The sequence below is a fragment of the Cervus elaphus genome, chromosome 23 (assembly GCF_910594005.1).
Source record: "Cervus elaphus chromosome 23, mCerEla1.1, whole genome shotgun sequence".
In the NCBI taxonomy this organism is placed as follows: Eukaryota; Metazoa; Chordata; class Mammalia; order Artiodactyla; family Cervidae; genus Cervus; species Cervus elaphus.
This window is the reverse complement of record NC_057837.1, coordinates 72,366,815-72,494,381: the sequence shown is the minus strand read 5'-3', so window position 1 is coordinate 72,494,381 and position 127,567 is coordinate 72,366,815. Positions and strand designations below refer to the sequence as shown.

The window sequence follows — 127,567 nt, the reverse complement described above, 5'->3', positions numbered from 1 at the left end:
TCTGTCCATGGAATTCTCTAGTAAGAATACTCAAGTGGGTAGCCATTCCCTTTTCCAGGGGATCTTCTCAAGCCAGGGACTGCAGGTGGATTCTTTATAGTCTGAGCCACCAGGGAAGCCCCAGAAACTAACCAAGTATCAGTTATATAGCAGCATGCATTTGTCAAGGGAGGTGAGGTTTTGCTGCAATAAAAAACATCCTCAAAATCTCAGTGCCTTACCACAACAAAAGTTTCTTTCTTGATCCTTACATGTTCCTCATGTGTTGGCTTCAACTGTATCTCTGGACACAGATTGAGAAAGCAAGAAGGTTATAGTAATCTCAAAGCAGAGGGAAAAGAAACAGTGAGGAACCTCTGCTTGAAAGGCACATGTCATTTTCACCCACATTTCCTTGGTCAAAGCAAATTATATAGCCAAGTCTACTTCAGTGGGGATGTATAATCTTCCATAGAGAAGGGCAGTAAAAATTTTTCTGCAGTTTTATAGAGTACGTAAAACTACAGAAATAGGCATCATTTTATTTTTATTAAAAAAATTTTTTTTGGCCACAGCTTGCAGGATCTTACTTCCTTGGTAGTGAAAGCTCAGAGACCTATCCACTGGATTGCCAGGGAATGCCCAGGTATCATTTTAATACAATTTACTACAACACTGAACTTTACTTTTTTCATGCAAAAATGTCTTAGAAGTCTTTCCATGTTATGAAAATAGACCCGTCTCTCACTTTAAAATATATCTATATATTTATTTATTTACTTGGCTGCACTATGTCTAAGTTGCAGCATGTAGAATCTAGTTCCCTGACCAGGGGTCAAACCTGGTCCCCCTGCATTGCAAGTACGGTGTCTCAGACACTGGATCATGAGGATAGCAGATCCATTTCCTTTTTAGTTGTTTATTTATTTTTTAAGCTTACTTTTTCTTTATTGTTGTATGGGTGCTGAGTCGTGTCCGACTCTTTGCGACCCCATGGACTGCAGCACACCAAGCTTCTCTGTCCTTGGAATTTTTTTAAACAGTTGTATTAACATGCCATAATATGGATGCAGTATTGTTTAGTTAGCTATTTCCTTATTTGAAGACATTCAAATTGTTTCTAATGTGTTATTACTGCAAACAAAGTGTAGTAAATATCCTTAGACTAGCCCCGTGTGCACATGTGCAAGTGTTTCTCTGGGATGGGTACAGAGAAGTGGAATTGTTCGTGAATAGCTCATGAATAGTTCCAAAGGAACTGCCAATCCTCTCTCTGTATCCTAGTATGGCACACTCATCAGGAGAATTTCAGAGAGTTTGACACAAAGACTATTTATGAAGAATAGTGTAGTATCCCAGAACTGAGAATGGTGAGGCTAGACCTGAAGGAACGAGAGAGCACTGACTAGTCATGTGGAAAGGGAAGGGTGAGACCAGACCAATGCGGCCCCATAGGGAAGGGGAAAAGGCAGTAAATGTCTCAGATCACTCTTTTCCCTCTGGTCCCCTATGGGACTGACCTCAACCAGATAACAGACAGCCAGGGAGTCTGTTTATCTAGCCCATCCTGGACTGCCTTCTGGAACACAGAAGAGGTAGAAAGGATAGAAAGCCAATCTAAAGGAGCAAATAGAAGATACTCATCCATTCTCTTATCCATGGAACAAGAAATGACCTAATTGCTTGCCAATATTATAAGAAAAAATAAGGTACTTAAAAGTGCACATTGAACTTGCATTGCCCTAGTTGTGGTACTGGAGAGGACTCTTGAGAGTCCCTTGTACTGCAAGGAGATTAAACCAGTCAATCCAAAAGGAAATCAACCCAGAATATTCATTGGAAGGACTGATGCTGAAGCCGAAGCTCCAATACTTTGGCCACCTGATGTGGAAAGCCGACTCATTGGAAAAGACCCTGATGCTGTAAAGATTGAGGGCAGGAGGAGAATGGAAAACAGAGGATGAGATAGTTGGATGGCATCACTGACTCAATGGACATGAACTTGAGCAAATTGCAGGAGATAATGAAGGATACTATTGGTGTGTTGCAGTCTATGGGGTCGCAAAGAGTCAGACACAACTTAGCAACTGAACAACAATTATTAGTGAGGACTTCTGTTTATAATGCAGAGACCCAGACAAGCTAGGTTTAAATAATCTAACCCTAACTGCTACAGCAAGGGTCGCCAACCTCCAGGATCTAATGCTTGGTGAACTGAGGTGGAGCTGATGTAATAATAAGAGAAATGAAGTGCACAATAAATGTAATGTGTTTGAATCGTCTCGAAACCACCCCCTCCCCCACCCCACCCAACAGCCTGTGGAAAAATGATCTTCCCTGATGCCAAAAAGATTACAGACTCATGTGATACAGCATCCAACTATTGACAATTCATAGTGTTTACATTTAATTAGAAGCAAAGAGAGCTTGTTGTTACTGTTTGTAGAAACAATGGGGTTGATTTGGTGGTTTGTACTACCAAGTTTTCTGGGACCTGGGCGACTTTAGTCTTGTTGCTTCATTTTTCATTAATTGCTCATTTGGACCAAGATCACCTTATGGGTACAAAATGTCTGTTCCAACTCCTGCCATTGCATCTGCATCCAAACCAGAAGGAAAAAAGAAGCCAGAGGGGAAAAGGTGGAGGTATTGGGTGCAACCCCACTGCCTCTTAATGGTTCTAGAATCTGCTGTGTGATTACCTGATTTATATCTTATTGGACAGGACTCAGTTACATGACCATACTTGGCTATAAGGAAAGTTGAGAAGATTAACATTTATTTGGGAGACTATGTGCCTAGGCACAAGGAAGATGACCTGTAAATGCTATTTTTAAAAGCCCAGGAACTGGACAGATATCCTTCTCTGGAAGGTGAGTGGGTCTTGCTTTCTAGGAGGAGTGTACCTGTCCTCTGACCTCCATAAACCCTGGCCCTTTCCTTGGGGACACTCCTCCTCGTTCAGTATTCTTATGGCTAAATTTTAATAGATATGAGTGTTACTCTTTTGGGGACTGCACGGATACTATACCCCTTTTTCCTGATAGTTAGGAGACCCTAGAGTTTCTCATTTCTTTGAGGAAAAAATAAAGGTAGAGATGTTTATTAGGGGACATTTAGTGATCTCTTCCTCAGATGCTCAGAATAATGCCCAGCCCACTTTTTTCTGTGTTTTTAGCACAGGAGTCATCCTATATGGAGGCTAAGTTCTAAAGACAGTTCTTTTCTCTTTTCTTTCTTTTAAAAATATTATTTATTCATTTGTCTGCACTGGGTCTTAGTTGTGGCCCATGGGATCTTTGGCCTTCATTGTGGCATGCAGGATCTTTAGTTGTGTCATGTGGAATCTAGTTCTCTGACTAAGGATCAAACCCAGGCCCCCTTCTTTGAGCTAGTGTAATCTTAGCCATTGGACCATCAGGGAAGTCCCTAAGACATTTCTTAAAGAAAAATCAGTCAAACTTATTATTGATACATTGTTATCCTGCATGACTTTGTAAATGTGTATCAGTTAGCCAGGACTGCCTAACAAACCACTTTATTTTTTTTTTCAAACCACTTTAAAACTCAGTGATATAAAACAACAGTGATTTACTTTCATGTATGCTGCCGCACTCTGGCTGATCCAGCAGCCAGGCACTCTCTGGCATGGCAGAAGCACAGAGGGCAAGGCCAACCCTGCAAGCACATTTTTAAGCCTCTGCTTGAGCCAATAACTGCTAACATCCCATTGGGAAAAACAAGTCATGCAGCCAAACCTAAGGTCAGCAAGCAGGTGGAGAACTATACAGGTACATGATCCAGGTCAACATCCCCAACATCAAAATTTCACTCTTCCTCTAGAAGTGGTGTGGGAGAGGAAGTGAAATGTTTTTAAACAATTTAAACTTGCCAGAAAATTGATTTTTAAATAAATCACTCAAATGCCTTAGTCAAGTTGTGGCCCTTGATTGTTCCATTGCTTATTTAAAGAGGTCAAGGAATCTATCACCAACCACTTGCCCAGTTAGTTGAACGTTGCATAACATGAATGATGAAACAGTCAGCACTCGGGAATAGTCATCATTGTTAATGGCATGAAACCCGTAAAATAATATATGTATTATTTCTGTATGAATTGGTCAAAATACATCAGTTATTACAATTGGCAAGGCTTGGGTCACAGGTTCACTGAGTGGATGACAAGCACAACAGTTTTCATTCTCTAAATCCCCCTTCCCCCTACCCGTGACATTGACGTTTGTTACCTACCAGTCGTTCCCCCTCTTTGAACAGCAGTGCAGATGGAAAAGTTACGTGGGTTCTGTAGTGGATACAGTGACATGCTGCCCAGACCCCTCACTCTAGGACTGAAGCACTTGTATTCCCCCAGCTGCTGGAAGCATAGTCTTCCGACAGCTCTCAATTGAATCCTTCTTGAGGATTTGCCCTTGACTGAGGAAAGCAACCTAGTCCAAGTTCTATCCATCCAATGACTGGATGAAGTAGGAGTCCCAAAGGCCAGCCTCCATGCCATCCTAGCTCCACACTTACCCCTTTGCATTAGCTGAGGCCTCTGGCGACTCTAACCCACAACAGGCTCTGAAGTCAGATGGAACTGGGTTCTGAGTTTCATCCCAAATATTCACAAGCTGTGTGGCCTTAGACATGATACAACCACCTTAGCCTCAATTTTTTAATCTCTGAAGGCGAAATAATAGTAGCATATGCCCGTTATAGTTACGGTGAGGATGAAGAGAAATAATACATGTAAGTCACATGGTACCTGGCACATGTTAGATTGTGCTGAAGTGTATTCCGTTTTTACTCAGATCTTTGCCGGGTCTTCCAAAAGCCAGTGTCCGCATACTTCACCAGGGCGGAAATGGATCTGTTGTGCTAAGTTCTTTCCAGCAGATGGCGCCAGTGGGTAAGGCTGCAGTCCTGTCCAGCTCAGTTACAATTCTCACTATTCACAGATTGACATCAGTTTCATAGGGATTATCTCGTTCGAGTCTCTGTCATCAACCATTTCTCAAGGGCTATTTCATCATTTATTCTTTCATCCCTTTCTCAATGCATGCTTACTGAGTCCTTACTCCAGCCAAAGAGCAGCTTTAAATCCCTTCTAAAGCATCCCTTCTTAAGCATTTGATTACAAAATAAAACAAAAGAGGGACTTCCCTGGTTGTCCACTGGTTAAGAATCCACTTTGTAATGCAGGGGATGTGGGTTTGCTCCCTGGAATCTGCATGACACAGCTAGAGAGAAGTCTGTGCATGGAACTAAGACCTAGCGCAGCCATAAATAAATACATAAATAATTTTTTTTTTTTAAGAGAAGAAATAAAATTCCAAGACTCTGCTGGCAAGCTGGACTTTTACAGATAAAAAAGACAAGTTTTAGCCACTGATTTTGTTCTGGTCCTGACTTGCTGCCAACTCGTGTTCTTAAAGGAGGCTGCTTTCAGTAAAGCGCTAAAGCCCAAGAAGCTTGATCTGAGTGAAGCTGAGGCAGGAAGATGATTCCTCTGCAGGGGCGGCTAAGGTGGCTCCCCAGAGACCATCCTCCGTCCTTCCCAAGGGCCATCGATTTGAGCGCCCAGCACATGGTTCCTGGACTGGTTAAAATGGCCCAGTTGGAGAAAAAAAAGAAAAAAAAATCTGTGAAGGAGATGATGCTGAAGGCTTGGGGGGAAGAGGAGTCAGTCAGCCTGAATGCAGGAGCTCCTGGGAGAAGCGACTTTGCAGTAGTTCCTTCAGCTGTGCCTGCGGTTAGCCACCATCCCTGGAAGCCAGGAGACCAGGCTGAGGTCCTGGTGGGACAGAGGCGCCCCCTCTCAGCCTTCTCTCACCCACTCCACAGCTGTGGGGGAATGAACTCACCAGAAGGCCACCCCAGCAGTGCAGTTTAGGGGTGCCAAGAAGGGCTTCTTCCACAGATGAAATCCCTCTCTCATCAACCAGGCTCTGGGCCCTAAATGCCACCATTAGTGCTCCACTGTCCCTTAAAGTGAAAATTGTGAGAGTTAAGAGCAGAAGAACAGAACTCCCCTGTATAGGTAGGGGTGTGTGTATGTGAGAAAGAGAGAACGAGAGTGTACTGATTTGGAGAAAAGTCTGTAAACGTGCACATCAGCTGTTAACATGGCTTGTCTCGGGCCAGAAGGTGTGGAGTAAGTTAGAAAGATTAATGGAGGATAGCAAAAGAAGATGAATAAGTGAGAAAAAAAATCACATTAAAAAGGATGTTCATGATTGAAAGAATTATTATTATTTTGCATAACAACCAATATGACTTTATTCCGGGAATATAAAGTTGATTTAACATTAGAAAAATGAGGGACTTCCTTGATGGTCCAGTGACTAAGACTCCAAACTTCCAGTGCAAGGGGCCCAGGTTTGATCCCTGGGCAGAGAACTAGATCCTGCATGCCGCTACTAAAAGGTCCTGAGTGATGCAACTAAGATCCAGGGCAGCCAAATAAGTAAAGTAAATTTAAAAATATTAAAAAAGAAAACAGACATTAGAAAATGAACTCATATAATTTACCACTTTAATAGAGTAAGGAGAAGTGTCATACAACCATCTCAGTAGATGCAAAGAAAGCATTTGATAATATAGAACACAAGTTTATGATTTAAAAAAAAAGACCTTCAGAAATTAGCAGTAGAAGGGAACTCCCTTAATGTGATAAAGATTTTCTACAAAGAACACATGGCATATTTAATGGGAAAATATTGAAAACATTTCCACTGAGATCAAAAAAGAAACAAATTCCCAGTATGTCCATTTCTATTTATTAGTGTATTTGAGATCCTAGTCAGTGGAAAAATAAAAGATATGAAAGGAAGAAAGTTGCAAACATGGTTACATATAAGGGAAAAATCCCAAGTCTACCAGTAAGCTATTAGAATTAAAAGTAAATTTAGCAACATCACCATATACAAAGTCAGTGCACAAAAGTCAATTGTATTTTTATTTATCATAAAAATGAAATAAAATTTTAATAACATTCAAAAGAAAAAAATAACATTTACTTGGTATCACAAAACCCCGATAGCTAGGAGTAAGTCTAAAGAAATATGTGCAAGACCTGTAAATTGAAAAGCTTAAAACATCACCAGGAGAAACGAAAGTTCTAAATAAATGGGTATTACTTGTTCACGGGTCAGAAGACTCAATATTGCCAAGGAGTCAGTTCCTTCCAAATGATTCTAGAGATTCAGTGCAATTTTTGTCTTTGAAAAAATAAGGAATATTTATTATTTGTTTCAATTTCTATAAAAGGTTACATCTGTTGCTCATGAGTATAAAGATACGCATGAAAGATACCCACTAAAATATTAACAGTAGCCCTATACCATGATGAGAATTTGAGGGACTTTATATTCTTCCTTGTAATTTTATATATTTAAAATTTTTTATAGAGAGTATTTAATTAGGAAAGTGGATTTAAAAGCAAAACAAAACCAAGAAAACTATTGCAAGCCACAGGGGAAAAGCAATGACAAAAGCTGAGACTTTAATATCAGAGAGGATTCAAATTCCAGCTCCTCCATCCCCTAGCTATGTAACTTAAAGCAAATTGCTTAACCTCTCTGTGCCTCAGTTTCTTTCTCTTTAAAAGCAGGGGTTGAGTAGATAGCTCTTCTTTTTGCCTGCCCAGCCTCTTGCCCCTTGATTTCCCTTTGGCAATCATCCCACCTAACTCCCACCACAATTCGCTTGATTTGTGCAAGACTGGTGAGCCCAGGAACCCACAGGCTCTAGTCTGCTGATGTAGATGAGGGAAGTAGGCCAGATGTGAAGAAGGAACATGGGTGAAAGAAATATTTTACTTTCTTCTTTAATCCACTGTTTAAGAAAGATAAAAACCAATATTGTAAGGTTGATGACAAATGGTTCTGATCTGAGGCTTCAGGGCTGAAACAAGGGCGCAGTGGGGACTGTGGAGAAATGGAGAGACCACGCTCTGTCCAGAGGGGACCCTTGTCACAGGGTGAAGACGTGCACCCATGTTGTTCAATTTCCAAATTGTCAGGAGAAGCAGAAATCTGGATTTTTGTGTGAAATCTCTTGATGCTTCATTTTTGGCAATGAATGCAAAGAAATTTTAATTGCAATGCGGGCCCAAATGGTAGAAGCCAAGCAAAGCAAGATTCTGAGTGCCACATCTGAGCCTGAGGGTCCACTGAGAGAGACAGATGGGCGGGGCGTATGGGCAGTTTTGACACAGCTTGATGACTGGAAAGGTGGAAAGACATGGTGTCAGGGGGCAGAGAAGAAAAGCCGGGGTGGGGAAGAGGCGGGTCTTTGAGAAGGAGATTGCACCTGAACTGTGTCCTAGAGGAGAACTCAGCAGGCCAAGAAACTGGGGTGGAGCAGTCCAGGCACAGATAACAGTCCAGGGAAGTTCTGTGCTCAGGAACCCAGCAGATGGGCAGCTCAAGTTCAGATGGGGGTGGGGAGCAAGGGGAGATGAGCCTGGGGAGATGGGCAGGGCCCTATGGAGGGTGGCCTTGACCACATCACGTGTATATGCAACCATTTCTTAATTTTCCCACATTGTAATTCTGCTCTTTTTGATAGAAAACTAGAGGTTGTTTCTATTCCCTGCCATGCAACCATTTCCTGTGATAATTAGCAGTCCTTTCAGCTCTCAAACTTGGCAAAACTCCTCTCTCCTCCCCACACCCAACCGCTCTTGGGCTCACCCTCATGTGTATTTCTTTTTTTTTTTTTTAATTTATTTATTGTTTTAATTGAAGAATAAGTGCTTTATAGAATTTTGTTGTTTTCTGTCAAACCTCAACATGAATCAGCCGTAGGTATACATCTCATGTGTATTTCACTTTCACCCCTGGGGTACCCAAGAAAATACTTTTGACCTTTGTCAGAACACCTTGGACTTGCCAGCATAAAAGAAGCAAAATTTGCACAGGAGGAAATGTTTCACTTCCTTCCAAATGGCTCTCTTTTCCCTTATGTCCAGAGGCAAATGCAGTTTTTTTTTTTTTAATTAACTTTTTATTTATGGCTGCGCTGGGTCTTTGTTGCTGCACCTGGTCTTTCTCCAGTTGCAGCAAGTGGGGACTACTCTCTCGTTGCAGTTTTTGGGCTTCACATAGCAGTGGCTTTATTTGTTTCAGAGTGTGGACTCCAGGGCATGAGGGCTTCAGTAACTATGGCACATGGGTTTAGTTGCCCCGAGGCATGTGGAATCTTCCTGCACCAAGAATCGAACCCCTATCCCCTGCACAGGCAGGAGGATTCTTAACCACCAGGCCATCAGTTCAGTTCAGTTCAGTTGCTCAGTCGTGTCTGACTCTTTGCAACCCCATGGACCACCAGGGGAGTCCCCAAATGCAGTTTTGATTTTGAGACCACAGGGGTGGCCCGCAGGGAGGTTCCAAGCCTGTTCTCATACTGGTCTCGTGGCCTGACTCCTCCAATAAGACCAGGCCACACATACCCAACTGGAGTATAAGCATGTATGTTGGATGTTCTCCTTGAACCTGCTCCGTCATGACTCAGGGCCCAAATCTCTTGCACACAGAGCCAGCGTGGACCTGGTGTCAGTGATGGTGTGAAAAGTCCATTTAGCCCACACATGATACATGCCAAAAAATGAAAGAAAGTGAGAGTTGCTCAATCATGTCTGACTCTTTGTGACCCCATGGACTGTTGGAATTCTCCAGGCCAGAATACTGGAGTGGGTCGCTGTTCCCTTCTCCAGGGGATCTTCCCAACCCAGGGATCAAACCCAGGTCTCCCACATTGCAGGAGGATTCTTTACCAGCTGAGCCACAAGGAAAGCCCAAGAATACTGGAGTGGGCAGCCTGTCTCTTCTCCAGAAGATCTTCCCGACCCAGAAATCAAACTGGGGTCTCCTGCATTGCAGGTGGATTCTTTACCAACTGAGCTATCAGGGAAGCCCAATATGTGCCAGGAGCTGTGCCAAACGCTCACCATACATGAGCTCATATAAGCCCGTACGAGTCTCCCCCCATATTATAGAAAAGGAAGCTGAAGTCCAGGAAAGTTTAATGATAGCGACTTGTCCAGTGTGATGAAGCTTATACATCTGATCTCAAAGGCTATGCTGTTTGAAATGGAATGAGGTTGATTGCGATGATTCGGGGTTTTGTTTTTTGTTTTCTTAGTGCAACGTATGGGATCTTAGTTCCCTGACCAGGAATTGAATCCACAACCCCTGCCTTGGAAGCACGGAGTCTTAACCACTGGACTGCCAGGGAAGTCCTGTTGATTTATTCTATGTGTCAACTTGACTAAGCTATGGGATGCCCAGATAGTTGGCAAAACATGATTTCTGGCTGTGTCTGTAAGGGTGCCTCTGGAAGAAATTAACATTTGAAGCAGTAGACTGAGTAAAGAGGGTCGTCCACTGTGTGGGTGGGCATCCTCCAATCCATTGAGAGCCTGATTAGTACAAAAATGTGGAGGAAGGGTGAATTCACTCTGTCTCCAGAGCTGGGTGGCGCTAGTGGTAAAGAACCTGCCTGCCAATGCCAGAGACATAAGAGATGCGAGTTCAACCCCTGGGTCAGCAAGATCCCCCTGGAGGAGGGCATGGCAACCCACTCCAATATTCTTGCCTGGAGAATCCCATGGACAGAGGAGCCTGGCGGGCTACAGTCCATAGGGTTGCAAAGAGTCGGACACAACTAAAGCCACTTAGCACACACACACAGGAGTTCCTCTTCACCAGCCAGACACATATATGCTCCCACCTGCTGCCACTCCTGGCAACATTCCATGTAGAAGAATCTCTGTCAGCCTGGGCCCCAGGAGAGCGGAGCAACCCCCACCCCTGCAATATTCAGTCGACACGTAATATGAGGGAGACCTAAGTCATCTTGTTCTAAGACTTTGAGAATTTGGGGGTTATTTGTTACTGCAGCATAACCAAACATATTCTGACTAATGCAGTTAATATTATATTCTGTCCTGCAACTACAACCAACACTTTGTCCATACTTTAAAATGAACAGATTACAATAAACATAAGCTATTTCTATCCTGGCACATGTGAAAACATCTTTATTTGCCCTCACACTTGGTTATGTTTGCCTGGGAATAGAATTGCATGTTAAAAATCTCTTCAGAACTTTCAACATACTGGGGTATTGGCCTCTGGTTTTTGGATTCTGGTGAGAAATCTGATACTGGGCTGAGTATTTTCCCTTCATAAATGAATACTTTTAAAATCCAGGAGAAACTCAGAATCTTTAAAATGTATTGCATCTGACACAATCTTTTAACCTTTTTCTCATGTTCTCTCTCTTGGTCTTTTCCACCTCTATTTCTTTGTTCTATGTTGGAGGAACTTTCTTCAACTTTAAGTTTCAGCCATCTATTAAAGTTTACATTTAGCAATAATGTACATTTCAGAAATTTTAACAATATTTATATCAGTATAACAAACAGAAAAACCCATGAATCATAAGTGTACAAATAGATGAATTATCACAAAGTGAACACACTCAGATAAGGATACTCAAGTCAAGATATTGATTATTACCAGAAAGTAATTGTCCTCTTGTGCTACCCCCAATCACTACCCACCCCTTCTCCCCAAAGATCACCCATTTTCCTGTTCTAACTCTGTCATTGAGTTCCTCTTGCTTTTTGAAACTTAGTGGAATCATGCAACAAATCATATATCCTCTTGAAGATTTAGTTTCCTCAGCTGTAAATTGGGAGTAAAAATATAACTAAAAGAATATGGCTAATGATAGTGTTTAGGACATGTTTGTTAAATTTTAGAATCTAGGGACTTCCCTGGTGGTCCAGTGGCTAAAACTCCATACTCCCGATTGAGGGGACCGAGGTTCATTTCCTGGTTGGGGAGCTAGATCTCACATGCCACAACTTAAGATCCTGCATGCTGCAATGAAGATCGAAGATTCCGCAGGTTGCAACAAAGACCCAGTACAGCCAAATAAATAAATATTTTAAAAACTCTGTGGTTCATTGTACCTTAAATCACTTGCACAAGTGGTGAACTCATGTCATTAAAAAGAGGTCACATAATCAGTGAACCAGAAAAACTGTACTCCTTGGATCTGGTGTGGGCAAACTAGGAGATGAAAAGCAGAGTAAGAAAGCAGCATTTTCTGTTGACAATGAACAAGAATTCCTCTTGCTTCATATCCTCACTAGCATTTGGTGTGGTCCATGTTCTGGAGTTTGGCCATTCTAAAGGGTGTATAGTTTTCTTTTTTTTTTTTTTTTTTGGTGTATAGTTTTAATTTGCTTTTCCCTGATGACATGTGATGTGGGACATGTTTTCTTATGCTTGCTTGCCGTGTATTTGTCTTCTTTGGTAAGGTGTCTGTTTAGATCTTTGACTCAATTTTTAATCAGGTTGCTTGTTTTCTTATTGTTGGGGTTTTAAAGAGTTTTTGTATATTTTTGATAAGTCCTTTATCAGATGTGTCATCTGCAAATATTTTCTCCCAGTCTATAGCTTTCTCATTATCCTCACATTGTCTTTTGCAGGGTAGAAGAATTTTATTTTAATGAAGTCCGGTTTATCAAATTTTTTTCTTTTGTGGATCATGCCTTTGGTGTTATATCTAAAAAATTATTATCATGCTCAAGGTTTTCTCCTGTAGAAAGTTCTCTTCTACAGGTTCTCTCCTGTACAAAGTTCTCTTGTAGAAGTTTGGTTTTCATCTAACCTGTGGCTTTTGCCTCGCATCCAACTGGTTTCTAACCGATGCCCTTGGCTCATTATCTTCTGACAGTCATGGCAGTGTTAACATTCTATAACCCTCTCTTCCTTATCTTGCTAAGAAAGCAATTTCAGCCCAGCATTCAAAATCTCCAAGTACTTGTGTTCGTCAGATTACTTCCCCTCTCTTTACAAGTCTTCTTATCAGATCCAATTGAGACTTACACTATGGTAACCAAGATTCATTTGATTCTACACAGGCTTAGGAGCTGGTGTCTTCTCTCAGAGGGGGAATTACATTTACCAAGCTCAGGAGACTGATGTGGAAAATCGGAATGTCAATGTATTCACCGATAACAAGAAATAGAATTGTTAAACAGACTGCAAACTTCTCATCAGTCTGAGCAGCACAGCCTTTCTTGAAGACAGATTTAAGTGAAAAGCAAAATTATCTAAAATAAAGGAAAGAAGATGGCTTGGTGAGCATTCTGCCCCTCAGCTCCATTGACTAAGAGCCTGTTACATGTCAAGCATTGTACTGGACCCAAGGTGGAGAGCAGCCAGTAGGAGAGATAGGACTCTATGTTCACAGCTCCTAGGCTACACAGAGAAGACAGGCCCAGAGCAGATAGTAAAGGCTTCTAGATTAAAAAAAAAAAGACCATACACCTTAGCCTCTGCTTCCTCTCTGAAACTACCAAATAGAAGTACAGGGATTAAAAAAAAATTACAATGCCCCGGGAAGGGAGAATGGATAAATTGGGAGGCTGGGATTGAGATATACACACAATTATATGTTAAACTCATAACTAGTAAGAACTTACTGTCTAGCACAGGGCACCCTACTCAATACTCAATGACCTACACGGGAATAGACTCTAAAAAAGAGTAGATGTATGTATATATATAACTGATTCACTATCCTGTATAGCAGAAAATGACACAACTATGCTTCAATAAAAATGAATTAAAAAAAAAAATACAATGTCCTAAGACAGAGGGCAGCCAGCTATGGTCACACACCAAATCTAGCCTGCTCCCTGTCTATGTACAGCTATGTAATCAAAGACTAGTTTCACAGTCTCAAATGGTTGGGGAAAAAAAAATCAAAAGCAGATTAATATTTTATGACACATGAAAATGTTAGGAAATTTGGATTTTAGTGTTCCGAAATAAAGTTTGGTTGCAACTTAGCCGTGTGTTCCAATGCACGTCCCGTGTATCGTTAACGGCTGCTTTTGTGCTACATTGACATAGTTGAGTATTTGCAAAGGAGACCATGTGGTGTTCAAAGCCAAAAATACTTACTATCTGGCCCTTCACAGAAAAGATTTGCCAACCCGTGCTCTACAGTAGCTATATTCCATAGAACTTTCTGCAGTGACAAGAAATGCCATGTGCTATCTAATACAGTCACTAGCCACTAGCTCCATGTGGCTACTGAGTGTTTGAAATGTGAGTAGTGTGATTAAGGAACTGAAAGTTCATTTTATTTTGTGCTAGTACTAAGTCGCTTCAGTCGTGTCCAACTCTTTGCAATCCTATGGAGCATAGCCAGCATAGCCTGCCAGGCTCCTCTGTCCATGGGACTCTCCAGGCAAGAGTACTGGAGTGGGTTGCTGTTTCCTTCTCCAGGGGATCTTCCTGACCCAGGGATGGAACCTGTGTCTCTTACATCTCCTGCATTGGCAGGCAGGTTCTTTACCACTAGCACCACCTGGAAAGCCCATCAATTCAAACTTAAATAGTTGTGGGAGACCAGAGGCTTCTGTGTTGGATAGTACAGCTGTAGAGAGTAGCAGAAGGGGATCTGAATTGGAAACACCATGTGCAGTGGTTGATGGGGTGGCATCCTGAAAGCAGAGGGATGAAGTGAAAGCTTCCACGTGGAAGACTAAGATGTTCTGCCCAACCTTCTTCCCTCCAGCTTCTTTCCCAATGCAGATTCCAGAATACTGACACAGATACGTGCTTAGTTGCTCAGTTGTGTCTGACTCTTTGCAACCCCATGGACTGTAGCCCACCAGGGTCCTCTGTCCACAGGGATTCTCCAGACAAGAATACTGGAGTTGGTTGCCATGCCCTCCTCCAGGGTATCTTCCCAACCCAAGTATCAAACCCAGGTCTCCTGCATTGCGGGCAGAGTCTTTACCATCTGAGCCACCAGGGAAACCCAAGGACTCGGAGGATAATACTCTCCTAAAGAAAAGATGTAAGAATCTTCTCTGGAGAATTTGATTAGATCAGGAGGAAAACTCTAAAGAGACACACTGGGACATTGGGTGCTTCCTAAGGAATGGGTAGTCTTTCCTTCTCCAAGGGATCTTCCCAACCCAGGGATCAAACCCAGGTTTCCCACATTATAGGCAGATTCTTTACCAGCTGAGCCACAAAGGAAACCCAAGAATACTGGAGTGGGTAGCCTATCCCTTCTCCAGCGGATCTTCCCGACCCAGGAATCGAGCTGGAGTCTCCTGCATTGCAGGTGGATTCTTTACCTACTGAGCTATCAAAGAAGCCCTCCTAAAGGACAGTCACATCAAAGCTCATGGTTAATAATTAGACCTCTTCATGTGCATTCAGTGTCCAATCAATACAGCCTAGGTCCTGTCCAATGTAAGCAGACAGCCAAAGCTCATCATACATTTAAGGAAAGATGCAAATATGAAAGAGATCAAACATTCAGACTTAAGCAAAGACCTGTGGGGGAATATAATCTATGAAAGTTGGAGGCCCATGAAGTTGGGTGAGAAAAATGGTTTTTATTTTCACTAAGTTCAATTGAAACTCAGCATTTCCTTCATTTACGAACATAAGCAACAAACCAGAGTAATATTAACAGTTCCTGTGACTTCACCCTCAGTGGAAAGCAGATATTTTCCTATCACAATGGTCTTGCTGAAGGTATCTCAAAATATTATTTCTGCTCATCATGACTTTGCAATTATCTTAGTTATTAGACACATGGCTAAATCTTCTAATACAGAAGCACATATGTTACTATATGACAGATTTGTTTTTAAAATATTTTGATAACTGTATTTCAAAATAAAAGATTTCATCTGTAATCTTATGTATGGAAGTTTATTAATTTAAAAATATTATATTGAGGGAAATTTCCTGGTGGTTCAGTGGCTAATACTCCATGGTTTCAATGCAAGGGGGTCCAGGTTTGATCCCTGGTCAGGGAACTAGATCCCACATGCTACAACTAAGACATCGAGCAGCCAAATAAATAAATATTAAAATTAAAAAAATAATGTGTAGAGAAGAGGTCCAGGGGCTTCATCAGACTTCAAAGGGATCTATGGCACAAGAAGAATCCCTGTATCTGTGCTCTCTTTAGAGGTGTAAGTGGACAGGGAGTGGAGGCAATAGCCATTAAGTACTAAGTGCCAGATTTTAATCCTCATCACTCAAAGAGTAGGTGTTATTGGTAGTAGTAGTAGTACTTGGAAATGCTCACTTTGTCATTTCAATGAGATGTTTGGAGGGAGAAAAGATGAATCGATATGCTTAATCAGTGCTCTAGACCCAAATTTTAGTTTTATTTTATAAAAATAATACACGCACAACATAAGTGAATTAGAGAAGTAAAAAGGAGACAGCAAAAATCACCTCCAACCTCACTTCCTTTTTGGTGAATGTTGTTCTAGACAGCACCAGGTGCATATATACAAAAATATGCATACACACCCACACAAACTTACACAAAGATAAATATCGGTATAAAGATATATGTGTGCATGTGTCCATGCTCGGTCGTGTCCGACTCTTTGCAACCCCATGGACTGTAGCCCACCAGCCTCAGTCCGTGAGATTACCCAGGCAAGAATACTGGAGTGGGTTGCCATTTCCTATTCCATGGGATCTTCCCGACCCAGGGATCAAATTCCCATTTCGTGTGTCTCCTGCTTTGGCAGGTGGATTCTTACTACTGCACCAGCTGGGAAGTCTTATAAAGATATATACATAGTTTTAAACAAAAATGGGATCGAACTACACATTTATTATTATTATTTTATTTTTATTATTTTAATAAACAATACATTGTGTTTATCTTCCATAGCAATAATAAGAATTGAGGCAAGTTAATTATGTTCACCATACAGCTCAGGAAAGGGAAACTTGGACGAATCAAAGCCTTGTCAATGACCACACCTGATGAGAGAGGAAGAAATCTCTTGGTCATCCTGGAACCGCATGTCTGTGAGAGAGTAAACCCTGTAGTTTAGCTGAACTGAGAAAATTTCATCCTCTCAGCTGCATTTACCTGAAAACGTGTGACTTATGTTACTGGAAATCTTAGCAACTTCAGAGGGTGCTAGCTCGGGTGCAGGTGACCCATATGCTGAATCCCAGCAGAGATCTATTGCTGAAAAACTTCATCTCTACAGTCAGAGTGCGCAGGCAGGAATCTGGCGCATCCTGGGCTGCCTTCTTTATTTGGGTTCTGAGTCTTCAGTGAAACAAACGGGAGGAAGAAGTCACTTGTCTCCTTACCCCCCCACCCCCCCATCCAGTGCTGTAACTCACCACTAGGTGTCTCCCTGGCAGCGCGCGCGGTAGTCCGTGGATGGAGGCCACGCCCACAAAGATTGATCTCTTCATCCGCTCTGGCTCCCAGGAAAATGAGGAAGTGAGGAAGATGAGAGAAAGTGGACTTCCTGAGCCTGGTCCCAGGGTTATCCGAGGGATCCCAAAGCTTAGAATGGCTACATCAGAATCACCTAAGGAGCTTGTTGAAAGTAGGGATGCCAAGGTTTTGCTTCCAGATAAGTGGATATCAACCTTGGCTACACATTGGAATCACCAGGGAAGCCTTTAGGAAACAAAGTGTCAGCAAGTGTTATGGACTAAATGTTTGTGTCTTTTCCCAATTCACATGCTGAAACCTTCCCCTCCCACAATATGTGATGGTCTTAGGAGGTGGGGCCTTTGGGAGGTAATTAGGAGTAGATGTGATCATGAGGGTGGAGCCCTCATCAATGGGATTAGTGCCCTTTAGAGTCACAAGAGAGCTTGCTTCCTCTTTCTGCTCTCTGCCGTGAGAGGATACAACAGGGAGTAATAACTAGTCTGCAACCTGGAAGAGGACTTCCACCAGAACCTGATTATGCTGGCACCCTGATCTTGGACTTCTAGCCTCCAGAACTGTGAGGAATACATTTCTGTTGTCTATAAGCCACCCAGTTTATAGTATTGATATTTCTGTTATTAGCAGCCCAAGGGCTGCTAAGACAAGACACTCCAAGCTCCTCCATAGAAACACTGAAAAAAGAAGCAGAAACTGTCAGAAACAACTTTGTAAGAATTCTGGAAAGCCATCAGGGCTTACAGCGACCAAGTGAATGCTGAATCAAGAAAAAAAAAAGGCAACTCAAAGATGGCTCAGTGCAAGCGGGGTGTATGGTCTAAGGCTAAGTTGCAGACACCCTGGCTGAGAGTTGGGATGCCACAGTGCAGAGCCCAGCTGCAAAGACTGAGAGGTGTGTTTTGTTGTGTTTGTTTTATGTTCAGTTCCTGATGTTCAAAGAGATCTCTGTCAGGGTGCTAGTTGAACATTAGCTGAAGAACAAACTTCAGTGACTACATATGACATGAAATACAGCCTTTGTAAAATAGTTTGGGACAATCACTATCCAAACAAATGACTGCAGTCTTCATCAATCACAATTAGCAACTCCTGGAGAAGGGGGAGAATCTGATTTCCAGTTACCACATTATGATAGTCAGATGTCCAATCTCGGAAAAAAATTCATGAAACATACAAAGAAACAGGAAAGTATGGTTCAGTCAAAGGAACAAAATTAATTGACAGAAATTGACTCTGAGGAAGCCCTGACATTGGACTGACTAGTCAAAGACTTTGTTTTTTGTTTGTTTGCTTCATGTTTTGGCTTTTTGGGCCACAAGGCACACGGGATCTTAGCTTCCAGTGCATGGGTATGTGCTCAGTCACTTCAGTCCTGTCTGACTCTTTGAGACCCTATCGGCTGTAGCCTGCCAAGCTCCTCTGTCCATGGGGCTCTCCAGGTAAGAATACTGGGGTGGGTTGCCATTTCCTCCACCAGGGTACCTTCCCCACCCAGGGATCGAACCCATGTCTCCTGTGTCTTCTGCAATGCAGGCAGATTCTTTGCCGCTGAGTCACTGGGGAAGGCCCTTAGCTCCCAGACCTGGGATCAAACCTGAACCCTCTGCATTGGAAGGGGAGGTCTTAACCACTGGACCACCAGGGAAGTCCCCAGTCAAAGACTTTAAACCAACTGTCTTAAAAATGCTCGGAGGACTGAAGGAAACCATGGACAATAATACTTTAAAGAACTAAAAAAAAAAGTATGAACAAAATATGAGTATCAATATTCTATCAAAAGAGATAGATGTGATTAAAAGAAACTAAATAGAAATTCTGGAGCTGAAAAGTATAATAAGTGAAAGAAAGAATCTGATGCCCAGGGCTCACCCTAGTCTGCATGCACGCTCAGTTGCTTCAGTCATGTCCGACTCTTTGAGAAGCTATGGCTGCTTCTGTCCATGGCTCTTCTTCCAGGCTCTTCTGTCCATGGGATTCACCAGTCAAGAATACTGGAGGGGCTTCCCTGGTGGGCCAGTGGCTAAGACTCTGCGTTTGCCGTCCGTGGGGCCCAGGTTTGATCCCTGGTCAGGGAACACCATCCCACATGCTGCAACTAAGACCCAGTGCAGCCAAATAAAATAAATAAAATATATTAAAAAAAAAAAAAAGAATACTGGAGTGGGTTGTCATGTCCTCCTCCAGGGGATTGTCCCAACCCAGGGACTGAACCTGGGTATCCTTCATTGCAGGCAGATTCTTTACTGCTGAGCCACCAGGGAAACACCCCAGCCTAGATAGGTAGTGTTAGCTGCTCAGTCTTGTCTGACTCTTTGCAACCCTATGGACTGTAGCCCATCAGGCTCCTCTGTCCATGGAATTCTCCAGGCAAGAATACTGGCTTGGGTAGACATTCATTTCTCCAGGGGATTATCCCAACCCAGGGATCGAACCCAGGTCTCCCTCAGTGCAGACAGATTCTTTACCGTCTGAATCACCAGGGAACCCCAGTCTAGCAGTGTCCAGATCTCTGGGGTTGGGACTCTAGTGTACTTTCCAAAGCTGCTTAGACTGTGAACCACTGTCACAGAGATTCTGTTTTAGGAGGTCCAGGGTTGGGAATCTCAATCTTGGAGGTACATTAGCATCATCTGAAGAGCTTTAAAAATACTGATGGCCAGCCCACTCCCCCAAATCTCTGAGGGTAGGCACCAAGGACTGGCATTGTGAACAAACTTTTCTTACAATTCTGATTACTGCTAATGTGTAGAAACCATGAAAAATTCCATGTTATCTAATCTTCATCTCTATGAAAGCTTTGTGTTCAACTGAAATATCAAAAGCCCCAATATCTAAAATTTAAGTTAATAGCATTTGTTTATTCCTTTTCTTCTGGCTTCACTGCAAAGATTTCAGTTTTCTGATCAGGGATTGAACTCAGGCTATAGCAAAAATAGTGCCAAATCCTAACCCCTGGACCACCAGGGAGCTCCCAACGCTTGTTTATTCTAAAGTCCTTTGATGAGGCAATGAGATTAGCATCATTCATTTACTCATGTATTTACTTATATAAATTCATCGAGGGGACTTCCTTGGTGGTCCAGTGGCTAAGACTCTGAGCTCCCAATGCAGGGGGCCTATGTTCGATCCCTGGTAGGGGAACTAGATCTCGAATGCCACAAGTAAGACCAGGAACAGCCAGATAAGTAAATATTTTTTAAAAAAATGTATTGAGGGCCCCTCTGTGTGCCAAGGAAGGCAGCAGTTCACAAAATAGCCAGCCCCTACTATCGTCAAGCATTCATCCTAGCACAGAAGCCATAAATGAACAAAAAAATGATATGTGTGTCAAGCAATAAGAGAATTAAAGTGAGACAAAGAGGATAGAGGGGGATGAGAGCAGCTATTTTGGATAGAGTGGTCACAGTGTCCCTGAGTGGCTGACATTTGAGAAGTCACCTGGAAGAAATGAGGGAGTGAGTTTGGTGCTGGAGAATGTCTGGGGAAGAGCTATCTGTTGAACAGAAATCTTTGAAATCTTGGTTTAAGATTAATACTCACAACCTCCCATCAGCCAGTTTCTTTCTTTCTTTTGTCTTGGGTGCCCTTGATTTCAGGGCTTCTTCCCTCCAGGCCCGTAGAGAATATATTTGTGCTGTTTCAAGCGCTAAGTTTGTATTAATTTGTTACAGCAATGATAGGAAACTGACAGAGTTCTCAATAAATGTTAGCTCTTGTCGTTAGGTATGACCATCAGGACGAGTAGTTAGTGTCCTCAACAAACCCCAACCACAATGATAATAACAAAGACTGGGGTCTTCTCTGGTGGCCCAGTGGTAAAGAATCCGCCTGCCAATGTAACAGACACAGGTTCGATCCCTGGTCCAGGAGGATTCCACAGGCAACTAAGCCCCTGGGCCGCAACTAGCGAGCCTATGCTCTAGAGCCTGAGCTCTAGAGCCGGGAGCAGCTCCTGAAGCCCTTTTCCCCTAGAGCCCGTGCTCTGCAACAAGAGATGCCGACTCAGTGAGAAGCCTGCACACCACAACTAGAGAGGAGCCCTCTTGCTACAACTGGAGAAAAGCCTGTCCAGTGATAAAGGCTCAGCACAGCCAAAATAAATAAACAAAAAACACAACGACAACAACAAACAACAGCAACACAGACGAATTCACCGGAAGGGGCACACTGGGATGTTTCTTCCACTTCTAACTTTTGGCGTCCTAGGCGTCTGAAAGCACTTTGTCTGCAGTTTTGTTTTATTTGGGGGGCTTTGTGTGTTGCTGTCGTTGTTGTCTCTGGCTGCACAGCACAGGATGTGGGATCTTAATTCCTGGACCAGGGATCAAACATGTGCCCCCTGCTTTGGAACCACAGAATCTTAACCACTGGACTGCCAGAAAAGTCCCCAGAAGTAAAATTCCAAACTAGCTTCCACTACTTAGGCCTAATTTCACACTTTGGGAAAAGTTAATAATTGTATAACAGGAAGAAGTAGTGGTGAAATAGAACACACTCCAGGTTGGACATCAGAAAAGCTGGGTCCCAGTCCTCACCCTGTCTCTTTCTGGCTGTGTGACTTAGGTTATCTTGCTTCCCATCTCTGGGCTTCATATTCACTGTTTAGAAAATGAGAAAATTAAATCAAAACTAATTGCCATTTTGTTGAATATCTACAACGGACAGTTTATACATATAGTCTGGTTCAAGTACGAGATATCATTCCCATTTTCTATAATTGAGAAAATTGAGAGGCCCAGAGAGGTTAGGTGATTTGCCTGAAGTCACAGAGTAAATACCTGGCAGAGCTGAGATTTTAAAAATTTTTTGCACATTTCAGAGTCCAAGGCCATCTTTATTATTTTTATTTTATTTCTTTTTATCTTTTGGCCAGGCCACGTGACATGTGAGATCTTAGTTCCCGACCAGGGTTCAAACCCATGCCCCCTGAATTGGCAGTGTGGAGTTTTAACCACTGGCCCACCAAGGAAGACCCCAAGGCTTTCTTGAAAAGACATATTGATGCTGCTTCCAGTTTTCTCTGTAGGTCATAATGTGGATGATTCGAGGGGCTGTGACCAGCCCTCAGGCCATTCTCCATCCTCTCTAACTTTCCACATCAGGGCTCTGGAAACTGATTCATCGCTTGCTTTTCTCAGGAACTCTGACTCAACCCCTCGGAGGCTTCTCTCACAATGATCCATTCCCCATCTCATTTTCTTCGACAGACACTACTAACTGCTTAACCAATATCTAATCTTCTCTTTTTACTTAGTAACAGAACCCCAACTTGGCTTGAATAAAATGTGCCCAGTGAAAAATACCTCCCCATACACCCTTGCAGCTAGGGGTGATCTTCTCACCCAGGTCTGACTGACAAGATGCGAGTAGAGATTTGGGTAGAACTTCCTGGGAATCTATTGTCTTCCTCATAAGAAAGGGTGGAGGAATTGAGCAGGCACATATTTTTTCCTCCTTGCTTTAACTTTCATTTCTGCCAGGAATATAGGTGAGATTTTTGGAAGTGAAGCTGTCACCTTGTGACTGTGAGGGTGAGATCCACCTGCTGAGGGTAATAGAGCAGGAAGATAGAAGGAGCTTCGGTCCCTAATGGTTTCTTTGAGCTTCTGTACCAGCCTGAACCCCCTGCCTTTTTGTTTGAAAAAGAAAGTTATTTGGGCAGATTTCTGTTGCATGCAACTCTGTGCAATTCTAACTGACAAGTTCTCCAAGAAAAGTCTCTCTTCTACCCTGGAGCCCTGACATGTGGCCTTAATCAGCATCTGTGGTGACCCAAAAATAGACCTGGGGGGAGGAGGGGTTGGCCATGGATGTGATTCTGAACTTGCTGAGTCATCACCTGTTCCATCCATGCTCTGGAGAAGAGTGCTGTTAATGACACTCTCCCTGGCCAGTCCAGCACAGAAGATGTCTGTGTGTTCTCAGGGAAGCTCAAATATAGCTCGGGCTCCTCCACGGCTTTTGCTGAGTGTGCAACATCTTCATGTCTGGCAGCCTCACTGAAAAATGGGGAAGCTTCTCCTGGGAGGTTAGGGTCTGAAAAGATGCTAAATCCAGGGGATGCTGCCAAAGTCTGGCTCAAGGAAACAAGATCTCTATTTGTTCTGCCTCCTAGTTAGCAGGTGATGAAACTAGCTTGAGGTCCAGAGGGTAGAGGGACCATGTGTTATGTTATTTGACTGCATGAAACTACCTGGACTCTATAACTGGGAAAAAAAATAACTTGGGGGATGAATATAAGATGGATCACAGAACTGCACATGAGACTGAAAATCCAACTTGGACACAAAGGCAAACAGAGTTCCGGGGGTCTGGGTGGCAGAAACAAGCATTGGGGTGACAGCTTGGGTCATGAGCTCATTCCATGGCTAAAGGAGGGCTGGACACCTTGACTGACAGTCTTTCTAAAGCTTATTGGGAAGAATATATTTTTAAAAATTTTATTTTATTGAAGTATAGTTGATTTACAATGCTATGTTAATTTCTACTGTACAGCAAAGTCATTCAGTTATATGTGTGTGTGTGTACACATATATACATTCTTTTTCATGTCCTTTTCCATTATGGTTTATCACAGGATAATATACAGTGATATAGTTCCCTGTGCTATACAGTAGGACCTTGTTGTTTATTCATTCTATATGTAATAGTTTGCATCTGCTAGTCCCAAACTCCCAATCCATCCCTCTCCCATCTTCCTCCTCCTTGGCAACCACAAGTTTGTTGTCTATGCATGTGAGTCTGTTTCTGTTTCACAAATGAGTTCATTTGTGTCATATTTTAGATTCCACATAAAACTGAGAGCAAATGGTACTTGTCTTTCTCTTTCTGACTTTATTTAGTGTGATAATCTCTGTGTTCATCCATGTCACTGCAAATGGCATGATTTCATTCTTTTTCATGGCTCCATTGTATATATGTAGGGAAGAATGATTTTCCTGAAGCATCCTGAGGGTTCAAGTACCACAAGATTGGCAAGAGATAGTTGGGTGGTAAAAACAAAAAAAAAGTCCCCTGCAGATAGTATAGGATCAGTCAATATCAAGGGTTTGGGGAGCTGGCTGACTTAAGTTAAAATCTTAGCTTTTCCCTTTACTATCTATCTTTGGTTAAGTCAGTTAACCTCTTTAAGCATCAGTTTTCTCATCTGTGCGTGATGGGAGTAAGACATGTTTGAACCCAGCAGGAAGTAAACTCTTGATGGCAGAGATTTTTGTTTTGCCCCCACTGTTATATCCCCAGCATCCAGACTAGTGCATGAGTATTTTTGGGGGGAGGCCACAAGTCATGCGGGATCTTAGTTCACAGATCAGGGATCGAACCTGTTCGCCTTGCAATGGAAGCTCAGAGTCCTAACCACTGGACCACCAGGAAATTCCCTACTGCACAGTTTGTAACTGATGCTAATGCATATTTATAGGATGAGTGAATGAACTTTACATTTGTCCCAAAATAGTTGTTAGTAAGATATTTTACTGGAAATATAATGCGATAGAGGTACTTGGAGTGGAAAATGAGCAGCCCCTCCTGCCTCATCACCTCACTCAGGCAGCCACTGAGATGGATACAAAGATGTCCACTCTGTAGGCTCTTCCCTTGAGACGCTCCGCACCAGCATGCTGACCTGCGTCCTCGAATCACAGTCATCAGCCTTCATCCTCACAAGCAAGGCTCTTCTGCTGAAAACAACAGGGCGTGTCAAGGGCAGGATGGATCTGGCCCAGCGATCTCCAGGGCTCCGGTATAATGTTGGCGTGTACTTCTTGGCTTCTAGGTCTGACGGGTTAAGACGTCTGAAGTCACCACGACCCCACACTTCACAGTGAACTGTGGCATACAATGGCAAATAGAATAAATTACAGCCCTGCAGAACATGTGCCTTGTTTTAAAGAGCACACACGGTGGGACTTCCCTGGTGAACTGACGTCAACTCTCTCAGTCCTGTTTTCATCCAAAGCTTGACGAGCTACTAAGCTGGTTCCTACCCCAGGAGCATGGCAGAAATACAAAGCACAAAAAAGAGAGGCAAACGTGGAAGAAATTGGGATTTTGGTATTTTTGTGTGCGTGCGTGCTAAGTCACGTCTGACTCTTTGTGACCCTCTGGACCATAGCCTGCCAGGCTCCTCTCTGTCCGTGGGATTTTCTAGGCAAGAATACTGGAGGGTTGCCATGCCCTCCTCCAGGGGATCTTCCCAACCCAGGGATCAAACCCTTGTCTCCTGTGGCTCCTGCATTGCAGACGGATTCCTTACTGCTGGGCCACAGGGGAAGCCCTTAGGTATCTTTAGTCCCTCCAATAACCAGGACCTTTGCCATGTTCCTCACTACCCTCAGAAGCATGACCATCACCATACCCCTGATGACCACTACCGCCACCATTTTCCACGACTGGTACTCCACCAATATTATCACCATCACCACCGTGCCACAATTACCATCAATACCACCACCACCAACCCAACCAAGCCCAACACTCAGCAAAACCATATTCTCCATTTCCAGCATCTCCATCTCCCTCATCTTCACTGTAAAAATTGTCATCAGCATTGTTATCACTACATAATACATGATACTGGGGTCCCATCCGGGGGGTTTTACCAGGTTGGTATACTCATCCCCCAGCTGCTGGGACAGTTGCTTGCTCACAGGTTACAGCTACTCCCTTCTCCTGAGAATTCCCCCTCAGTCAATGGAACTTCTGTGCCAGGAAATGCCCAGAAAGTTACACCCCTGAAGGCAGCGTGCACCCAATGACTGATTGGCATGTACAAGTGCCCTGCCCTCTTGCCTCAAGCTGGGACAAATCTGTGGTGGTACAGAGCTTCCTCAACTTATGGTGGGGATATGGCCCAAGAAACTCATCATAAGCTGAAAACATTGTAAGCTGAAAATGCATTTAGTACACCTAAACTGCTGGACATTCTAGCTTAGTCTAACCCACTTTAAGTGTGCTCAGAACACTTATATTAACCTACAGTTGGGTAAAATAATCTAACATGAATACTACTTTATAGTAAAGTACTGAATGTCTTTATGGAACACTGTACTGAAAGCGCACAGAATGGTTGTCTGAGTACAGAGTGGTCGTATGTGTATTGGTTTTTCACCCTTGTGATCACATGGGTGACTGGGAGCTGCGGTTTGCCACCACTGCCCAGCGTCACAAGTGTCTTGTACCACGTATTGCTAGCCTGGGAAAAGATCAAAATTTAAAGTACAGTTTCTACTGAATGAATATCACTTTTGCACCACCATCAAGTTGAAACATCCTAAGTCCTACCATCGTAAGTCATGGCTGACCGTATACGTGCCCCCAAAGCTCTCTATGGGATCAGCCTAGAGAGGCTAGACTTCAGATGAGCCCACATTTTTAGCCTAGCTTTCTCCATCCTCCCATCTGCTTCCTTCATCTCCTGGTAGAATTCACCTAAGTCCCTTGATCAATTGTACAAGAATCCCAGAGACTTCCCTGGTGGTCCAGTGGTTAAAAGTCCGCCTTCCAATGCAGAGGACAAAGGTTCAAGCCCTGGTCAGGGAGCTAAAGGTCCCCCATGCCATGGGGTGACTGAGCCCACACACCATAACTGCTGAGCCCTCTGGAGCCCATGCTCTGCAACAAAAGAAGTCCCTGCTTACCACAACTAGAGAAAGCGTGCACGCTGCCACAAAGACCCAGCACAGCCAAAAATAAAATTAACTAATTAAAAAAAAAAGAGAATGCCATTTCAGACTTTACTTTGAGAAACCCAATGCAAGACACACTATTACCACTTTCATGACTGTCCCAGTGGACACATTTTGGACTGCCTTCCCTGCCCACACCCCTCTTGGAGGGAATTCTGCCTGCACAGAGGGCTTTGCTGGAGCTGGCCAGCTCGAGCTCATGAAAGTCAGTCACCCACATTCTTCCCAACTCTGTGTTCAGAGACATCACACGGATATCTTGAAATCAGCCATGGTGGGAGAACTTGCACTGTGGAAACTGGCAGAAACATTTTCCTGTTTTCATTTGTGTGCTCTGGAATGCTGGTTGTTAAATATTTACCAGCATACCACCCGACATAGGTTGCCCATACAATTCCAAACAATTCCAAACCTTGGTTGGAAAAGATCAAAATTCAAAGTACAGTTTCTATTGAATGAATATCACTTTTGCACCACCGTCAAGTTGAAAATCCTAAGTTGTAACTTAAGGAGCTGAGAGAGACTCCTGCCCCTGGAGAAACTTATCCGTAAGCTACCAGTGACATATGAATTATGTGGCCTGGGGAGAAAAAATGGCTTAGGCCAACAGATGTCTCGTGGAACTGGGAAATCAATAAATTACGGTCAGTTGGCAAGTAGAGTTGAATAAAAATAATCATCATAGCTACTTGCAAGCTAAGCAAAAGTTGTGATGCACTGAGCACTTTGCACGCATTATCTTGTGTAATTCTCGTAACATCCAATGCAGGATATGACCACCCCTTTCTGCAGGTGGTGCAAGTTCAAGGAAGTGAAGCCCTTGCCCAAGACCACACAGTTTGGTGGAGGAAGTAAGATTCAGTTCAATCCACTGTCTTTCTGCCTCCAGAATCTGTATTCATAATCACCTATGAATCAGTGCTAGGGGCTTAGACAGGCAAAAAACACAGACATGGTGATGTTACGAGGGAGTAAAAACTAGAGTAAGTAGAATGCATTCATCAGGATGCTTTGTTTTCAAGTTATAGAAACCAGTCTTGAACTAAATTCAATGAAAGAGTTCTTCACTGGCTCAAATCCATCCCTAAGATGAGTGCTACTGGGGCTCTTAAGGCTGACTCAAAGAAGAGTCTGGAATCCAAAATGAAGCAATTTCTCTCTTCCTCTCTCTCTCTCTCTCTGTCCCTCTGTCTCCTCTTTCCCCCCATATCTTTCTTTGTTTCTGTCTGCATTCTAGCATCCTACAAGGAGGGGCTAAGCGAACACTGTCCCAGCCATCCCGGGCCCCCAGCCCCATCTGATTGCAGATGGTACTTGTTCAAGGCATCCAGAAGGTCATGGGATCAGGAACCAGGGGATACACGCCCAAGAGATTCTCTGATCAATGAGGACACAGTTCATTAAGACTATGAGGAATCTTATGGATAGGGGACAGTTACCAAAGTTCATCATCTTTCCCCACAACTGGAATTTTCACCCACAGTTCTTCCTGGGCAGCATGTGCTGTGAGGTCTGATGTCACAGAGTCCTAGGTTCAGAGTGGCAATCCCATGCACACCCAGAGCACTATCTGAGTGACATGTGATGGTTAACTGACTTTGGGTAAGTCATTTCCCTTCTCTGAGTCTCAGTGTCCCCATCTCTAAAATGAAGGTGACCACTGTACTTAGCTAGAAGACTTGAGAAGATTCAATGAATGAGGTGAAGCACCAGGAACACAGATGGGGCTTAGTCAATGTTCATTTCCATCTTCACTTGCTTTTCCAGTGGAATCAGCTCTCTTCCGTCCTGTCATTTTCAGTTGGGCTAGTGGAGTGGCCTCTATCCTTACCCAGGACTGTAGGGTAAAGGGAAATATATTAAAAATATCTAGATGAGGCCCTAATTCTTTGCTAGCAGTTACATAAATTCTAAAGTCATCTCCATCTTTCTCTGTCCTGGCTAGCCTCCAGAGCAATTAAACATTGATGTTGTAGCTATACTTATCTCCTTTTCCCTCTTCCAGCCTAGGACATCAATTCCTTATCAAATGAAAAATTTAACCCTCACATTTGTGGACATCTTCGGTTTCTGAAGCACTTTCAGATTCACGGTTTTCACATACTTATTATAGGAATTAAAGCAAATGGAAAAGTACAAGGAAGAAAGTTGAAAGAAATCAAGAGATCAAGGTCAACATCACCAATGATGCGTCATATTGTGATCATGTATCGCTGATAGGATGTCATGAGAAAAACATGTAACTTCCGTGGTCTTCTTCCCTCAAATCCACAATTTCAGTCTAATCATGAGAAAACATCAGACAAGCCAAAATTAAGGGATGTTCTACCAAATGTCTGATCACCCTAATAGCAGAAAGCAAAGAGGAACTAAAGAACCTCTTGTTGAGGGTGAAAGAGAAGAGTGAAAAAGCTGGCTTGAAACTCAGCATTCCAAAAACTAAGATCATGGCATTCAATCCCACCACTTCATGGCAAACAGAAAAGGAAAAAGTGGAAGCAGTGGCAGATTTTATTTTCTTGGACTCCAAAATCACTGCAGACAGTGACTGCAGCCATGAAAATAAAAGATGCTTGCTCCTTGAAGGGAAAGCTCTGACAAAGCTAGACGATGTATTAAAAAACAGAGACATCACTTTGCCAACAAAGGTCCATATAGTCAAAGCGATGGTGTTTCCAGTAGTCATGTACGAATGTAAGAGTTGGACCATAAAGAAGGCTGAGTGCCAAAGAATTGAAGCTTTTGAATTGTGGTGCTGGAGTAGACTCAAGAGTCCCTTGGACTGCCAGTCAATCCTAAAAGAAATTAACCTTGAATATTCGTTAGAAGGACTGATGCTGAAGCTGAAGCTCCAATACTTTGGCCACCTGATGCAAAGAACTGACTCACTGGAAAAGACCCTGATGCTGGGAAAGATCGAAGGCGAAAGGAGAAGGGGGCAGCAGAGGATGAGATAGTTAGATAGCATCACCGACTCAATGGACATGAATTTGAGCAAATTCTGGGAGATAGTGGAGGACAGAGGAATCTGGTATGCTGCAGTCCATCGGGTTGCAAAGAATTGAACACGACTTAGCAATTAAATGACAACAACAAAATGCTTAGAAAGTGTCAAGGCTGTGAAAGACAAGGAAAGACTGAGAAACTTTCAAAGGCCACTGGAGATAAAGAAGACATGGCATCTAAATGCAGCATGGTTTGAAAACTGGGATCAAAAAAGGACATCAGTAGAAAAATCTGAATTAAGTCTTTAGTGTAGCTAATAGTATCATAGGGCTTCCCTTGTAGCTCTGTGGTAGAGAATCTGCCTGCCAATGCAGGAGGGGCCAGTTAGAGCCCTGGGTTGAGAAGATCCCCTGGAGAAGGAAATGGCAACCCATTCCAGTAATCTTGCCTGGGAAATCTCATGGATGGAGGAGCCTGGCAGGCTACAGTCCACGGGGTGACAAAGGAGTCAGACACGACTTAACTATTAAACAACAACAATAGTACCATATCGATTACCCAGTTAATTTCTTCTTGTAAAAATATTTACTTATTTAGCTGCACCAGGTCTTTAGCTGCTGCATGAGGGATTTTCACTGTGACTCACAGCTCTCCAGCTGTGGGCCTCAGGCTCAGAAGCTGTGGTGTGAGGGCCTAGTCGCTCCTTAGGACCTGGGATACCAGTTCCCGAACCAGGGATCACACCCACATCCGCTGCATTGCAAGGTGATTCCCAACCACTGGACCACTAGGGAAGTCCCCCAAGTTAATGTCTTAATTTTGATAAATGTACATGCTTATGTAAGATGTGAACATTAAAGGAAGCTGGGTGAAGAGCAAATGGAAAAATACTTTCTGTACTCTGCAACTCTGCCCTAAATCTACAATCATTTTCAAATTAAAGGTTAAAAAAAATTATGAAATTTGCATAATTCAAATGAGATGAACATCATGTCATATACTGTTCAATGCATGTATGGAGATAGATCATCAGAAACAATTGTTTAAAAATTGTTTCACATAATACTCTTCTTAAATTTTGAAAGATGTCTTATTTTACTTGGATGTAACAGTAAAGATGAAATAATTTCTGAACTTTAGATAGCTATTTTTCTACATCAGAAGAGATATTAGTTCCTCAAAGAAGCCTCTGGAAAACATCAAGACATTGCAACCATCATCATTTTCAGCCATATATTTCAATTTTAGATGGTGACTACCTGCAGTGAAACATTGGCACTGTTACACTTTCCCTCAAATGTCCTGTTTTGTATTAGTTATTATTTTTATATTGTTGGGCAAATCAGTTAAAGATTGCCTTTAGTAATGAAACCTGAGCAGAAAATCTGAGCAGACAGCAGCTTAAATAAACAAACAATGAAGAGTCAGGCAGTTGCTGTTACTGGTTCAGTGCCTCAAGGATGTCAGGACTGAGTTCTCTGCAAGTCTTCTGGGATTTTCCTCATGATTGCAAAGCAGCTATTGTAGCTCCAGCCATCACAATTTTCTTTTACTAAGGACGGAGAGAAGACTCCTTCAAGAAAGGAAAACTTTCTACAATTTCCTCATCTATACCTCATCAGCCATCACTGTGTTACATGCCACCCCTACCTACAGCAAAGGCTAGGAAATATTGAGTTTTATTTACTAGGAATATGTGATGGCCCCAGTAAAATTAGTATTTCTTAGTAAGGAAGAAAGGAAGAGATGCTAATTCTCAATTATTTTTTCTTATTCTATATTTAAGCATATTATTTACACTATTAAATAATTATGATTTTATAAGCCAAAGCTTCTTTATATCCGAATTCTTTATTTTGATTCATCTCTTGGTTGGCAGGATTTCATTGCCACAGGTGATCTCATGAAGGCCCCACAGAAACCTGCCTTGCAGTACCCTAATTTCTTTACTGGCCTGGAATCTAAACAGAAAGAAAGAGTCACAGTGGTCCATACCTGGCCCCCTTATCTAGGCAGAATCTGTCCCTTTGAAACGGAGTGATAACTTACTGCTGCCAGAAAGACTTTTGATTGACAACCAGTGGGCTCCCTGGAGGCCTGATGTCATCGCCAGCGAACAACAAGGCATCTAACTGGCAGCGCAATGATGAGCTGTTGCTGTGACTGGTATGGGGGCAAGAGTGCAGTACCCATCCATCAAGATTTTAAAGCTGGGGGGTCTATACCACCCTGAACGCACCCGATCTCATCTGATTTTAAAGCTGATGGGACTTGTCTTAAGGGTATTTCTTCTCGTCCATCCCTGGCTCTTCAGGGCTTGTCCCCCAGCTTTACCCATCAAGCCAGGCTGGGTGCTGGGCTTCTCTCTTCTGTTCTGTCTTTGGAAGTTGGGCATCCTGCCTGCAAGACCAGACTCAGGAGGGTGCCCAGGACTGGAAACCCTTGAAGAGTTCTGTCCACTCCAAGAATCCCAGGTCTGAACCTCAAATGGTTTTCATATGCATGTCCTTTCCCCCTGCTCCTCTCCAAGGATAAACTGGGTATTATTTTTTTTCTGGTTATAAATGTAATACAGGTTTATTATTTTTTAAAAGAAGAAAGGAAAAAAAGAATAGTATAAAGAATAAAATGAGGGAATTCCCTGGTGGACTAGTGGTTAGGACTCTGTGCTTCCACGGCTAAGGAAGCAGGTTCAAAGCCTGGTCAGGGAACTAAGATCCCACAAGCTGTGTGTGTGGCAAGGCCAAAGAAATTTTTAAAAAGAGAATAAAAGGAAAATTAGCAACAATCACTACTAACATTTTTCTGTTCTTTCCCTCCAGGATTTTTTCTATGCATTTATGCGCTGTTCTTTCTTTTTAGTGAGATAGGATGTATAAACTTTCATAAAGCACACGGTTTAACTATACACTGAATTTTTATGCATAAATACGCCAAGTTGACCACAATGCAGTTCAAATTCTAAAACATCCCCAGTGCTCTAAGCATGCTTCCCAACTGATAATCCCCCTCAAATCTTGATCACCATAGACTAGTCTTTCCTATTTTTGAACTTCATAAAAATGAAATGGATCTTAAAAATGAAAATGGGACATAACTGTTTTACCTCTTTTTTTCACTTAGTATATGCCATTTCTATTTGCCCATGTTCTCATTTTCTCACAACTTATTTTTAATGGCTAAGTATTTTATCATATGATTCTATATGATTTATGTAAGTATCCCCCAATTCCTTCACAATAAAATGATTTCTGAATTTTTGCTATTTTAAAAGAGTATCAGGCAGAGCATCATTTTTGTACATAGTTTTTCAGAGGATGTATAGCAAGGTGGTTCAGAGCATGGTTTTCGGAGTTAGAGATCAGGGTCCATTCCCCAATCTATCATTTACCAGTTGCTTGAACTTGAACAACTTACTACACCTCTTTGAGCCTCAGTTTTCCCACCTGAAAAATAGACACAATAATACTCATCATGTGTTGCTGTAAAGGCTAAGTGAGTAAAGTGTCAAGTTCTTAGCATATTGTCTGGCACAGAGCGAGCACCAAGTAAATGCTAAACTGCTATTATTCATCCTGTGTTCGTTTCTAATTATTTCCGTAGGAAAAATTCCTAGAAGTGCTGGATCAAAAAACATGCTTGTCTGTAGGTTTTGAGTCCAGTCTGCCAAATTGCCCTCCAGATAAGCTGTGCCAATTCACAGAACTACCAGCTGTGTGTGAGAGTGCCCTTTCCCTGGTCTCTCAACGATGAGTATCATCATTAAAAAAGAAAGTAAGAAAAAACAAGAAGCAAGAGGAAGGAAAAATAAGAAGGAAACCTTGCTAATCAGATAGGGGGGAAAATCCCTTATTTTTGTTTTGCTTTCTAGTGAAGTTGAAAAAAAATTTTTTGTATTAGCCATTTGTTTTTCTTCATTTGGAAATTTGCCTGGTCAGGTCTTTTGCCTTTTTTTTTTCCTGCTGGGGAACATGCTGGTGTTTCCATTCAAGAGGTCTTATTCCATCCTGATGAGCTGCAGTCCCTGTAAGAGGACTTTGGCCTTGGTCCCTATTCCTAAGTCATCTGGGTGGTCTATCTGATTTCTTGGTTCTTCTATGTATAAGCTTCTGCTTCATACTTTGCTAGGACCCCCAGATATATGGTGATCCCTTTTTCCCCACCCCTTGGCAGCCTGCAATGTATAGGTGCCCAGAGCAACCAATCATTCAGTGTCTATTTTTTTCTTTAAATATGTGTTTGTTCAAGGTTTGTTTAGAAATGAGAGTATTGCATGAAGGAAGAGCTGAGATGAAAGACCCCATGTGGTGACAAGCAATTCAGTTCTGGCCCCAAATTTGCATATCTCTTAATGAAACTATCGCCCTGCAGTTAAGCACACACGTCCACGTCTTCCTTAGAAGGCAGTTTAATGGTTCAAAGCATCTCTTTCCCCCAACACCCCAAGTAGTTTTTGAAAGTATCACCTTCCAATAGGTATAGTGTCACACCTGAGAAATTCAGGTCAATGTAATACTGTAAACCTCATTTCATATCTTGAGGTGTTTTTTAGCACCCCAGGGATGCTTAGCACCTTCTATAGATTGATGCTCTTGGCAATTTCCCATTTAACTAGGGCATTACTGATTTTGCTTAGTCCCTATAGGGCCCTGGGTTTCCAAGATGTTTGATGTTGCTCCTTGCCAATGAGGCGATTCAGGATACAAGGTTATAAAGGGAAGTGTATAGAAAAACTTGGATCCCCTGAAAGAAGATACCATTCCCACTTATTAGATCACAGAGTATTTTTTTAGAGAAAGAGAAAATGAATTATCCAGAATTTAATTTAGTCAAGCATGCCAGGTAAAACCTACAAAAGGAGATTTTTATCTCCTGGATCAATGGAGAAATATACTATATGTGTGGAAAGAAAGGCATAGCATTGTAATGGTATCAATTCATGGAATTCTCACTAATATTTGAGGGAGCAGAACTGAATAAGCCAATTTGAAAATGTGCATGGAAGAATAAATTTTCACAAATAGCTAAGACAAGTCATCTCAAAAATAAAAGCACAGGGAACTCTGCTCAATGTTATGCGGCAGCCTGGGTGGGAGAGGGGTTTAGGGGAGAAAGGCTAAGTCTCTGCTGCGCACCTGAAACTATCAGTTCAGTTCAGTCCTCAGTCATGTCTGACTCTGCAACCCCATGAACCGCAGCACGCCAGGCCTCCCTGTCCATCACCAACTCCCGCAGTCCACCCAAACCCATGTCCATCGAATCGATGATGCCATCCAACCATCTCAACCTCTGTCATCCCCTTCTCCTCCTGCCCTCAGTCTTTCCCAGCATCAGGGTCTCTGTTAATCAGCTATACTCCAACATAAAATAAAAATTAAAACAATAAACTCAAAGGTAGGAAACTTCCCCTGCTGCTGTTGCTGCTAAGTCACTTCAATCACGTCCAACTCTGTGCCACCCCATAATAAATTCTAATTTTCAAAGTGTGCTATTAACGCTAGACCAATGGGACGGAAGAACCCAGAAGCAGACTCACGTATATGGATATTTGGTATGCAGTAGAGGTGGCAACAAAAGTCAGTAGGGGAAAGGGTACATCATTTTCATGGTATTGGGGAAAGTGGATCCACTGTATGGAATAAACAAAATTATATCCTATCTCATACCACATAGGGACAAACCTCAGATGGTTTAAGCAGCTATAAAAAATTCACGGCAAATCATTATGATATGGAGTGAAGAAAGTATTTCTTAAATAAAACACATAAAGAAAATGATTGATTTCTGTTCAATAAATGACATCACAAAGTTAACAAATGTGTAACAGATTGGGAAAAGGTATCTGCAGCCTATTGGCAACAACAATCATTAAAGAATGAAAATCTAAGCTGCACAAGAAACTCAGTAGTAAGTCAGCAAGAAAAAAGTCTAGCAACCCAACGGAAAAATAGGCAAACGCACTTTCTGAGGAAATCAAGTAGTGAATAAACAGATGAAGAGAAACTCAACTTAGTGACTAGAGAAGGAAAAATTAAAACAACAATGACATACTGCTTTACATTCATCAGACTGGCAAAAAAAAAAAAAAAGATAATTTCAAGAGCTGAGTAGGATGTAGAGAAAAAACCCTAATGCCTTGTAAATTAGCATAGCTATTCTGAAGAGTAATTTCAAAGCATGTAGTGAGACAAAGACATTTTAATCTATTATTTTTCAAATTGTGAGTCATGGCCCATTAATATGCTAAATAATCTGTTTAGTAGGTTGTGATCAAAATAGAATAAAATAGACTTAACTAGAATAAAACACATCAGAATGCTTTTCTCATGATAAAGATAGGTATTATTTTACGAAATTTTTGTTTTACTTGTGTGTGTGTGTGTGTGTAGGCGGCCTTACCAGATTATGATATAAAATGTACTTCTCATTGTGAGTCACAGTCAAGTAAGCTTGAAAGACCCTTCAACCCTACCATCCAGGAATACCTCCTCTGCTTAGATACTCTAGCAAAGACAAAAAGACAGGCATTGGATTGGCCAAAAAGTTCATTTGGGTTTTTGGAAAATCCTGAATGAACTTTTTGGCCAACTCAATATAAATATATCCATCACAGCATTGCTTATAACAGTAAAGTGATGGCAAACACATCAGTCTGAAAATGAATTTATAAAAAAATGAAGACAAACATTAAGCAGTAGTTCCATAAATTAAGAGTTAACACAAATCTCAAATACCGTATTGATTGTCCCATTGGACAACAGAATAAAATATATGACATGCTAGAACTTACATGAGGTTTAAAAAATGCCCTCCCAAAGCAATACTGTGTATTACTTGTGTATACACATACATGTAAAGAAAGGTTTTGAGGGTGGATTGTTTAAGTTTATACATGTGACATATCAGAGTGGGTGGGTGTCTGGTGATGGTGGGAACTGTGAAATCATGGCATTGTGATGGCAAACAACAGCGACAACAAAACCACAAAGACGAACTGGTTTGAGGGAGTGAGGAATAGTGTACGTGTTCCTGTTGAGAGTAAAGAATGTTCCAATATTGTCAATGTTTATTAAAAGCTTTGAAAACATGCATCCTTTTGACCCAGAGGTTCCACTTCAAGTGAACCCACTATGGATGTGTCACCAATTTAACTGGGAGAGTCGTTCTTTCTTTCTTTGCCACACCAAGCAGCTCGTGGGATTTTTTTCCCCTACCATGGATCAAATCCTTACCCCCGCCCCGCACTACAGAGTCTTAACCATTGGACCACCGAGGAAGTCCGAGGTATATTTATCGCTGTGGGAAAATGTTTACAACAGAAAGTTAAGTGGGAAAAAAAACCAAACACAGGCCATGAAACTACTTAGGGTATGAGAGCATTGAAATGCACTTAGATAGAAGAAAAAGGGGGGGAGAAAACAGATTTTAAAAATAACTATCTCTGGGTAGTATGTTTTTTCATTTTTCCTTTGTGCTTATTTTTCCCCTAAATTTCCTATCACAGGCAAGAGTGTTTGCGGGTTCTCTGTGCCTGGGTATGAATCCAGGAGGCAATGTCATCTTAGAGTCCGCCCATCATAAACAGTAACTTAGAGAAGACAAGTCAAAGCAAGATGGTCTGAGACTAAAGAGTGCAATGGGGATCCCTGGTGGTAGGGAGAGCAATCATCCTAGTTTATTTAGAACTGTCCCAATTATGAAAATACATATATATGTGTGTGTGTGTGTGTGTGCGTTAGTCGCTCAGTCATGTCTGACTCTTTGTGACCCCAAGGACTGTATAGCCTGCTAGGCTCCTCTGTCCATGGGATTTTCCAGGCAAGAATACTGGAGCGGGTTGCCATTTCCTTCTCCAGGGGATCTTCCCCACCCAGGGATCCAACCCATGTCTCTTGCATCTCCTGCACTGGCAGGCGGGTTCTTTACCAGCTGAGCCACAGGGGAAGCCCTTAATTATGAAAGTACATCCTGGGAAACCTCAGTCCTAGGGAAACCAGAACTGTTGGTCACCCTACCTGGCAGAACACAAAATGATTTTAGGTGGCCTCCATTTTACTGAGAAAGTCTTCTTTCTGTGCTACTGTGTCTCTTCACTTCTCTAGGTTGTCAATCAAAGAGATTGCTGACTTCAGACTCAAGCCTTCTGCAAGCCACAGTTGTTCAGTTGCCAGGTTGTGTCCAACTCTCTGTGACCCTATGGACTGCAGCATGCCAGTCTTCCCTGCCCATCACCAACTTCCAGAGTCCACCCAAACCCATATCCATTGAGTCAGTGATGCCATCCAACCATCTCATCTTCTGTAGCCCCCTTCTCCTTCTGCCCTCAATCTTTCCCAGCATCAGGATCTTTTCCAATGAGTCGGCTCTTTGTATCAGGTGGCCAAAGTATTGGAGCTTCAGCTTCAGCATCAGTCCTTCTACTGAATATTCAGGGTTGATTTCCTTTAGGATTGACTGGTTGGATCTCCTTGCAGGCCACAGTATCTCCCTATAATTTAATACTGTTTCAGTTTTGTCCTATTTATTTATTCGGTCACCTTCTATTTATGGCAAGTGATAATGGTTCTTATTCTATAGCAGTAGTATAAAATTTTCACCTCAAATAAATGAACCTAAACAAAAAGTAAGTCAATTTAAGGAATAGAATAAAATAGTAATATTTGTGGCTTACACCTATTGCACAAATCAAGGAGGCCTAGACCATCTTCTCACTCCTATCATTGCCTCTCTGACCACATGTTGTACCACCTTCCCTTTCATTCATCCACATTGGCCTCCTTTCTTTTTCTCTAACACACCAGGCACTCTCCCACCTCAGGGCCTTTGCACTTGCTGTTGCGTTTGCCTGTAACACTCTTTCTCTGGTTATCTGCTTGAGTTACCTCTTCAGGTCTTGCTCAAACATTACTCTCTTATGATGCTTCTATGGCCATCCTGCATAACACTATAAATCTGTCTCCAGACACTCCCAATCCTCCTTCTCTACTTTATATACTTTATTTTCAACATTACTTTCTACCATCTAAACACTATATGTGCATGCTAAGTCACATTAGTCGTGTCCAACTCTTTGTGACGCCGTGGACTGTAGCCCACAAGGCTCCTCTGTCCTTGGGCTTCTCCAGGGAAGAGTACTGGAGTGGCTTGCCATGCCCTCCTCCCAGGGATCTTCTCCACCCAGGGATAGAACCCATGTCTCCTGTGGCTACTGCATTGCAGGCGAATTCTTTACCACTGAGCCGCTGGGGAAGACCCTAAACACTATACACAGTTTTTTTTTTTTTTAACTTATTTCTCATCTTCATCTCCTGTTTTTCCCCACAGGATATCACCTTCATGAGGACACAAATTTACTGTCGCTTTGGGCATTGTTTTCTGCACTTCCCAGGACCTAGAACAGTGCCTGGCTCAAAGGAAGTGCACGGTAAATACTCACTATCCAAGGGCTCTCTGATGTGTGAGTGAGTCAGCCTGGTTTGGAGGTACAAGACTGGGGAAATGGCTACCATTACCTTCCTCCTTTTCCACCTATTTCTCCCATGGTCCAGAAGAGACTTGCACGCAACTTTCCTCCCTCCTTCTTGCCCCTTTCTTCCCTGGATCAGAAACAAAGACACCTGCATTAAAACCCACATTTAGAAGTGTCTTAGTGTCTCAGCTCTGGCTGAGTCTGGGGTTACTTGGTTTCAAGAAAGAAGACATGGAGAGGGTTTTAGTGCAGGGACACAGGGCAATGTCAAAGACATTGGCAGAAAATATAGGCAGGTAAGTGTATCTGCTGGGATGCTGTCACTGGCTGAAAACACAATCAAAAGGCCCCAAGCCATGTGTATTAAGCAGTAATGAAATGTACATGCTAACAATTACACTAAGCCACTAAGTAGGGCAGTTCCAAGGTTGGTTAACTCAGGGGCTCAATGACATCATTAAGGATCTGGGTTCTTTCTTTCACCTGCTCTGTCACCCAATTTTTCAGGTCTGTCCTAATTTAGCTTTCCTCCTGGTTTCAATGAGTATATGTCCAGCAATGGAAAAGGCAGTGTTTCTTTCTAAGGTGTTTATTTTTGAAGAGTGAGGGAAGGGGCTTCCCTGGCGGTCCAGTGGCTAAGACTCTACACTCCGAACGCAGGGGACTCCGGTTTGACCCCTGGTCATGGGGCTAGAGCCCACATGCTGTAGCTAAGGGTTCACAGGCCAGAAGTGAAGGTTCCAAGTACCACAACTAAGACCCGGCTCTGTCAAATAAATAAATAAATATTTTTTAAAAAGCGAGTGAGGGAAGCTTTCCAAGGAGCTGCTGCTCCCTAAAATTTCACTCACATCACATTGGTCAGAATTGCATCAGATGCATAAACCATAGACTGGCAGGAGGAATGACTGCATAGTGGAGGGTGAATTATCCAGATAAAAACAGAGAAAGATATAGGAAGATGGCTTTGGGCAAGCAACCCAATATGGGTGTTTCAGTCTCACAAATAAATGAAACTGAGGACTGCAAAAAAAAAAAAACCACACAACAAACCAGGCACCAAGGTTGCCCCCTCCCTATTTCCACAGCTTGATTTTCTTTTCATTTCTTATAGAGTTCTTTTTCAGTCTCCTGCTGCCCTAGGAAGTCTGGCTTTCCTTGCCCGCCGTGGCTCATGGCCCAGACAAGGCTCCTTTGGCCCCAACTTAATTTCACATCCCAATTGAAGTACAAGTCCCACTAGTGAATACATTAGGCAGGCTAGACTAATGGCTGCAACAAAGAAGTCTAAAATCTCAGTGACTTCAGACCATCTAGCTCCCTGTGCTATAATAGCGGGGCTTCTCAGGTGGTGCCGGTGGTAAAGAACCCGTCTGTTAAAGTAAGAGACAGAAATGACATGGACTTGATCCCTGGGTGGGGAAGATCCCCTGGGGGAGGCAGTGGCAACCCTCTTCAGTATTCTTGCCTGGGAAATCCCATGGACAGAGAAGCCTGGTGGGCCCCAGTTCCTAGGGTCCCAAAGAGTCAGATACCACTGATTGACTACCACTGCTATACAGTAGGATTTTATTGTTATTCATTCCATGTTTACTAACTAGTTTGCCTCTGCTAACCTGGTTCCCCGTCCATCCTCCCCCATCTCTCCTCCCCCTTGGCAACCACAAGTCTTTTCCCTATGTCTGTGAGCCTGTCTTTGTTTTGTAGATAAATTCATTTGGGTCATATTTCAGCTTCCATGTTTAAATGATAGCATATGGTATCTTTCTCTGAACTTCATTTCACTTAGTATGGTAACCTCTAGTTCCATCCATGTTGCTGCAAAAGGCATTATTTCATTCTTTTTATGACTGAGTAATATTCCATTGTATACATGTACCACATATTCTTTAGATGATGGTTAGTATTTATTGAGCTACTATATCTGCCAACTATCCTCTGAGGTATATTGTTTTTTCTGATGAAAGTGAAAGAGGAGAGTGAAAAAGTTGGCTTAAAACTCAACATTCAGAAAACGAAGATCATGGCATCTGGTCCCATCACTTCATGGCAAATAGATGGGGAAACAATGAAAACAGTGACAGACTTTATTTTTTGGGGCTCCAAAATCACTGCAGATGGTGACTGCAGCCATGAAATTAAAAGACGCTTGCTCCTTGGAAGAAGACCTATGACCAACCTAGACAGCATACTAAAATGCAGAGACATTACTTTGCCAGCAAAGGTCCATCTAGTCAAAGCTATGGTTTTTTCAGTAGTCATGTATGGATGTGAGAGTTGGACTATAAAGAAATCTGAGCACCGAAGAATCGATGCTTTTGAACTGTGGTGTTGGAGAAGACTCTTGAGAGTCGCTTGGATTGCAAGATCAAACCAGTCAATCTTAAAGGAAATCAGTCCTGAATATTCATTGGAAGGACTGCTATTGAAGCTGAAACTCCAATACTTTGGCTACCTGATGTGAAGAACTGACTCATTGGAAAAGACCCTGATGCTGGAAAAGATTGAAGGCAGGAGGAGAAGGGGATGACAGGGGCTGAGATGGTTGGATGGCATCACTGACTCGATGGACATTAGTTTGAGCAAGCTTCGGGTGTTGGTGATGGACAGGGAAGCCTGGCGTGCTGCAGTCCAGGGGTCGAAAAGAGTCAGACACGACTGAGCGACTGAACTGAACTGAACTGAAACTAAAGTTCAGAGAGGAAAGCACCTTACCCAATATTACATAGCTAGTGACTCTCAGAAGCCAGTTATTTTCGGTTACTCATCTAAAAAAAAATTTTTTTTTAATTTATGTTTGGCTGTGCTGGGTCTTTGTTGCTGTGTACAGGCTTTCTCCAGTTTCACCAAGCAAGGGCTATTCTTCATTATGGTGCTCGGCCTTCTCATTGCAGTGGCTTCTCTTATTGCAGAGCATGGGCTGTAGGTTTGCGGGCTTCAGTAGTTGCAGCTTGGAGACTCAGTAGTTGCGACTTGTGGGCTCTAGATGCAGGCTCAGTGGTTGTAGCACACAGGCTTAGTTGCTTTACATTATGTGGGATCTTCCCAGACTAGGGATCAAACCTGTGACTCCTGCATTGGCAGGGGTCTTAACCCCTGGATCACCAGGGAAGTCCGTTACTCAGTTTTGAACTCAAGACTATCCAACCTGAGGGGGTAATTCAGCAGAAGTGGAAGGAACATCCAAACCAAATTAGACTCAACAAGACGTCAGGGCTGGGAGGCGTCTCAGTGGTCATGTTGTGCCACTTCCCTTTCGACAAGTGAGCCCTAGAGAGAGGGAAGGTCTTCCCTCTTGTGAGGTCTTTCCGCTTGTGACAGGAAATCTTCATCTTCTAGGTTTCTAGACCCCAGCCGGCTCCTTCTTTTGATCTGGATGCCATCAAAGGAGAGCTTCAGATGCTGAGGTTTCCTGGTGGGAGAAGGGGTACCAAAGGAAAAGGTTCTGGGTCCTGAAGAGAGGAATCCACCATTCACACCCAGACAGGGCCTCCCTTGGCTTGGGAGAGCAGGTGATGGCTTGGGAAATGACAGGTGGTTATTTTGGGCAGCTAAGCTTACTTCCTTATTCCCAGGAACTGGATATGGAAGCATGCTCTCACTTGATCCATGTTGCTAGTGACAGAGTTAGCAGAGAGTAAGAGAGTTAGTGTGCAGCCTTGGCCCAAGTAACACACTGACACCTCAATTATTTACAAAGAGTTACTAATCACCCCTTATTAGGTGAAAAATATACTTTTTTTTCCCTTTTGCTGCACCATGCAGCATATGGGATTTTAAGTACCCCAACCAAGGATCGACCCATGCTCCCTGCAGATGAAGCATGAAGTAAGTGTTAACCACTGGACCACCAGAGAAATCCCTGCACTTAAATTTTTTTAATTTGGAAAAATACATATTCATTGTAAAAAAAACTGAAGCTCCAGCTCCAATATTTTGGCCACCTGATGTGAAGAGCTGACTCATTAGAAAAGACCCTGATGCTGGGAAAGATTGAAGGCAGGAGGAGAAGGGGACAACAGAGGATGAGATGGTTGGATGGCACCACCGACTCAATGGACATGAGTTTGAGCAAACTCTGGGAGATGGTGAAGGACAGGGAAGCCTGGTGTGCTGCAGTCCATGGGATCAGAGAGAGTCAAACATGACTGAGCAACTGAACAATAAAAGAGGAGGGCATAGAGCAAAAGATCCTGATTCCCGCCTGAAAGTTTTCTGTCTTGCTTCCCAAAGGAAACCACAGTTAACAGCTTCCTTCCTGTATATTGCTCCTGAAATTTGCATGTCTATTCAAAGACATATATTTAAGTATGAACATATATTTATATGTATATAGGTATATACACACATATGTATATAAACACACACAGATGGGATCATACTATATATACTATTCAGATTTTGCTTTTTTATTTGTGTATCTAGGATATCAGTGCATATGGAGACCTACATTGTTCTTTAAAGTGACTGTAGAATTCCTTGTATGGATGTGCCATAGTTTATTTAATGGGCATGCAGCTTGTTCTCAGTCTCTTGCTATTATAACAATGCTACAACATTCTTATTTTATATATGTGCATATGTGCAGGTAGACCTATAGAATAAATGCATAGAAGCAGAATTGCTGAGTTAAATGGCAAATTTCTAAATGAAATGATTTGTAGATTTGAAAATTTAATAGGTGCCAACAAATTAATCTCCAAAGCATGAGTGCTTACTCACTAAGTTGTGTCCAACTCTTTGTGTCCCCACGGACTGTAGCCTGCCAGGTTCCTCTGTCCATGGGGTTTTCCAGCCAAGAATACTGAAGTGGGTTGCCATTTCCTATCCCAGAAGATCTTGACTCAGGGATCAAACCTGTGTCTCTGGTGTCTCCTGCACTGACAGGCAGATTCTTTACCACTGAGCGACCTGGGAAGCCCATAATCTTCGAAGAGTTTCCATCAATATATACTCCCAACACTGTGTATCTTTGTCTATTTCCCTGTTCCCTCTCCCTACAATTAATTGTTGAGCAATTTCTTCTTTATTAGACCGGTAGGTCAAAAAAGGTGACTCGATTTTGTTTTAATTAACATTCCCTTAATTGTGAGAGACACAATATTTTCTTGTTTACATGACATTTATCCATGTTACGTGCTGAGAATCACATAACATAGATAAATCTTCCTGACCCAGAATCGAACCATCTCCTGTATTGGCAGGTGAATTCTTTATCACTATGCCACCTGGGAAACCATGCCATTTATAAATTATATGTCTGAGAACTGTCTGATCATGACTTTTCTCTATTTCCTATTGGAGCAATGGCCTTTCCACAGTTTTGTAAAAACTCTTCATATATTATACATATTAAGGAAACTTTTTTTTTTTTATCCTTTGAAAAACTTACTGTAGTTTTGGGCTTCCCTGATGGCTCATTGATAAAGAATCCACCTGCCAATGCAGGAGACACGGGTTCGATCCCTGACCCAGGAAGATCCCATGTGCCCTGGAGCAACTAAGCCCGTGTGCCCCAGCTACTGAGCCTGTGCTCCAGGGCCCTGGTGATGCAACTACTGAGCTCGCCTTCTGCAACTACTGGAGCCCCAAGCACCCTAGCGCCTGTGCTCTATGAGAAGAGAAGCCACTTCAATGAGAAGCCTGCTCTCCACAACTAAAGAAAAGCCCACACAGCAACAAAGACCCAGCAAGCCAAACATAAGTAAATAAAATTATATACAAAAACCTTACTGTAGTTTTACAATGTTTTACCATCAGATAGGGCTCGTTATCTTTTATTCTTCCCTACTCTTCCCAACTCATTTTCCTGACAACTTTTACATGCTTATTTTTCCTATGAACTGTAAAATCAGCTTGTCTAGTTCTCAAGGTTCTTTTCCATTTTTTCTCCATTATTTCTAAAACTCTTTTACCCATTTAGCCTTGAAGTCACTGAACGAGGTTTGAAGTTTATTTTCCAAATGAGAACATAGTGGCTTAGCACTGCCTAAGGTCACACAGGGGGTTTCTTATGGCCAGGATCTGCCCCTACCTCAAGCCCCTGCCTCCTCCTCCACCTGCTGCTCTGTGAGTATGTGTGTGCGTGTGTGAGTTGGTGTGAATGTGTGTGTGGGTGAGTGTGTGTGTATGTGTTCGTTGAGGATGACCCAAGAAGTGCAGCAGCGCCCGATGCAAGGGCTGCTGCAGTAAGTCTTGCTTTGGAGATGCTCAAACCAGGTGTGTGGTAAAGCCTGACCTCATTCCTTCTGCCTTCCCATCTCTAACTCTCTCTCCCCTCGCTTGTTTCTGTCTCTGCCTCTTTGTTCTCTGCCTCCTGCGTCTCTATTACTATGTCCCTGTCTCTTGTCTAGTCTCTGTCTCTTTCTACCCTTTGTTTCTTTCTTTCTCTCTCTCTTGTCCTAAAGGGTGGTTTTGGGGGGCAGAAATCACACCCCCTACCCAATTCCTTTATTATTTTTCTTTCTTTTTTTTAGCCATAAGGCCCCTCACCAAATAGTAAGTGAAGATACTCTTCCTGGACCAGAATGTGTGTTCCTGCCCCTCTTCGCTCCCTGCTCCCCCACATGCTCATCTCCTGCCATGAGAGAATATCAGATGCTTCCCCAGAGGGAAAACAGGCCAGCAGGGGTTGGGAGGAAGCAGCGGCCTGAGCCCCACAGTGAAAATGGGTCCTGGCTTTGTTCCAGCTCTGCCTGACTCTCCAGATGACCCAGGATGGGCCCCTGCCATTCTTAGGCTTGGCAGGGGAGGGGTCCCCAGCCTGCTCCATAACTGTGCACAGCTCTTTGCAGTTTTTGAAAGTCAGGTGCACTAAGAATTTCCATAACGGAGGTGAGGCAAGTGTGCTCTATCTATTGTATGGTCCAGAGCGGACATAGGCTTTATCCAAGGTCACACCAGAAGGTGGTGGCAGAGGCACTTAATGGTTTCTGCTAAAGTAGGGCCCCACCAGCCTCTAGCTCAGGGCTGGCCTGTAGTAAAGTGCTGATGAGAATTTGCTGAAATACATTGGCTGCCACAATGATGATGATAATTGTTAATGCAGAAAGCACTTACTATGCACCATGCCATGTGGTTACTGTTTTATAAGCAATATCTCACTTAACTCCCACACCCCTACTTCCAAATCTATCCGGTATCATTCCCATTTCACAGATGAGAAAACAGAGACAGAGAGATAAAGTCATTTGTCTAAGAGATAACTATGTAGCTAGTAAGTGTCACTTATTATGTAGCTAGTAAGTGTCAGTGCAATTGAGATGAAAGGGTGGGAGGGTGGATAGTTGGGTGGATGACTGAATGGATGGTTGGAAGCATAAATGAATGGTTGAGACAGTTGTCTAAGGGACTCGGAATTAATAAAATATCTTAATATCTCTACCCCCATCAGCTCAGTCTTGTGTTAGCCAATTAAACGCAAAAATTAATCCAAGAAGATGAGTCCCCTTTCAAGCTATCAGCCTACATGGACAAGTTCACAGACAGCAGCCTTCACACACAGTCAAATTCTCACTACCAGGATTTAAGGGGACAGATACATACACACATGGACAAGAAGAGACATCTGACATTGATACCCAAATAAAACCAATACAGCCTAGTTACATACACACACACATGGATCCTGATACACTAAGAGGTAAAACAGATGCTGAGAAGCACACACTATCAGTAGGAGACACCAGCCCACTCAAGCAGATACAGACCCACACAGACTGGGACACGTGGCGCGGGTTACACACATAAAGAATGGACAAGTGCTCTCTTGTGTGTCTGTCTCTCTTGTGTCTCTGTCACACACACACACGCACACACACACTCACACACACACACACACTCACACACCAGTGCATACAAAGACCAGGATGTATGTTGCATTTAAAGCTAGATTGGATTCACTTAACACAAAGACATGCATCTTCCAAGGTCATATTCAGAGACAAGGTCATTCACAGACAAGGACACAGATATGCAGAAGTGCCCATCTATTCAGAGACACACCCACAGAGATGTTTACGTGCACACACACACATATCCACACACCCCTACCCCAGCAGGCAGAACACAAACAGGATGAGTCTTTTTCTTATCAGCAGCAACCAGGACTCTCTTGGGTTCAGCTACCTTCCAGCCGCCTCTCCCTTCCTCTAGAAAGGTGCTCACCTGAGTCTTGCTACACACAGAACATTTCGGGGCCACTTCGCTGCGCGCTTCGTCTTAGAGGACGGATGCTGAAGAGGAGGAGTTTCATCCATCTGTGCCGTTTTCTCTTGATGCTGCAAAGCTTGGCAGCCTCGCTCCCCCCTTCCCTTCCCGATCCTCACCCATCCAGCCTGCCTCTTAATCCTGCCCAATGTTGTCTCAGCAACTTTCTCAGGCTCAGCCCTTCCTGCCCTCTCCCCAGCCTTGGCCCTTGCTGCCTCCCACCCAGGGCCCACAGCCTCCCATCTGGCCTCGGGACCCACGGTCCCCCCACCTCCTCCGTTTCACCTTCCCACGGGACATGCTTTCTCAGCCTCCCCTGCCATTTGCATTTTAGAAACAATCAGTGGCTTTTGGGTTCAAATCAGGATTTATCTGAAGAGAAGAGGGGGAAGCAACCCTCTAAATTCACTCCAATCTATTCCTCCCAGAGCAGTCCCAGAGATGATTTTTAAATGCAAATGTGAGGGCAGTGGCTTTATTTCATTTGCTGGTATTTATATCCCCAGGGCCAAGAACAGTGCCAGGCACATAGCATTTTCAGCTTAAATGTCACCTCTCCAAAGAAGCCTTCTTAAATCCCCTCGGGCTGGGTGAGATACACACACACACGCATGCAGGTGCAAATACATGAACACACACGCACTATAAATTACATACATACATATATATCTTACAAGTGATATTTACACAATATGTCATACATATATATGTGTGTCTATCTATATTATTGCTGTTGTTTAGCTGCTAACTCAAGTCTGACTCTTTTGTGACCCCATGGACTGAAGCCTGCCAGGCTCCTCTGTCCATGGGATTTCCAAGAATACTGGAGTGGGTTGCCCTCCTCCAAGGGATCTTCTCCACCCAGGGATGGAACCTGCGTTTCCTGCATTGCAGGCAGATTCTTTGCTGCTGAGAGACCAGGGAAGCCTGTCTCTCTCTCTACTAATATATATACACACAGCCATGTATATTCTTAATCTAACCACACAAGCACTTTAATAGCAGAGCTTTCTCAGTCCAGGAAGTAGAAGGGAGGTGAGAGAGATGCTAAGGAGGAGAAGTGTTCGACATCCTAATAACGATCTTGAAGATGAAGAGGCCATGTGCAAGGACCACAGACCTGCTTCTAGGAATGGCAAGTGACTTCTGGCTAAGAGCCAGAAAGGAAATGGGACCCTCAGTTCTACAGCTCCGAGGAACCAAATACTACCAACAACCTGAATGAGCTTGGAAGCTAATTCTTTTCAAGAGCCTCCAGATAAGAACCCAGTCTGGCCCATAACTTGTGAAGTCCTAAGCAAAGAACCCAGTCAAGCCTGCTCAGACCTCTGAGAGAATGGTAAACTAATAAATGGGTGTGTTTCTTTTAAGTCTCTTTGTTATACAACAACCAAAAACTAGTACATGTTATCTTACTTAATCCTCACCACCATCCAAAAGTGGGGCGCGGGTTGAATCCCCCTTGTACAGATGGAAAAACAGGCAGGTGAAGGATAGCATCACAGTCTGGATTGAAACTGTGCTCTTCTTGCCATCTCAGCAGGCTGCTTCCTGAAGCAGATGTAGGAACAGCTGGGAAAAGTTAGACATCTGGGCCCAACTATGTAGGGACCTAGGTCTTGGGTCAAGGCCAGGGAATGGAGTGCAGATTTTGAGTTATGACTGTGTTCATGTAGGGGGCTCTGCATTATCTGAGTGTTTGTGTGTGTGTGTGTGTGTGTGTGTGTGTGTGTGTGTGTGTGAGTCCCTGAGGGTTTATACGTGGGCGTGTCTGGGTGAACATGTGAGTCTGGTGGAGTGTTTCTCAGTGAGCCTGTATGAGTCTGCGGGTGTCTATGCATCAGAATGTATCCGTCACCAGGAGTGACTAAGTCTGTGCGACTGTGTCTGGGTGTGAACCTGTGTGTGCCCACTGAGGTGTGTCTGAGTCTGAGGGTGACTGTGTGAGTCCAATGGTGTTTGCCAGGGTATTTCTGGGTGTGCCCGAATCCCTGTGAGAGAGGTCAGTGTAGGAGGGGCACTGGTGTTTCTACATGAAGGTCTGGTCACTATGAGTGTGTCACTGAGTAGGCGTGTCTGTGAGTGTGGATTCTCTGGATACGGTGGGTTCACGATAGTGTGTGTGTCCACCTGAACGTCTCAGTTCGTGTGGGTTCCGAGGGTCTCCTGTGTGGCCAAGGGTGTGCCTATTTGTTGCTCAGACTGTGTCTGCAGGTCTCTGGGTGTGAATCCGTGTGTGTCCGTGGACGTATCTACCTGCGGGGGTCTCAGGGGATTTTGGCGCTTGGTTCTCCAAGTGTCGCTATGAGTGAGCCCGGGTGAGTCTCTCTGGGTGTGTAAGTCTGAAGGTGTCCGCGGTGTATCTTGCACAAGTGGATGCAGTCTTGGGGGTGCCTCTTTGAGCTGCTCTGCGGGTTCACGTGTGAACCTGAGGGTCACCAGCGCCGGTCACCGGGACTGTGTCCCTTTCGAGTGCGTTTCTGTCCCTGGGGTTGGCCGGTCTCAGGTGGGGACCGGACGCCTGGAATTCGAGGCGTCTGCGGGGGTTCAGTGTGGGGGTGGGGACAGCGTGGGGCCGCACCCCGGGACTGGGGGCGCAGCAGTCGGGCGCGCTCGTCGCTCGGGGCGCGCACAACCTGCGGGCCCGGGAGGCGAGGAGGGGCCCCGCCCGCGCCCTCCGGCTCCCACGCCCCGCGCGCGGCGCCCCCTCCCCCGGGCGGCGCCGATTGGCTGCGGCGGCGACTGGAGCCCGCCCCGCGCGGCCGGCTGGGGGCGCCGCGGGCCAGAGCGAGCTGCGCCGCCACCGCCGCCGCCGCCACCGCCACCGCCGCCACCGCCACCGCTGCCGCCGCCGCCGGGAGCACCGCGCGCCTCGGGCTCCGCGCGCCGCCAGCTCCCGGCCCGCCCGCCGGCCCCGCCGCGCCCGCCCGCCCCGCCGCGGAGTCCCGGCCCGGCCCCGGGCCGCCGCCACCACGCCGCGCGCCGTACTCCGCGTCAAGAATGGGGCGGCCAAGCTGCCCAAGCCGGCCGCCACCGCCGCCGCCGCGGCCGAGGCGCCGGGCGCCGGCGCGGGCATGGAGCGCTCGCAGAGCCGCCTCAGCCTGTCCGCCTCCTTCGAGGCGCTCGCCATCTACTTCCCGTGCATGAACTCCTTCGACGATGAGGACGCGGGTAAGCGCGCTGCCCTCCCCCGACCCCCGGGGGGCGTCCCGGGAGCCGGATCCCGAGGCCCCATCCCCGATCCGGTGCGCCCTAAGAGGTGGCCACTCTTTCCTCCCCACCCCCAATCCCAACCACCCTCGGGGATGCGCCCCCAGGGTCTAATTTCCCACCCACGGGGCCTCAGAGTCTCTAGGGTGTGGGATCTTCTCGCCTCCCGCCGCCCCCAGGGACCTAGATCCTCTGCATTCACCCCTTTTCCGCAGGTGGGCCCTTTGGGTCTCCTGGACTTAGCTATCCCTACTCACCTGCGCCTACTGAATGCTCCCATTCTTGTCCCTGGATCCGACCTGCCGCCCTCCCCGAGCCTCCTGTAAGTGCCCCCTCCTCAGACCCCGGGGCTCTGGCCGCCTCACCCGCGGGGCTCCGACGCGCCCCCCGCCATTGGAGGTGGCGCGCAACCTTCCTGCTCCATCTTTGTCTTGGCTGCATCCTGAGACTCCCTGGGCCAGACCCCTGCCCCGCGCCCAGGGCCTTGAGCGCCCCCCGTTTGTCTCTCTTCGTCCTCCCCCAGGGGCGGGGGCTTCGGGCTCCAGGACTGGGGTGGACCTTGAGGGGACCGGCCGGGGGACGGCCTTTCCTCTCGGTTCCTCCCGGCTGGTCCCGGAGGGAGGCGTAGGGCGGCGACGACTCTACACCTGCGCGCCCTTCCGAGTGTGCCCCTGATCCCGGGTGCTCTTGGGCCTGGAGTGGCCTTTCTGGGTGGGCTGGACCGGGCTATCATTCATCGGCCCGAACCTCAGGCTCCCAGGCCTGCGCGCAACCTCAGCCGGAGCCCAAGGGGCGGGGAAATGTGGAGAAACCGGCTCCTGGCGGCCCTGGGACCAGGCAGAGGAAACAAGGGCTTCGGATACGCTTTTGCGGTGAGGAAGCGAATCCACCAACAGGTGGGGTAGCTGGAGGGCTTTGGGTGAGAGTTCCCCAAAGAGTGCCAGAGAGGGAGTCGGAATCAGGTTCCGGTCTTGGGCTTGCTTATCTCTTTATTAGCCGTGACCTTGGGTGAGTCTTGCCTCCCCTAGCCTCCATATACTGATCTGTAAAATGGGAGGACGGTACCTCAGACACAAGGTTAAGTTAAAAGTGTTTTGTACGCTGATCTGAGAGTATTTTAGTTCAGGGAGGGGATGAAAGGGGAGGGGAGTGTGTGGTGGGGAGGAGCAAAATGGTTTCCTAGACGTTTTGGGGAACTTAATGACAATACGGATGAGTTCTCCCCTAAATACATACACGCACCATCCAAACATTTTTGTCCATAGTTTTAGGGAGTTCAAGGGCTCTGCTTAAAACTCTCTGCTTGCAGGGACGCTTATTCTGGTCAGCCAGTTATCTGATAAGCCTTGGATGGAGCGGTGGGTGATGGGTGCTCACCTCTTCCTGTTGGATCAGGAGGCAAGTGGGGAGAAAGTTCTACAGCAGAATGTGTTGGCTAAGTGGGTGAATGGGGGCGTGTGAGGCTGACCCCTGACACAGCTGTCTTGCTGTTGACCTGAAGAGGGGGTGGAGTGAAATGGTTACTGCAGAGCCAATTTACAGAATCACCATTTTACAGAAAGAATAACTGAGGCTTCGCTTCCCCCTTGATGCTGCTGAGGGAGCGTAGTATTATTATTATTATGGACAAGGCAAGGTGAGGAGGGGTGGAGGGGCTCTCCTAACCCAGTGGCCTCCCCTGGAGCAAAATCAGAGAGAGGAAATCTTGCTCAACTCAGGGCTTGGGGACGGAGCCCCACCTGCCTCGGTGGGCAGGCTCCCCTATCCCTCCCTTGATGTTCAAGGACAATCCTGAAGTTCAGCAGGCCACTTGGGTCTCAAGAGCCAACTGTCGCTGTGGTAGGGACAGTTGGGTTTTTCTCCAGAGTCATGCTCCTTGTCATGATTCAGACGCTTTGGTTATTATCGTTGGTTGCAGGCGACTTGCTCTGGTTTCACTTAAGTTACAATAGGTAACTTCATGCAATATTAGAGATTTTTAAAGGTCCACCTGATTTTTTTCCCCCCAGCAGATTTCTTCAAATTCTTAACTTTTTTTTCACTTGGGGGACCTCAAAATCATCTTGTCCAACATCTCTTTGCCCCCAAATGGATGTGTGTGTGTTTGTGTGTGTGAATGTGTGTGAGATTGAAGTCCCTGTGTGTGTGTGTATAACCCAAGGTCACCCAGTGAGTCGGGCATAGAGCCGAGACTAAAATCAGGTTTCCGGTTCTCTTTCCAGTAAAGCACTAGTCCTGTCTCTGAAAGATGATTTTTTTTTTTTTTAAGTCAGATCTCGCTGTGTAGAAAATGGTTCCCAGGTGAAGAGGCCCCAGGGAGCTGCCAACAGCCAAGAGTTTGGTTTGGGCGTCTTGTACTCAACTGCTCATCTTAAGGGATGCTTCAAATTTGGGAGGGGGAGGAAGAAAGTGAAGTTTCATTTCTGGAAGGCTAAAGAACGTCTGGTGAGAATCAGAAGTAGGGAACGTCGTCTTGGTTCTTAATTTTTCTTGTTCTTCTCAAAGTCATTAATTTCCTCCTTTAGAAAAGAAGCCTTTTAGATTCATTCTTTTAGAGCGGCGCTGCACTGAACTAATTTCAAAAAGCGGTTTGAATATGTCTCAGATAGTGGACAGAGACTGCTCTAGTCGGAGGGCTGTCAGACTGACCTGACTCTACCTTTCTCTTTTCTGCTCCCTCGCCTCGCCTCGCCTCGCCTCCCTCTCTGTTCCCCGTGGCCCAGAAGGGCCCCCGATGGTCCTCTGGCTTATCTAGGGTCCTCCCTTTGTTGCTGCTTCCACCTCCTGTCCACTGCATCTTTTTCATCAACTCGATTGACTCAGAGCCATCTTCAGAGCTTATATGCTACCCTTCAGCTGGTTTCCTGAGAAACTGTGAGGAGGAGACTTTCATTAGCCTTAACTGGGCCAGAGCACTTTCTTCCCTTGAGCTTGGGAGCCTTGGACATTTTGTCAGCAAAGGAAGCTGCCCCTTCCTCCCCGTTCTAGCCATCCTGGGGCTCAGGAGGCTGGTAGCCGCGGATTCCTAGAATTCTTCCCAAGAAGCATCTTCCCTTGTGCACTCTGAACCCACTTCTTACACTGCTTTGCCCCTTTTTAGAAAGATATTGGGGCTTTAAGCCCAGGTTGGATGCATGAGACAAGTGCTCAGGGCTGGTGCACTGGGAAGACCCAGGGAGATGGGATGGGGAGGAAGGTGGGAGGGGGGATCAGGATGGGGAACACATGTAAATCCATGGCTGATTCATGTCAATGTATGGCAAAAACCACTATAATGTTGTAAAGTAATTAGCCTCCAACTAATAAAAATAAATGAAAAAAAAATGCAGGCAAAAAATAAATAGATAATTATTATTAATTAAAAAAAGATATTGGGGCTTTAGAGAGGCATGCTTTTGGGAGGCATTTTTCATGTTTGTGTCTTCATGGCTCAACCTGGTTCCTTCTGGCTTTGTAATTGAGGAGGGATGGGGCAGCGGGGAGTTAGACATGTGACCTCTGCTTTCTTATATCAGGAAGAAAATAAAGAGTATGGACCACAGAGGGTAAACATTTTTTAAATGATTCCTTCTGCTAAGTATTCTCCTAGGCACTTTCAATATTGCTTTCTTTCCTCACAGCAAGTCTATAAAATTAACATTTGACAGTCCCCATTTTCAAATGGGAAAACTGAGACAGAATTCATGTTAACATCCCCATTTTTCAGAGGAGAAAACTGAGACACAGAGAGAGTATTCACTCAAGGTCACTGAACCAGGAAATGAGGGAGGCAGGATCTGAACTTGAGCAGTCTGCCTCAAGCATCTATGCTGTTGATTGTTACGCTGTGTGTGCAGAGGGCAGAGTACAGCGCCTGACACGAGATGGGCTCTCAGTAGCTGTTAGCTTGTTTCTGAGCAAGATTGTAAAAAGGAATCTGTGGGTTAGAGGCAGGGGGGAAGCCTGGTTCTCAAAACGTTAACTTATAAGCTAATTTTATTGCATTGTTATAGCTATTAAGGCAGAATTGGGCCCTCCTTCTTGGGAGGGGTTTAAAGAAGGGGATTTGGGGGACTTACATGTGGAACAAGAGGGTGGGGAGCACCCAGCTCCCCATGTCCCTGTTCTCTTCAACAGTTCATTTTTATTACATCTACAGTCCCAGACCTGCCAGTCTGCCTTGGGGCATGGCTGGGGAGTGTGTCTGGAGAGTGTCTCCAGTTTCCAGCAAATGCCAAAGGGGGCTGCTACATCAGGGTCTGAAATTGAGGATGGTGTCCCTGAGTCTGACCAAGTGGTTTTGGCGTCCAGTTCTCCCCCACCCGCTCGGGAGAGGGGCGGAGAAGATGGAGCAGCCAGCTCCGATTTGCCCATAGGATGCTTCGATCCAGTGCAGGGAGGAAGTTGCCATGGCAACACCGGCCGGCTACCGGTCCCTCTCCTAGCAGTTCGGGCCACATCTCTGAGCTGGAAAGCCCTTCGTGGTACCGCCTTCTTCCGATCAGGCCAAATCTGGTGGGTGGGGTGGCCTGGTGGCTGGGACCTACCAACTAGTGCCGAAACCCAGTCCCCTTATTTTTGGACGGAGGGAAGATGGAGGGGGCTGTCTGCGTTACCTCTCCTGGCTGGTGGGGAGGAGATAACTTATGTCTCGCCAGACAGATCTCAGCAGGGGGACCGAGAGCTCCAAGTCCCGCCCCCACCCCAGGCACCTGGAATGACCCGCCCTGGACTCCCCCTCCCTTCCCCAGTTTTCTCCTCTTGGCAGAGTTTTCTTTCCCAGCCCCAGTGCTAACTTTTGTCCTTGAAATTTGACCTGAGCTTTTCCTGGGAAACAAAATGTCCTGCTGAACCACCCCTTCCACCCTGAGGTGGTGGGAACAGAGGACTTCGGCCCTAAAGGGGGGCTGGGGCTGGGTGGATGAGGGGGAGTGGTGAGGGGAGGAGCCTGAAAATATCCTTCAGGATCGGGGCCGCTGGAGGGCGCGAGGTGGAGGTTCGGAAGCCTCTGTTCCCACTTTCATCCCTGGGGCACGCCACTTCCTGTTCCCCCTCTGCCGCTTTCCCTAAGTTACCACCAAGTGCTGTAATCTCCTTTATGGGCTGGGAATTGGGCAGAACTCTTCTGGATTTGGATAACTGAGGCACAGTAAAGAATGGAACCAGCTCTTCTCATAGTTCAGGCTGTGGGTGGGGTGAGAATGCGGACCCCAAACTCCGCTGTCTTGAATGACCCTGAAAGAGGCATCTCAGAAAAATAGCATGCACAGGAGTCATCCTTTCCCCCGGTGCACAGCTCACTGGCCTCCAGATCTGTTCTGATGCTGTTAGAGCTCTTTCCGAAAATTCTCTCCCCCCTCTCTGGCGCCCTCTCTTCCTTGTCCCCAGGCTGCCAGACTCATGGCTGCAGCTTCCTTGGTGTTTGCAGCTATCAGAGAGGCCCCCCTGCTTGTGTTTGGTGGGAAGGGAAAAGGAGGGACCCGTTGCCTTGTCTCCCTTTGAGAACTCTGCGCTGCCTTCCTTCTTGCCCACCTCCACCCAGAGGTGAGCCTGTTCCGACTGAGGACTGGGAGAGTGCAGGGCAGAGAGGTGGAGAGCAGATGCGAGCCAGCTGACCCCCTCTCTCATCTCAGGGCCCTTCTCCTCTCTGCCTCCCCTAACATCTCTTCACGGTGGCCTTAACAACCATCGCTTCAGCATGTCTTTTAAGAATTGTTGGAAAGGCACCAGTTTTGGAGAATGTGCTCAGAAGGGTGTAGACGCCCCCCCTCCCCCCGCACACACACTGTCGTCTGTGTACCCCCTCCCCGCCTTGGCAGTCAAGCCCGCTGTCTTCCTGTCGAAGCTCAGTTCCCACCCTCACCCCCAGTCCCCTGGAATGACCAATGGGAATTCCCTCCCGGTCCCTACCCTCCCCATTTACTCGATGCGGCTTGGATTTGACTCTACCTTGGTGTTAGGGCCTCAGGCAAATCCCAGGCCTCAGTTTCCCTCTCTTGAAAAAGGGGTTAATCATCCTTGTCTGCGCATGTATCAGGGTTGTAAAAATAAAAATGGTTGAAGGGTTGCGCTCAGTGCCTTCCATAGTCTCCCTGAATCTTACAGCAGCCAGAAGGGGTAGCTACTGTTGTCGATGTACCCATTTTGCAGATGAGGAAAAGCCAGGCAGCTTGGTGTAGTTTTGTGACTTTCTTGGGTTGCACAGTAGTGATTCAAACCCAGGCGTGTTTGACTCCAGAGACCATCCTCTGCCTCCTGGCCTGAAATGAGATTCCAGGGGGGAAAGGGCAGTGTCAGGCCTGGCGGCTGTGCTTGGGCTGGCAAAACAGCCACTGACGAAGGCAAGGGTGTGTGGGCCTGTTCAGCTTCAGATGTGCCCCTCTGGGATCTGCCATCCCACTCCATTCCACCCCAGCTCACTGGAGTGCCTTCCTGCCCATCGGTTCCTGGATGATCTCCGTCACGGGGCTGCCTGGCCTCCTTGAAGAATCCAGTTGTCTGCCCCAGCCCTGGGGGCCGATCTATCACCTGCCTCTCCAGACCGATGTAGGCCAATGCTGGATTATATTTAACGCTGTGCTATTTCCACTTGACAGCTCCGGAGCACCGTCCCCCCTCCCCTTTTCTCCTTCCTCCCCCCTCCCCTTCTGATTCACTCGGAAACTGACAAGGCTGATGTCAGCGCCTTATTCTTAGCCCCCGTAATTGTAACTGCATTTAGCAGTGCGCACTTCATTAACAGTTTCTGCGATGGGGGAGTGAGATGAGTGTGTGGCTGGGCAGGGATGCGGGTGGGGGTGGGGAGGGGGCAGCTGCTGCAGAGACCCTGGCCAGGTGCCTCTTCTGGATGGACTAGCTGGGTGGCTTCCAGGCCTGGCTTTCCAAGACTAGCGATCTTGGAAGGCCTCTTGGAGAGCATCTAGTCCATGCTCTTCATTAGGCAAGGAGGGAAACTGAGGCTCTATGAGGCAGAGCACCTTGCCAGGGTCACATGTTAAGGATCCAGGGCTCTGGACTTTGAGTCTAGGTTTTCTTCTTTGGTGTTATTATTTCTTCAACTCATATTTAATTAGCTGCTCAGTGCCAAACGTCTCTTTAGGTGCTGGGGCTATATCTGGGGAACAAGTCAGGCAGTTACTGCTCTTATGGAGCTATGTTCTGGAGTGGAGGAGACAGATAATAAACAGGGAAGCAATTAAGCAATAAATAATTTCAGACTGTGTTAAGTGAAATGAAAAGAAGATAGGTTGATGGGCTAGGACATGAAGTAAGGTAGTCAGGAAAGGCTTACTGGGGAGGTGACAGGTGAGTTGAGGCCCTGCATGACAAAGAGCCAGCCATGGGAGTATGAAGGGCGAGAGGGATTTAGGCGTAGGGAACAGGTGGTGCAAAGGCCCTGAGGTCAGCGTGAATGTGGGTGTTCAGGGAACAGACAGCAGACCAGCGTGATTAAGCTGCATGAGGGGAGGCGAGGTCAGAGAAGTAAGCTGGGGGCACAAGTGAGCCTTGTAGACAGGAACAAGGAATATGAGTGTGGGTAACTGAGGTTCAGAGTGGGAAGGAGAAAGACCCTCAGCTTGATAAATAAATTCAGAAGCCAAGAACTCCCGCCTCCTGAATCCCAGTCTTTTGAGTTCCTTAGACACAGGTGACTTTAAATGCGTCATGTGGCTTCCTTTCCCATTGTAGCTGGAAGGTAGTGTGGAGTCTGGGCTGCTTCTGCCCAGGCAGGCTCTCCCTGCCTGCCCCCTCTCTCCTCCTCAGCTCTCATCTGACCCAGCTGTATCACTTCTTGGGGTGATATAGCTGGGGAGCTTCCAGGGTGGGACAGAAAGAATGTGGCTTTGGAATCCAACACACCTGCATTTTTATCTCACCTCTGCCATTTCTAAATTGTGCGACCTTGGGCCGGTGGCTTCAGCTCTCTGGGACTCAGTTTCTTCTTCTGTAAAATGGGCGCATAATAATGGACTTCCCTGGCTGTCTCATTAGTGATTAAGTCTCTGCGTTTCCACTGAAGGGGGCATGGGTTCGCTCCTTGGCTGAGGAGCTACAATCCCACAAGCTGTGTGATGCGGCCAAAAAAAAAAAAAAGTAAGTTCTTCAAAAGGTTATTGTAGGGAGTAAATTGACATAATGCACAAAACACACCTACCTCAGAGCTGGGCATGTGGTCCTCAGTTATAAGGACCAGTGAGATGATGGGTTTAATCCTGTGCACATAGTAGGTGCTCAGTTAGAGGTGACCGCTGTCATTGTGCTTGTTCCTGTTGGGTCAGAATCCTCAAGTTGACTTGTTGAAACAGATTGCTGGGCCTCTCTCCAAGTTTCTCCTTTAATCTGGGTTGGGACCTAAAATTCTTATTTATTTAAAAAAATTTTTTGGATGCACCACACAGCATGTGGGACCTTAGTTCCCCCAACTAGGAATCAAACCCACTCCCCTTGTGGTGGAACCTCAGAGTCTTAACCGCGGGATTGCCAAGGAAGTTCCTGAAAAATCTCATTGCTAACAAGTTCCCAGGTGATGCTGATACTGGTCCAGACCTACTTGGAGAATCACTGGGTTAAAGAAAAAAGCTGGAGAGAAATGAAGGGTTCTTCTGAACTTGGGATGTTTCCTTAGATGTCTTAGATGCTTGGGACATTGGGTACCAGATTCGGTACCCGGGTGTAGTCTTCAGGCACACCTGTTTCCATCACAAGGTCTCAGATCAGATGAGTCTCAGCTGCTGCCCTGCTTTGCACCGGGTTTAATGTGAAGGACCCCATCAATCCTTTTGGAAGCCATCGGTATAAATGATAAATGAGTCGACATGAATAACACATCAACCCATAATATCCTTTTGTGACATATTGGCCTCAGACAGCTCTGGAGATTCTGAGGGGCCCAGGCCTAGCCCCTTTTACCAAAAGGAATAGGATGCCACCCCTTTCTTGCATTGAGGAAAGGCAGAACTATGTGTTAAAACCAGGAGGTTCATTTGAGGACAGGTCTCCACTGGGAAGAAGTAAATTAAAGGAACCATCAATGTAAAAGGGTAAAAAGTAGGGAAATTCTTCCGAGAGACTTTACTGAGTCAGTTTATTTAGATGTTTCTAAGAAAGGGGTCGCTGGTAATTTCTTAGGGAAGGTTGAGGTTTAGCTCAGATTCGAGGTGTGGCGGGGACAAACTTTATGATGTGATAAGAATCTTATCCTGTCTGACAAAATTCAGAGTCTGAAGACAAAGGCATTCACCAATACATTCCAGTTGGGATTTCCTCAACTGATGGGAAGGACTCTTCCAAGAGGGGTGGCTCAGGATCGCGAAAGAGCATGGACTTTGGAAGCCCCCAAACCCAGGTTTGAATCTCTGCTGCATCCTAGCTGTGTCTCTCGATGTGTCACTGTTCCGGACCTCAGCCTCATCCTTTGTCAACTGGAGTGAGTAACTCTACCTTGTGAGAATGAGGGAAAATGCCAGTGTGGCGCATAGAAGGCGTCTGGGCCGCTGCAGCGCTGCCTTTCCTGCTGCTGTAGACATCCTGGGTGCAGGAGGGGCGGGATGGTGGGAGTGCATTCCCTGCGGTTGGGACTCCTGGCTCGGGTCCCAAACACAAACACAGTTGGTAAAATTTACTGTGTGCCTGGTGGAGCCTGAGAGGCTGCATTAGGAGTCAGGAGAAGAGGTCTCCATTCAGCCACTGGATCGCAGCATCTCCTGAAGCCACTTCGCATTTTCTTTTCGGCCTCTGAATCCCCGTTTTCAGAACGAGGTGGGCTTGGTTTATATACAACCGGAGTCTCCCAACCCTGCATCTCCTCCTTTGTGTTCCTCCCCTACCTGTTTCTCTCTAGTTGATTCTTGGCTGATGGGTCATTGAATACCATTATTTTTAAATGAGTCTTCCCTGTAGCTCAGACTGTAAAGAATCTGCCTGCACTGCAGGAGACCTGGGTTAGATCTCTGGGTCGGGAAGATCCTCTGGAGAAGGAAATGGCAACCCATTCCAGCAGTTTTGCCTGGAGACTCCCCTGGACAGAGGAGCCTGGCAGGCCACAGTCCATGGGATCACAGTTGGACACGACTGAGCAACTAACACTACTACTACTTAAAATTCAAAAAAAATTTTTTTGGCTGCTCCGGGTCTTCGTTGCTGTGGGCAGGCTTTCTCTGCTTGCGGTGAGCAGGGACTCCTCTGGAGTGGCAGTGTGGAGGCTTCTCTTGTTGCGAACAGGCTCCAGGCACGTGGGCTCAGGAATTGTGGCTCACAAGCTTAGTTGCCCTGAGACATGTGGGATCTTCCTGGAGCAGGGATCAAACCCATGTCCCCTGCGTTGGCGGGCGGATTCTTAGCCACTGGACACCGGGGAAGTCCCTGAACACTTTTTAAAAGAGTATTATTTGGATTAAGTAATATATGCAGATGGTACATTTTAGAAGCACAAAAATTACCCAGCTAAAAGGGCCCCAGGCACCTCCGTCTTCTGGGTCTCCTGTCCCCTCCCCTGGACAAACACTGTTTTCGGCTCTCACAGCCCTTTATGTTGCCGTTACTGACTGTAGCTTGTTGCGTGGTGAAAAGCCAAACAGCATCAAAGGACAGCCAGGGAAACCATCAGTCTCCCTGACACCTCAGCTACCTTGTCCCACTCCCGTAACCCACCATCTCGGTCATTTAGGTTACCAGTTTTTTCTTTATTTTCCAGTTAGCAAATTCTTATTAAGCTGTTATGCTGGTGCCAGGTTCGATCCCTGGGTTGGGAGGGTCCCCTGAAGAAGGGAATGGCTACCCAGTCCAGGATTCTTGCCTGGAGAATTCCATGGGCAGAAGAGCCTGGCAGGCGACAGTCCATGTAGTTGCAAAGAGTCGGACACGACTGAGTAAGAGGAAACTCTGGCGGTGCCCAGTCCTGTGAGGATTCAAGAGTGGTCAGATGATACGCACTGTGGATCACCAGAGCGGTGGTTATGGTACACAGTCCATAGCTGGATGTCCTGGGTTTGAAGCCTGGCTTTGCCACTTAATGCTGCGTGATCTTGAGCAAGTTACTTCATTGAGCCCTAGTTTCCTCAGCTGCAAGAAGGGCTAGTAATCGCTCCTTCCTGCCTTGAAGGTGTCAGGAGGATTAAATGAGTGCATATTTGTGACATGCTTTGTGGAGAGCCTGCCCGCAGTAAGGGTGTGTTCAGAGTATTAGCTGTTACTGTCTCAGAACCTTTAAGTCTCTTGAAGTCCTCTCACCGAGGCCCAGACAGGGATTGCATGGTTTGCCCAAAGCCTCGCAGCAGGTCTCTGGCAAAACCAGGGGCAGAATGGATGTTTCTGGTTGCCAGCAAGGGCCTCTTTCTCTCCCAGGTGACCCAAGTGGCCACCCTGGACCCTATCGGCACCCGAGGCTTCCGGTCCGTTTCCTGCGTTTCCAGATCTCGGGGTCCCTGAGAAACGCTGCTTGGTGCCTTGGGAGTAGGTGGGAGGACGTGTCCTTAATTGGGGCCTGGAATGGAAATTCATTAGTTCCTCAGCAAATGCCCCAAAAAACATCTCTCATCTGCCTGGGCCCAACACCAAGACTGGATCAGGGGCCTCGGGGGCCCACCCAGACCCAGCCAACCCACCCTGCAGCCATCTGGCCCCTGGAAGCTGCAGCCACTTCTGCTTAGCTTCTGTTGGTTGTGCTGAGTGTGGGGAGAGGGACCCCCAGGCTGGGGAGCCTCGTTCTGATGGGAATCAGGTGGGTGCTTCGAGGGAGGGAGAAGTGAACATGTGTGGTGTTCTTAGACTCCTCTTGGTGGTCTTCAAATTGAAAAGATTACAAAAGATGGGAGAATGCCCTCCTGCTCCCACAGTCTTGGGCTGAGACATAGCTTCCTGTGCAGGTGACACGCAGTGATCTCAGGTGAGACCAGGATGCAGGATGAACAGGAAAAGAAGCAGTTGGGGATGTCCCTGGTGGTCCAGTGGTTAAGACTTCACCTTCCAGTGCAGGGGGTACGGTTCAGTCCCTGATTGGCGAGCTCAAATCCCACATGACTTGTGGCCAAAAAAATCAAAACATAAAACAGAAACAACATAGTAACAAATTTAATAAAGACTTTTAAAGTGGTCCACATCAAAAAAAAAAAAAAAAAGCAGCTAATAACGGTCACTCTCCCCCAGGCCAGCCTCAGTCTGACCCAGGGAAAGCTCTGGAGGGCAGATGGCATCAGAAGGTTGATCAGCCTTCTGTCCTACCGTATCAGACAGTCATGGGTTGTGGATAGCCCCACACATGGAGGGTGGGGACATAACTGGGCAAGGCAACTCAGATTTGCTCAGAGAAGTTCTCCAAGGAATGGGCAGCTGGGAGCCAGGATGGCAGAAATTCACAGCAGCTGTGGGATAGGTGTCCTTGGAGGGGCTCTGGCTGGGCGGGTCCACCCATCCACTGTCTGGGAACTTCTGGTGACAGAGTGGGGAGAACAGGTGTGGCCAGCTCTGTGCTGGGCAGTGGCCACCCCTGTTACAGGTCACCTTCTCCACAGTCCTGCAAGGTGTGCATGGCCGTAGGGCTAGGTGGGGCTGGAAGAATCAAGTGTCTGGGTGGATTCCTGGCTTGGCCACGGTCAGGCTAGTGAAGGGTAGGACAGGGCTTCAATCCCAGTGTGTATGAGTGTGTGCGCTCAGTTGGGTCTGATTCTTTGCAGCCCCATGGACTGTAACCTGCCAGGCTCCTCTGTCCATGGGATTCCCCAAGCAAAAATATTGGAGCAGGTTGCCATTTCCTACCCAGGGGATCTTCCTGACCCAGGGATCGAACCCCAGTCTCTGGCATCCCCCGCATTGGCAGGGGGATTCTTTACCACTGCACCAGGCCTGCCTCCAACACTTCTGATCTTTACAACACTCTGTGCTAGACCTCCTTGGTGGTCCAGTAGTTAAGAATCCGCCTTCCAGTGCAGGGAATGTCGGTTCAATCCCGGGTTGGGGAGCTAAAATCCCATGTGCTGCACGGGACAGCCAGGAAACTAAGAAAATAAAAACAGTCTGTGTTGCAGTTGATTCTGTTCATGACTATAATGTATATTTTGTGCTTCCCAGTGGGTTTCTTTCCAGGTACCTCTTTGAAAGGTGTCTGTCTTGGTTTTCTCTTTTGCACCTTGCAAAGATAAAAACCTTTTGGGCCTGACAGAGCATGTTTGCCTGTTTGATCTCAGCTGAGCCTCATGGAAAATCGGCTTGGTTTCCAGAGAGGTGGGCAGGGGCCCTGACAGGCTGCTTGAGGTGAAAGACTAAGGGGTAGCTGATTTGTCAGGGAATGAGCCAGGAATTTGTCATAAGAAAACCTAGGTTTGAAACCTCATTTTTCCCATTTGCCAGCCGAGTGAACCTGGGTAGGTCTCTTTGAGCCCTGCTTTCCTCTTTAGGTGAAACAAGTCCATGACTGTAAGCCTTGGGTAGCCTGGCAGGTGTTCTAAGGACATTGCATGTAGCAATTACCTGGCAAGGCTTTGACTGGGGGTGGGGACAAGGAGTCCAAAACCCAGAGCAGACCTCTGCTGTGTGTGTGTGCAGAAACAAGAGTCAGATCAGGGCCTGCCTGTGAAATGGGCTCAGTGACGCTCGTCTTGCTGTCCTAGCTTGTGTTTCCCATGAAACAAGCATTTGAGTACAAGTATTAGGTTGAGATCTTCCCTGGTCATCCAGTGGCTAAGACTCCATGCTCCCAATGCAGGGGGCCCGGGTTCCATCCGCGGTCAGGGAACTAGATCCCACATGCTGTAACTAAAAGATCCTGTGTACCACAGCTGAGACCCGGTGCAGCCAAATAGATAAATATTTTTAAAATTATTACTTTGAACCATAGGAAACTGCCATTTGTGGGAGTCGAAACAGTCGAATAGCAGTTGTATGTGGTTTATGTGGTTCATGACAGTGATGGGTGAATCTCCAGGAGGGGAGTGAGAAAGGCAGTCAGTATTATCAGCCATGTTACCCCTGACCAAGGGCAACCGAGTCAGGTTGTACCAGGGGCTCTGGGAGGTGATATAACAGGGCTCGGCAAACTTCTGTAAAAGACCAGACCCTGGATGTTTTAGTCTTTATGAGTCATAAGGTCCCTGTCTCAGCTGCTCAATTACACAGTTGGAATGCAGCCAAAGACAGTATATAAATGGATGTGTGGGGCTGTGTTCTAATAAAACTTTATTTACAAAAATGGGCAGCGAGCTGGATTAGCCCATGGGCCCTAGTGTGCAGACCCCTGGAGTAGAACATATACCTCTGTTATCTCACCCAGGAGTGAGGGAGCTGGGGTGTTTATACAACCCCCATCGGTTGTTGAGGGGTGGGGATAGGGTGGGTGCCAGGGCTTGTCTGAAACCCTCAGCCAAGAAAAACAGGGGCTGGCCCCAGGAGGTCAGGCCAGCGGTCACTGAAGTGGGAAAGGTGGATGGGGTAGGGGACAATGACTCTTGCCAGCTCTAAGGCCTGACTGTGTTTGGAGAGTGTATCAGAGAGAAAGTGGCAAGATGAACAGGAAAATGAATTTCTAGGAGGGCCAGATGATTTAACTTTGTATTTCTAGCCTTTTCAGCCAGTTGTTACTTCCAGGCAAAAATTGGCTCCTGCATTCTTGGCAGTCCTGTTAGCATTTTCTACCTCCCGTGCCTCTGCTTTGGCAATTTCATCTTCCAAGTTGCCCTGCCCTTCCCTTTCAGGGCTCCGATGCCACCTCCTCCAGGAAGCATACCTCTCTTGTCTCAGGTGGAGTTGATTGTTCCTCCTGGGTGTTCACCTGAGTGTGTTTTCTCTCTCTCCAGCAGTTACAAAGTCTGGCTGATACCAGTTTTTAATGCCACCCTGAGAGCCCTTCCAGGTCAGGGACTGTGTGATTCTCAGCCGCACTCCAGTGGGGGCACTGATTTGGGAAGGGTGGAAATGAACCCCAAACCTTCCCCTGCCTCCCTTCCACCCTGCCTCCATCCTCTCCCCTCCATGTCTCCCTGTTCTCCAGTAGTTGCTGATGGCCAGGCCCTGTCCTAGGTGCTAGTGAATCAAGACAAGCCCAGTCTTTGCCTTCATGGAGTTTACAGTCTGGTGGGGGTAGGAGTGGGGTTAGACATTCGAGAACCCAAAGGAACAGTGAATAATTTGATCATTACTGTGCTAAGTGCCATACATGTCAAGTGCAGGGTGTGGGGGGATTGTGGAGCTGGAAGAAATGACCTGGGGGAGGGGTGGGAAGGAGGCAGCTAAGCTGAGACTTAAGGCATGAGTGGAGTTGGCCAGATGAAGGCAGGGGAGGGGAGGGAAATGAGACAGAATGACTTGGGAGTCAGCTATGGGAGCTGGGGGGATCGAATCCTGGATTCTGTCAGTCTGTGTGGCTGTCTCCCCAACCCCCGAATCTGTCTCTCTCCCTCCTCTTTCTCTCTAACGTGCACACATACACACCTGCATAGGGGAGGAAATACTGTCTGTAATTGCTGAATTATGGACAGTTTTTGTTTTATAGTTTGCACTTCCTTGGTGTTTTCCACAGTGGATGTGTCATGGCAATAAATGAAGTCTTCAGCATCCAGAGACCACACTCCCACTGGTAGTTGTGTGACCTTGACCATGCTGTCTAATCACTCCTGGTTCTGTCTCTTGCTCTATAAGATGAAGACAGTGATGATTAACATACGGTGCCCATCACATCACATCGTGACACTTCACCTCCCTTAACTCATTAGAGCATCAGCTACTCTGTGAAGCAGGTACTGTCATTGTCCCTGTTTTTTAGATGAGGAAACAGGCTTGGAGAGGTGAAGCATGTTGCTCAAGAGGACACCGCTAGGAAGCGTCAGAAGTGGCATTGAAACCCAGATGTCTGACTCCAGAGTCTGAGCTTACCCACGTGACTCTGCCACCTGCCTCACAGGGTAGGGATGAGAATCCGTGAGAGGACGCCTTTCAAGCCCTTAGCACAGTGGTTGGCTACAGTTAATGTGCTGTAGATATTAGTGCGTTATTATTATTAGCAGCTGTGCCAAGGCCCTGGGGTAGGAGGGGCATATGGTTTCAGAGGCACATGTGCTTAGTGAAGTACCAGGACTGGATCATGCTAGGTCTTTAAAGTCAAGAATCTTGGCCTTGAACTTCAGGACAATTGAACACCTGTCGGGTTTTTGTAGCAGAGAGGTGACAGACTCAGATCTGGGGCTTAAAAAGACCTCTGTGGCTGCGGATTGGAAGAATGGAGCCAAGAGGCCCAGAGAGGCTCCCTTTAGTGATAATGACACTCCTCAAGTGGGTCGGACCATCCCAGCGTGGACTCCTCAGGCCCTGGCTGTGATGATGTTCGGCTGACTAGGCCGGCCGTGCGGGTCAGAGCACACGCCAGGAAGTCAGGAGCGTGTCACCAGGCTGGTCTGGTGATGCGAGGGGGCTGGGAAGTGCCAGTTTGAAGGCAGGAACAAATTACTCTCCTGGAGACGAGGCCGGGCCAGTTCCTGTCGTGTTGCATTATTAAATTTGTAATCTTCATTCTAATACTTCCCAGCAGTGAATAAGAACCAAATTTAAAATGCCGGCTTTACATTTCTGGAATGAAGCCCTTTGTCAGGGACTCTTGAAACCCATAATTTCTCTCCAGAGGTGAATGTCTACATCCTTAAAAAAATTAAAATAAAAAAAATAATAAAGGAAAACCACTCTTTAGTTAAAGGTTGGGTTTTAAGGGTTGTCTGCAACCCCGGCCCTGGCAAGAGTTGAGAGTGGGGTGTGTTATGTTTCCAGCCCTAGAGAAGGCTCGGAGTAGAACGGGGCCTACAGGTGCCCTGCGCCTCCCAGGATATTTAAACCCCTAAATCTGGGCCTTGCTAGGAAAGAAAAGTGGGAGAAGCCGCGTGCCCACCTCACTCCCAAACCTGTGGGTTTGTGAAAGGGTTTGGTTAAACGTTGGACCTTAGTCTTTAGGAGGATTGACCTGTGTCAGGCTCTGTGTTTTCTCTTGACCGGTTTGGTGGGTGGTCAACCTGACTGCTGGCCGAACCATGGGCTGTGTTGTTCCCGCCTTTGATCTTGGCGAGAAGGGCTCTGATCTGGGGTCCCCAGCACTATTGGGTCGTCTCCAGCCCTCCTTACTGGGTGAGGAATCTCTGGGGCAGTGGGTTCATGCCCACCTGAACCCCTTTTTCTAGGCCACATTCCAGCTATGTGGGACCCTGGAATTCCCCATCCAGATGGCCCTGAGTCAGTATCTGGGGTGCCTGCCCAGACCCCTCCCCTGGGCCCATCCTCTGTCACTGGTGTCCTGACATGTGGCCCTGAAGTAGCTGTTAGTGGAGGTGAGAACAGAGCACAGGTGTAGAGAGTGGGCCTCCGGATTCATGGGGGAGATGAAGGGAAGGGGGGGCAGTGCCGAAGGGCCCATCATATTCAACCCCTCTGTCCATATTCAGCCGTGGAACTCTGAGGAGTCTAAATCTGAACCTGTCCTGGCCTTCAAGGTCATTATGAAGGCATACTTGTCAGCATGGAAGGATAGAACATGTTTTATTTAAGAGCTTGATTTATAACTTTTAGGTATTTAGAATAAATGTGACCTACGGTCCTTTCGCCCTGGACCCCACACTGTTGGGTGGGTGATTTGCGTCATCCTTTGAGCTGAGGCTGAGAGCTGCCCAGGGGTGGCCTGTTCCCTCCGGATGCCACGCGTGGGCCCGGGTCCTCAGACATGGTTTGCACAGCATGTTTGTACCAGGTAGGCAAAGACACCGCCACCCCCCATTCCAGGTGATGGAATTTAACATAGTACTACCTCCTGTGACTTCCCTGGTGGACCAGTGGCTCAGACTCCTAATGCAGAGGTCCTGGGTTTGATCGCTGGTCAGGGAACTAGATCCTACATGCCACAGCGAAAATTGAAGATCCCAAGTGCCTCAACTGAGACATCGAACAACCAAAATAAAAAAAAAAGAATAGTACCTCCTGTAGGTCGGGCTCCCCAACCTTTGGGATCTAAGGCCTGATAATCTGAGGTGGAGCTGATGTAATAATAGAAGTAAAGTGCATGATAAATGTAATGCACTTGAATCATCCTGAAACCATCCCTTCTGCCCCGGTCTGTGGAAAAACTGTATTCCATGAAACCAGTTCCTGGTGCCAAAAAAGTTGGACTGCTACTGTAGGAGGATGAATTAGAAGGCTTCCCCTTCTCCAGCGCCTGTGGGGTGTGCTGCCTGGCCACTGAAAACAGGCTGTATTTCTGCCCACCTCAATTGGGCACCTTTGTGCAGGAGCAGCTTATTCAGTGGTCCATAGTGCTCCCTGGACCTGAAGCAGAGAGGGTCCCTGGGCAAGACCAGAAGGGAAAGTGCTGAGACTCCAAGGTCCCAAGGTTAAATCATTTTACATTTTCAATAATTGTCTTCATCATGATAGCAAATGTTTATTTTGTGTTTCTTACATGCCAAGTATTCTAAGCTCTTTATCTGCATTAGCCTATTGAAACCCCCTCCAGGATATGAAGTGGGGTGGGGGGGGGGTACAGTTATCATGCCCATTGTACAGATGAGGAAACTGAGGCACTGAGAAGAGAGGCTTATCTTTGGCCCAGGCTCGTTCAACAGTAAGGTGAAATGCAGGTCTGCCTGACCTGTGAATCCGTAGGCCTAAACCACTGCTCTGCCCTACCCTTTCTTGTTTTAAAAAGCGTCATTTATGCACTCAGCATATTTACTGACCCCCTGCTCCGATGTGATGGGTGTGGAGGTAGATGCCGAGTAAGATGGGTGTCTCCCTCAGCCAAAGTGGAGAGACAAGCAGAGCAGGTAACTGGGTGACCCCATTGAGCAGGGGGTGCTCAGTAGAGCCCAGAAGGGTGAGGAGCTGTTTACCAGGGTGGAGTGGGGGGCGGGGGGCAGTGCTCTAGGCCACTGGGGGTCCTATGTGGTCAGGGAGGAGCACCTTGAGGTTTATTGGTACCTTGTGGGTATGTGTCTTAAGAGATAGGTGTGGGTCTAGAAGGGTTCCCTGGTGGCTTAGTGGTAAAGAATCCGCCTGCCAGTGCAGGAGACATGGGTTCGATTCCTGGTCTGGGAAGATCCCACGTGCCTCAGAGCAACTAAGCCTGTACACCACAACTATTGAGCCTGCGCTCTAGAGCCCAGGAGCCGCAGCTACTGAATTCTGCCCGCCCTAGAGCCTGTGCTCTGAAACAAGAGAAGCCCCCGCAATGAGAAGCCCGCAGACTGCAACCAGAGAGTATCCTCCACTTGCCACAACTAGAGAAAAGCCCGCGCAGCAACAAAAACGCACCGCAGCCAAAAATAGATAAATAAATTATTTAAAAAAAGAAATAGAATCCAAGCTGTAGAAAACAAACATGGTTACTGGGAGGTCGGGGGAGAGGGATAAATTGGAAGATTAGGATTGACATATACACACTGTTTTATATGTAAAGTGGTTAAGGACTCACTGGATAGCACAGGCTTCGCTGGTGGCTCAGACAGTAAAGAATCTGCCTGCAATGCTGGAGACCTGGGTTCCATCCCTGGGTGGGGAAGATCCCCTGGAGGAGGGCATGGGAACCCACTCCAGGATTCTTGCCTGGCGAATCCCCATGGACAGAGGAGCCTGGCGGGTGACAGTCCATGGGGTCGCAAAGAGTTGGACATGACTGAGTGACTAAGCGCACAGCACTGTATCGCATAGGGAACTCTGCTCAGTACTCTGTGATGACCTATATGGGAAAAGAATCTAAAAAAGAGTGGATGTGTGGATATGTGTAACTGACTCACTTTGCTGACACAGTTAGCAAACTGACACACCTGAAACTAACACAACCTTGTAAATCAAGTCTACTCCAATAAAAATTTAGAAAAAAAGAGAGAGAAGTGTGGGAAGAGGTGGGGCCAGGAAAGAGGGGTGGGGAGGTTGGGAAAGGCTCTGGAGCTGTGTCCAGGACCCGGCCCTTCTTGAAGACCAGAGCTGTGTCATCATCCTCTTGGGCCCCTGCCCAGAGGGGTGGTACTTACCATCCACCCGCCAGCACCATCCTTTTCAACGTCAGAAAAGTGAGATTGAAAGGGGAGGGAAGGGTCCTTTTGTGCATTTCCTGCCAGTTGGGTTTGGGACCCAGGCCTCCGGGTATCCTCTCCCCCGGCTGTAGTCTAGTCCCTTCACGAGCTGCAAGAGTCATTCTCTGTCATTTTGGTTTCTTAAAACCATCTCGCACTTTCACAAGTTACAAACGCTGCTTGTAGAGTCAGTCTAGCTTGCATTTTCTGAGCACACGCCATGTTCCCGGCGCTGTGCTAAGACTTCATGCATGTTATTTTGGACAGTGCTCAGAATGAACCTTTGCAGGGGGGTCCTGTTGTTATTCCCATGTTACAGATGACGAAATGAAGGACCTCTCCTAGGATCACCTGGCTAGCAAATGGCAGAACCAGTTTCCTCGAGCCCAACCTCCTCAGTCTATGCTCTGTGTACCCAAACTTTGGGAAAATGCAGAGAAAGCACACAGAAAGAAAATTAAAATGACTCCAGTTCTATAATCCAAGAGCAGAATGTTTAACCGTTGGGGCTGTTTCTCTCCAGTTGTGTGTGTGTGTGTGTGTATGCGTGAGCGTGCATACAATGAGTGTGTGCAGAAATGTGTGTTTAAACCAAGGCAGGGTCATGCTTGTGATACTGTTTTGTAAACCAAAGCCACTATTTAACAATCACCTTAAAAGCACCTTCACAGGCTGGTCTCTATAGGGGCACTGATTTCGAGGATCAGGTCTAAAACTACATCAGGCTTGCCAAGGCAGGACCTGAGACAGCAGCAGGCAGCTCACCCTAATAGCCCTGGTTCATTTTTGTCCCTGCTTTCTGCTCCTGTTCTTGTTAAAATAAAATAAATTTAAAAACTGACAGACCTACCCAGGATTTTATTCCATGCCTGGCCCGGCATTTAAATGCGAGAAGCAGAAGGCTTGCGAGCTATAAATAGACCGGGCTGCTTCTGAACAGTGGCAGGGAGAATTTGCAGGTCCTGTTCCCTCCGAACCTGGTGACCTGGATTACTTCCTGCAGTGGTTACTTCCCTCGCTGCCTCCTCTGCCCCATCCTTTGTGGAACAGAGCAGGTCCCTCTCTGCAGATGCTTGGTGAGCGTCTACACTGGGCCTAGGTCCTGGGCACACGGACTTGAGCAAGCCACCACCAGCCCCATCACAGCCTGGGGTGGTGGGGGTGGATGTGAACACACACGTCTGCAAATGAAAATCTGGTGATGGGGGAAGCACAAAGTGGGGGGTGGGGTGGGGTCCCTAGTTCTGGGAATCAGGGGAGGCTTCCTGGAGGAGGGGACGCTGAAGCTGGAAAAGGGAAAGAGGAGATGGGAACCTGGAGAGGGGGCACCTAGGAGAAGGAGTCTGTGGGCCCATGGGTGTGGTGCTTGGCACAGAGCAAGGTTTTGTCATCAGTGATCGCATGCTTCTGGAGAGCATATGATGGGTTTCTTTGGAGGCTCCCATGGTTTCTAGGATCCATGGCTTCTAGGATCCTTCTGGGTAAAGAGGCTGCTCAGCGTTTCACTGGCCCAGTGATTCCTCACCTGCTCTGCCCATGCGCTTCCATCTGGAACTAAGATCCTGAGCCACTCAATTAAAAACCTCAATGGAACCTGGAAATCTACTGCTTCACGAGCTCCCCAGGTGATTCTGTCGTTTGACCACATTTAAGGTTCGTGGTGCTGACCCAGGCTCCCATCTGGAGACCAAAGCCTCAGACCCCCCGGTCCAGTCTCCCTCAGATGATGGTGAAGGGAGCTCACACCCTCTCAGAGCAGTTCCTTGCATTGACAGACAGACAGCCTGACTATAGGAAGGTCCTCTCCCCTTGAGCCCTGAGTCACCGTCACCATTAATCCTAACACGGCAATGACACTGAAAATCAAATTTGTACAGTCCTTTGTTGTCTGCAAAACGCTTATTGAATTTGAGATGCGATAGATTTTAAATTCAGACAGACCTGCATTTAAACCCTATCCCCCTCTTTTGTTCTGCTCTCTTGGCTGTGTCCTTAAATAAATGACTTAACCTCTCCATGTCTCAGTGTCCTTATACTTTTTTTTTAAGATTTTTTGCTGTTGTTGTTGATGAGGACCATTTTTAATGTCTTCTTTGAATTTGTTATGGTATTGCTTCTGTTTTATGTTTTGGTTTTTTGGCCACGAAGCATGTGGCTCCCTGACCAGGGATCAAACCTGCACCCCTTGCACTGGAAGGCAAAGTCTTCACCGCTGGACCACAAGGGAAGTCTTCTCCAGTGTTCTTACCACTTAAGTAGAGATAATAATGATGCTTACCCCTCAGGTCAGTGGGAGAATTGACTAACATGCATTCTACAGGCTCACGACAGTAGTAAGGCACTCACTCCTCAATAATTTATTATGATGATTATTACTGCTATTACTGTTATGTACAATATTTACATGGTAAATTCAATATCCACGAGGTTTTCATTGAGTGCTGAATATGGGCCCTACTGCGGGTGATGAGCTACATTGTTAAAAAGTTCTCACTAATTGGCAGTCGTCATTATCAGTATCATTAGGGTGATTTGGGGACTTGCTGGTGTCTCAGTGGGCATGGCAACCCACTCCAGTATTCTTGCCTGGAGAATTCCGTGGACAGAGGAGCCTGGCTGCCAACCGTCCATGGGGTCGCAAAGAGTCAGACACTACTAAGCGACTAACAGACATGCAGGGTGATTTGAGCCTTGCAGAGTTGCTGGAGAAGGTGGTAAAGTCGCCCACTTTTTACTGATAGGAAGTTGAAGCTCAGAGGGGTGGCGCGAGTGGTAAAAGAACCAGCGCTAGTGCCAGTGCAGGAGACATAAGAGACACAGGTTCAATGCCTGGGTCGGGAAGATCCCCTGGAGAAGGAAATGGCAACCCACTCCAGTATTATTGCCTGGAAAATCCCGTGGATAGAGGAGCCTGGCGGACTGTAGTCCATTGGGGCAGCAGGAGACCGACAATGGCTGAAGTGACTTGGTGCAAGGGGTTTCTAAAGCCCACTCAGCTGCTGAGAGGTGGGATGAGAATTTAATCCATGTCTTCCATCTAATCCTTCTCCAGGGGATCTTCCTGACCCAGGGATCGAACCTGGGTCTCTTGCATCGCAGGCAGATTCTTTACCATCTGAGCCACCAGGGAAGCCCAGGGCTAGCAGAAGGTCCCTGTAATTAGACGTACAGGTGGGTTCCTTGCTGGCAAGGTGGGTCCCCAGCCCATGGTTCTCATGTCTTTTATTCTGTGCAAGATGTCAACTTAAGCTTCCCTCGTTCAAGCCTCTCTGAGCTTGCTGTCTCCCTTGCATAACTTTAGCTGCCCTGTTCCTGTCTCTACTTCCATCCATTTCATTGATCAGGCAAATCTAATTTCTAACAGCCTCTGACAGTGGGGAAACACTGGGCCGAGGATCAAGAGACCAAGTTCTAGATCGGTGCTGTCCGATAAGAGATTTCTGCCATGGAAAGTTCTGTTTCTGCAATGTCCAAAACAGCCCTGGCCAGATGTGGCCGTTCAGCACTGCAACTGTGGTTAGTGTGACTGTGGGATCAAATTCTGAATTTTTTAAAGTTGTAATTAAAGCACATGTGGCTCGTGGCTGCTGTATTGGGCAACATAGATCTAGACCCAGTTCTGAATATGTTGAACTCTGAGACCTGGAGCATATTTCTTGCCCTCTGGGAAGATGAGGTGTGCAGTTCAGGAACCCAGAAAGAGGCTGTCTGGAATAGAGACTGAGGTCTGGGGTCAGCTACATCTGGAGTAGATTCCAGCTTTGCCCAGTTCCAGCTGTGTGATCTTGGTCAAGTCATTTAACTTCTCTGTGCTTCAGTGTCCCCATTTGTAAAGTGGGCTTGCTAACCATCACCTCATAGGGCTAAATGAACTACAACAACTCTCTAAGTGCCTTACTCCTGGTAGACTCTTGACAAACTGTAGTATTTTTAACTAGTCTTATAGGAACCCAGGTTCCCCTCCTGCCTCTTTGGAAAGCTCTGACAATTCTTGCTTTTGCTACAAATGTTTGTAAAGGGTTTCCTTTGGGGGCCAGAAGTCATCACCTTGACTTTTTGAAATCATGTACAAGTTGTGTTGTTGTGCATCTGTATTTTTTTTTTTTTATAGAAAACCAAAAAAAATTTTTTTAATGGAGATATACAGCTTTCAAATGATTTTTAAAGGAGTCCAAAAGGTTTAAGAACTCAGGGAGGGAAGGAAAGTGTAACTCACAGGGTCTGTGCAACAGGGCTGATATGATCAGAAGATAGTAGACTCTGGCCCCAGGTGGCCAGCATTCCAGTTCTAGCCCTGCCACCTCTCAGCCGCATAAATCTTGTTGAACTTCAGCTTCTCCATCTGTAAAATGGGGTAATATCGGAGCGGTTTCAATTACAGAATTCAATAAACGAGTCCCTGTTAATCGGGTAGCATAGCGCCCAGCACAGGCCCAGCGGATGCCAGCTGCCTGTATCATCACCGTCGTCATCAGGGTGGTCTTCACCATCACCATTGTTGTCATGCGCTGTATGCCACGCTTGATGTCTGTTTCCCCAGGTCTGTCCTTCCTCACTTGCTGCATCGTCTCAGACTTCGTCTCAAAACACTCCCCTCGCTCATTCTGCTCCGGCTGCTCTGGCCTCCTTGTTTGCCAGATGTAAGTCTACCCTGGGGTCTGTATGTTTGTGTCCTCTGTGTTGGGAGCACTTACCCCTGAGATAGCCACATGACTCATTTCTTTACCCGCTTGGTGTATCATGGGGAGCCCCACCCCCTGACCTCTGTCTAAAGCTGAAACACTCACCCCTCCACGCACCACCTCCTGACACCCGCTCTGTCTTCATGTATTTGTGGGCTTTGGTGTTCGCTTGCCTCTCCTGGATCGGAGCTTCAGGAGGACAGATGGTTTCCCTTATTTTTATTCCCTGCTTTAGCTCCAGTGCCTAGAACAGTACTTGACATATAGAAGGTGCTCAGAGAAATGCTTGGTGAGAGAGTGAATGAGCCAATGGATCTCATTTAGTCTGAGACAGGCACCCGTAGGATCCTCAAACTCCAGGCGATGTCACCGATGTAACCAGTGGCTAAGTTGTGTCTGATTCTTTTGTGACCCCATGGACTGCAGCACGCCAGGCTTCCCTGTCCTCCACTCTCTCCGGGAGTTTGCTCAAATTCATGTCACCCTGCTTGTTTAACACATGCAGAGAACATCATGTGAAATGCTGGGCTGGATGAATCACAAACCTATGTAATATGTGCAATCAATAAATCGCTCCTCTGTGCCAGGTTAAGTCTCAGGTTCTAGGCATAGGAAGATGAAGCACATCTCGGCTCTTGAAGAGCTCATGGGCCTGGGGGTGGGGGTGGGGTAGTCACAGCCATGCTCTCTTCCAAGCATTTACTGCAGTCGTAACCTCCGAACTGTCCTGCCATCCTGTTCTGTCCTCCACCCTAGACTGGAGGGCACAGTGGACAAGTACCCCCATCTCTCTGGCTTGACACTGTGTCCTCAGCACTGGGACAAGGCCAGCACTGGATGTATGAGTGGATAGGACACGTTGGTGGTGGGGTAGGAACTGGCTGAGGGTCTGTGGCCTGCAGAGCCATGGAAGAGTTCATGTGGGAGGCGAGGAACCCTCCCCTGTCCCTTGGCGGCTTGCCTTGACTCTCACTTGGCCAGTGATGGAGCAACTTGGTGATGGTGGGAGGGTGGGGGCTTCCCCTCCCTCAGGAGGCTGGGTGGCCCACTGCAGCCCTTCTATATTTCAGTTCCTGCTTGCGTCTCTGTCCTTGGAGTTAAAAATAACCAAAGATGGGAGCGCAAGGACACACTGTCCTTCTCTGCCATGAAGCCAGAATTCTGCTACCTCCTCTCAAAGCGGGCTGCAGGAAAGCAGGTTGAGAAGCCAGCAGCTTAAAGAATTATCCCTTCCTGCCCCCTTGAGGACAAGCACAGACCTCACTTTCCCCAATCTGGGGTGACTCTAAATGAGTTATGGATTGTTGCAGCTGGAAGGGCTCTCCAGTGTAGGCTAGTTACCTGGCAGGAAGCCCATAGCCCTCCAGGCCTCGGACCTTGGCAGACATTACCAATCAATTACCACCCCCCCCACCTTTCCTGGGACCGTGGCAGGCATCACCAATCAATCACAGCACCCTTTCTGCCAAATCTAGACACAGTCTAAGAATTCTTAACAATGAATATTTTAGGTAACAGCTATCAGAGTTGGCAAAAAAAGAAAAAACCTATTTATCATCACAGTCTAGTCCAGTCCCCTCATGGTGGGGAAACTGAAGCTCAGAGGGGGACAGAAACTTAGTGGATTTTACACAGGAGTCCATAGTGGAACTGGGACCAGACCCAGGACTCCTAACTCTGCTGGGACTTTTTTCCATCTGTCCTCTAACATATATATCCTCTTTTCCATGAGAACTAAGGTTTGTCCAAAAGAAGGGTTTTTTTAACCCAGGGACTGCAAGCCTGAAAATGTTATGCACTGTTCTGTGTGTACGTGCTGACAGGTGCTTTTCTAAGGAAAAGGAGAATAGCTTCCATCAGCTTCTCAAGAAGAGCCTTGTACAACCTAAGAAAGGCAAAGCAGTCAGAAAAGAGAGGAACGGATTAATGTCTTGCTACTCAAAGTGTGGGCCACAGATCAGCAGCATCAGCCTCACCTAGGAGTTGATAGAAATGGAGATTCTCAGACCCCACCCGCACCTACCAAATCAGAGTCTGCATTTTAACCAAATCTCCAGTTGGTTCAATTGCACTTTAAAGTTTGAGAAGCATAGGTCTGGAGTCGGAAATTGTCACCTTTGGTTTCTTGAAGGTGTATGGAGTACTTGCTGAGGTCTAGACACCCTTGCCGGTCTACAGGAGGGCCATGATCCTTGCTGTCATTTGAGGGAGTGGGAAGAAACCTAGGCCCCTTCTCCAAGATGGGTCCCAGCTATTCTGTGACTCTGTTTAGGCCAGATCAAAGGAGGGATTTGCTTAAAAGGAGGGATTTGTTTAAACAGACCAGATCAAAGGAGAGACTTGTTGAAAGGAAAAGGATAAAACTTCCATCCAGCGAATAGGAGACCCCAGCATGCACCGATTGACTGTGTAGGGAGGTTCTCACCTGGAAAGCCTTAGGAAGGTGCTGGCTTAGCTGCCCTCCCGTGCGGTGGTGCCTGGTTTGTTGTTCAGTTGCTAAGTTGTGTCCGGCTCTTTGCAACCCCATGGACTGCAGTACACCAGGCTTCCCTGTCCTTCACTATCTCCAGGAGTTTGCTCAAACTCATTTGAGTCGGTGATGCCATCCAACCATTTCATCCTCTGTCTCCCGCTTCTCCTCCTGCCTTCAATCTTCCCCAGCATCATGGTCTTTTCCAGTGAGTTGGGTCTTGGCAACAGGTGGCCAGAGTATTGCAGCTTCAGCTTCAGCATCAGTCCTTCCAATGAATATTCAGGGTTGATTTCCTTTAGGATTGACTGGTTTGATCCCCTTACAGTCCAAGGGACTCTCAAGAGTCTTCTCCAGCACCACCATTTGAAAGCATCAATTCTTCAGCACTCAGCTTTCTTTATAGTCCAACTCTCATATCCATACATTACTACTGGAAAAACTATAGCTTTGACTATATGGACTTTTGTCGGCAAAGTGATGTCTCTGCTTTTTAATACAGTGTCTATGTTGGTCATAGTTTTTCTTCCAAGTAGCAAGCATCTTTTAATTTCATGGCTGCAGTCACCATCTGCAGTGATTTTGGAGCCCAAGAAAATAAAGTCTGTCTCTGGAGGGACTGGTTTTTAAGCACTCATGGGATTTGGTTGAGTTGAGTGGGAGCAGAGCTGAAGAATTGATGCTTTTGAACTGTGGTGTTAGAGAAGACTCTTGAGAGTCCCTTGAACTGCAAGGAGTTCAAACCAGCCCATCCTAAAGGAAATCAGTCCTGAATATTCATTGGAAAGACTGATGCTGAAACTGAAGCTCCAACACTTTGGCCACCTGATGCGAAGAACTGACTTATTTGAAAAGACCCTGATGCTGGGAAAGATTGAAGGCGAGAGGAGAAGGGGATAACAGAGGATGAGATGGTTGGATGCATCACCGACTCAATGAACATGAGCTTGATCAAGCTCCAGGAGTTGGTGATGGACAGGGAAGCCTGGTGTGCTGCCATCCATGGGGTCGCAAAGAGTCAGACACGACTGAGTGACTGAACTGAACTGAGAGAGACTGCAGTGCTTGAGGTCAGCTTCTCCAGCAGCCTCTGGTGCCAAGAGCCACTCATCTAAGGTGGCTTTGCGCTGATGAGTACTTGTGCCAGGTGATTCCAGCTGGTACCAGTGGGTCTCAGGTGATCCTGGCTAGTTTTTTTGGGTCTGATGGGCTCTGAGGGAAGCTGACCCTGCGTAGACCAAGGAAGGTTGTATTGGGAGTGGGGCACAGAAGGAGGTTTGCTGTGGTGGGGCTGTCATTAAGGCATTCAACCCCTGTCCTCCATGTGATCACTGCATGCTTCTTCCATGGGCCACGGTGGAGATCCGAGTCCATGTGTGTGCTTTGAGGTCCAAACCGCACAGCCCAGGATTCATCTGGCCTTTGTGACAGGCTTTGTGTTCTGGCCTCTTGCTTATCTGGAGTCCTCTCTTGCCCCTGGCAAAGGTCAGTGATGACCTGAAAAACCTACTCACCCTGACACTGCCAGCCGCCTGATTGTCTGGGGTCAGTATAGATTAGGGGTTAACAGCAGGGCCTGGGAAACCACACACACACATGCACACAGACACTCACAGAGCTTTACTGAGATCATTCACATACCATACAATTCACCTATTTAAAGTATACAATTTGGTGGGTTTTGCTACATTTGCAGAGGTATGCAATCAACACCACAGTCAGTTGTAGAGCGTTTTCGTCACCCCCGAAAGAAACGTGTACCCATGAGTTGTCGCACTCTCGTCCCCCCTCAACCCAGCCCCTAGCAACGACTAGTCTGTGTTTCTATCTCTGTGGATTTTCCTCCTCTTGGACACTTCATATAGTCACATCAATGGAATATGTGTTGTTTTGTGACTTGCTTCTTCCATTTTGCATGTTTTCAAGGTTCATCTTTTGTAGCATTAATGAGTAATTCATTCCTTTTTATGGCTGAATAATATTCCAATAGCTGAATATATATTTGGCTTATGTAGTCGTCCGTCGATGGACCTTTGGGTTGTTTCAGTTTTTGACGATGGTGAATAATGCTGCTGTGAGCATGGTGTTGGGCTCCAGGCGTGGATAGGACGGGTTTGTTTTGCACTGTCCCTCCATCACTCACCTGCTGTGGGACCTTGCGCAAACTGCTTCAGTTCTCAGAGGCTCAGTTTTCTGAGAATTTCTGGGGATGGGGGTTGCTGCTGTCTATCTCAGAGTATTATACTGTAGTGGGTAGCCTTTCTCTTCTCCAGGGGATCTTCCTAACACAGGGATCAAACCCAGGTCTCCTGCATTGCAGGCGGATTCTTTACCAGCTGAGCCACAAGGGAAGCCCAAGAATACTGGAGTGGGTAGCCTATCCCTTCTCCAGCAGATCCTCCTGACCCAGGAATCGAATGGGGTCTTTTGCATTGCAGGCACATTCTTTACCAACTGAGCTATCAGGGAAGCCATTATTGATTACAGTGGGTATCATTTACTGAGTGCCTCTATCTTTTGTTTGTTTGTTTGTTTGGTCACATTGTGCAGCTTGGGGATCATAGTTCCCTGACCAGGGACTGAACCTGGGTCCCTGGCAGTGAGAGTGCTGAGTCCTAACAACTGGATGGCCAGGGAATTCCCCTGAGTGCCTTTATCTTATCATGACAGACACTGTACATGTGCTACATTCTAGAGTTCAGCCCCACAAGGGGCATGAGGAGATTTATTTCACAGTTAATGTGAAATAATGGGCTTGTGCTATAATGGACTAAACATGCTGCCTCGTTACAGCAAATCATTTGGTAGCTTGATGAGGTCTCCTTCCAATGTTTGTGCCGAGGGAGGGAACTTCCTTAGCTCTCCTGTACCTTTGGCCTTTTCACATTATTGGGAGGCATGTTTTTATCTTTACTTTTATATATTAAAATTAAAAAATAAGACTAGAGAAATATACATAGAGAACGGGGTGACAGAGGATGAGATGGTTGGATGGCATCACTGGTTCAATGGACATGAGTTGGAGCAAACTCCAGGAGATAGTAAAGGACAGGGAAGCCTGGCACACTGCAGTCCATGGGGTCACAAAGAATCGGATAGGACTTAGAGACTAAACAGCAACAATAGAGAAAAATGCAGTGACTAGAAGAGCTGTCTCATGGTTCCATCATTTCTGTTTTCTCTCTGCCATGAGAAGAGCATGTCCTAGGTAAGACTTGCTCTTCCCTCTTCATGCTGCATTCCAGAAGAATTCATGGAGTAGGGCCATACCTAACTCACAGAGGACATTTGATATGAGGAAGAGCTAAACCATGGTTCTATAAGCCACTGAGATTTGGGGGTCATTTGTTACTGCAGCACGTCCTAGTGAGGGCTGACCAATACATTTAATCCTTGCAGCAATGTAAGGTGGGTTCTATGACTATTTCAGTTTTTTGAGGGAACCGAGGCTCAGAGAGGTTCAGTAACTTCCTTTAGTTTACTCAGATAGTAGCAGAGGGGTGTTTCAAGTCCCAAGACCAGTTATTCAGACTCCAGAGCCTGTGCTCTTAAGACGGAAGTATGTGGGCTGTTTGGTGAGTGATGAGTAATCGGTGTGGAACACCTGGCATGTGCGTGACGTCAGACCTGTAGTATAGGTTTGGGGCAGATCCTGGAAGCCTTGAAAGCTGTGTGGATTGTGAAGCTTCCTAGTGCCAGATGGAACCATAGACTCTACCTTTTGCTCACAGCACAACTCTCCCAAAGCTTGCTCAGCTTGTCCCAAGAGCTGGTGGGAATGGCTTCCTGTGGAAACTTGTGGGAATTGTAAATGATCTTCCTTCCAGTAATTGCTGAGATGCCCCCTCTCCAGGAAATCTTCCCACTCTGGAATCTTCCCACGCTTGCAATAGACTGGAAGCTTGAGGAGAGTGAATGGCTTTTCCCTGGCCATCCCAGCTAAGTTACATGACCTTCCCCTTCCCCAAATGCATTTCCTCTGCTTTCAGAACTCTTTGCCCTCAGTGTATATTTTGGTTTCACATTTTGCCTTCCCTCTACATGTTTTCCATTTGTCGGTATAGCCTTTGGTTGTAGTCTCCTAAAAGGTAGCACTTCTGTCAGCAATAAAATCTTAGGATTTTATTTGCAGTCAAGTATAACTCAGTAGCTAAGTAATGCTTACAACCCAGACCCTGCCTCTATTTCCAGTGCTATATTAATTACTCTTTTCCTCAATTCTTGTAATATGGTGTGTATCTCTGCCCTTGAACTACACTATGTTGTAATTATAATGCCTTGTGTTAAAAATTGCCGCTTTACTTGGCTGACTCCTGGTAGACTGGGAGTTTCAGGCAGGTCTTGGTTTAGTTCGCCTGTGTTAGGAGTCTTCAGCATAGGCCCTGGCATGGAAAAGGCATTTAGTAAGAGTTTTTTGAATAAATGATCAATATTTCTGTTTCATCTCCCCTCCCTGTCTGTTAATTATAAGTCCCTTAAGGGCAAGGACTGTGTCTTAGAATCTGCAAGACCAGGGCCTTCTCTGGTGGTCAGTGGCTTAGACTCCACACTCCTAGTGCAGGGGGCCCAGGTTTGACTCCTGGCCAGGGAACTAGATCCCATGTGCTACCACTAAGAATTCTCATTCTGCACCTAAGACCTGGCACAGGCAAATAAATAAAAATAAATATTAAAAAAGAATCTGCAAGACCAAGAAAAGCTTGGTGTAGCAAATGAGCTCAATAAATATATATTTCATTGGATAAGTGAGAATGACATTTCTTTCTGGGAACAGAACCCTTTAGAGTCACAAAGCTCATTATCCAGTTGATCCTCTCGAAATCTTCAAATTCTGCCTCTCTAGTGTTCTCAAATCCTTCTCGTGTGCTCTTTGCCTCCCTTGCTCCTACCCGTTCCTTCTGTGCATCTTCATGATTTCTCCCTCTTTCCCCTTCAAATCCTCTTGGAAAAAAGTCTGTGGGACTCTGCCCCCTCTTGCCCAGTGAAAAGTGGTCTAAAGGGCAAAAATTACACTCTGGTCTGCCCTGAACCAGGATCATGCTTCCATGTAACAGCTTTGCCGTCTTGGGTAGATTCACTAACCTCCCTGAGTCAGTTTCCTCTTCTGCAAATGGAGCCAATAGTGGTTGTGTGGCTTGGAGGAAGTAACGGATCCTGAGCACCTATCATAGGCTCTGGTAGAGCCGAGTAAGCAGGAGATCCTGTCTTTACATGGAAGGGTGGAATTTGAGACATCAACAAGCCTGTGGGAAGTGACTGTGGTTCTGAAACAAACAGGGGATAGGGTTCCTTGGTTCTGAGGTCTCCCCTCCTTGTGAGCCTCTTGCCCTAGGCAAGCCCAGAACCCCTGCCCCAGTCAGCACCACGGACAGTTCCACCTGCACTTGGCTGTCAGGCTAATTACATCACAACTTTTATTTTTTGTACCACCAAGAGAGATTAAAAAAAACATGTCAGAATTTAACTCTGACATGCTCAGTTGTCATTCACATCTTAATTTCATAGATGTTGGAAAATGTGTCTTAGAATCAATGAAATAATGACAACTTTGTGAGAGGTGGTATCAGTGGGCTTCCCAGGTGGCTCATTGGTAAAGAATCTGCCTGCTGATGCAGGAGACTCAGGTCCAATCCCTGAGTCCAGAAGATCCCCTGGAGAAAGGCATGGCAACGCACTCCAGTATTCTTGGCTGGAAAATCCCATGGACAGAGGAGCCTGGTGGGCTACAGTCCATGGGGTCACAAAGAGTGGGACACAACTAAGTATGCATGCATAGTATCAGTGGGCCATTGACCCCTGACCCTTGAAGAGGTTAATTATAATCCCCAGCTTTTTTTGAAAGCCTACTGTGTCTCAGGCCTTTTCCACTTCTCCTTCTCTTGCCCTGATGCTCTCTGCCCTCTGTACATTCACTTAACAAACACTACATTTGAGAAATATAAATGTAAGTTAGAAAGACATTTAACAGTTTTCTCAGTATTGCTCCCAAAATAATCTAGCCCTGAGCCTCATTTCTTCAGAGTATTGCTTCTTGCCGAAGGATAATCTAACGTGTTAAGCTTTCCAGTCCACATCATGCTTAACCCATTTAAAGACCATGTCAGATGCATACCCTGTGACCCAGTAATTTCATTCCTAGGTATGTGCCAGAAGAAGTGTACACAGATGGTCACCAAAAGACATGCACAAGATTGTATCTGGCAGAGCTATTTGTAATATCTCCAAACTGGAAGCTACCCAAATGCTCATCGACAGTAGAAAGAATAAAAATAATTTGGATATATTCATACAATGTTAGACAATGAAGCCATGAGAATAAATGAACTGCAATGAAGCAATCAGCGTGGATGAATCTCACAAACGTAATGTTAAGTGGAAGAAGTCGGACACTGAAGAGTGTTTACTAGGTGATTCTGTGTATATGGAAGTACAAAACAAATGAAGCCGATTTGGGTTGTTAGAAGCCAGGATAATGCTACTCTTGGCGGGGAAGTAACTGCTACTCATGAGGTGTTTCTGGAACATTGATAATCCTCTGTTTCTTGGTCTCGGTTCTGGTTCTGTAATTGAGTGCACTTTGTAATGTTCATCCAGCTATATGCTTAGAGTTGTACACTGTGTAATTGTACACTTATGTATATTATACGTCAACAAGCAGTGGTTTTTAAAAGCATCTTTCTCCAGAGAGGAGAATGCTGAGAATTTCCTATGTGAGATGATAGGTAAGATATTTGGGGGTAGTTGGTCATGTGGACTATTTGGAGTTAACTGAATTATTCAGTGTGAATGGAATGCAGAGCCCACTGGGGAAAGGGAGGAAAAAAGACCAGAAATGTAGTTTGGGCCCAAGTCAGAAGGGCAGTGTGTGTTAATGCTATTGGGATTTATTCTGCAAGCAGTGGAGTACCATTGGAGATTTTAAATCGAAGAGATGACAGATTCAGGATTGAGTTTTAGAAAGTTCATGCAGGCCACCGAGTGGAAAACTGACAGAAAAGGACATTTCTCAGCTGGCGACACCAGTTAGAGTAAGGGTGATCTCCTGACCAAGCATTTGAGTTATCCAGAGATTTCCAAAAACTGCAGATTTGTGGTTCCCACCCTAGGCCTACTGAACCAGAATCTCCAGAAGAGAAGACCAAGGAATCTGTTTTAACGAAGTTCTAAACAAATTCACACTGGCCTCTACGCAGGTGCTTGGGAGCCTCTGAGTTAATTGACTCTAGCAGTCATCCAGGCCAGAGTAAGTGGGGATGTGAGCTGTGACCTTGGTGATGCAGAGCAGACTCAAATTTGTATCCCCAAAAAGGAGGCATGGAGACAGTTTCAGTTCACTTCAGTCGTTCAGTTGTATCTGACTTTGTGACCCCATGGACTGCAGCACGCCAGGCTTCCCTGTCCATTATTAACTCCCGGAGTTTACTCAAACCCATGTCCATCGGGTCAGTGATGCCATTCAACCATCTCATCCTCTGTCGTCCCTTTCTCCTCCTGCCTTCAATCATTTCCCAGCATCAGGGTCTTTTCTAAGGAGTCAGTTCTTTGCATCAGGTGGCCAGGTACTGGAGCTTCAGCTTCAGCATCAGTCCTTCCAATGAATATTCAGGACTGATTTCCTTTAGGATGGACTGGTTTGATCTCCTTGCAGTCCAAGGGACTCTCAAGAGTCTTCTCCAACACCACAGTTCAAAAGCATCAATTCTTCGGTGCTCAGCTTTCTTTATGGTCCAACTCTCATCCATACATGACCACTGGAAAAACCATAGCTTTAACTAGATGGACCTTTGTTGGCAAAGTAATGTCTCTGCTTTTTAATATGCTGTCTAGGTTGGGCATAGCTTTTCTTCTAAGAAGCAGGTGTCTTTTAATTTCATGGCTGCAGTCACCATCTACAGTGATTTTGGAGCCCAAGAAAATAAAGTCTCTTATTGTTTCCATTGTTTCTGCATCTATTTGCCATGAAGTGATGGGACTGGATGCCATGATCTTCGTTTTTTGAATGTTGAGTTTTAAGCCAACTTTTTCACTCTGCTCTTTCACTTTCATCGAGAGGCTCTTTAGTTCCTCGTCACTTTCTGCCATAAGGGTGGTGTCATCTGCATATCTGAGGTTATTGATATTTCTCCCAGCGATCTTTATTCTAGCTTGTGCTTCTTCCAGCCCAGTGTTTCTCATGATGTACTCTGATATAAGTTAAATAGGCAGGGTGACAATATACAGCCTTGACGTACTACTTTCCCATTTTGGAACCAGTCCATTGTTTCTTGTCCTGTTTTAACTGTTGCTTCCTGACCTGCATACAGATTTCTCAGGAGGCAGGTCAGGTGGTCTGGTATTACCATCTCTTTCAGAATTTCCAGTTTGTTGTGATCCATACAGTCAAAGGCTTTGGTGTAGTCAATAAAGCAGAAGTAGATGTTTTTCTGGAACTCTCTTGCTTTTTCTAGACAGTTTACTTGATTGATACATATTTGTGTGTCATATACTAAATAGTGCTTACTATGTGCCAGGCCTTATTCTAAGTACTTAAGAGAAAAAATGCTAACTAATTTAATCCTCATAGACATCCTACGAGGCACGTACTATTATAGTCTTCATTTTTTTAAGAGGAGAAAACTGAGATACAAGTTAAATAATTTGCCCAAGGTTGCACTACTAATAATGTGACTGGGGCCAGCTATACAACCCAAGTCATCAGGCTCCATTGTCCATGCTTTGATTTTTTTTCTTTTTTGGTTGCACCACGTGGCATGTAGGATCTCAGTTCCCAACCAGAGATTGAACCTGGGCCCACAGCAGTGGAAGCGCAGTCTTAACCACTGGGCCACCCGGGAATTTCCATCCATTGTCCGTGCTTTTAACCACTATGCTTTGCTGCCTCTTGAAAACGCTTCAGAAACAGTCATGAATGGCTGTTTACTGTGATAAGGAGCTGAGAGGCTGGTAATTAAGAGTCCATGCATGCTAAGTCACTTCAGTCATGTCTGACTCTTTGTGACCCTATGGACCATAGCCCACCAGGTTCCTCTGTCCATGGGATTCTCTAGGCAAGAATATTGGAGTGGGTTGCCGTGCCCTCCTCCAGGGGATCTTCCGCACCCAGGAATCGAACTCATGTCTCTTAGAACTAGCATCACCTGAGACCTGAATCCTAATGCCAACATGACTATTGCCCCATGTCCCTCGTGGGCCTCAGTAGCCCTTCTGCGCGAGGAAGGCATTGCTGTGGATGACCACTAAGTTCCACCCAAAAGAAATTTTCTCTGATTTTAAGGGAAGGCAGATGTTGCCAGTTCTGGAGAGAAGAGGGGGAAGGGAAAGGGTTCTTACTGAGGGTTTGTGCTTCCTTGACCTGTCCTTGGAGACACAGCCAGAAGCAGCATCAGGGCTGTGGAGGCCCGAGTTCCTGCATGTCAGCTCAGTCCTTGGTTTTCAGATGAGTTTTAGGACCTGGGCAGGGGGGAGACATGAGACTTGAAGTCATTGGGAATGGCTAGGTCAGGAAGAGGCTGACCATGGAACTGCTAGGGTATTTATCTCAAAGGGACAGGAAAGGCAGGAGCTGTGGGAAGGGAGAGCAGTGAGCCCCAGGGGATTATCCTAGTTTGAAGTAACCTTCTGACCCAGAGCTCTATGTATGGAGGACTTCACAGTCTATCATATGGACTGAGGGAGGACCACTCACAGACATGGGATTATACTGTGGACAGTGACATGGTTAGGGGTTTTAGAGCCTGGGGACCTGCAGCAAGTCATATAACCTATCTCAGCTTTGGGCTTCTCATTTAGAAAACAAAGCTGTAAAGAAAGATCCATCTTGGATAAAATGTCAAAGTGGAGAATGGTCGTGTTCTTTCCCCCTTCTCCCTCCCGTTACCACATCACTGCAGTCTTAAGTGCTTAAGAATATATGGTCTTACAGAGATCTGGATTTAAAACCTGGCTCTGTCTTGTCTTCTGTAACCTTGGGCCAGTTGCTGAACTGTTTTGAGCTTGGCTCCTTTTTGTACAGTTAGGATAATGATACTTGACTCTCAGAGTTATGGCTAAATTTTACATGTACACACACATGTAAGAACATATATAAGTAAATAAATATATATTTATAAATTTATAATTTGTATATTGGGCTTTCCAGGTGGTGCTAGTGATAAAGATCTTGCCTGCCAGTGTAGGAGACATAAGAGATAGAGGTTTGATCCCTGGGTCGGGAAGATCCCCTGGAGAAGGAAATGGCAACATACTCCAGTGTTCTTGCCTGGAGACTCCCATGAACAGAGGAGTCTGGCAGTCTGTGGTCCATGGGGTCACAAAGAGTCAGCCATGAATGAAGTGGCCTGGCATACACACACATGCACAATTTGTATATTATAATTTATATTAATTTAACATACATAAGGGCTTCCCTGGTGGTTCATTTGGTAAAGAATCTGCCTGCAATGCGGGAGACCTGGATTCCATCCCTGGGTTGGGAAGATCCCCTGGAGGAGGGCATGGCAGCCCACTCCAATATTTTTGCCTGGAGAATCCCTGAGGACAGAGGAGCCTGGTAGGCTCCCGTCCATGGGGTCGCAAAGAGTTGGACACGACTGAGCGACTAAGCACAACACATGTAAAATGCCATGTGTATATATATATATATAAACAGTGTCTGCTAAAGAGTAAGTGCCAGAAATAATGTCAACTAATAATTTATCCTGTTTCTTCATGGATACTTGCTTTTGAGAGGAGGTACAGTAACACATTCATACTCAGTATGGACAACTGAATGAGACTTACTTGTTTTCTTTACTGGAGGATTTACACATTTCTTGAGGATGTTCTAAAAATAAAAGCAATTCAATTAAACACACTGTTAGTGGGATGGGCAATGCTGGGTGCTGTCCATGGTTCTGAAGGGAAATGAAGGCGGAATGAGCTTACACAGTAGACAGGATATCAAGTAGGTTGACCAAGGACTGTATTTCAAGGTGCAGTGGAATAGATACCCAATAAGAGTGAAGATGAAGTGCCCCCTGGGACTCAGAGAGCTTGAGCAGAGAAGGTTTTGTGGAAGAGATGGCATTTGAATTCTGTGATAGAGCATAGTGAGTTTAGTGGTTCATTAAAAACATGAGTCAGAAAGACATGGGCTTGAATTCCAGTTCTGCCCTTGGTAGCTGTGTGTGTCCTTGGGACGGTTACTTAATCTTATTTATCCTCATTTTCTTACCCTCTAAAATGGGATAGTAGTTATCTCACAACTTATTATGAGAATTAAAATGAGAAGATGCCTATGTAAAACACTAGGCATAGCATCTGGCACAGTGGTGATACTAATAGTTTTTTGGTGATACTAATGTTAATAATAGTCATCTTCTTGAGTACTTACTGTGTGCCACAGCCCACCTAGGATGTCCAGAGGATTAAATGCCATTATTTTATTACATTACCTTATTATACTTAATCCTCCTAACAGCCCTAAGAGTTTGGTGAGTTCCTGATAAACTATTATTTAAAGCTTAACTCTGGAGTATGGTTAGAATTTTGATAGGGAAAATGAGGATGGCAGGAAAGTAAAGGAGAGAGAATGGGGCTGAGGAAGCTATTGAGGATGTACCTGGAGCAAAGAGGTGCTCAGCTGGGCTGGAGTGCAGAGATGGACAGGAAACCAGGACAGATGGAGGGGAATCAGGTAATGGAGAGTTGTGAATACCTGGGTGTGAAGGGGGTACCTCATTTGAGGGGCAGTGGGGAGCCATTCTAATGTTTTAAATAGGATCATGGCATGAGGTTATGATTTATTTATAAATTTATATTTTACCTCCATTTCCATTTTAGAATTCATACATTTAACTATAAAACCTTGAAAAGATACCACAGCCTACAAAAGAGAAATAAAATATCCCCACTGGGCTGATTGGAGTGTAAATTGGTACAGCTCCTTTGGAAAATCATTTGGCAAGCTGAAGAGATGCTTGCCCTATGACCCAGCAGTTCCACCCTTAGGTATATTTCTGAGATACATAGGTACAAATATTCAGCAAAGGCCATGCACTAAAGTAATCACAGCAGGATTATTTCTAATAGCCCCAGCCTGGGGGAAAAAAATGAAATGCCTATCAACAGTACAATGGATAAGTAGGTTGTGCTACAGAATATTCATAGAGTGAAAGACTGTATAGCAGTGATGATAAACAGTCTACAGGTACGTGCAACAATGCGGGTGCATCTCATATAGTCAATATAATGTTGAGCAGAAGAAGCCAGCCCCGCCCCCCCCCCCCCAAAGACCATGCTCTGTGTATAAAGTTTAAAAACAGACAAAACTAATATCCGATGTTTGAGAACAGGATAGTGGCTGCCCTCATGGAGCAATATAGCCTAGAAGACTGGGCACTGTGGACCTCAGGGGTCCTGGCAACGCTGTTTCTTCATCTGGCTGCTGGTTACACAGGTGTTTACTTTGCGAAAACCCATCAAGCTGTACACTAAAGGTTTGTTCACATTTCTGTCTGTATCATATACTTAGATGAAAAAGTCACAAAAGGACTGCCCTGGTGGTTCAGTGGTTAAGAATCTGCCTGCCAAAAAAAGAATCTGCCTGCCAATGCAGGGGACACGGTTCAGTCTCCGGTCTAGGGAGGTTCCATGTGCCACGGAACAGCCAAGCCTACTAAAGCCCGAATGCCCTAGAGCCTGTATTCTAAAGACAAGCTTCCGCATTGAGAAACCCGTGCCTTGCAACCAGAGTAGCCATTGCTCTTGGCGATTAGAGAAAATGCAGCAAGGAAGACCCAGTGCAGCCAAAGATTAATGAATTTTTAAAAAGTTACCAGGAAAACAATCTTCTCACATACCCTCTAACGATCTTTCTTCCTATCGTTATTCCCCATTAACAGTTTGGGTCACATCCTCCCAGGTTTTTCTGTGTCTATGCATAAAGAGAAGGATAAAGCTACATACACTATCTATAGCTTTACAAAAATGGTCTTCTGTTTTACATACCGTCCTGCAGCATGCTTTTTTAACTCCACAATATGCTGAGGCAGTCTTTCTATGTCACTGTAGATGTAGGTCTTGATGATTCTTTCTAACATTTGCAGTGTTTTATTGTGGGGATGTGCCGTTTAGTCAAGCCATCCCCATTGACAGACCTTTAATTCCAGCATTTCATTGGTGTAAATGATACTGTGGGGAAGTCTCTTCTTGCATAGCTTGGTGTACTTGTCTGTTTGTGAATTTATGAATTACTAGGAAGGGAATTTCTTGGTCTGAAGTGGTATTTTAAGATTGTTAATCTGTTAATGACTTGCTGAGTGGGTGGGTTGGAAGCAGGGAGACTAGTTAGGAGGTTGTTAAAATAATTTAGACTTGGGGTAATTAGGGTGGTTGGCAGCGAAAATGGACAGAAAAGGAGAGAGCTAAGAGATATTAAGGGCAAAGATTTGATACAACCTGGCATCTAATGAGAAAGGGGGAAAGGTCAGAGATGTCCTTGGGGGTTCTGAGTCTGGGTGGCTGGGAAAATTGGGAACAGAAGTCAAAAAGAATTGTTTGCGGGGAGTGGGGTGGGTCAAGTTGCATTCAGGGAGCCAGTTATCATCGAGGTAGTGATGTCCAAAATGCAGTTGGAAGAATTGCTCTCTTTTGATATATAATTTTATTTATTTATGGCCGTGTTGGGTCTTTGTTGCTGCAAGGGCTTTTCTCTAGTTTCAGTAAGCAGGGGCTACTCTCTAGTTGTGGTGTCTGAGCTTCTCATTTTCTTTTTTTGGGGGACATGTGACGCAGTTTGTGGGATCTTAGTTCTGCACCAGGGATCGAACCTGTGCCCCCCTGCATTGGAAGCCTGGAGTCTTAATCACTGGACCGCCAGAGAAGTCCCACGGTGGCTTCTCTTGTTGCAGAGTATGGGCTCTGGGGCGTGTGGGTTTCAGTAGTTATAGCTCCTGAGCCCTAGAGCACAGGCTTAGTAGTTGTGGTTGCTTGTGGGGTCTTCCCAGACCAGGCATCGAACCCAGGTCTCCTGCACTGGCAGCCGGATTCTTTACCACTGAGCCACCACAGAAGCCCCAAAGTATTGCTCTTGATAGAGTTAAGGGCCGCAGATTGAGGCGTAGGATTCCTTTGCTTAGGGTGGTGCTCATGGGGGAGGGGAATGAAATCAGCCAGGGAGAGCCTCTAAAGAGAACGAAAACCTAAGGACTGGGTAGCCAGGGTCTCATGTATAGGGTGCTGGCAATGCTGAGGCACAGGAGGGGTCTACTAGAATCCACCGTCACGGAGGCCAAGGGACGGGTCTGAAGTGACTGTCATTCGAACGATGAAGTAATCAGTTGCCTGCATTAGTCTCCCTCCTATTAGCCTCCCTGGTGAGTGCTGTCATTGCATCTTTTTCTTGCTCCGCGAAACCCTTTACATACTTGCGATTAATCAATGTGATCCTGTGTTGAATGTCCACCTCCACCTCTGAACTGTGAGTTCCAGGGAGGCAGGAACCCCTTCTTTCTTGTTCCCTCTTCCGTCCTCATCAGGTGTGTGTTTAGCACGTAGTCGTGTTGGTACCCGAAAAGTTGCTGCTGGGGTTTGATGGGACTCTGGCCGTCCACACACACCCTCTGCCTGCTGCCTTCCCCCACCCCCAGCTACACACACACAAACACACACACATTCACTCCACACAGGTTGGGAGAGGAGGGACTTCAAACCCGCAGGGTACAGCAGGCAGGAGTGGGTCGCCAAAAGTAGGTCATCCACACTCCATTTACTCATGCATCACTGTGGCCAGCTTGAGGGCAGCCTCACAGCTGAAACCTGAAGGGTACAGGACTCAAACCCGGGGTCTCTTCAGTGGAGCCTTCTGATAACCATGGACGACAGAACCTCTCATCTGACCCCGTTAACCATCCCCTCGGAACTTCACGCCTTCATCTTTGTGCATCTGCTCTTTTCATCACCGGTTTTCTTGGAGGGAATGGTGTTTCCATTGTGGTGCTGGAACCCACCTGTGCAATGATGTTTGAACCTTAACTTCCTTAGGATAACAGCTTAGCTACGTGTTTTAGGTCAAGGTTCCCCAAGGGGACCCAGAGATGAGATTTGTGTGTAGGTGTGTATCCCCGGTGTAGGGAGGGTGTTGTCCTTGGACATGACTGTGCATGCGTGTGTGTGTGTGAGTGGAGGGATGTTCCTCTGTGCCTGTGAGTCTGTGTGAACACGTGTGTGTTTCTGAATCTTTCTGTGCCCCTGACCCTGCTGTACACAGAGAAACAGAGAACTATTGGGAGAGGGACTTCAGATACAAATGAGGGAAAGAGCAAGGGGTGGTATGACAGGAAACAGACAGAGGGAGACACGCCTTCCCCCATAAGGACAAGAAACAGCAGAGTGACACACGCGGACACACAGACACACACGCACGCACGCTGTGTCAGTTTCCCGGTGGGCTTTCTGGAGTGGGTTGGTGTACACTTCTTGCGGTGATGCGTCTGTGTGTGCCGGGCACATGCCCAGACACCTGCCCATTGAGCCTCAGAAGCAGAATGGCAGGGGTGCAGAGACCCAGGGGTGCGTGCGTGCTAAGTCACTTCAGTTGTGTCCGACTCTGCACGACCTTATAGGCTGCAGTTCCCCAGGCTCCTCAGTGCGTGGGGTTCTCCAGGTGAGAAAGCTGGGGTGAATTGCCATGCTCTCCTCCAGGGCCGAGACCCATGGCAATACACAAATGTGGACACTTAGACGTCGGTTAACAAACTGCATCTTTGCAGGTATATTCCTCCACGTGTGTGTGTGTGATTTTCTGAGTACGTGGGCATCTGTGTGCCTGAATTACGCAGATGTGTGTAGGAGAGAAACATGTGGGTACACCCTCTGAGAAGCACACACAAAGCATCTATATCTCTGTGTGTTTACGCACATGTCTGTCTGCCTGCAGGTCAGGGAGGAAGGGGGCACCATCGCTGAGTTGGGAGGAGGAAGACAGGGAGAAGTCCAGCAGGAGGTGCCCCGGCCTCGCCCTCTCTCCTCACACAGACCCAGCTCCCCATCCTCTTACTCAGCAGGATGATGGGGTTTGGGTGGGTCCATTTGCGAGCACTGCTGAAGGCCCTGAGGTCTATCAGCTCATCCCAGACTCTGGGGAGGCAGGGAAGACCCCACTAAAGGTCCACCTCCACCCCTAGAAGCCACACCCTCCAGGGTGGTGGGGGACGTAAAGCTTGCCCTGATCACCAGGCTGTGGAGCACAGAGCAAAGAGACCCCTTTGGGGTCAAATCCTCACCCCCATGCCTCCACTTCCACCTTCTGGGCCTAGGGCATGGACCAGCCCCTTAACCCCATGTCCTCGGTGCTAAATATGGAGGAAGCAGGAGCAACTGCTTCCTGGGTGACTGAGGATTAGCCCCACTCTCAGGGCGGATACCCGTTCATCCAGCAGTTGCTACTTGAGCACTTCAAAGGCTAGGCGCTTCCCTCCTAGCTCAGTTGGTAAAGAATCTGCCTGCAATGTTGGAGACCTTGGTTTGATTCCTGGGTTGGGAAGATCCACTGGAGAAGGGATAGGCTACCCACTCCAGTTTTCTTGGGCTTACCTGGTGGCTCAGCTGGTAAAGAATCTGTCTGCAGGGCACAGTGCAGGAGACCTGGGTTCGCTGCCTGGGTTGGGAAGATTCCCCTGGAGAAGAGAAAGGCTACCTACTCCAGTATTCTGGCCTGGAGAATTCTGTGGACTGTATAATCTGTGGAGTCGCAAAGAGTAGGACACAAGCGACTTTCACTTTCACTTTCCAATAGCTAGACTCCGTTCTTGGCCCTGGGGCTTCAACATTCGACACAGTGAAATTCGCTGTCCTCACGGGGTTTACCTTCTGTATGGAGGAAGCTAGTCAGTAAACCGATGGTGTAGAACACATCAGAGGTGGTGAGCATCAGGAAGAAAACCACGGCAGGGCACGGGGCAGAGAGAGGCCGGGCCAGGAGAGGATCAAGGACAGCTTGGATAGGATGATGTTTGCTCACAGTGGAAGCGAAAGTGAGAGCTGCCGGATGGGGAGAGGATGGTGAGAGGCAGTGAATAGAAGGGCAGAGGATCGGACTTCCTTGGCTGGCCAGTGGTTAGGATTTCATACTTCCCCTGCAGGGGACATGGGTTCAATCCCTGGTCAGGGAACTAGGATCCTACATGCCATATGGTGTAGCCAAAAAATTGAAAAGAAGGGCAGAGGACCACGTTGTTCTCCCATTTTACAGTGGAGGAAATGAAGGCACAAGGAGGTTAATAATTTGCCCAGAGTCTCACTGTCAGTGAGAAGGAGACCCAGGACTTAAACCTGGGGCGGTGTGGTTTGAGCCAGTCATCTAATTGGGTGATCCTCAACCAAGGGTGATTTTTGTTCCCACTCCAGGGGATGTTTGGCCATGTCTGGAGACATTTTTGGCTGCCACGACTGACCTGGAAGGAGGACTAGCATTTATGGGCAGAGGCCAGGGAGACGGGTTAGACCTCCCACAGTGCACAGGACAGCCTGACCGCTAAACAATAATGTGTCCCCTTGCCAACTGTGCTGAGGTAGAGAAACCCTGGTTTAAATCCACGAAAAGCGCTTGACAGAGAATATGATACATCGTAGGTGCTCGATAAATAGTAGCTGAAAAGGAAGAGGGAAATAATTTGGAGAAGATTGCAGGGCAGAAATGAATTCAAGAAACAGTACATGTTGGATGAACCTAGAGAATATTATACTTAGTGAAGTAAGTCAGACAGAGAAAGACAAATACTATATGATAAACCCTATATGTGGAATCTAGAAATAATACAAATGAATCTATATACAAAGCAGAAACAGATTCATAAACATAGAAAAGAAACTTGTGATTACCAAAGGGGAGAGAGGGAGAGATTGGGAGTATGGGATTAACAGATTCAAGCTACTGTACATGAAATAGATAAGCAACAAAGATGTACTGTACAACAGAGGGAATTAATTATAGGACTTCCTGGTAGTTCAGCTGGTAAAGAATCCGCCTACCATGCAGGAGACCTGGGTTCGATTTCTGGATCGGGAAGATCCCCTGGAGAAGGGAATAGCTACCCACTCCAGTGGAATTGCCTGGATAATTCCATGGACAGAGGAGCATGGCAGGCTGCAGTCCATGGGGTTGCGAAGAGTCAGACACGACTGAGCGACTTTCACTTCACTTCACTTCTTCACAGGGAATTATATTTGATATCTTGTAATAACCTATAATGGAATTTAATTTAAAAAGAAAAAAAAACCTGAATCACGTTGCTGTATACCTAAAACTAATACAATGTTGTAAATCAACTATGCTTCAATTTTTTTTAAAAAAGTACATGTAAATGAATCTGCCAGTTAATAGAACTCATGTGATGCTGTTTGATGGGTGAGTATTTGGGCAAGCTACCCCTGGGAGGGTGCGTGCAGGTGAGGCTGGTGGTTGGAGGAGGTTGATGAACCAGGTGGGGCGTGAAAACCCACGCTGGGCAGCCACCAGCCTCTGAAAGACTAACCAGAGGACTGGTCTCTCTGTTCTCTCCCACCCCGTGTATCTCTCCCCGTCTCTCTGGACCACTCTGCCCGGAAGGGGACAGCCGGAGGTTGAAGGGGGCCATCCAGAGGAGCACGGAGACTGGCCTGGCTGTGGAGATGCCCAGCCGGACCCTGCGCCAGGCCAGCCACGAGTCCATCGAGGACAGCATGAACAGCTACGGCTCCGAGGGCAAGTGAGTGTGGGGCCCACGGTCGTCTCGGGTGTGGGGGTGGGCGGGAGGGACGGAGCAGTGCCCTCTAGGAGCCCTGGGTCAGCCTCAGGCCAGGAGGGGTGCTCACTCTGGGCTCCTGGGTCATCCTCAGCCTCGGAAGGGAGGTGATGAAAGCCAACGATTCTCCGAGGAGGCGTGAGTGGGGCATGGATCTGGTACCCAACTATCTGGGTCTCAACCCTAGCTCCACTGCTCACTGACGGTGTGATCCTGGGCAAGTCACCTCTCTGTGCCTCGGTTTTCTCATCTATATCATGGAGACAGTAGTACCAACCTCATAGGGGGTGGTAGGAGGGTTAAATGGGTTCATATTTATAAAACGCCTGGCACAGTGGCTGCCACAGCAGAGGTTAATGAAGAAAGGGGATTGAGAGGGGTTTTGTTGGGATGGGGGTTATTTCCTCTTTAACTCTCTTAGTTGCCTTAAATCCCAATTGGTTTTTAAAAATATGTACTACTGCCTGATAAGGAGTTTCACACACATCAAGTCATAGCACATGAGGTCCAGCTGGCTCCTCGCCTGTTTCTCTCCCCCGGCTGTACATCAGAATTGCCAGGAACTTGTTACAAATACCGATCTTGGGACCCTGAATCCAAGCCACTGACTCAGACTCCATAAGGGCAGAGCTTGGGAGTTCCAATTTTAAAAGACTCCCTGGGACAAGATCAGTTTCGACTGGGGCTCTCACTGTCGGGCTTCCCTGGTGGCTCAGGCTGTAAAGAATCTGCCTGCAATGCGGGAGACCCGGGTTGAATCCCTGGGTGGGGAAGATCCCCTGGAGAAGGCAGTGGCTACCCACTCTAGTATTCTTGCCTGGAAAATCCGATGGACAGAGGCGCCTGGTGGGCTGCAGTCCATGGGGTCGCAAAGAGTCGGACACAACTGAAGCGACTGACATTGCACTTTCACTTTGAGAATTTGGGGAAAGCTTGGAGCCTGCTTTCCCCTGATAAATACGCAGATGTGCACCCTAACACACGCACACCACACACACTCATTCTCACATGCATGGTCACACAGACACATTTCATTTTAACTGTAGGGGGGTCCCAGATTCCCCTAAACCCCCCTGCCAAAGAAACTGTGGTCCACAGTGACTTCTTCATTGTACAGACCAGGGCACTCAGTGAGGTTGAGGGGCTTGGCCGGGATCACACAGCACGTTCATAGGTCTGGAACCCAGGCATCCAGACTCTTAGTGGGGCTTGTATCATGGCACCCCATTGCTTCATTATCTCAGCCATCCTCAGCCAGGGACGACAGGGGTATCATGACCCTTCTCAAGCACACGAGAAGACTGGGGCGTGGAAAAGTTAAGCTCCCTGCTGTCCAGTATGGTAGACCCCAGGCACATGTGACTATTTAAGTGTAAGTGAATGAAGATGAAATATTCTGTTCCTCTGTCGCTCTCGCCGTATTTCAAGTGCTCAGTGGCAGCCTGTGTTCAGCATCCACCGTATTGGACTGTGCAGGCGTTGGACATTTCCATCAGCGCAGAAAGTTCCACTGGATGGTTCTGGCTGAGTGGCTCGTCCACAGGCAGACACCCTCCAGTTTCTGCCCTGCCTTGCAGCTGGGGGCTCTGCCGCCTGAAAGCCTTCCCGCCCCCAGCCCCTCCTAAACTGGGCATCTCCGGTCTCTCTGAATGGCCTTGCCTTGGCAGATGCTGCTGGTCCGCCCACCTCCTAGGGAGACTTTCCGGAGGGCGAGAAGAGGAGGAGGACATGCGGAAGGCAGAGGGAGAAGAGGAGGATGAAGGGAACAAATGTTTGCTTTAACCTGAGAAACTCGGCAAGACAGCGAAACTTGGAGGGAGGCAGTCTAGGCGTCAGGGTAGCAGTGGGTCCCTGCTGAGTTTCAGGGGATTGGGAGATTTGGGTCCTGGTCCCGGCCTGGCCACTGACCCCCAGTGGCCTTGGGCATGTCCCTAGTCCTCTTTAAGCTTTAAGGAGGCTGAGACACGTCTCGTCTGTTAGCCTCATGGGCAGGTCAGAGGACCAGGTTGAGGAGGTGGTATCATGGTGCAGGGAACAGCAGCAGGGGGTCAAACCTACATTCCAGTTTTCCAGAAGAGGAGCTGAAGGCTCAGAGAGGCCACAGGACTTGTCCACGGGGAGCAGCATAGGAGGGCGTCGTGAGGAAGAAAGAAAATGATGCCTGCACGTGACAGATGCTTGGGACGTGGCTCTTGTCGTTTGCTGTCACCTGCTTTAAGGGCCCACAGAGTCAGATTATATTACAAACATGTTTAAAGTCAGGACTCTGGAGTCAGACCGTACTGATTGGGCCTCATTTCTGCTTCTTCAGAGCTGTGTGACTTTGGGGGAAGTTACTTTACCTCTCTGAGCCCAGTTTCTTCATCTATAGAAAGAGGTCCAGAATAGTACAGACCATTAATAGAGCTGTTGTGGGGATTCAATGAACTAACATATGTCAAAGCACTTAGAACAGTGGCTGGCACATTGCAAGCATTTTTGTTATTATAGGTATTACCGTTGTTTGTCAATTCAGCCACTGTTATTTGGGCATTTTGCTCCTTGTTATAATTGTGTCTAGAATGTGCTTAGCACAAGGTAAGCATGGAATAAATGTTGGCGGTAATGATTATGATTTTTAAAAAATTTCTTTCTTTACTTGGCTGTGCCAAGTCCTTGTCGAGGCATGCAGGATCTTTAGTTGTGGCATGTGGGTTCTAGTCCCCTGACCAAGGGTAGAACCTGCGCCCCCTGCTTTGGGAGCACAGAGTCTTAGCCACTGGACCACCAGGGAAGTCTCCTGTGATGATTATTATGATTGTTAAAAGGTTTGTGGTGGGTGTCTTGAGACAGTTGAGGAAGGATCAGGTGGATTTGAGGGTCCTTTGTCCCGCAGAGGGGAGAGTCTTGCCCTCCTGAGAGGGACTAGGTCTTGGTGGAGCCCAGCCAGCTGCTGCTACCCACCCCCAACACGCACCTGGCTGAGGAAGGGAGGTCGAAGGGACGGGGGGACAGGTGGGGACACTGAGCGGTAGTTGGCCTCCTCTTTGTTTTGGAGATATTTTGGGCACTAGCAGGACCCAGATGCCAGGCTGTGAAACAGGAGGGGGTGTGACCGTCCTCCCCCTGGGCTTCTGCCAGCCCAGCTGAGGCTTACAGAGAGCCAGTGCCTTTGTGCAGCCCCCACCAGCCTGCAGCCCCTGGCGCTTCGGGGCGTGCGTATTCCTGCAAGTGGGCCCAGGGATGCTACCATGTGGGTTTTCATTCAGCACCTACAGTATGCTGGACAGTCGGACTGAGCACCTCGGAGACCCTGCCTTCCACCGACCACTCAACTAGTAGTGTAGTGAGAGCTGCAAAGGACAGGCGCAGAGAACTTTGGAAATGCTGTGTCCTCACTAGGACTCAGGGCTGGGGAAGGGGTGCACATTGTAGTGGGCCATTCTGCCAGTGATGATCCTTGGGCTACAGCTTACACAGTACCAGTTACAGTGGGTTGAGCCCTTGCTGCTCAAAGTGTGATTCTTAGCCCAGCAGCAGCACCATCCCCTGGGACCTTGTTGGAAGTATAGCATCTCTTGGTACTTCCCTGGCGGTAGAGTGGTTAAGACTCCACAGTTCCACTGCAGGGGGGCGGGGTTCCATTCCTGGTGCAGGAACTAAGATCCTAAGATCCCGCCTACTGTGTGGCACATCCAAAAAAAAAAAGAAATGCATCATCTCAGGCTTCTAACAAGATCCCCAGGTGTTTCATGGGTTAAGGTTGAGAAGCTCTGGCTTAAGGGTAATAATGTTCTAGAGCGAACACTTTATAGGAGCACTTGCTATGGGCAGACACTGTGCTAACTGTTTTTACATTTATTGACTCATTTAATTCTCCCAGTAACCTGATAACCCTGGAACTGTTAGTATCCTCATGTTACAAATGAGGAAATGAAAGCCAAGAGAGGTTAATTAAATTGCTCAAGGTCACATAGCCAGAGTGGCTTCCCTGGTGGCTCAGACGGGAAAGAATCTGCCTGCAATGCAGGAGACCCAGGTTCGATCCCAGGGTTAGAAAGATCCCCTGGAGGAGGGCATGGCAGCCCACTCTAGTATTCTTGCCTGAAGAATTCCATGGATGGAGGAGCCTGGTGGGCTACAGTCTGTGGGGTTGCAAAGAGTCAGACATGACTGAGCAACTAACAGTTTCATACAGCCAGTGAGTGACATCAATTTTGGGGATTCAAATCTAGCATTTGGAGTCTGCCCTTAGCCATTCTACTCGACTCCCTCCCTCATTTAATGGCTGTGTCTATCAGGATTTCCAGAGGTGGATGCTTCCAGCATGGTTTGGTGGCTCAGTGGTCTCTCCATCTTTTACCCTCTGCAGACTTCAGCATGGTGGACCAGTCATGGTTTATCCTTGGGGACTGGGGAATGGTTTTCCTTTCCAGTGCCCCTTTCTGCCTGATGGAAAAGTTGGTTCTGCATGTTAAGGATGGAAGGGAACAGCTATGAGTTGGGCAACCAGCCAAGCTCCCACTCCCCACCTCTCTGAGCATCTCCCCAGATAAAGGGCAAGGACTCAATACTCCTGAGGAAGGGCCAGGAGAACGGTACCTCCCCAGACCCTTCATCCATCCTGAGATACTCCTTGGTGACCATCTGCTTCAGTTTGGATTTCCCAAAACCAGACGCAAGACATGGATTTGAGTGCAAGCATTTCACTTGGAAGGTGGTTCTGGAAAACATGGTGGAGGAACCCATAAGAGAGACAGGGCAAGGGAGGCATCCAGTAACGTGTGTTGAGAAGCCAGCTGCCACTGTGTGTATCCAGAGCTTAACCTTGATGGGGTCTCAGAACCAGCCTGACACAGGTGCCTGAGAGTCACTCCCTGGGAGGCCAGGGAGCTGGGGTATTTATACTTCCACTTTTACTGGTTACTGGTTGACAACTGCTCACGGTTAAGTCTCCTGCCCTTCCTCTGGAAATGAGGGCTCCGGAGACCAGAGAAATTCCTTGTGGGCCAGAGAAACATAGCTAGAGGGATGCAGGTGCCAACAGTTAGAAGTCTGTGAGCACTGACATGGTGGGGGTCAGAGGATATGGGGGATGACAGCAGAATCTAGTACCTTTTCTGAATGCACAGCACCATTGTCTTCCAGGTGCCCAAACCAGAAGGCTCTCCCAGACGCCTCTCGCTCTCTGTCACTCCGTATCCAACTCTTGACTGGGCTCTCCCATTTCACTCCTAATTGTCCTTGACTCCATCCATCCCCCCTTTCCCCCAGCCATGAGGCCAATCATCACTCTTGTCTGGATACCTGCAAGTCTCCTTTGTGGTCCGAACTGGGTGGTCTGTCACTCAGCACTTATTTTCTCTGGATTCTGCCAGATTCCCCCTCCCCCCCCCTCAAGCTGTGTGCCCCAGTTCCATCACTGAACCTCTTGCCCTGCCCTCCGTCTCACCTCCTGGTCTTTGCATACATTGCTCCCTCCCCCTGACACTCTCTTTCCTACCCCTCCTCCCTCTTAGCCCCCTGACTCATTCCTCTTCCAGATCTCAGCTAAGAACATGAATTTTATCCCATGTGCCACCTCCAGCTAATTGATCATGGCTCCCTGAAGTGCTGTGTTGAGAAGGGTTCTGAAGTCCAGTCCAGGCTTGGTGGGAGCGTTGGGGTTGATTGATAGTGTCCGTCCTGGGAGTGGGCAGGGGAAATCCGCCACTCCTCTACCTCCATCCGCAGCTTCCACAGCCGGGTCTTCCCCCACCACAGTGCCCAGCAGTTCTGCTGTACTTGTTACACGTGTCTGTCTGTCCAGGCACTTGAGTCTGGTGCCTGTTCAGTCCGGGGCCTGGCCCGCAGTGGGTGCTGCAAATCTGGATGAGTGATGTGTACCCACATATGCATGCACGCATGCACTCACACGCACACGCACACACATGCCTCTCTTTCCCGCCCCTCCGCAGCCTCCTGCATCGTACATCTGCCCTGTAAACCCACAGCTCTCCACACTGGCTGCCGGAGGCCCTCCTCCTTTCCTCTACCCCTTGTGGTCCTGTGGCGTTTGGGTCATCGGCACACGGCTCCCTGGGTGTCCGGGTCACGGTGCCCACAGCCCTGGAGAGCAGAGTGTGAGCTGACGGCAGGGCCGCTGCAACCGGCCTCAGGGAGGCTTCTGGTCAAGGCTGTCTGCCTCATCACCGAAGGCCCGGGAGTTCAGGTGGTTGGTCAGAACCTCCTTCCCCTTCACCCCTTCTGTTGTTTTGCAGACATCATGCCCAAAGGACAAACCGGCACCGGATGTGGCCAGCGGCTAGGAGATGGGGATTTGTTTGCTTCTGTTTTATAAGCACTGGTATTGGTTGAGTACTTGACCACACCGGAATCGGTTCTAAGGCGTTTATCTCACGTAATCCTTACAATCGCACCAAGGGTGTGCTACCACTGTTCACTCCTGCTTCTCTGAAAAGCAGACCCAGGGTCTAAGCAGCAAAGGCTGTGTCTGTTTGACCAGTGAGTGGGGGGAATCGGGGCTCATATCCAGGCCTGCCTGACCCCAGGGCCAAGACTGCAGATTCCCGTGCTCTGTCCTGGGGAAGCCTGAGGTCCCCCGGGACATGGAGACAGTGTAGCAGGTTGAGACTCCAGAACCAAACTCCCAGGTTCAGATCCCAGATCAGCCACTTACCAGCCGTGTGATCTTGGTCAGGTTACTTAACATTTCTGTGGCTTGGTTTCCCCTTCTGGAAAATGGGTATTCATACAGTAAGTACCTAGCTTGCACAGAGTTGTTAAATGAGTTAATATTGATAACTTAGTACTGTCAGCACTTGGCCCATGGCAAGCTTTTGATCAATAAAAAATAAATCAAATCCTTGGCTTCATGCCCAGGAGCTATATTCTCGTGGCCCAGGGCGGGTGGGAGCAGGAGGCAGGTTTGGGAATGTCCTGAAAGCTTGAGAAGCTGGAGTCAGGGTTGGCTGATGCTGTATATCCTGGCACACGGTCAGTTCTGCTACAGTGCTTGTTTTGAAAACGCAAATCTGTTCCAGCATGATTCAAGTATTCTGGAATAATTGGAGCACAATATAAATTTTGCCTTTGCTCAGGTGTAATTTCATCCATGAGAAACAAAAGGGGAACTCAGGAAACTACACCCGTAGGGGACTGCACGAAACACAGCCCTCGCATCTGCCCGCTCCCTCAGCCCCCCACGCCCTACACCGGGTGTTACAAGTTCCCACCCGTCTGTTTGGAGAGCCCTCTATCACCACTTCGCAGTAACTCACACTGCAGACCTGCTGACACTCATTTCCACAAGCAAATGTCAAACTGTCTTCAAGGTAGAGCACCATATTTATTGCAGTATCTACGCATTTATTTCACTTTTAAAAGACTTCTTTTTTTATATTGGATGGTTAGATAGCATCACCGACTCAATGGACATGAATCTGAGTAAACGCCAGGGGATAGTGGAGGACAGAGGAGCCTGGCGTGCTGCAGTCCATGGGGTCGCAAAGAGTCAGACGTGACTGAACAACAACATAGCCGATTAACAGTGTTGTGATAGTTTCAGCAAAGGTATCCCTTGTACCCCAATCTATGCATTTCTTAACCATTTTACAGGTGTAAGACTGTGCTACTATTTTTATTATCTCTTTTATTGTTGATAAACTTTTGGGGTGTTGTGCCCCTAACCATATTTTCCCCATACTCTCTGTGATTTTGACTGCAGGACTTTGCCCTGCACTGTAGTGTTTAGGAATGTCTATTTAATGTTACAGCAGAACTGGCTGTATTGCACCCTCTGCCAGGCTGTGGGAGGGGGGACGGATAGATGATGGAAAGGTAGGGGTAGGCAGTGAATGGATGAACAGAGAACCCATGAACCTTTCAGGACCACATAACCCATGCTCATCACGAGGGCTGGGCCACCTTGTAATTTCCGATGAGTTGAGACAGGCGATCCATCTGGAAAACAGAGTGGACGTCAAACCCCCAAATAACCCAATTATTTCTTTAACCGTGGAAAACACGAAAATCCAGGGGCCAAACCCGGCTCAAAGGTTAATAATAAAAGACAATAGGTTTCAGCCCCACAAACCAAACTAACAGGATTTGAGAGGCAGGAAATCTCATTTCACCATTAACACAAAATAAAAGGCCAGCAGAACACGAGATTTAATCCCGTTTCGGGTCTCTACCTCTGCCCGCGTGACATGCATCCCTTGGAAGAATCAGCTGCTGTAGCCGCGCCCCCCCACCCTACCCCCAGATGACCTGTGCTTCTTCTCAGGCACCCAGGTACTGCACTTCCTACTAGATTTGAAATCAAAAGTACCATGAAAACACCACAGAGAAGGAGAAGAGGCTCTCCCAGGCCAGGCAGCAGAGACCCGCTGGTCACAGCTTCCCAGTCCTTTATTCATCCAGCCAATGCTGTGTACATTTGCTAAGCACCTTGCCTGCAGTATCCTATTGACTCTCTCCAACAACTTAGCTGGGTGATTTTATACATGAAGCTCAGAGAGGTTACCAAACTTAGCCCAGGTTGCACAGCATTGGAATCCAAGGTCTATATGATACCAAAGTTCAGTCTCAACCAGTAGGCTTTCCCACTTCCGGGCCAGCCCAGGAGATGTGGGTTCAATCCCTGGGTCAGGAAGATCCCCTGGAGCAGGGCATGGCAACTCATTCCAGTGTTCCTAATTGGGGAATCCCGCGGACAGAGGAGCCTGGTGGACTACAGTCCATGAGGTCACAAAGAGTCAGACATGACTGAAGCGACTTAGCACACAAGGGTTTGGCAGTAAAAGCAAGGAAGACCCAGAAGAGCCAAAAATTAAAAAAAAAAATAAAAAAACATGTATTGAGTTCCTACTCTGGAAGGCCTGGTCTCAGTAGTAGCAAGTATGTGGCACTTAATAGTAATTCAGCATGCTCTTTCCCATTGGAAATGGAGCCTCTGAGTAGAGATTTTCAAATCATTGAAAACTGGTATAGTGCAGGCAGCCAGCAAAGGAAGGAAGGGCTGTACCCAGTCCCACGGTCGGTGTGGGCACATCTGCAGATAAGATTCAAGGGCAGAGACACCAGCAGCTGGCCAGACGTCACACAGCAAGCACTTGACCAGCGAGGAGTTAGAGCAGCCCTGACTTTGTATCTTCTGCCTTCTGTCCTTCTCCCAGGAAGACCCCCGAGTTGGAGCGGGGTCTCTGATGCAGTTGGTCCTCTGGCCAGCAGAGACCTGCCACCACTTGATTCTTCCTCCCTCTAGCCCTGTGGAGGAGGGGATAACCCGTTCAGGGTTTCTGGGGCGTCAGCCTGGTTCCTTGGCAGCCAGCGAGGCACCCTGGGATGGGAAATCAGGCAGCCGCCCAGATATTATAAACAATTACCGCTAATTACCAGGCCTGCCAGTTCCCTATTGTCTGCTCACAATCCCACCAGACACTGAGGAGCAGACAGTGACGATGTTGGAGGAAACTTCCAATTTGAGGCTCTAGAAGGCCTTGCTCTGCCTGGGAGGTGGGCCCCTTCGGTGCCTTAGAACCCATGAGGCACTGCCGTTTCTTGGGCTTCAGGAGCCCAGACCCTTCTCACAGAATGGACTCCTGACCTTCAGGAGGCTGAGCTGGAAAAGAAACCAGTGTGGAGGAAAGGCCAGGTCATCCACTGTGAGAGTCTTGGGGCTCTGTAAGAGGGCAGGCCGTTCACAGGGCTCAGTTCTTGTGACTGTTGGTCTTCAGGATTCTCTGTTTCACTGAATTTGGATCAGCTGTCTGACCCTGGATCTGTCAGCTCTGATCAGGGGACAAGGTACTGCCTTAGTTTAAGTCAAACCAGTCTCTTCAGTCAATGACCTATGAGTTAATAACAATGACTTAATACAAACATTTATTTTTTGCTCATGCAAACTTCAGCACAGGTGTTCTGATCATTGCACCTAGCCAAACTCCTTTATTCTTTTTTTAAAATAATCCAATGAGTGTTTATGATTCCTCTGCTCTCAGATATTTAGAGAGTTTCCGTTTTCACTATTATAAATCATCTGTGGCTAAATACAGTCCTTTTCTCCTCAATATCCAAAGGCCCACAACAATTGGTTTCCCTCTTTTTTTTCCTGAGACTCTGTCCTTTGCTGTGTTCTATGACATTGTATGAACCTGCAACACTGACCTTCTCCAAGGTCCTGAACTAGACTCTCTTGCCCCTGCCTTGTCTCCATCACCCTCTTGGGAGAGAAGTACTTTCTCCTGCTCCTTACTGGGCTCCCTCACCCTTGTGGTGTCACCGTCCTGAGGCCCTCAGGACCCCCTGCTGATGACTCTGCTCAGTGTAGAGAGCAGATAGTGTGTGGGAAGTGACCTCCTTTCCTCTCGCCTTGTTACTGGGCCCTGTGTATCCTTCGGCCCCCCAGGTCAAATTCTCCTCTCCTGGTCCATTCTGGGCCACTGCAGTCTGCAGTGATTCCTCTCTTCTGATGGTCTCTGAGCGCTCACAACCCAAGGTGAGCAGATAGGGGACTGGTGGTCTCGTAAGAAGACAGTCGTCCTCTAGTTGTTTCTTTGGGGGCAGCACATTTGTTTGCCCAGCAGAATAGTAAGTTCTTTGTGCATGGAGTCTTCTCTTGTTTGTTCCTGCAGCTTGCTTGGAATTTTATACGTGAAGATGCAGAGACTCTTGGGTGCCGTGAATTGGGCAGTGGCCTGGTAGAGCAGCAGGCACTGCTATTTTCTAGCCCTCAGGCAGCTGTCTTTCTCACTCTAGGCCTCAGTCTTCCAATCTGTGAAATTGGGTCAGAGGATACTTTTCCTGGAGCTATTTGCAGAGCTGGAGAGTGAATCTTTTGCCAACTGTGAGGATTTGTGATTTAGCAGCGAGGTATAAAGGCAGACAGCTGTGGTTCAAACACCAGGGAGCATGTCTAGGGTGTGAAGAGCTGGGTACAGCCATAGAAGACCGTAAATGAGTCATTCTCTCTGGAGAACTGGAGCAAAGGTGGACAGAGTGGTTCGGAAGCAGAAGGGAACATCCTCGGGGTGGAACCAGATACCCCTTGGGTTCTCCTCTGGCTCCTTCAAGGCTGACAGCCCAGCAGGTTCCCCTGGAAGGAAGCTGGGGACAGGGTGGGGGACTGCTCTTAGGGCAAGAAACGAAGCATGCAGTGCCCTCAGTCGAAGCCCAAGGTGGTCGCCCCTTCCTCCTGAAAGACCCTGGGACAGGCTGCTTTGAACCCTGGCACAGAGTGTGCTTATTCAGAGTTAACTGTGGTGCTTGGAACATGCCCAAGTGGAAGGTCACCCGGGGTTGGCCTTAAAGGTGTTGTACCCATGTGCTGACTTTGCCCTGTGAATTCTGGCTTCAGACTGGGCCGAACTGGCCTCTTTACATGCATAATACTGATAAAGGTTAAAAAAAAACAAAAAATGAAAAAAACCTCAACCTCCTTTGGCTGTGGCGAGGCTCCTAAGAGAAAATGGGTTACAAGTGCTTTACTTCTGAAGATAATAGGTACATCAAGCTTGGTGTTTAGTGCCTGATCTCATTAAGTTTTTCCAGTAGTCATGTATGGATGTGAGAGTTGGACCATAAAGAAGGCTGAGTGCTAAAGAGTTGATGCTTTCAAGCTGTGGTGTTGGAGAAGACTCTTGAGAGTCCCTTCGACAGCAGGGAGATCAAACCAGTCAATCCTAAAGGAAATCAACCCTGAATATTCACTAGAAAGACTGATGCTGAAGCTGAAGCTCCAGTACTTTGCCCACCTGATGCAGACAGCTGACTCATTGGAAAAGCCCCTGATGCTGGGAAAGATTGAAGGCGGGAGGAGTAGAGGATGACAGAGGATGAGATGGGTGGATGGTGTCACTGACTCAATGGACATGAGTTTGAGCAAGCTGCGGGAGATGGTGAAGGACAGGGAAGCCTGGCGTGCTGCAGTCCATGGGGTTGCAGAGTCGGATGTGACTGAGTGACTGAACAACAACAACTCGTTAAGTACTTATCAGATGTAGGAGACGGGAGTGTTATTGTTCCCATTTCAGAGATGGGAAGGAAAACGCTAAAATTGGCTTCAGCAAAATAATATAATAATGTTATGTTGACTTACATAACCAGAAAGAAAAAGAAGTATCTCTTGCTTCAGGTAGAGTTTGATCCAGGAGCTTATGCAGTGCTGCCTGTGTGATGGCCTCCTTCATGGGCTGCCGATGGCAACAAGAGCAGCGAGAGGCTCCAGGCTTCTGTCTCAGGTGCAGATCTCGTGAGAAAATAGAGTCTCTCACTTCCTACAGTTCAAAGAAAGCTTCCTGGGCCGATTCTTGTGGGCTTGGGCGAGACGCCCAACTCTCAACCAGTCACTGGCCAAGGAAGGAATGGCCTCTGAAGCTGGGTCTGCTCTGCTCCACGGGAATCAATGTCTTGAGGAGGGGGCTCCCCAAAGGAGATTTAAAGTCTGGTTCCCAAAGGAAGGGGAGCAGATATCTGGCAGCCCCACGGCAAGGACAAGCGTGGACCTCTGAGGCTGAGCCACTGGTGTACTTTTTTTAACTGTCCAGTGCAAACAAGTCCTCTGGGGCTCATGTTAAAAGGCAGTTTCTGATTCACCAGCTGGGGAGTGGAGTGGACCACCATTTCCTTTCTAATTAGCTCCCGGGCAGTGCTGCTGGTCCCTGGACCACACTCTGAGTATCAGCCCTAACCCATAGAGCCAGGCATGGACAAGCATCACCTCCTGAGAGTCCTACCTGGAGAGGCATCATACCCATTTCATGGAAGAAGAACCCGAGACTTGGCAAGGAGAGGTCAGACAGGACATAGAAACTAAGCCCTAGAATTTTGGAGTCAGAGCGGAGATTTTAGGGGCATTAAAGTAGAAAGAAAGAAGCGAGAGGACACTGGCCTGCCTGAGACTGGGAGATGGATGTGGACAGAATCGCTGTGGAATTAGGGAGGTTCTGGAGCTGACTGCCTGAGTCATCCGAGTCCTCAGTTGGCCCCCGGGAACGTCTGTTTTTGTCTCATTCTTTCTTGCAGCCTTAACTATGGGGGAGTTTGCCTGGCATCAGATGCCCAGTTCAGTGACTTCCTGGGCAGCATGGGGCCGGCACAGTTTGTGGGCCGCCAGACCCTGGCCACCACGCCGATGGGTGAGTGTCCCAAGACCTGTTCCAAAGGGGGTGGGGGTCCCCACCAGAAGCCCCGTGTCTCTCCTCTGCCTGGGTTACATCCACTGAGCACTCGGCCTGGAGCCCAGGTCGCACCTGCCAGGCGCTCTGCAGAGCCCGGGCGCTCGGCGTGGGGGTTGGTTCTGGTTGGTTTGTGGCTGGGAGCAGGGGAAGGGAATTGCATCCTCAACAGAGAGGAGGAGCTGAGTCCTTGATGGAGTTTCCAAGCCGCTTCCCAGTCTCAGCTCTCGGGGCCTGTTGCAGGGGACGTGGAGATCGGCTTGCAGGAGCGGAACGGTCAGCTGGAAGTGGACATCATCCAGGCTCGGGGTCTGACGGCCAAGCCAGGCTCCAAGACACTGCCAGGTGTGGGGGCTGCCCTCCCGTCTGCCAGGCGGGGGTGGAGGTCTGGGAGGATGTCCTGCGGTGTAGCTAGGTCCAGAGGAGAGAAGATGGTGTCCAACTGGGGGTCTCCCTCCCCTTAAAGCTAGTGACTCCTGTGTCACTGGCGGTTTAGAATTTATTCTGGAGACCCAGTTGAAATTGTCCATTGACCTTGTCCACCTCCTTGACTTCACTGAGCTGGAGGTTCAGAGACCATCTTTGGTTTTTTTTTTTTTGTGGTTCTCCCATTTGTGATTCTACCCTAGCACCTGGTAGGGTGCATGGAATGCCTTGAGTGTTCGGCAAACATTGGAGTGAGTGGGTCAGCCGTGAGTGTGTAAGCCCAGGAAGGGTGGGCAGGCCAGGGACTGAGAGAGGGAAAGGGTGGGCAAAGGGGCAGGCGGGCAGGACCCCTCAAGAGGGTAGTGTAGACCCCAGCCAGCCCTGACTGCACCCCACCCCTGTTGCCTCGTCCCTGGACTCCCTGGGGGCACCCCGATCCGCAGCAGTGGGTCCCTCTGCTGCACCCTCTGCCCACCATTGGAGGCCCAGGCTGCCGCTCACCCTGCTGACCTCTGTCCTTAGCCGCCTACATCAAGGCCTACCTGCTGGAGAACGGCGTCTGCATCGCCAAGAAGAAGACCAAAGTCGCTCGCAAGTCGCTGGACCCACTGTATAATCAGGTGCTGCTGTTTCCTGAGAGTCCCCAGGGCAAAGTCCTGCAGGTGAGGGGCCAGGGGCGGGCAGGGGGGTGCCCTCTGCAGGGCCTCACCTGGAGAAAGCAGAGCACTCTGGTGGATCTGAGCACCACCATTTGTGGTGCGACTTGGAGCAAGTTCCTTTCTGAGCCTCAGCTTCTTTATCTGTAAAATGGGGATGGTAACAGTAGCCGCCGGTAGAGTTACCGTGACAGCGGAATGCGTGCTTTGTGCGAAAAGGTATTTGCAAGTTTGGCCTGTAGTAATGATGATGATCACCATCATCACCTCTGGAGGCCAGGGGCTTAGCATGGAGTGCAGTGCTAATAGACTGAAAGCCTTTTGAGGATCCAGAGATCTTTGGCCCCCTGACTTTTAGGAAGATCCTAGTGGTCACCTTGGAGAAGGCAATGGCATCCCACTCCAGTACTCTTGCCTGGAAAATCCCATGGACGGAGGAGCCTGGTAGGCTGCAGTCCGTGGGGTCCCTAAGAGTCAGACATGACTGAGCGACTTCACTTTCACTTTTCACTTTCATGCATTGGAGAAGGAAATGGCAACCCACTCCAGTATTCTTGCCTGGAGAATCCCAGGGACGGGGGAGCCTGGTGGGCTGCCATCTGTGGGGGTCGCACAGAGTCGGACATGACTGAAGCGACTTAGCAGCAGCAGCAGTGGTCACCTAGGGCTTCCTTGGTAGTTCAGCAGAAAAGAATCCACCTGCCAATGCAGGAGACATGGGTTTGAAGAAGGAAATGGTAATATACTGCAGTACTCTTGCCTGGGAAATCTCATGGACAGAGGAACTTGACAGGTTACAGTCCATGGGGTCAGAAACGACTCAGCAACTAAACAAAAAACAACAAAAGATGTTTGCTGAAACTAGCGATACCTGCCCATCGTGGGGTCGGCAGGGCCCAGGCTGGATGCCTTAGGAGCCACATGCCTACTCTCTTTGAGCTGCCATTTGTTTTTGTTTGTTTGTCTTTGTTTTTGAAAATACTTATTTTTTTGGCCACTCCGGGTCCTAGTGCAGCACATGGACTCTTAGTTGTAGCGTGTGGGATCTAGTTCCCTAGTTTACCAGGAATCACACTCGGACGCCCTGCATTGAGAGCGTGGAGTCTTAGCCACTTGACCACCAGGGAGGTCCCTCAGAGCCACTATTTGGGCATCTCTAGTTTACACCTCAGTCCCTTTCTCCTAACCTGAACAGGCAAAGCACACAAGGGTAGGGCCAAGGTGTTACACGTCTCCAAGACAGTGGGCTGTTGGCAAGCTGGAAAGTCCAAGTCCTGTCTAGGACACAGTCTTTCAATTTGTAGGTTGTGACCCATCAGCAATTTATGAACTTGGTTTAGTGGTTGTTTTGTTTTTTTTTTTTTAATGGAGTGGAATAGGAAATAGGAAAGAAATGGAAAATAGGACTAGGAAAGAAAACATTTCTCATTCTTAGTAAGGCAAGTCTTATTTGGTGGAGCCACGTGCTTCAGTTGTGAATCTCACGTGTTCATTGGATGATGATTTAAATGTCTATCTTGCTGTGTATATCAGTCAGAATAAAGTTTGGAAAAATCTTTCTGATCTAGAGGTATTCAAAGACAATTTAAAACAACCAGAAGGCCATCTGGGGGCCACGTCTGTGTTTTCTGGCCTGAGCATCTTTGTAGAAGTTCCAGAGCACATCCTGTCTGGGATGCAGAAAGATAGAGAAATAGAAATATGGCATGTGGGTCCTTGCTGCTGAGCCTTCTGACTAATGTCAGGGTAAGACACACCCACGACAATTGAGCGATGCCAGCTGTGTTCACCTGCTAAAACTGCCATAACAAAATACCGTAGACCTGGGGTCTTAGACAACAGAAATTTATTTCTTACAGTTCTGGAGGCTAGAAGTCCAAGATCAAAGTGTCACAAGTTGTTTCTACTGAGGCCTCTCTCCTTGGCTTGTAGACGGCCACCTTCTTGCTGTGAACTCATACGGTTCTTTTTCTACACCCAGGCATTCCTGGGGTCTGACTGTGTGTCCTAATCTTCTGTTCTTATGACAACACCAGTTAAAATCGCATCCCACACTAATGGCCCATTTTAATGTAATCACCTTAAAGGACCAGTCTCCAAATACAGTCAGTGTTCTGGGGTTAGGGCTTCAATATGAAATTGAGGGGCACGCAGTTAAGCCCATAACACTGATGATAACAAATCCACTCACACACTCAGACTTGGGCTACTTCTTTTTTTTTTTTTTTCAATTGAGGATATAGTTGCTGTACGATGTTATGTTAGTTTCTGCTGTATAAGGAAGTGACTCAGCCTTCTGTGTACATATAGCCCCTCCCTCCTGGGCCTCCCTCCCATTCCCCACCCCTCTAGGTGACCAGCGAGCACCTGTGCTACACAGCAGTTCCCACTAGCTCACTGTTTTACACATGGTATCCGATCAGTTACCAAGGGGGCATCGACAACTTATTAGTTGAGTGACCTCGGGCAAATGATTTAACCTCCCTGAGCCCCAGTTTAAACAGCTGTGAAATTGGAATCCTTTTTTATAGTATTGTTAGGAAGATTGAATCTAGGGCTGGTTTAGCCTTAGAACAGTTCCTGACATGCAGTAACCAATAGCCGTGGCCCGTGTTGTTTGCCTATCTCTCTGCATGCTTGAGGAACGGCTTACAGCTTACAGTGATCCTCCACATTTATTATCTCCTGTGATCCTCGCCCGCCAGGTAAGCCAAGTGTGGATGATTCCATTTACAAACAAGAACCCTGAGTCTCGGTGAGGCTAAGTGACTTGGCCCGAAACGACCTAGACAAGACTGGAACTTGAACCTACATATGTCTGACCCCAAAGTGTGTGCATCAAGACAGTAGGTCTTCTGAGCGATCAGCCAGCCCACCTTTAGAGAGGGGCATTAGAACCTGAGGAGAGCAAATGAGGGTCTGGCAGCCACAGAGAGCACCCGTCTGGCCGCTCTAAGAGGAAGGTAGAACGAGGAGTGGGGAAGGTACTGCACAGACGAGTCTGTTGGAAAAAAGGAAGGAGGCTAGTATGTGTGTTCTACACGTGGCAGCCACTTTTAAAAAACTGAAGTATCATTGATTTACAATGTTGTATTACTTTCAAATGTGCACCAAAGTGATTCAGTTCGTTTTTTCAGATTTTATTCTACTATAGGTTATTCCAAGATACATAGTCCCCTATATGTGTGTGTGCACGCTTAGTTGCTCAGTTGTGTCCAGCTCTTTGCAACCCCATGGACTGTAGCCCACCAGGCTCCTCTGTCCATGTGGATTCTCCAGGCAAGAATACTGGAGTGGGTTGCCATGCCCTCCTCCAGGGGATCTTCCCAATCCAGGGATCGAACCCAGGTCTCCCACATTGCAGGTGGATTCTTTACCATCTGAACCAGCAGGGAAGCCCATAGTCCCCTATGCTATACAGTAAATCCTTGTTGCTTTTCTGTTTTATATATGGTACTTTGTTGATCCCATACTCCTAATTGTCCCTCCCTTCCTTCCCTTCCCTTCCCCTTTGGTAACCATAACTTGTTTTCTGTGTCTGTGAGTCTATTTCAGTTTTGCATATACATTCATTTGTGTTATTTTTCTAGATTCCACATTTAAGTGATATCATATAGTATTTGTCTTTCTCTGTCTGACTTCTTCACCAAGTATAATATATTCTAGGTCTATTCACCTTGCTGCAAATGGCAATATTTCATTGTTTTTAAAGCTGAGTAATATTCCATTGTGTGTGTGTGTGTATATACATATCATATCTTCTTAAGCCAGTTGTCTGTTGACGAGCACTTGGATGGTTTCCATGTCTTGACTGTTGTAAATAGTGCTGCTATGAACATTGGGGTGCGTGTATCTTTTAAAATTAGAATTTTCGTCTTTTTCCAGATATGTACCCAGGAGTGGGATTGCTGGATCATATGGTAGCTCTATTTTAAGTTTTTTAAGGACCCTCCATAGTGGGCTGTACCAATTTACATTCTCATGCACAGCATAGGAGGGTTCCCTTTTCCCCCTGTCCTCTACAGCTTTTATTGTCTGTAGACATTTTGGTGATGGCCATATTGTCTGGTGTGAGGTGATACCTCCTTGTGGTTTTTGATTTGCATTTTTCTAACAGTGATGTTGAGCATCTCTTCATGTGCCCATTGGCCATCTGTATGTCTTCTTTGGAAAAAGATCTGTTTATGTCATCTGCCCATTTTTTAATTGTTTCTCCCCCAATATTGAGTTGTATGAGTTGTTTATCCATTTTGGATATTAACCCTTTGTCAGTCTTACTATCTGCAAGTATTTTCTCCCATTTCTGTCACTTGTCTTTTTGTATTTTGATGGTTTCCTTTGTTGTGGAAAAGTTTTTTCTATGTTTGATTAGGTCCCACTTGTTTATTTTGGCTTTTCTCTCTTTTACCTTGGGCAAGCGATCTATGAAAATATTGCTACTGTTTATGTCAGAGAATGTTTTGCCTAAGTTCTTTTCTGGGAGTTCGCTGGTGTCATGTTTTAGGTGTTTAAACCATTTTGAGTTTACTTTTGTATATGCTGAGAGAGAGTCTTCTAACTGTATTGATTTACATGTGGCTGTTCTACTAACCACTTTTATTTTTTTAATTTATTTAAAGCTTTTTAAAAATTTTGTTTATTTTCTTTATTTGTCTGTGCCAGGTCTTAGTTGGGGCATGTGAGATCCAGTTCCCCAACCAGGGATCCAGCTCAGGCCCTGCATTGGGAGAGTGGAGTCTTAGCCACGGGACCACTAGGGAAGTCCCAATTACTAACCCCTTTTAAAACCTTTATTTCTGAGGATCTGGAAGCAGAGGGCAGGTGGATGAGGGGGTAGGTAGGACACTCACAATGTAGGGTCAGCCCTCAAGGCTGTGGCTCAAAGATGGGGTAGGTCGAAAGGAAGAGCAAGATTGGAGGCAAGAATCCCATCATCCAAGAGCATCTGGTGGGACTTGAGCCATTTTAAGGCGGTGGACTTCCAGGACCCGGAGATGAATAAGGCACGCGGTGACCCCAGGTTCTGTTTCTGGGCCTGTGAGTGGCATTGGCAGGATCTGAACCACTGTTTCTCTTGCCCCGCAGGTGATCGTGTGGGGGAACTACGGGCGGATGGAGCGGAAGCAGTTCATGGGCGTGGCCCGCGTGCTGCTAGAGGAGCTGGACTTGACCACCCTGGCCGTGGGCTGGTACAAGCTCTTCCCCACCTCCTCCATGGTGGACCCAGCCACGGGCCCCCTGCTCCGGCAGGCGTCCCAGCTGTCCCTCGAGAGCACCGTGGGGCCCTGCGGCGAGCGATCTTAGTGCCGGGGAGGGGGAGGGGCTCCCCGAGATGGTCCGGAGACCGCCCAGCCCCGACCTGGGACCCCAGGCCCCGGGGCATATTGAACAGAGGAGGCCGGGGTTCTCCCCCACCCAGTGGGGAAGCTGAATGGGGAGACCTGACCCCCCAGGGCCCCTCCTCACTCCTTCTTTGCCTCCTATTCCCCGAGACCTTCCCTCTCCCGATGGGATTGGCTGCACTTTTGACTTGGCCGGTTCTTGACCTGGTGGATGTGTCTGCAGTCCGGAGAAAGGAAAGATCGAGGCGGCAGAGCACACCATCCTCCTGCCCCCGACTCTGTCCGACCGCACCCCCTTTTTGCCTCCTTGGAAGCTCGCTGCCCGGAGTCACGTCCAGAACCCAGCGGCCATCTCCATGGTGCCAATTACCAGCAAGTGTCTTTCCTGCGGCACCGGGTTCAGGCAGCTACTCCTGCCCCCCGAGCCTACGGGGCAGCTTTGCAAGGATCCGGCGCCAGCTCCGGGGGCCCTGCGCCCCCGACTTGAAGAGGAGCTCAGGTCTCCCTCCGCCTGCCCATGGAAGGAGCTCTGCCGCCGCCTGTTTGAGTCCATCTGTCCGTCCCGGCTCTAGGACATGGGGTCCAGCAGGAACCAGGGGAAAGGAAGGGGCTGCCCAGGGCCTGGCAGGGACCCCCAGGGCACCTGGCTCAGTGGGGCTGTAAGAAGCTAGTTTGCACACTGTGGGCGGACTGGAAAGAACTCTGTTGGCTGTGTTTCGTCCTAGGAGCTGCGGGACCCTAATTTTCAAGAACCCCAGCCCCAGAGAGCTAGCCAGTCTCTGAATTTGGGGGATGCCGGTTTGGAGAGGGATTCTGAAGAAAGCTGGGATTGGGACTGATGGTGCCAAGGCGAGGGATTCCCTGGTAGGAGAATCCCTCCTTGTGGAATGAGGTCAAAGGTCATCTTGTCTGGCCCTCTGCCTCCGGGCTAAGGGCCTGGGGAGGCACCCGAGCTCCCCAGTTTTAGTCTTTTTAAACCAACCATCCTGTACTAAGGGCAGAGCCCACTGCTCCGGCCTCAGTGACCTTGGCTCAAGGAGAGAAAGAGCGAGGCGAGACAGGAGTGTGAGAAAGGGGAGATTCCTTCTTGAGCAGGCCCAGGGGGCTGCCTTCCCGGCCCCGCCCGGCCCGGTCCTCCCCGGAGCCTTCGGAAGCCCTTTTGCATGCAGGGAGGACATAGGCTGGCCCCTTCTGTAGAAGCACATTTCTGCCACCTCCCCTGGGAGGCACCCAGCCACCCACACCCCACACCCCCCCATCATTCCCCAGTCCTGCTGTGTAGGACGTAGTCTTGGTTAGCCGGGTAGGCTTAGAGTGCCTGGCCCTGGGCCTGGTCTTAGCTTCACATAGAGTCCTTACAGAGGGGATGGAGAAAATTTCAGGAGGCAGCCTTCTCCCTGCCGGCCTGGCCTGGGTCCAAGCCTGGACCTGGTTCAGGGGAGGCTGGCCCCTCCTCCTTCTCCTCCTCCTCTCTTTCCTCCCCCTCCTCATGTAGGGTTGTAGCCAGAGCCACCCCTGACACTCAGATGTTCTGATTTATTACCCTTGGGACTGATTTTATTTAGGAAGCGCTTCTGAGGATGTGGGCCTTGGCAGAGGGGGCCTGGGCTCCATCAGAGGAGGTGGTTTTCCACTGAGGATTGCCCGACTATGTTCTGTCCCACCTTGTCCCCACTCCCCACCCCACCCCCCCTTTAGGCTGTGGACCAGGTGAGTCCTTCCACCTGGAACTCCCCTCTCCTGGCCTGTTCCCAGCCCTGGGCATCCTTTGAAGTCCTGGTTGAGTTATAACACCCCTGCTGCATGGGCATGGGGAGATGGAGGCGCCCCCTCCTTGGTCCAGGAGGCCTTCTGAAACTGAAATCCCAAGGCTGGGGGGGAGGCCGCGGGGCTCAGAATTGGCCCCTCCCCTGTGCTTTTTTTTTTTTTTTTTTTTTTTTAACCAGTGTGATTTCTCTGCCGTTTGTTTATTACTCACCATTCGGAATATTTTGAGCCAGGAGAGCGCCTTCTCTCTCCAGCTGTCACTGCTCTGGTAGTTCAGGGGTAGCATTTCAAAGCCGGGGTGAGGCCTGGCTGTCCCAACCTGAGGACAGGGGGGCACAGCCTTGCTCCCCCAACCTGAGCCTGCCCTGGTGGGGGGTGGGCCTGCACAGCCTTTATAAAGAGAGAAGGCGCTCCAAAGCAATAACATCCTGAGGGTGGTCACCGAGGGCCCCCCTCAATGACTTTCTGTTTGTTCTGTGGTTTCTCAGCTCACCTCCCGGAGGGGTGGCGTGGCACGGGGGCTGGAGCCCTCTTTCTTTGTATCATCGTTGTGAGCACATGGCCGCCTTCCAAGGGGCTCCGACCATTGAGCGTGGGGACCCCCCTCCCCGCCCCATCTGTCCTCACCCAGGGATGGGAGCTTGGGGAGGGAGTAGCTGGGGAACCTTCCAGCCCACTCCTGTCTGATCCTTTGCCAGCTCAAACTCCCCCATTCGGAGAAGAGCTGAGAGGGTGGCACTGGGGGAATTAGGGGTGTGGGGGACCTGGGGGTCTCTAGGGGATGGTTCTTTTTTCAATCTCTGGGCCAAAGGTCACATGCTGGGGTACAGTGGGAGGGAGTCATCTCCACTTTTCTTTTCCAGAATCTGCCTGTCATACTAAAATGAAAGGGGCTTTGGGACCATCAGTGAAATGATTTCCATCTTAACAAAGAGATCACAGGCCCCTGGGGTCACCTGTGAGTTCACGACACTGGCAATCTGGGCCTCTTCAACCCCCCAGAGGCTGAGCTGGAGCCAGGGCAGGGCTAAGTGGGGCCACCATCTCCCCCCCCCCCCAATATTTCCTCTGCCCTCTCTCCGTGGCCTTCTCCCAGGGGCCTTGAAAAGATGGGCAGTGCCGATTGTTGTCCATCTGAGGGGGCAGGAAACCGAAGCTCAGCATCAGTAAGTGGCTTGCCCAAGACAAGACCCTTCAGCAATGAGGCCAGAGCAGAAGCAGCTCTGTCCATACTCCAGGGGACAGCAGACCATTGCTCCAGGGCACATCTGCCATAATAAGGACCTGTGACCTTTAGACCCTCCTTTCTTGCATCTCAATGGGCCAGTAGTTTTTCTGGGCCTTGGGTTTGGGGGGAAGGGTTGCCATAGAGACCTTGTTCTCCTGGGTTGGGGTGGGGAGGGTCTGCCTTGACTGATGTGAGGCTGTGCAGGCCGTGGTCCTGGTCTTGATCTTAAGTGGGGACTCCTCCCCAATCCAGAGACCACAACCCCTCTGGGACCACTCTGAGGGAGGGGCCAGACACCACTTCCTGGGGGTGTGTGGGAGTGAGGGGGGCGGTGGTACACCTCACCTTAAGGCATTCCCCCCCAAACCTTCAGGTGGAATAACAAGGGAACTTCTCAGAGTGCTTTTCATACCTTTTTGTTTTCAAAGTGCTTTAATCTCCCGTGTACTCTCACAAGAGCTCCCGGGCAGTCAGTGGGGGCCTGGGTGAGTTATCAGCCCCATTTTACAGAAGAAGCTGAGGCCCGGGGAGGGGAAGGTGCTCGCTAAGGTCCCACTGTGAGTTGATGGCTGAGCCCAGATCTCCAGCAGTTCAGATCTCTTTTCTTCAATGCGGGGCAAAGCAGAGTTGAGGTCATGCACTTGACAAGCTGATCCACTGTCCAGCTCCTCACATCTGGAGCTCATGGGCACATCTCAACGGTGAGAGGCACCGCTGAGCCCCGCTTCCCTTGGAGCACAGCTGTTGCGTTAGGCAAGGCCACCTGCATTTATTTATTGAGCAGCAGCCCTGTGCCAGACCCAGGGGACGGGGTGCCCCGACTCCATCGCCCACTGTCCTGTAACGACTTGTCTGGGCTCCAGGAGGCCCATGTCTGTATAGCGGCACCTCTGAGTGGACGGAAAGCTTTCAGGTCCATGAGCTCATCTGACTCACAAACCCCACCCGGGAGGCGCTGACTGTGCCCGTTTGACTCATAGCTTCTGTGAGGGCAAAGTGGAGACTTGAACTGGGGCCTCGGACATCATCTCTGAGCCCTTTCACCCCACCACTGCCTCCTGAGGGGGTGGCAGGAAGGCAGACCCCTGGTCCTCAGGCCCATTCTCCATTCACCTTTCCCCTCTTCCCTCTCCAGGAGCAGGAGCCCCTCAGGCTTTGGGGGAGGGAGGGTTTCTGGGGCCCCTGGGTTGGAGCAGGTCACGTTGCATTGTGTTCATGACCATGTAGCTCATGTTGAAAATTAAAGTTTTTGGCTTTTCTAACCCAGCCTGCTCTGTTTTGTGTTGCCGCAGTTCTCTCTGGGATGCTGAGGGCTGTTAATTTTAATGACCTGAGTGCTGTGGGATGTCAGCTTTGTTAGTGTCCGTTTATGGGTGTGGGGCCCATCCCGGGACCACTTCCAGAGATGCACAGGAGGGAACAGGGCACTGGGAGAACCCATTTTACAGATGTGGAAACTAAGGCCCAGGGAGGGGATGAGGGTTCCCTGAAGTCCCATTGTGGGTGATTGGCAATAACCAGACCTCACAGTTCCCAGAAGAAACTGGCCCAGGGACTGCGCTGGCAGTCCAGTGGTTGACTCCACACTTAAGAGAGTCAAGATTTGATCCCTAGTCAGGGAACTAAGATCCCACATACTGTGCAGAGGAGCCAGGGGCTGGGGTGGGGGAGAAGACTGGCCCAGGTAGTCCCAGTGACATGGTGGGTGTCAGCAAGACCCCCTTCCCCCATCCGAAACGGGCTGGCCAAGGACAAAGAATATGAGATTCCGGACTGGGGCCAATTCCACTCTACATGCCGAGTAAGAGAATGAGTAGTCTTTAAAGAGTGCACAATTTGCCCAGCGGTCCACGCTGGATGGTAAATGTTTCTCTTCGGTCCATGTGATCCCCGTGCTTCTCATAGTGGGAGCCACTGACCTGGTTAGGATTCCAGTGTGGGAAGCCGTGCATTTCCCCCACAACACAGAAAACCCACGTCACACAACAGAAAAACGGGCCTGTGGAGAATGCGTGTGGCCACGCTTTCCTAGAACAATTTGGACCACAGGGGACTTGCACCTATGGGGCAACTTAAGAGTCGTACTTTTGCTTATGATGCGACTTTTAATGTATTTTTGGAGAGGAGGGCGGGGCTCGTGCCACAGAAGGGAGTGAGAAACTGCTCGTGGCAGAGGACGGCATTGAGGCCACGGCCCCTCAGCCCTTCTCCAAGCTCTGGGGAGGGTGCGCGGACAGGTGAATCCAGACCAGGTTCTAGGATCCAGGTTCTAGGCTCGACCCCCCGGATGAGTCCTGTGGGATTTCTGGGGCCCATCCCAGGACCACTTCCAGAGATGCACAGGAGGGAAGGGCTATCAGATGGACTTCCGCCGGGCCGGGGGCCTGCCGGCTCTGCCGCCGCCCCCAGTCCCGGGGCTGGCGGGGGGCGAGAAGCCGGGATTGTCGCGGGCGCACAGCTCCAGCGGGTGCAGGCGGCAGGAGATGGAGATGCGGCCGGCGCGCTGCGCGGGGGCTCGGCTCTCGGGCGCCCCCCGGCGGAGCGGGCGGGCAGCGCGCTCAGGCGCGTCCGCGCCGGCCGCCAGGAAGCGCAGGACCACGAGGTTGAGGAAGGCGCCGATGACCGTGAGCCCCAGCAGGATGTACAGGAAGCTGAAGGCCACGTAGGGCGGCTTCCTCTGCAGCGCCTCGTCGCTCTGCAGCGCCACAAAGTCGCCGAAGCCGATGGTGGTGAGGGTGATGAAGCAGTAATAGTAGGCGTGGAAGAAGGTCCAGCCCTCGAAGTGCGCGAAGGCGGCGGCCCCGAGCGCCAGGGTGGCCGCGCACACCAGCAGCCCGGCCACCGCCATGTTCTCGGGGGACACGCGCGGCCGCCGCAGGCCCAGACAGCGCTTGGCCGCCAGCAGGAGGCGCCGCACCAGCGCGTTCAGCCGCTCGCCTAGGCTCTGGAAGGTGACCAGGGTCAGGGGGATGCCGAGGAGCGCGTAGAACATGCAGAAGACCTTGCCCGAGTCCGTGCCCGGCGCGGCGTGGCCGTACCCTGGAGCAGGAAGGAAGGGGAAGGCTGACGAGTGTCCACGTCCCTCTCACACACTCTCACACACAGGTCTTCCTGCCAGGTCTCTCTCCCCATCCTCCAGAGCCCGCAGAACATGTTGAAATGCTAGTTCGAACTAGGTCATTCCCTCGGCTTTAAAACCTTGTGTGACTACCCATAATCGGCCCAAGTTGTAAACAACCTAAAATGTCCCTCACCTGGGGAATGGATAAACAACCTGTGGTATGTCCATACAACGGAATAATTTTTTTCAGCCACAGGGAGGAAGGAACTGCTATTTTCTCAGCAACAGAGGATGGCTCTCAAATGTTTCATGCTGAGTGAAACGAGCCAAGTTCAAAAAGCTACATATTGCTTGGTTCCATTTAAATGACATTCTGTAGGATAACTGGCAAAACTTCTGTGGCAAAACTGTAGGATCAGAGAACAGACCTGTGGTTGCCAGTCCTTGGAGTTGAGGAAGGGGAGTTAACGAACTACAAACAGGCACGATAGAATTTGGGGGAGTGATAGAAATGTTCTGCCTTGAAATCATGGCTGCAGTTACACGACAGGTTTTCATTTGGCAAAACCCGCACGAGTGTACACTGAAAAAGAATGAATTTGAATGTCTGTAAATTGTGCCCTTGATAGAAAAAAAAAAAATCTGTTGTGGCTTCCCAGTACCCAGAGGGTAAAGTCCTTGTTCTCAGCTAACATCACAATCTGAGCTCCTTCCCGCCTCCAGCCTCACGCCATGTTTCCCCACCACCCTGTCCTTTTCTCGTGACTTCCCTCCCCTCAGTGATCTTTTCCCCCGCCCGCATCCATGTCGCCCTTCCCAGTTCCTGTGCCAGGCCAGCTCTCACGAAACACCTCTTCAGTCTGGTGGAGTCCCTCACTGAGTCCCCTGAACTGTGTAGGGAACGTAAACATGAGTGGGCTTCCTTGAGTCTCAGCACACAGAACAATCACTGTGGGATTAGTGGCTGTGTTCTCTCTTCCAGGACCCAAGGAGTGAAAGCTTTCATGGTATTCTCAAAGGGCCCCATAACCCAGGAAAAGTCAGGTGTTCCTTCCCCAATAGAATATGCCTCTTCTAGCAAATTGGCCCCATCTGCCGAACGATAAATACACCTTTGGCCTGTGCTGTTCCCCAGTGAGGAAAGTCGTCCTCTAAAACACACACATGCAAAGTGATGTGTGCCCGTGAGCTGTTGTTGCCACACTGTTGGTGACAGCAAAAATAAGAAACAGCCTAAATGTCCATCAAAAAGAGCCTGGGGAAACCAGCCATGGTGCCATCCCATGATGGTTGTGGTTCCAACTGAGGGCGATTGAGCCCCTGAGGGGACCACTGGCCATGTCTGGAGACAGTGTCGGTTGTCACACCTGGGAGCTATCGGGATCTGGTGGGTACAGGCCAGGGTCCTGTTAACATTCTTTGATGCACAGGACAGTCCCCACAGTCAGAATTTGTTGTTATTTTTCAGTCGCTAAGTCATGTCCGACTCTCTGCGACCCCATGAACTGTAGCCTGCCAGGCTCCTCTGTCCATGGGATTTCCCAGGCCAGAATACTGGAGAGGGTTGCCACTTCCTTCTCCAGGGGCTCTTCATGATCCAGGGATCAAACCTGCGACTCCTCATAACCACAGGACTGCTGGGGAAGTCCCTGCTCATAACCTCCTTAGAGAATTTGTCTAGCTGCTTAACATCTGCCTGATTCCTAGGTGTTTGATTAATATTTATGTATCATGAAATAAAATTACACGTTGTCACTCAAAAAAAAAAAAAAAAAAAAACCACAAACCTGTGACTTCCTGCATTGGCAGGTGAATTCTTTACCACTGAGTTACCAAGGAAGCCCACCAGAATAGCCAGTCCAAAATGTCAACAGTGCCAAGGTGGAGAAGCCCTGCTAATCAGCCATGAAAAAGGACACAGTTCTTCAGGGACTGATGTAAAGAAATAACCAAAATATACGAAGTGAAAAAAGCAAGAGACAAAAAGGCATGTATAACATAATGTCTCTATCACGTATAAAAGTGAAAGTAGCTCAGTCGTGTCCGACTCTTTGCAACCCCATGGACTCTATACAGTCCATGGAATTCCCCAGGCCATAATACTGGAGTGGGTAGCCCTTTCCTTCTCCAGGGGATCTTCCCAGCCCAGGGATAGAACCCAGGTCTCCCACATTGCAGGCAGATTCTTTACCAGCTGAACCACCAGGAAAGCCCAAGAACACTGGAGTGGGCAGCCTATCCCTTCTCCAGCAGCTCTTCCTGACCCAGGAATCGAACTGGGGTCTCCTGCATTGCAGATGGATTCTTTACCAACTGAGCTACCTGTGTGTGTGTTATAAAGGAATATATAGGCAGAGAAGATACTTGGAAGGACACTCAAAAAACAGATAACTGCATTTGATCCAGAGAAAGGAATTCATAGGTTGACAGATGCGGAAAAAGGGAGACTTCCTTTTCATCCTATACCTTTTGTACTGTGTGAAGTGTGTGCATATATAACATTTGAAATATCAACACTATATACATATATATATTTAAAGATCTATGACTCCACATTCATGTTTCTACGTCATGGCCCTATTAGTCTGCCTCTATCTATTTGAGGGGCAGGGACCCTGCTGCCACTAAACTGTGAGGTCCTTGAGGCCAGAGACAGGTCTAGTCATTTATCGTGTCCCTGGTCACCAGTGCCCTGCACAGACTAAGAGCTCAATGAAAGTTTAATAACCAATAATAATAATACTCAAACCAGATTGGAGGAGGTACAGAGTGCAAAACGGAGGAGCATCTTTAGGAATAAAAGGCCAGGCAGTGCTGTTTCCAGCCGTTTGTCTGGTTTTGACAGACAGGAAAATGAATAATGATAATAACTAAGCATGCTAGGTACTCTACATGGATTATTTTATTTAATCGTCCCAATGACTGTATGAGATTACTATCCCCATCTTACAGATAAGGAAACTAGGCTCAGAGGGAGAAAGCTGCCCAAAGGTCACAGGGTTGAGCTATTAACCACTATCCTCCATAGCTTCTTAGTGGCTCTTTTCTGTCGGTGCAAAGCTCAAGCCCTGGGTTCTGTCGCGTGGCCCTGTGCAAGGCTAGCTTCTGCAGCCTGGACTACACAGCCATACTGGCGCCCCCAGGTGGCCCAAAGCGGTAAAACTGCTATTTCCTCCGTCGCTTTCCACACCCTGGTCCCTACTCCCTCCCCATCCCAGGTGCAGGTCAGAGGCCAGCAGTCAGAAGTGGAGGCCGCCTCCAGCTGGGAGGCCTCCAAAATGTGGGGGAAGGCAGAGAAGGTGGACAGGGTCCCATACCACTGGGTGCAGTGACAGGGAGGGTCTTCGGCTGAGCCAAGATAGAGAAGCAGGGGTGCCCAGGCTGACAGGAGGGGTCAAAAGGGCTGAACAGGAGCTGGGCCCACAGTTGGCAAATAACGAATTGTCATTATTGTTCATTAACAATCCCTACTGAGCCTCAGGACTTGTGCTATGCATTTTACCCGCTTGGCCTCACTTAAACCTGGCAATCACTCAGTGAGATAGCAACATTAGCACGTTGTAGTTGAGGAAACCAGGGCTCAGAGAGGTACAATCAATTGCCAGAGAAGGCAGGAGGCAACAGAGATGAAAACCAGAACTCTGGCCTATGTAATTTTGGAATGCAGGCTTTCAACTCCACTGCTAAACCCACAAACTCACACTGACTTGCAAGAGCATTAAGAAGGAACTTTCTCCGCAGCACTGGTTTCCGGGGTGGTGGTCCAGGCCCAAAGAGACACTGGGGACCTCCAGAGCCAGCCTGGGGGAGTGGCTGGCACCCAGCATGGAGCCCAGAGAGCCTGCTCCTCCCCTTTTCTGCTTCCCCAGGCTTGGGCTCCGCAGGTACCAACCAGTCGGTAGCCATGGCAACGGTTGGCGGTCCAGATGCTGCAGAGAAAGTGCTCTGAATCCCCGAGGGTGAGGTCCAAAGCTGGTGATAATCAGTCATTCCTTTAACAAATATTTATTGAGTGTCTACTACAGGCTAGGCACTGGCCATATTGCGGGAACTAAGATTAGGCGCCCGTTCTCGTTTTTGTTATAATACAAAAATCAATCCCCCGCCCCTTTTTTTAGTGCTTTCTACTTGTCAGGCCCTGTGCTAAAACTTTCTACATATATTATCTCCTTAATGAAAACTGTCTCACTACAGCCTTGAGATACGGCCTATTAGCACCCCTCTTTTACAGAGGAGAAAACCTGAGGCTCAGAGAGGTTAAGCAACTGGCCTGAGGTCACACAGCTAACGTGATGCCCCCCCCAGGCAAGGAAGCAACTCCAGCCACTTGGGCTTCCGACTCCACTTAATCAGTCTCGAAGCCCCTGCCACTGCCTCTTGGCAACGGGGACCTACTGGCTCCTCCCAGCCGGGCCGGCGTGGAACCACAGAGAGCCCATTCGACAGAGGGAGGCAAGTGAGGCTGGAGAGCTGAAATGACTGCTCCAAAGTCACCCCGGCTGGCGGAGGCAGAGGTGGGACTGAAACCCCGGGAGGCCGCGGACGCCTGGGGATGGAGCGAGCGCGGAGGGGAGGCGCCGGGGGCCGCTCACCGATGGTGGTGACGACGGTGATGGCGAAGTAGAAGGAGCCGGCGAACTTCCACTGGCTGCCGGCGCGGTGCGGCTCGGCTTGCAGCGCCAGGCGCTGCAGCTCGCGGTAGTCCTCGGCCGAGAAGCCATACTTCCTCCGCAACTCGCTCCGCTTCTGGGCCAGCAGCCGCCTGCGGCCGCTCTCCGCCTCGGACTCGAGCGCGTCGAAGACGGCGGCGCCCACCAGGAGGTAGGAGAGGATGCACAGGACCAGCGCGGCGGTGCGCGCGCTCTGCTTCCTCATCGCAGAGCCCCGGGCCCCGCTCCCCGGCCCCGCGCCGCGCTCGCCGCCGCCCCGTCCATGCGCCCCGACGGTCGCCCCGCGCCCCCCTCGCGGCAGGAGTCGGGGCTGCGGGCGGCTGGGGTGTGGCACCCCGGGGCGGCGCCTCGGCGGGGCGGGGCGGGGCGAGGGGGCGACGAGGACCCGGAGGGCTCCTGCCGCTGCCACCTGCCCTCGCCTCCCCTGCCTTTGTTTCCCCGGGGGCGCCCCGGGGCTGTAGCGTCTGCAGGTCGTGACAGCGGGACCGAAGCGCCCAAAGCCCAGCTCTGCAGGCGCCCTATCTCCACCGCCCTCCTCGTCCGGTGACCTTGGGCAAGTCATT

General features: G+C 47.6%; 2 protein-coding genes across 2 annotated transcripts; one reads left to right on the top strand and one right to left on the bottom strand.

Annotated features, from left to right (window-relative positions):
• Positions 1 to 50,515: 50,515 nt before the first annotated feature.
• On the top strand, positions 50,516 to 120,535 carry RIMS4 (regulating synaptic membrane exocytosis 4). The gene is made up of 6 exons (XM_043884898.1): positions 50,516 to 50,736; positions 96,523 to 96,661; positions 109,703 to 109,815; positions 110,098 to 110,199; positions 110,803 to 110,942; positions 116,022 to 120,535. Exons 1-6 carry the CDS (start codon positions 50,640 to 50,642, stop codon positions 116,238 to 116,240), a joined length of 810 nt encoding a protein of 269 aa, XP_043740833.1. The 5' UTR covers positions 50,516 to 50,639; the 3' UTR covers positions 116,241 to 120,535.
• An 842-nt stretch (positions 120,536 to 121,377) lies between these two features.
• KCNK15 (potassium two pore domain channel subfamily K member 15) lies at positions 121,378 to 127,271 on the bottom strand. The gene is made up of 2 exons (XM_043884740.1): positions 126,927 to 127,271; positions 121,378 to 122,312 (listed from the first exon to the last, which is right to left on the bottom strand). Exons 1-2 carry the CDS (start codon positions 127,207 to 127,209, stop codon positions 121,630 to 121,632), a joined length of 966 nt encoding a protein of 321 aa, XP_043740675.1. The 5' UTR covers positions 127,210 to 127,271; the 3' UTR covers positions 121,378 to 121,629.
• Between the last annotated feature and the right edge of the window lie 296 nt (positions 127,272 to 127,567).

Excerpts from the sequence above, each read along its gene's own strand:
- RIMS4 (XM_043884898.1), top strand. The coding sequence starts at position 50,640 with ATGGAGCGCTCGCAGAGCCGCCTCAGCCTGTCCGCCTCCTTCGAGGCG. Across the intron at positions 110,200-110,802 it reads AGGCTCCAAGACACTGCCAG|CCGCCTACATCAAGGCCTAC; the intron begins GTGTGGGGGCTG and ends CTCTGTCCTTAG. Across the intron at positions 110,943-116,021 it reads CCCAGGGCAAAGTCCTGCAG|GTGATCGTGTGGGGGAACTA; the intron begins GTGAGGGGCCAG and ends CTTGCCCCGCAG.
- KCNK15 (XM_043884740.1), bottom strand. The coding sequence starts at position 127,209 with ATGAGGAAGCAGAGCGCGCGCACCGCCGCGCTGGTCCTGTGCATCCTC. Across the intron at positions 122,313-126,926 it reads CACCGTCGTCACCACCATCG|GGTACGGCCACGCCGCGCCG; the intron begins GTGAGCGGCCCC and ends TTCCTGCTCCAG.